General features: G+C 36.7%; 3 protein-coding genes across 3 annotated transcripts; all 3 read left to right on the top strand.

The window, feature by feature from the left end:
- Positions 1 to 5,383: 5,383 nt before the first annotated feature.
- LOC129436647 (uncharacterized) lies at positions 5,384 to 9,826 on the top strand. The gene has a single exon (XM_055194884.2). The coding sequence runs from the start codon at positions 6,141 to 6,143 to the stop codon at positions 6,735 to 6,737; it is 597 nt and encodes a 198-aa protein (XP_055050859.2). The 5' UTR covers positions 5,384 to 6,140; the 3' UTR covers positions 6,738 to 9,826.
- A 15,199-nt stretch (positions 9,827 to 25,025) lies between these two features.
- Positions 25,026 to 40,864, top strand: LOC129436646 (cyclin-F). Its single transcript, XM_055194883.2, has 17 exons — positions 25,026 to 25,275; positions 27,222 to 27,376; positions 27,523 to 27,629; positions 27,926 to 27,993; positions 28,106 to 28,302; positions 30,387 to 30,440; positions 30,624 to 30,728; positions 30,811 to 30,888; positions 32,160 to 32,308; positions 32,386 to 32,550; positions 32,630 to 32,753; positions 32,880 to 33,060; positions 33,174 to 33,261; positions 38,481 to 38,580; positions 38,671 to 38,804; positions 38,966 to 39,138; positions 39,221 to 40,864. The coding sequence occupies exons 1-17, from the start codon at positions 25,263 to 25,265 to the stop codon at positions 39,643 to 39,645; spliced, it is 2,316 nt and encodes a 771-aa protein (XP_055050858.2). The 5' UTR covers positions 25,026 to 25,262; the 3' UTR covers positions 39,646 to 40,864.
- A 2,004-nt stretch (positions 40,865 to 42,868) lies between these two features.
- Positions 42,869 to 110,829, top strand: LOC141362859 (phospholipid-transporting ATPase ABCA3-like). Its single transcript, XM_073865117.1, has 31 exons — positions 42,869 to 43,040; positions 44,852 to 44,928; positions 50,540 to 50,789; positions 56,625 to 56,752; positions 60,073 to 60,238; positions 66,591 to 66,850; positions 67,045 to 67,161; positions 69,809 to 69,929; positions 77,041 to 77,214; positions 77,311 to 77,492; positions 80,232 to 80,378; positions 84,158 to 84,287; positions 87,427 to 87,581; positions 88,113 to 88,268; positions 88,366 to 88,576; positions 88,678 to 88,828; positions 92,306 to 92,404; positions 92,680 to 92,878; positions 92,954 to 93,263; positions 93,347 to 93,617; positions 95,304 to 95,508; positions 95,591 to 95,810; positions 96,206 to 96,364; positions 98,578 to 98,738; positions 98,825 to 98,959; positions 99,439 to 99,633; positions 105,659 to 105,846; positions 105,969 to 106,139; positions 106,228 to 106,424; positions 106,503 to 106,576; positions 109,630 to 110,829. The coding sequence occupies exons 2-31, from the start codon at positions 44,875 to 44,877 to the stop codon at positions 109,759 to 109,761; spliced, it is 5,118 nt and encodes a 1,705-aa protein (XP_073721218.1). The 5' UTR covers positions 42,869 to 43,040; positions 44,852 to 44,874; the 3' UTR covers positions 109,762 to 110,829.
- Positions 110,830 to 115,043: the final 4,214 nt, after the last annotated feature.

The following is a 115,043-nucleotide window of genomic DNA, read 5'->3' as shown; positions in this document are numbered from 1 at the left end:
CGCTAGTCATTGGTTTCATCCCATTCTCACTGTCACACAAAGGAGGATCAATCTACCAGCTAGCACTTCTCATCAAAGTAGCAGTCTTAATAGACATATTTATTTGCAAACCCTAATTGAAAAGATCTTTTCATGTGTTTGCCATAAGATAGTAGCTGTGTTGAAATGAGGCAAGCAGACACGTGTCGACTCTTTCTTTGACTGAGGCTTTGGTCTGAATTATTGATTAGTTTTTGGTACATGAATTAAAAATTATATTTATTTTCCTAATGCACACTCATATTGTTCATAATTTATTCAAGCACGGTGTTCCATAAAAATCCATCAAATTTTTGCCTTTGCTCGCCTGTTAAAGGGATAAAGTAGTTTCATACAAAAAAATGAAAATTCTGTCATTTTCTCATTGTTGTAAACCTGTATATTGATGAACACAAAAATCAAATTGATAAATGATGGTAAGCACACATCTGATTGAAACCATTGACTTCCATAGTAGGAAAACAAACCTTATGGAAGTATTGTGATAAATGATGAAGGTATTTTGATAAATGATGGTAAGCACACAATTGACAGTACCCATTGAATTCCATTGTATTTGTTTTTCCTACTATGGAAGTCAATGGTTACAATCAGATGTGTGCTACCATCATTAATTAAAATATCTTCTTTTGTGTTCATCAGAAAAAAATGTATTCAGGTTCAGACCAATATGAGGATGAGAAAATTATGACAAAATTTTTATTTTTGGGTAAACTGTCCCTTTAAGCACCTTATCTGCTGATGTCACAATATTGTCTATTTTGATAATATCCCAAATCAATTCCCACTTTACATTTGTGACCCTTTCTATAAAATCCAGGTTAAAGTCTCAATCTAATAATGAGATTTGGAGCATTAAAATGTAATTTTACATAGATTTTAATCTTTGACATGATTTTACTGAGTCAATATTAAAGATATAATGGTTATTATTGTTCTTTAAGGTAGATAGATAGATATAGATAGATACAGTATATAGATAGATAGATATAGATAGATACAGTATATGGATGGATGGATATAGATAGATTATGTAGTTGGATATAGATAGATATATAGATATAGATGGATATAGGTAGATATATGGATATAGATGGATATATGGATAATATTATATATATATATATATATATATATATATATATATATATAGATAGATAGATAGATAGATAGATAGATAGATAGATAGATAGATAGATAGATAGATAGATAGATACATAGATAGATAGATACATAGATAGATAGATACATAGATAGATAGATACATAGATAGATAGATACATAGATAGATACATAGATAGATTAATGGATATAGATGGATTTATGGATATAGATGGATTTATGGATATAGATGGATATATGGATATATGGATATAGATGGATATATAGACATAGATGGATATAGATAGACATATGGATATAGATGGATATAGATAGACATATGGATATAGATAGACATATGGATATAGATGGATATAGATAGACATATGGATATAGATGGATATAGATAGATATATGGATATAGATGGACATATGGATATAGATGGATATAGATAGATATATGGATATAGATGGACATATAGATATAGATGGTTATAGATAGATATATGGATATAGATGGACATAGATAGATATATGGATATAGATGGATATGGATAGATAGATGGATATATATATGGATATAGATAGATATATGGATATAGATAGATATATAGATATAGATGGATATAGATAGACATATGGATATAGATGGTTATAGATAGATATATGGATATAGATGGACATAGATAGATATATGGATATAGATGGATATGGATAGATAGATGGATATATATATGGATATAGATAGATATATGGATATAGATAGATATATAGATATAGATGGATATAGATAGACATATGGATATAGATGGATATAGATAGACATATGGATATAGATGGATATAGATAGACATGGATATAGATGGATATAGATAGACATATGGATATAGATGGATATAGATAGATATATGGATATAGATGGACATAGATAGATATATGGATATAGATGGATATGGATAGATAGATGGATATATATATATATATATATATATATATATATATATATATATATATATATATATATATATATATATATGGATATAGATGGATATAGATAGATATATGGATATAGATAGATATATGGATGTAGATGGATATAGATAGATATAAGGATGTAGATGGATATATATAGATATATGGATATAGATAGATATATGGATGTAGATGGATATAGATAGATATATGGATGTAGATGGATATAGATAGATATATGGATATAGATGGATATAGATAGATATATGGATATAGATAGATATATGGATATAGATAGATATATGGATGTAGATGGATATAGATAGATATAAGGATGTAGATGGATATATATAGATATATGGATATAGATAGATATATGGATATAGATAGATATATGGATATAGATGGATATAGATAGATATATGGATATAGATAGATATATGGATATAGATAGATATATGGATATAGATAGATATATGGATGTAGATGGATATAGATAGATATAAGGATGTAGATGGATATATATAGATATATGGATATAGATAGATATATGGATGTAGATGGATATAGATAGATATATGGATGTAGATGGATATAGATAGATATATGGATATAGATGGATATAGATAGATATATGGATATAGATAGATATATGGATATAGATGGATATATATAGATATATGGATATAGATAGATATATGGATGTAGATGGATATAGATAGATATATGGATGTAGATGGATATAGATAGATATATGGATATAGATGGATATAGATAGATATATGGATATAGATGGATATATATAGATATATGGATATAGATAGATATATGGATGTAGATGGATATAGATAGATATATGGATGTAGATGGATATAGATAGATATATGGATATAGATGGATATATATAGATATATGGATATAGATAGATATATGGATGTAGATGGATATAGATAGATATATGGATGTAGATGGATATAGATAGATATATGGATATAGATGGATATAGATAGATATATGGATATAGATAGATATATGGATATAGATAGATATATGGATATAGATAGATATATGGATATAGATAGATATATGGATGTAGATGGATATAGATAGATATAAGGATGTAGATGGATATATATAGATATATGGATATAGATAGATATATGGATGTAGATGGATATAGATAGATATATGGATGTAGATGGATATAGATAGATATATGGATATAGATGGATATAGATAGATATATGGATATAGATAGATATATGGATGTAGATGGATATAGATAGATATATGGATGTAGATGGATATAGATAGATATATGGATGTAGATGGATATATATAGATATATGGATATAGATAGATACAGTATATGGATGTAGATGGATATAGACCGTTTCACGGTGACGCGATAAGCATCTGATCCGAACTTTACTTCCTGTTTCTGTTTGTTTAATGGTCTGATTAGTAGCTGAAACTGAACTCTTAAACAAATATCTCGTTAAAAATAACAAATGTTTTGGGTTCCTATGTAATCTATGTGTTGTTTATTTTGCTTGTTATATAAATAAACTACTTTAAATGGACTTTGTTGTTATTTATTCTTTGCAGAGTTTACCGGAAGATACTTGATGACCACGAAAGCCACATTTTTATGTTATTACTGCTGAAACCGTCTATAGATAGATATATGGATGGATATAGATAGATATATAGATATAGATGGATATAGATATATATATAGATGTAGATGGAAATAGATGTATATAGATAGATATACAGTATAGATATAGATAGATATATAGATACAGATGGATATAGATAGATATAGATGGATATAGATAGATATATAGATGTAGATGGAAATAGATAGATATATAGATATAGATGGATATAGATAGATATAGATAGATATATAGATACAGATGGATATAGATAGATATATAGATATAGATGGATATAGATAGATATATAGATGTAGATGGATATAGATAGATAGATATTTAGATATAGATGTATATAGATAGATATATAGATATAGATGGATATAGGTAGATATATAGATACAGATTATATAGAAGATATATAGATAGATATATAGATGTAGATGGATACAGATAGATAGATATAGATGGATATAGATAGATATATAGATGTAGATGGATATAGGTAGATAGATATATAGATATTAGGGCCGGGACTCGATTAAAAAAAATGAATCTAATTAATTAGAGGCTTTGTAATTAATTAATCGAAATTAATCACATTTTAATCACATATAAATATTTGACCTGAGAACATTGAGAAGTTATTTTTTCACATGGATTTTTAGTATACCATGAATAAAGACTGAATACATAAGCTTAACCAACAAAATATTGTTTATTTTTGTTCAACCAAGTCGTTGTACTCGGAGTCGGGCTAATGTCCACGCTAGCTGCTATATGTTTTGCATTGAGATGATACTTGAGGCTCGATGTGCTGCGGTGATATATGAATTCCTTGTTGCATAGCTTACACACAACCATGCTCTTATCGACGCTTAGATATAGATATATAGATATAGATAGATATATAGATATAGATGATATAGATGGATATATAGATATAGATGGATTATAGATAGATATATAGATATAGATGGATATAGATAGATATATAGATGAATATATATAGATATAGATGGATATTGTTCTTTACATTATGTAGAACACTGTAAATCACAAAACACGACTTTAGCTGGATTTTTACTCGGAGGGTCACATTTTTTCCCCTCAATTTCCAGTTTCACTTGGAAATGTGTCACCGACAGAGAGATATGAGTGCATGCAGAATATTTTTAAACTTCAGCACCACTTGTAATTACTTGGAATATGGTATGGCATTGGGCTGTAAATGTCATTTCATATTGATTTAGGCACGGTTTGGATGACATCAATAATATCTCCCATCATGTTTCTCAGAATTAAGACAAAACCGTGCAGGCCACAAGAGACAGACAGATAGAGTACATGACGTAAACACTGTGTTGTTTATTGACGTTCGTAACAAAGACGTGATGATCATTGATTAATCCATTAACGGTTACTTAAGCTGTAAGAAGCATGAGGCTGTGCAATATTGTGAACTTGGTTAAGGCTGTTTTTGGTCATTGTGAATTGTCTATATTAAGAGATGCTTATTTGTGCAATGTGGTGTTGTGTCTGCGTTATTTGTTTGTGATTTACTGTTTCCTACATAAAATCATCCTAACATTCTGTGAAAAATAACCTTGATATCTTTAATATAGACTGAGTCGTAGATTAAACATTGATGCTCCTAGATTATGTTTTTTTTATTTGGCAGAATTCTGGATATCATTATGAAATGCAAAATATGTTTTTCATAACCTTCTTTTCATTGTTTCAAAAAGGTGCTGTCACTTTGCAGTGTTAGCACATATCTACACATCATTGTCTGTCCATATCTGCTCCCTGTAGATGTGTGAAATGATTTCACACAAGGGATCTCATTGAGCCATAAATTGCATCGGTGTTCCCTTGTGCGCGTACAGGAGCTATTATTTGCTTTTTCACATTGATTTCCCCCCGTTGCGCAGACCATGAAAGGAAAAAGACGACGGGATTAAAAATGGACATCCGCTCAAAGGCTGCATTCAGCGTTTGGTGTTTTTGTGTGTGTGTGTGCCGCAGCGTGGGAGGACGATGCATGCGGGGGTGCACAGCAGTCACATGCGTGTGTGTATGCGTCTGTGTTGTTTCTGGATTCATCTGAAAATTCATTGTGGCTCAGGGAATTTGCATTTAATTTGCAGTCCCATTCAAAGATAGCACAATTCTCTCAGGGATCCTTCATCTAGCAGAATGAAAAGCAAGAGAGCCAAAGAATGAAGTAAAAGTGCATGAACGGTTAGCTCCACCCCCTCTCTCCCCATCCTCCTTCCTGTTTGCTGTCCACCAGCCCAGTCTCATACTACGACATTTGACGTCAGATCACTCCTGTAGCCAATCACAAGCCTTGGGCAGCCCCCTATGCTGCTTGACTCCGCCTCTCCTTCTGGTCTCATATATAGCAGGGTTCATTCTGTTTGCTTGAGTGTTCAACGTGCTGCTGTGCCTCAGGAGGCAGAGCACAGTTGCACTGTGAGTGAATCACCACCACATCTACCCAGATTCATTCAGCGTTTCTTTCAGAGCTCAATAACCATCCTCCCTGCCTGGCTGTCGTCCCACTGCCCCGCTTTCAAGATGGGCTGCACCACCGGGCACTTCACATGCCAACCGCAGACAACGGCAGCTCCTATCCCGGAGAGCCAATCGCAGGACCCGAAAGTCCCCGAGGTGCTGTCCTCCTTGGAGAGGCTCTCGCAAGCCACCGGAGGGATGGAGAAGTCCTGGTACCGCTGCATCTTTCCCTTTGGAATAATTTCCCTGGTGATCGGAGTGGCCGGGACCGGGGTGACGTACACGTACAACGATCTCCCGCAGACGAAAGTGGTGTCCGTGGTCCTGCTGATCGTGGGGTTCGTTCTGGTGGTGATGGCTACGGCTTGCTGGACGGCCCATAAAAAGAAGCGCAGGAAAAAGAAAGAAGGGGGTTCCCTCAGCTCCGAACAGTGTCCCCTGTGAAGCGAACGAAAGGTGGCGAAAAGAGACGCTTGGGATTGAAAGCATTGTCTGCGCCCGCTGGGCTGAACGCAGGCAAGGGCCCCTCCAGGATTTCGGGCGGAAAACACGGGAGGTGAGCTTTCACCAGAGTCACGCACGCAGTTTACCGTTGCTCGGCAGGTGTCTGGTGTCAAAACAAGCCCGGAGAGGAGGACACATATCAACACGCACGCACGCACACAGGACACTTAACACTTCCAGGGCCATAACTGCGAGCGGACGCCGGAGCCAGTGCTGCCGTCAACACGCGCATTCTTGCCGCCGCACCATGTGATGCCAAGTGAAGAAGCGGGCCAGAGGTGGCAACCGGACACCGCGGCGAAAGAGGAGTTCACCTCCGTCACCGTCGCACGTCATTCGCCCGTCCTGTGACACCGTAGCAATGTGTGAGCTTTTTTACGCAACGGGAGAGTGGAACTTGAACCTGCGTCTGCTTGCTCGGACCGGCAGCTGCGGATCAAGATAGGAGGAGGGCACGGACACGGAGAGGTCGAGAATGCGTCCGTCTGTGTGTGTGTATGTGTGCAGGAACATGAACTAGAGAGACGGGACACCTGCTCACCCTCTTTTGCTGTCAGACCTTCGTCAATCGTAGTCTCTAATGATTTAGTACAGGGTGCAGCATCTGATATTAAGGACACGCATGGGAATTTTACACGGTGTACGGTCTGTTGACGGACTTTTACTTTGGGTTGTGTGGGTGTGTGTCTGTCTGTTTGTGAGAGAAAGCTGGCAAATCCAGAGCCTTCAAGAACCTCAATAGTTGGAAAAAACAACCACAGAGGAATTTTATAATAGCGTGATTCAGAGAAAGACGAGCGGGCCAAAGGATCTTTTGTCTAAACAGAAAACTCATTTCCTCAGACAGATAAACAAGATTACGAGGGTACATGAGATGCCAAAACCATTTGTAAAGGGTTTTTCTCGTTCCAGTGCCTTTTATACCGGTTATAGGACTTATCATGGTACATAACCTTAGCTCTGTTACTCTTTTCTCTCTCTCTCTCTCTCTCTCTCCGTCTCATCCCGTGCCAGCTTCAAACCTCAAACTCAGCAGTTTAACCACGCTTCTGAGAAAACCTCCTCTTAAAACACACATGAATACGTCGTCGCTTTGACCCGGTCAGACCCCTCGCAGGCAGAAGCACGCATCCGCCCTTCGCACTGGGAATATCGCTCATTTACAGTGCCTTGCTTTGGGAAGTGTTTGTCATGGATACAGTGGGTGTGTAAGAAAAACCGAATTAAGAGATGCCACCCTTCAAATTTTCCCTGTTTCAGATGTGTAGCTCTGGTAACCCAGTTTCCAAGTAAATCTTTTTACAGTATGCACACCAATTTATTGCCTTGTGGCAAGGATAAATGGAATACAGGGGTTCATGTTAGAAAAAAGACTTTGAGGGAGATATCGAGGGATAGTGATTGAAATAGGATTGATAGATGCATAAACAACCCTAAGTGAGTTTAGTTGTTAGTATGTGCACTAAGCTCAGCTTACTGGATGCTTGTGAGCCCAATGGAAAGTTTTATTGCTGGCGATGATCTTTCAATGTTCATAAGCGTCTATTGGTTCCCAGCTACAGTATGTTTTGTATTAGTATCAAATTTGTTTCGAATGTTTCTTTTGAAACACAAATTGTGTAAATCTATAAATAGCAGAAGCTTATTCAATTTGGTCTGAGTTTAAATGCATTTTAAAACATTAAGAGCAGACTGAGATGCAGCTAATTCATGTCTATGAGAAACAATAATAGTATTATTTGCAATTTTTGTTTCCTCAGTTTATGGGCTGATCTAATAAAGGCTGGCGTAGATGTGTAATGTTTAAGAGCGCTGAATCATGCCTGCCATGCAACACAATGAGATCCCCGGTTTGGTGCACGTCCAGGTGAAACTGATTTATATCATTGGCATCCGATGACACCTGGCTATGGATCAACACAGTGCCTTTCTGTTGACTGATATACGTACCGAGAGCAGCCCGTGCCTCCTCTAGCATCGTAATTGCTTCACACTCGAATGTCGCTCGTGTCCCTTTACAAAAATAGAAGGCCTTTTTTCCACAACGTGCCCGAAAACACGATGGTTTAAAACGCTTAACTGCGCAACGCCTTCTTCGCAGTTCAGCTTACAGTCGCGCTGCCGTTAAATCAGGGATGAAGTTGGCGATTAGGTGGAAAAAGGATTCCAGAGGGACCAGATGGGATTTGTTAGCTATCATAAACCGAGCCTAACCGAGTATCCGATCGTATCTTGGAAAGCCAGTAAAGCAGGAGAGGTGTTTACATGGCACCATACGGATTTGACGTCTAGATGTGAGGCGCATCGGGAAAAGAGAATTAGGAACATGGTGCTGATCTAAAAAAATAAAAACAATTAAACAAACAAAAAGAAAAATGTAACAGTTTTAACCATTTATTTAGTGGCACATTACAAGTTTTTCTTTTAAATTCGCTTTGCAACTTTGGTTTATTTTTGTTCGTACGTACATGCAGATCTATGTAAGAGGGTCGTTCCTCTCCAGCAGGTTTCAGATGTTTATAAGGCTTTTTTACAAGAGCCAGACACTGGGGAGATTTATAGAGGCTGAACACATTTACAGTGTTGTGCAATGTCATTGAAAGCACAAAGGCTGATGGATACACGGGAATGCCTGGAATGCACAATTGCAAACATATTGGAACCATATATGTACTTAGCTTTGCTTATTGCTTTTGCATTCTTCTGCTGTATATAAACTCACATAGGTCTATGTAAAAACTTAAATATACGTGTATTTGTGTTTTGTAACTTTTGAAAAGTATCGTGAATGAGTTGCGAATGAATTTATGTTCTGTCGATTTTCATTTTTGTAAATGAAGAAGAGTACATCTACCTCTCGGGATGTGAGAGTGTATTTTAGCTGTCTATAAGCTGGAGGCAAACGTATGCCGAACTTAGTTGTCAAACTATGTGATGTATATACTAGTTATTTATATTTTTACATTTATATTCATATCAGATAAGACTTTGGAAAAGTTGTATTAAAGAACTGTCATGTGAAATATTTACATTGTGTCATTTTGCTTTGTTAACCATTTACCAGTTTTGTGAAGTTAAAGGGGTCATATGACCTCGCTAAAAAGAGTATTATTTTGTGTGTTTGGTGTAAAGCAATGCATTTACGTAGTTTACGGTTCAAAAACACATTATTTTCCACATATCGTACATTATTGTTTTTCCTCTATGCCCCGTATTTCTGAAATGCGTTGATTTTTACAAAGCTCAGCATTCTGATTGGCCAGCTATCCAGTGCGTTGTGATTGATCGAATACCTCAAGCGTGATGGAAATCTTACGGCCCTTAGCAAAACGCTACGTCCGAAATCGCATACTGTGACAGTAGATACTAAATTAGTTGAAGTACCTACTTATCAACCATTAATGGTGCGTTCACACCAGACGCGGATGAGGCGGCAAACGGAGGAGGTCGAACAATCTGGTAAGTTTACTCAATTTGAGCAATATAAGCCCCTTCCATGATGCGAATTTATGCGTGAATGTCTCAAATGTCCAGTTTCACGCACGACTTTCACATGCGAATGAAACGAGTAAACTCGAAATGTTCCAGCGTCCAACTATGCGGGAACAACGCTTTTTGGCGCCCCTTCCACGCCTGGTGTGAACGCACGGTAAAACAGTAGGTACTATACAGTATGGATATGGATAGTATAAATAAATTCGGATGTACTACATCCGCCATGTTGATGCATACGTCGTCATAAAAAAAGTTAGTCATTAACTAGAATGACTTTAAACAAGTGCAATTTAACCACAAGAGACAGCTGTTATATAATATATATATATATATATATATATATATATATATATATATATATATATATATATATGCACTGTAAAAAATACTTTGCTCTCTTAAAATGTTTTGTTGAATCAACTTGGATTTACAAGTCATTTCAACTTACTATTATTTATCTTGACTAGAGATGAGTTGTTATAACTTATAAAATTAAGTTGACTTTTCTCAACTATATTTAATAAGTTGTGACAACTCACCTCTATTGACATGACTTGTAAATCTGAGTTGATTTAACAAACAATTTTAAGGTTGCAAAGTTTTTTTTACTGATTTGCTTTTTTAATAAAACGCCTCTCCTTCTTCTTCTTTGTTGGATAACTTCTCTTTTGGGATTATGGGATAATAAAGTGTCGAATAAACACTTCAGGATCTTGTCGGAAGTAGTAGGTCATCCGGGTACTTTCCGCCTACAGTTTTTCGAATACTAATAAATCGGACACTACTCACCTACCTTGTATACTGCTTTTCAATTTCACCTACTATATAGTATGGAAGTATGCGGTTTTGGACACAGTGACAGCTTCTTCACGACATGGAGGCGGCAGCAACATCACTACAGCGAGAAAAAAAAGTACGCCTTTTTATATATTTGGGTGACGTTATGCAAATCTTTCCATACAGTGAGTGATGTAGCTTGTGGGGGCATGTTTGAATGAGGCGTTTTAGGAAGGCGTCAACTTTTAGGATTTTTGAAAATATCTCTTTGGGTTTGAAACATTAACTCATTCCCCGCCAGCCTTTTTTTGAAAAGTTGCCCGCCAGCATTTTTTGTGATTTTCACAAAAGTTTCACAAAATGCCTTCCAGGAAAATTTTCTTCTAAAAATATATCAACATACAAATATATCAAAAGAAAGAACAGACCCTCTGCTTTCAAACAAACAAAACACCATAAACTTATAAACTCTTAAATATGGGTATTTGTCATTAAAAATACAATTTTGTTAGCAAAAAGCTGAAATAATTGCATTTTTGTGAATTTTTTTAGAGATCAGGTTCAGAACATTAACAAAACATACACGGAGTTTAAAATTAGTAAATAATTTTTTGATTCTGTTTTTTTATAAATTGGGTAAGTGTGTTATTACAGTGTAACATTTTGTTAGTATTGAACATGTTTTGCAAATGTTTTCTTTTGATTACCAAGATAACTAGTCAATGGCGGGGAAAGAGTTAATCTTTGCAACTTTACAGATCTTCTATATGCACACACAGCTCTTAACACAAGGATTACATAAAATTGCTTCATATGACCCCTTTAAAGGGATGGTTTACCCAAAAATGATTTTTAGCATTTTCTCACCCACGTTGCTCAAGTTGTTTTAAACCTGTATTCATTTTTTTTGTTTTGCTGAACACAAAGAAGGATATTTTGAGCAATGTTCGTAACCAAACAATTTTGGGGCACCATTGACTTCCATTGTCTCTAGATTTTGGAAAAAATTTTCTACTATAAAAGTCAATGGTGCTTCTGCTTTTTGCATGACTGATAGGATGCACGATATATCGGCCGACATATCATTATCGGACGATAACTTCTTATTTTTAATATTATCGGTTATCGGTCTGATAGCAAAATTAGGCCGATAAATGAAAGCCGATAAATGATGGATTATTTTGGTTTGGTGAACCACTTCACTTGCTCATTGCTGGCCATGTGGAGTTTTGATTGGTGCTTTCTGTGACATAGCACGAAGATGACACGTGTTGCGGGCTTAAGAAGAGTATGCTAGTCTAGCGCAAAGACAAGATGTCCGCGGCCTGGGAGTTTTTCATTGTGAAAATAATATATATATATATATATATATATATATATCGGTTATCGGCCCCCAAATATAAAGAGTTATCGGTTATCGGTATCGGCCAAAAGTTCCATATCGGTGCATCCCTAATTGATTCTCCTTTGTGTTCAGCAGAAAAATACATTTGTGCAGGTTTGTAACTTGATGGTGAGTAAATAATGACAAAATGGGATGAACTGTCCCTATAAAGATGCCACAATGTACCACATTGCCTTATTAAAGTTAATATATTCAGTGTAGTTAGCTACTTTAGTCTTAGATTTTACTGTACATCTGTAAATTCATTTAAATTATGGGTAACTTTAGTTAGACAGGAAATATTTTTAAAGTTGTTTCCCCTAGTCGTAATATGCCTAGAAATAAATAGGTGCCTGATCCCCCGAAGTAGGGTTCATATGGAAAAATGTTATACAGCTTCACCCCATAGCTTTTGATTTTCATAGATCTATATGGAAGTCTGGCCCCGGTGGGCAGATCTATTTATATCTACAGAGAGAGAGAGAGAGAGAGAAACAGAGAGAGAGAGAGAGACTGTATGTGAGTCATAGGGATCTTCCCTTTGAAGGCCGTCTGCTTTCTGTACAGAGGCGCGCAAAAAGATAATGATATGTTTGAAAAAAATACCATAATGAAGTGTAGGGTTTAATCATTGCTTTGTTTAGCCGTTGGTGAAATCCCTGTGGAGCCAATAGTGAATTTTACCTCAGGCACGTTGATCCTGAAGCGTTAATGGGTTCACATTATACAAGCTGACATCTTTTTTCAAACCAAATGGACTCCTGTCGAGTTTAACGCCTCGCGATGGCCAAAAATGCTGCCAGATTTCCGCAGTCATCCGGAGATCGACAGAAAACATAAACCCGAGACCTTGACATCACTGCCACGGCCAATGGAAAAACTCAATTTGTAAATCCGAAGGCACGTAAGGATTAATCCCTGAAGTCAGCTCGAGGGTTTCAGACAGAGATCCCATCTGCTGAGCACATATAATATAATGAATATATCGCGTGTCTCGCGAGATGGATAATCATTCGATTTTACCAACCAGTGACATACGGCGTTATTTCATCCGTTCTCAGTCTAATGCTAATTGAGATTTACCTGTGTCATGCGAAATTCAAGCCTCTGTCAAAACCTGAATCCATTGGCCGTTTCTCAATCCAAAGACTGCAGCCTGCGGAGGTCGCATACGTCATCACGCCTCTGGTTTATTTAAGTTAACTAAGTATTACATTCGCAAGTCATAAGCATATTACAACAACTTACGATTAACTGAGAATAATAGTCAACTTTATAATTGTTAATATTTTGAAATAAGACAGTCTTGATGACGTATGCAGCCTAGATATGCGACCTCCGGAAGCTGCAGCCTTCGGATTGAGAAACGGCCATTGATTTAGGTTTTTTTGGGGGGTATTCTTTTCTTTGCCTGTCTAAAATATTGCTTGGTGACGAGATTAAAATAAATATGTCAATTAATATTGTTTAAAATACATATATTAATCATCTAATATAATCAAATTTACAAATTAAACCTTGTCTTTTTAAGTGTTCATTTTAAATATTACTGCTAAGGTAGTGTCTCTCAGACCTTCACTGTAAAAAATAAATGCAGCATGAAGTAAAAAAAAACTTGGTTTTGCAAGCCAATTCAAGTTTTGACTTTTTTATGTTACTTTAACTTAACAAAATATGTTGATTTGATATCATTTGGAGTGTTGTTCACACTATCAGTCCGATTATTCTACATATCCGATCATAATTTAGCATGTGTGAACGTAAAAAACAAAAATTTTACGAAATCATATTCAAATCTGATTTCTAATCGGATTTTATGCTTATTACTTATTTCACGTTCTCATGGCACATAAAATGTAAGCACGTCAGATGTTGTTGAATCAGAAGCAAGGTTGTTGTGTTGTTGATGTGCGAGTGGATACGGCAGAAAGTAATAAAACTGTGTGCCAGCCTCCAATGTTTCTTCCGCTGCTTCATTAGACGCAGTAGTCCAGAACCGCGGCTACACCATGTGTAAAGCCCTATTTGGACGGTAATTAATTCTCATGGGGACTTTAGGTATTTTCATCATTTTGTAGGGGGTAGTCAGCGATTTTATTGCTGTCTGAATCCAGAATGTCAGTGTTTTTCTCCCACCACTCATGTAAAAATACTCGGCCGAAATACCTACTGTTTTTTGATGAACACGTAGTACTTTAATTGCCGTCCAAATCCACATCTTTGAGTTTATAAAAGGGATGACATGACATCAAAGTATGTCCAAAAAATTTGCCATACAGTACCCCAAAAGCACAATACATCTTGGAAATGTCTGCATTTACATCTGCAAGATGTATTATTTTGATTGTTTGCTCATCTGCAATACATCTCTGGGTCAAAATCACTATAAAGTGCCTTTGAGACTGCAAAATTTCCCCACAAAAAAAATCTGAGATTTAACCATTTAACTTCATATGTTTTGTATTAAGGAGACAAAAATGCATTGGTCAAGCTCCAGCACGTTTTATAAATTAACTGCAAGCAAACACCATACAAAAAATATGTCAAATTTAGCTAAAAATATGGGCACTTTTAGCTAAATTTAGGGTGGACATTTTAAGCTTGACACTAGTTAACTCAGTGGTGAAACTGACTGTGTTTAAAATACATATTTTGACTTTTGAGAAAAGATTTATGTTAATTAATATCTCACAATGACAGGGTGGACATTTTAAGCTTGACACTAGGCAGCTACAAACACAATATGATGAAAATAAGGGAAAATAAGTGCAAATACGTACTGTGTCTGCATTAACTTCCACTGCAGAAAAACCAAATGGGAGATGGGATGTCACTGACTACATCAGTTGGTTCCTTTAAGGGACGTTTACCCCCAAACGACAGGGTGGACAGCAATTTTAGGGACACGTGCGAAATGCTTAATATTATTATGAAAATGAATATACATTTTAGACTAGGTATCAGCAGTAACAACATAAACACGCGGCTTTCGTGGTCATCGCGTAACTTCCGGTAAACTCTGTGAAGAATAAATAACAACAAAGTCCATTAAAGTAGTTTATTTATATAACAAGCAAAATAAACAACATGTAGATTACATAGGAACCCAAAACATTTTTAATTTTTTAACAAGGTATTTGTTTAAGAGTTCAGTTTTAGCAACTATCATTAAACAAACAGAAACTGGAAGTAACGTTCGCTCCAGACGCTTAACGCGACACCGCACGTGCGCTCGATGAAACGGTCTATAAAAATGACATGTTTTATCAAATAACTTTGAACTTTATGTTATTTATTCGCTTTTTACACTCACTAAATTTAGCTGAGCAGGATCTGGGACATCCCAAAATCGCATGCATACAATCAAAGAAAATGGTATAAAATGAGAAAACATATTTCAAGAGACTTATCATTGAACTTGTATGCATGTAAATGTTTGGCCATTTATAATAAAACCTCAGAATTTCATTAGTTTGGATTTTATTCATGATGACGGAGTGATTCTGATGAAGGCACTTTATAGTGATATTGACCCCCCTGAGACATTTTCTAAAAGATGTCATATAGATATATTGAAGGTGACTTTGATTTAGAATGAATGTAAAACAGCTCTTTCTAAGACTTTAATCAGACGTTTTTACACACCAAGGGTCTCATTTATAAAACTGTGCATAGTATCCTTACCAAAAGTCTTAAGTAGGTATGCACAAAAGCCAAATATGGCATACGCTAAAAATATTAAGACTTATAAAACAAAGCAATGTTCCCTTTATAAATGACAGATCAACTGGAAGTGCATACATGAATCATCTTTCCAGCCCCGTTTTGTGCGTAAGCATGTTTTATAAATGAGACCCGAGATGTTTTCCAGATCTTTAGCAGACATCTTACAGACATACTTGTGCTATCTGGGTAGCTTTCACTGCGACAGTTACTTTAAAAAGGCCCTTTTGTGTACCATTTTGGTACAAATATGTAAAGGGTACCACCCCAGTGACAGCTTTTTTTAATTATAGACAGGAATTTATTCTTGGAAATTCATTTAAAGTTAGATGTGCAACATTCGTACTTGATATCTTTAACTTCTGAACATTAAGATGTGAATATGGCGTACAAGAGGAAAATTAAGTGGCAGCCTGTCACGGGTGTTTTTTTCTTCACTGCAGAAATTAAACATCTGTGCAATCTGTTATTTGTTCTGCAGGTGTAGTGTTCAGATGAGACGAGATGGTTTTTCACACCTGTTTGTCATTAAATGTTTTCTGAAAAATAATCTTACATAATGTAAAAAACATTCTGTAAAAATAATATCTTGATATCTTGAAAATTGGGCAAACTTTGATGCTCCAAATCTCATCATTACACTGTGAGACTTTGGACTGAATTCCACCACCGGATTTTTTAAACCCAACATACATTTTATGCGTAGGTCGTGCATGCATCTACAGGAGACTGTAGTATGTAGCCCAGGAAATGCATTTTGGCGCAATGCGCATGCGTCGAACATCTGTTAACACGTACGAATCAAATAAACTATACTTTGCTGAGCTGTGCATTTGACCATGCACATACGTTCGTGTACACATAAAAAGGACTTTAAGGCCGAAGTAAAGTCAATTTTTACATGTACGTGAGGGTTTGCGTACAGTGCGCGACACAATTTTTATCATCAGTATGTAGCCCATTTTGGCACAATGTGCATGCGTTGAACATCTGTGAACACGTACGAATCAAATAAACTATACTTTGCTGAGCTGTGCATTCGACCGTGCACATACGTTCGTGTACACATAAAAAAGGGCTTTAAGGCCGGAGTATAGTCCATTTTTACTTGTACGTGAGAGTTTGCATACAGTGCACGACACAATTATTATCATCAGTTTGTTGCCCATTTTGACACAATGCGCATACATTGAACGTCTGTGTACACGTACGAATCAAATAAACTATACTTTGGCTGTGCATTCGACCATGCATGTACGTTCATGTACATGTTAAAAAGAGCTTTGAGGTCGAAGTATAGTCAATTTTGACATGTACGTGAGAGTTCACGTACAGTGCGCAACGCAATTTTTATCATCAGTATGTAGCCCATTTTGACGCAATGCGCATACATTGAACGTCTGTGTACACGTACGAATCAAATAAACTATACTTTGCAAGGCTCTGCGTTCAACTGTGTGCTTACGTTCACGTACATTTAAAAAACAGCCACCTTTTTTATGTGTATGCAAGGGTTCGCGTACAGTGCGCGTGATGCAATTTTCATCATCAAAAGAGTGCGCATGTACATACGCACACTGCCGGATTTTTCAAACCCTTGTTTACTTAAAAAAATTGATGGAAAAATGATGCACTATGTTTTTTTTATAAATCCAGCCTTTATTTTGTAGGTTCGCGTACAGTGCGCATGACAAAATTTTCTTCATCAAAATAATGCGCGTGTAGGTCATTGTACGCGTAGGCCGCGCATGCGCGTACAGGAGAATGTAGTATGTAGCCCAGCAGATGCACTGCATTTTGTCGCAATGTGCATGCGTTGAACGTCTGTGTACACGTACAAATCAAATTAACTTGTCTTTGCAATGCTGTGCGTTTGATCGTGCGCATACACGTAAAAAAGACTATACGCTAGGTTTTAACTTTAATGTACTATTACCTTTATTATATGACATACATCATTATTATTATTGTGACCAACTATTAAAATCTTCATGATGGCTCATAAGGATTTTCAGTCAGGTGTTATAAACAGCTTTTATTAAGGAATGAAAGTCCTGTTGTTGTATTGTGTGAGCAATACATTAAAAACCCAGGTTTTTACCATATGTCGTCCATCTCTTTCACACATGCGCTTTATCACTTATAGCAAACCAAATGTAAATGATCCGAATCCAGGCAGCCACATGAGACAGAGTAAAGCTCAGTTAGCGTGTGAATGTTTGAGCAGGAAACAGGTTGATTTAGGGAAAAGGGGAGAAGGCCACAGGAGGTGACGCTGGGCGTGTGATGGTCAGTGAAGATTACAGGAATTCTGGCACTGAAGCTTTTCCTCCTGTTCCACAAAGTCTTGGCTTTAGAGGCGTCCGCCTGTGACCTCTCTCACTAAACTCGACTGAACCCTCAGATCAATTGCACACGCTCCCTTTCCTGTGCTCTCACATGCGCACGGATTCAGCACAACTTTAACACGCCTGCTTCCTCTTTCCAACGAAGAGAAAAGAGGATTGGTTTATAAATGGGTCACTTTTTGTTGAACTTGAAGTTGTTAGCTGAGAAGTGATAAAAGCTTCTTTCAATTTCCATTTTGTTTTGAACCTGGAATAAATCTGAAGGTTATAAATGTGATGTTGAAGGAGAAAAACTACATAGTACGCTATTAAAGATAATGGTGCTACTAAAGTTTTGTACCTTTTTGGGTAAACAACACATTAAATGTTGTATACCTTTTGTGGTACAATATTATAACCCCAAGGACCTATTGTGTACATTAAAGGAACACACTGACTTTTTGGGACTTTAGCTTATTCACCATATCCCCAAGATTTAGATATAAGTCCATACATACCCTTTTCATCAACGTGCGTCCTTTATCTCTGTCTAATGTACACACCGCTAGCCTAGCTTAGCACAAAGACTGAATGTGATTAGCGCTCCTCACCACGGGGCTTCTCAGGTGCCGCGAGCAAATCACTCTGCAGTAGCAGTGCTTCGTCTTCTGAGAATATAGTTACCAGTATGTATACGGTTAAAAGATGTCTGTGTCTCATATGTGACTATACAAATCACAACACATAAATAGAAAAAAGTTGATTTTTTTCACTTATTGGGAGCAGAATGCTAGCTGGAGCCATTTACTTCCAGTCTTTGTGCTAAGCTAGGCTAGCCGTGTGTGAGTCAGACAGAGTCACGGGATCCACGGAGATGAAAAGGGTATGTATGGACTTATCTAACTCTGGGGGATATGGTGAATAAGCTAAATTCCCAAAAAGTCGGCGTGTTCCTTTAAAGGGACAGTAAGAGGGTTTTAAGTGTTTTTTATTGATCAATGTCTTTATTCATAAATATGTCCTCGTTGGTGTCAAATGACCTTTTTTGCCAGTGATCTGACTTTTCTTTGTAAGCTTATAATTTCTTCTCGTTACTTACATTGAACGGGTAAGTCCAAGGAGGCTTCCCTGTCGTTCCGCCGTATTGATAAACTATAATAGCAGAGAGGGAAAAAAAGCACTAGCATAACAACGCGTTTTCATTCAGAAGATGTGAACTAGCTGAAACGGACAAGGAGATCAGTGATTACATAACGGCTACCGTAGCTGGAACACGCATTTGGAAAAGCGAGGCGCTAGAGAGCACTATTCGTTTGAATGCAAAATACAATTCACCCCTAGATGGGGGAAAATACTACTTATTGTCCCTTTAAGGAACAATTTTGTCCCTTAATTTTATATCAATTTTGTAAATTTTAGGGATACAAAACGTTAATGGTAAACAATGGTTCAATAGTAAAGAAAGAGACACAAAAAGGTACAACATTGTATAATGTTGGCACAAAATAAAACCTTATGCTGCATACACACCAAGCGTGAAGCGTTGCGTTCCTCATTCTAGATAACTAGTGGGACTTAAAGGCGGAGTCCACAATGTTTGAAAGCCAATGTTGATATTTGAAATCACCTAAACAAACACGCCCCTACCCTAAAGAATCTGGACCTAGTGTTGATAGACCCGCCCCACACATACGCAACCCGGCAAGGATGTCGGTTAGTAGACACGCTCCTTACTGATAATTGGCTATCAGTGTGTTTTGGTAGTCGGCCCGTCTCCTTTTCCAAAGCGTTTTTCAAACATCGTGGACTCCGCCTATAACTATTTTTTTGCTTAAATTGAGTATTTTCAACTTACACGAAGATGTGTTTAAGACGAACAATTTGTGTTTTTGCAGCAATTGTGCCATCAAATTCGCGTCGTTGGCATGACCCTGCGTGACTTTGCGTCTCTTCGCTCTTCGCTGACAGACCAAATTTTAGCCTAGACGTCTGTGCTGTGTTTGCAGAGCTATTAAACTTTTAAACACAAAATTGCTTTCTGGGAAGCTGAAGGTGTTAAGTTCAAATGATATTTCCTTTAAATGATAATGATCAAATATTTTTTAAAGAAAGGCTTGTGATCGTGGTGCTGTTCGACAGCTATGGCTCTTTGGCTTTATCACCTAAACATTTTACTTATGCGTCCCTGAACGAACAGTGACAGCCGAGGCAACCAAACTGCATTTTAATATAATATTTCAAGATAAATGAAATTACGTGGTCCTAGAAATCCATGTATAGCTTTTATGCTTCTCATTTTGCTCCATCACGCAGCCTTTCTCATGGGGCGGGGTGATTTAGCCCCGTGAGGAAAATTCGAGGAGAGTAAGTGGAGGTGCTAAATCGCCTGTTGCATCAGATAGCCGGGTGAACTCTACCAGATGTTCCACAGCGTTTATGCACCAATTAAACACCGCCAGTTTCCTGAAAAAACGCCTGCTTGGGGTTTTTCAATTATCCTCAGATTCGGTTCACATAGTCAGGAATGTCAAAACAAATCAGGACGATCTATCTAGTGTTTCATTAAAAAACAGAAATGTCGTGTCATAATACACTTGCTAAGCGATGCCATAGACGAACCATTTTTGGCTGTATGGTTCCATAAAGAACCTTTAACATCTGAAGAACCTTTCTGTCTCACCAAAGGCTCTTTGTAGTGGAAAAGAGAAATGGCTCTTCTGAGAACCTTTGATTGAATCATTCCCTGAGGAACCAAAAATAGTTCTAGGTGAGAAACCTTAATTTTTAAGAGTGCATGTATTTTGGCCAAAATGTCTGTAATTTGGTAAAATAATTAAATATGTTTTTTCTATAAATAAAAATACCTTGTACACCATAAAGTGCTTCAACGGTTCCTCACAGTGATGCCATAAGAGAACCATGTGGTGACTTGAGCCCCTTCAGCTCTTTTTGGCCATAAACATCTTGCAGAGACAAGTAAACGTGAAAAATTGCTTTTTAAAACACATTTACTTGAACGATTGTTCCAATGAGCTTCACAGAAGCGGTCGGGAGCCAGTAAACCCTGAAAAACAACTCAAATCTGTTTTCCAGACGGCTAAAAGCCTCCTCCATTTGGCCAGTGGATTATAACACCTCGCGTCCCTATCACCACCTGCTACAAATGCATTCAAAATATAATATTGTGTCAGGTTGTCATGGAAACCCATGCAGGGTATACTCGGTCCTCATTTGGTCCCTTTCATTCTTCGACAGGCACACGCTCTCCAATTTTGAGATGGTCAATTACTGTAGATTGGATATTTTATGCCTTTTAATCAATGGGATTTTTGCTCAGCTCTGAATAAGAGTCATTTACGCAGCCGGCTGAGCTGAAAATGAAAGTCAATTTTTAAGCATTTGATGAACGTTGAGTTTTTCTGTATAGTCCAGCTTGTAGAGATTGCCGCCGGCAACACCACAATCATGTGTGAGTACCTTAAATGCATCTGCTAAATTTAGTACTGTGCAAGTCTTAGGCCACCACCACCACCAGACTTGTTGTTTTAGAAGTTTTAATGTCCATCCATATTTATTTTTCAATCTATTTTATTAAGATACAAACAGAAAATACAAGAAATATGTACAAAAAAATAAAAAATATAATTTTCAGGACTACATATCTTAGGCATTATCTGTGTTTAGTGTGACCTCTCTTGGCACTAAACACATCTTGAGCGTTTTTGAGCAGAATGAAAGACTAATAAAGACTAATTTCTTTAAAATTAGAAATTAGGATTTAATTTTATTTAGCTTTAAGAGATCCTGCAGTTTCATGCTATTGCTCAAGTGGAAGGGGAGTTTACCCTAAAAACTTGACACATCAGTTTACATTTTTATACAGTTTTTACTACATACACATACTGTAAAAAATCTGTAGAAATTACAGTATTACTGGGTATTACTGGCAACTAGCTCCCAGTAACTTACTGTAGATTTTACATTTCTGTTATTTACTGGCAACAGTTTGTTCAAAGTTAAATGAACATGAAACATTTTCAGTCTTTATCTTCTACTACAGTAAGTTACTGGCAACCAGCTGCATATTTACAGCATTTTTTTACAGTGCATTTCCTGTATGTATGCTACTAAAGAGACTGAGAAATAATTATATGATCTCTATAACATTGCTAAAACAACAAATCTAATTCTGGCATGGTGGCCTAAGATTTTTGCAAAGTAGGTTACTATGAAAATGAATACCTAGTGTTGTGTAATCATATCAGATTCCATAAAACTTTACATCTGTATCTATATATAAAGATAAATCTTCATATGCCTATATTTGATAATAAACAAGGTCTCAAACCCGTACCTAAGCACATACGGCTGCATATCTGATAACTCACAGAGTACCTGAGAATTCAATAGATTTATAAACGTTCTTGATTTACCAAATTAAATGCTATTAAAATATATACATACAAACAATGACAAAAGACTCCTGGTTAGAAACATTGATATTTGCTTTACAAGATAATAGCATTAGAACTAATTGATCGTTCTTGTTATTATTATACAATTACATGTTGCTGTACTTCTCGAAGATTAAAGTAAAGCACCTTTAGCTTTTCATCTTTACTAATATCATTAGGATATGATTATTGCTATAACAAGGTGAAAAGATTTGTATGATTTGATTAAATATACACTCAAGCCCTTATTTGTGTTTGTATTGCAGTGGGCACAACATGTTGCATAAAAGAGATGATATGCTATTATAAATAATAGAATATAAAAGCATCACGTTGGTATCACCATAATTTATATGAAAGCATTTTGAAGCTTTTAAATTATGCAATATACACAAGCCGTATAGTTGTTATTAAGTATATGTATTTAAACATTTTCCATTTTATTATTTATACATATAAATATACATTTTCCTATCGTCTTGAGTGAATGCCTTTAATAATCACTGTCAGGTGTGGCAGGCCTGTTGAGAGACATTCAGCAGCACTTTGTCAGGTTTGACTACAAGACTCTTATCATTGATGAAAGTCTTTAATATGCTCTGTAGATGACATTGAATATTATATCCAGAGCAGATGATGGCTGGTTAAATATGGAGGAGTAAATGTGTGACATGTATGTATACATTACTGCCCACATACTAGACAACTGATGACAAATATGTTAATATGTTGAGAAATATACTGTACTGTATAATTAAATGTTGTCCCAGGCAACTGATTTCCTACATAGCTTTGCTTTTTTATGTCTCTCATATCACACCATGTTTTCTGATTACATAAATACAGTCATTTTAAAACAAAATGTCATGTCTCTGTATTAATTTTAGTGATGGGTAAAGATTAATCTAAATTAATCGCATACAAAATAAAAGTGTGTGCTGTGCGTGATTATTATGTATATATAAATACACACACATTCATGTATTTATTTTAAGAAACATTTACATTTATATATTCTATATTATATATAAATTAATGAAAAATATATATAAATAAAAAAATTAAATGTTTATATGTATGTGTGTGTTTTTAAATATGCATATAATTACACACAACACACACACATATATTACGCAAAAAAAACTTTTATTTTGTATGAGATTAATTTAGATTAATCTTTGCCCAGCTCTAATTAATTTATTGGAAAATAAGCCATGTAATATGTGAGAAAATGTACAGCCAGATGATTATGAGGACCACTGTGAATACTAATGGAGATTTTGTGTGAACCCTTAAACTTTTATTTTACTGTCAGATAATACCAGTTTATGTGAACTACTTTACTTTAGACTGGATATGATTTGAAAAAAAAATGATTTGAAAAAAATTGCACAGTATATTATTAATATATCTTAGTATTATTATAATATACCATTACTATATCTTTGTAGTTTTTAATAAAATAATATTAACAGAATTTATTCAACATTTTTAATATTTTTACGAAGCATGTTATCAACAAATGTCCCACATAGATATTTTTATTTACAGCATTTAATTAATGATTGCAATAAAAGTGTTATAATTTATTAAGATGAATCTACTAAAGATGTGATTATCTTAAATTAGTAAAGATTAGTAAAATCGTATATGCTTTAGGTGAATGTTATGCTTAGTTTACACATTCTATAGGCCTACGTTTTGTTTGGATGGGTGCCTTTAACTTTTACATATTTTAAAAATGTTTTACAATGCGTTACATCTAAACATGTTTTATAATTCGCGTTTCATTGAAAACTCTTACTACATATATGCGTGACGTAGTATTAATAATATACTTCATTGCCCAGAAATCCCAGCGCGACATCTCTTTAACCAATCCTATCGTGCTAGAATGTAAGCGCGTAATTCGAAATAGCATCCGACCAGCCAATGAATCGATGGCTTTTATCTGTTTAGAAATACAAACCAATAGCGCATCGAGTTCTACGTAAAGACCAATCAGAACGAAGCAGCGAGTCACATGGGCGTATCCTTCTCTTGGCCAATGAACGGTCGTAGTTGATGTTTAAACTGTCCGCGCAGGCGGAGTTAAGCACATTGGGGAGGGGCGTAGAGGAAGTTGCATGGTTGAATCAGAGCAGAGTTGTGTTTTAAACAGTTCAACACTATTAGTTAACAGGAACTTAGTACGTTAACTAAGTTCAAAATTTGTTGAATTAGATATCGTGTCTTAATAATAACTCTGCGTTTAGCAACTGTAAATATCATTGCTTTAAACAGACCTTTCTGATCTTCCACTGAAATGAAAGAGGGCGGTAAGTAGCTACTTTAATCTCTTCATGGTTCGTTTAAAATGTAAGTTCTCTATAAAATCTGTATTTTATTAATGTTAATTTAGTATTTCTATTTTAACCAGTGCTTCTTAAACGTTTCAAGTTTCTTAAATATTCTTGCTTATCGTTACTCAGACATAAATCTGTTACAGACTCGTTACGCGGTTTATCATTTAAAATACACGTTAAACCCACAAATACAAGCACCCTGTTAATAATAAGTACATTAATAAGTTTAGTTAATCTGTTTTAGAAGTAAAAACTTAAGTTATATCGTCATCAGAGCCAGAGGTCGGTTATGATCTCTCACCTCACTCCTTCATTCAGGAGGGAAAACTCGGTGATGATGATCTGGGTGTCAAAACAGCCATTTCAGATTCAAAATGTTATTAAAGTCTATACTAGTTATTTAACTCTATTTTAATATATGACTCGATTTAAGGTTTGTACTTTTAAACTTATACAAATATATGATCTATTGCTGAGGTAAAGTATCCAACTACCATAGTTTTTGAATATGTTACAGTGGTCATACCATGTTTTAGTTTTTACCTAGTAACTTACTGTAGTATTTTTTTACTATCTTGAAGTAACAGTTACCACATAAGTAACGTGATATAGGAACATGGATGTCTTTATTAATCAATATACCGTGGTATTACCATCGAAAGTTATGCCATATTACTAAGTTAGTTGCGACACACAAACACCCTGATATGAGTACACAGTCAAATTTAAATTTCAATATACCGTGGTATTACATATAATCATTATATTATAAGAAAGTGCTGCCATATTACAATCAGCGTACAGCATAAATACCGTAATATAAAAATGTGTCCGCTTTCATTCACCAATATACCGCGGTATTACCATAAAATCACTGTAGTATAGGAAAGCAGTGTCGCCGCCACCTGTGCAACACAAATATCGTGATATAGGAACACGGCAATCTCCAGTTATCAATATACAGCGGTATTTTGAGCAAATTACTATAGTAAAGATAAGTGGTGCCATATTACCATTTGCGTATCACATAAATAACGTTATATAAGAATATGGTCTCATTTATTCATCAAAATACCGTGATATTACCATAAAATCACTATAGTATAGGAAAGCGGTGACATATTACCAGTTGTGTACCACATAAATAATGTGATATAAGAACATGGTCATATTTATTTACCAATATACTGTGGTATTACCATCTATATCACTATAGTATAGGAAAGTGGTGCCATATCACCAGCTGCGCAACACAAAATACCGTGATATAAGAACACGGTTATATCAAGATATCAATTTATTGTGGTATTTCGAGCGAATTCATATAGTATAGATAAGTGGTGCCATATTACCAGTTGTGCATCACATAAATAACATGATATAAGAATATGGCCATCTTTATTTGGCAATATACCGTGGTATTACCATCTAATTACTACAGTATAGGAAAATGTTGCCATTTTACTAGTTGCGCAACACACACAAATACCGTTATTTAAGAGCACGCCCACAACCGATTATCAATATACCGTGGTGAAAAGTGGTGCCATATTACTAGTTGTGTACCACATAAATGCCGTTATATAAAAGTGCAACCTTCTTCAGTTAACCCAATATACCATGCAAAAATACGAAGAATATGGTCTTATTTATTTATTTATCAATATACCATGGTATACCATAATATACCATCTCAACAATATAAATTTCTCACATCTTAACTTTTTGTTTTATTATAAACTATTTATTTTATTACATTTATTATTATTTATAATCATGTCATTGCATAATAAAATATTTTTAATTCGCAACTTTATTTTCACACCACATCTATTTGTAACCAATATATAGGGATCAGTGATTTCTAAATAGTAAGTTAATCGTTAATTTACTTCCATTTTTCTTTCTTTCTTCCCCAGTGCTCCACTGCCGATGTGCCAAATGTTTTCCTTTCCCTGTAAGGAAGCGGATTCGAAAGCGTCCGTCTGCCGTGACTCTTCTGTCTCTTCCTGAAGAGCTTCTGCTGTCGGTTCTTCAGTGTCTCTCTGCTGAAGATCTGCTCGCTGTCAGAGCTGTTAGTAACATATAATCTCCTTTACAATTTCTATAAAACAGCCTTATAATGCTTCATATTTAACACATTCGTATAAGACACATTATATTAGCTGTTTCAGGATCGGTGACGTGACTTCTAATGTTTATCATGATGTTTTTCTGCAGGTACATTCTCATCTTCGTGATATTATCGATAATAACTCAAGTGTCTGGGCGCGAGTGAGCTTCAAGGAGAGCTGGCCGGCCCCTGATACTCTTTGGCTCTTTGAGAGGTATGATGGGTAATAAATCAGGAACAGTAAAGCTTCTGCAAGTCCATCTTGACATTCAAAGAAAATATGGCGATTTGGGATGAATCCTGGAAAAACATGTTTTACTTACATTAGCGCTGCATTTTCTGGCCATGGATAACACATGGTTAATGTTAGATAAATAAGAGTATGTAAGAATGAATCAGACCATTCAAATTGGTTTGAATCATGAATTCATAAATCAGTCTGAATCACAATGTTAAATTTATGGAAATTAAGGCGATTGTTAATTTTTTGGGTGACTTTTCTTTCTCTAGAGCTGCTAATAAAGGAAACTTTGAGGCTGCTGTGAAACTAGGAATTGCATATTTGTACAATGAAGGACGTAAGTATCTACGCTCATCTCCATTGTTTCTATGACGTGTTTGATTAACGATCGTTTTGATTGATTGATCACCGTGTTGATCAGGTTATAAAGTGTAATGTTGTCCGTGTAGCATCACTCTGTGAGGCGGGGCGGGCTGATCTGTGCGGCAAGATGGCGTCACGTTACTTCAGCCTGGCCGAAAGTCTCAGGTCTCCAATGTCCGATCCCTTTACCTGGGTTTTCATCCGGCCACCGTGGTCCGTGTCGGGGGGCTGCTGTAAGGCCGTGGTGTTTGATCGGCTAAAAGAAGAATGTGACACCAACCCGGTAAGTTCACAAACACTAACCATCTGCCATCGGTTTACACATTTTTATGGCAAGCGCTCTGTTGAGGTCTGGGGATAATTAAACGAACAACAACAAGGGGGACAGAAATTTTTAGGGAAGACTGTGATTTGCCACATATATCTGCACATTATGCTGAAATAGAAGAAATTGAAGGCATATAAATAAAATAACACAAAAACTACTAGCACAGTGTACTTTATATCATATCATCACAAATGTTTGAATTTAGAGGATTTGCTATTTTAAAGCATTAGTCCATTTTCTTAAAAAAATCTAGATAATTTACTCACCACCATGTCATCCAAAATGTTGATGACTTTCTTTGTTCAGTCGAGAAGAAATTATGTTTTTTGAGAAAAATATTCCAAGATTTTTTCTCATTTTAATGGACCTCAACACTTAACAGTTTTAGTACAGTTTAAAATTGCAGTTTCAAAGGACTTTAAACGATCCCAAATGAGGCATAAGGGTCTTATCTAGCGAAACGATTGTCATTTTTGGCAAGAAAAATAAAAAATATGCACTTTTAAACCACAACTTCTCTTCTATCTCCGGTCATGTGACGCGCCAGCGCGACCTCATGTAATTGCGTAATGATCTGGAAAGGTCACGTGTTACATATATGAAACGCACATTTGTGGACCATTTTAAACAATAAACTGACACAAAGACATAAATTAGTTTCATTAGACATACAACAATGTCAGAAGGGTCCTCTTTCTCCACACTTGTAAACACTGAGGTGTAGTTTCGCATACGTCATCCGTGACCTCTTGATGTGATGATGTATTACGTGAGGTCGCGCTTGGGCATCACAGGACCGGAGGAAGATGAGAAGTTGTGGTTTAAAAGTGCATATTTTTTATTAATCGTTTAGCTAGATAAGACCCTTATGCCTCGTTTGGGATCATTTAGAGTCCTTTGAAACTGCATTAAAACTAGTAAGTGTTGGGGTCCATTAAAGTCCATTAAAATGAGAAAAATCCAGGAATATTTTCCTCAAAAAAACATAATTTCTTCTTGACTGAACAAAGAAAGACATCAACATTTTGGATGTCATGGTGGTGAGTAAATTATCTGGATTTTATTATTATTATTTTTTTTTAAGAAAATTGACTAATCCTTTAACCAGCGCTCTTGTTCATAGCGTCACTTGTCAATTGCTGGGTTTCCATCACACACATAAGAAACGAGTGATGGAAATGGCAAATTTCGAATAAAAATCCCTTAATTCGCAAAAACTTTTTTTTTCAATTTAGGTTTTTGACTTGTGCGAAAAAGAGTAAATGCGAATAATCCATGATGGAAACACATTTGCAGAATAAATTCTGACGTAGCGAACATTAAACTCACGTGACTGATCGTCTAGCTGTCAGCTGACATTGTTTTTACCATATATGGGGCTCGACGTCATCGTAATGCCCTTGCTGATAGTGCCTGCATCAAAAATCCTGCATTCCTTCTTCTGTGCAAAGCAATTATAACCTGCTCTGCTAGTAAATTTATAACTTGCCAAATCGTAACTAAATGCAGTCCTGTCTCCATTTTCTAAGCGTGCCTTGTTTTATTTGGAAATGCACCTAATTCGCGTTTGTTTTTGCGTTTCAATGGAAACCCGGCTAGTGACATCATGTCCAGGTTAACCTCGTTTTCTACTTTTGCTGGTATAGAATAAACCGACACTGCACAGACCGATCAGCCGATGACATTGCGAGAGTGATTTAAAAGAAGTACTGTTGCCTCGCCAAACGATCTGCGCAGCTACGTATGTGTAACTTTTTTTCACGAGTCCTGTCAGATCGATTCGTATTGAACTCCCATCGTTCTACGCTTTTTCACAGCGCCATCAAGCTATGCCGTTGTTGTTGTTGTTGAGAGACCTCTAGTGGTTAAAATGCATATTGTACCTTTAAAATCTTAGGTTGCACTGGTTTTGCTGAGATGCTATTTAAAATAAAACGCTAATGGCTATTCAAAAAAAATGGATGACCTCTTGGATTTTTGATCTAACTTTGTTTCAATTTTAATTAATTGTATGATAAATTCTGACTTCTCTTTTAAAGGGCCGGAAGGGGATGTTGCTTCACTGTCTGGCTCGAGTCCTTCAGCTGTTTGATGTGAGTGTTTTGTTTGTGAAACTCAAGTCTGTTTTTCTAAAGTAAGAAATGTAACTTAAGGTCATCCAGGAAACACTCATGTTCATTAAAGCTCCTCATACTCAATTGGTTTTGAGAGGCCAGACATCAAGCATAAGCTGATAGACCAGCAGGTGTTGAACAGGTGTACTGTGTTTTCTTCAGGATGAAGAGAAGCGCGCAGAGGCTGTGGCCATGCTGGAGGAGTCGGGGCGCTGTGGTAACGTTCACAGTTCGTATCTGCTGTGGGACCTGAACCGTAACGCATCGGTAAGAGATTTTCAGTGTGAACGATAACAACGCTCCTATTTTCTGATGTTCGGTGTTGCTATGGTTGATTTTCTCTCTTCAGACGGCCGACCCAGGCAGATATCTTCAATGTGTGAGGACACTCCGAGACTACGCTGCTAAAGGATGCTGGGATGCTCAGGTGACTGGGGAAAATGTTTTTGTATAGATTTAATTTTTTAAACATTTTTGCTTTTGGGTATACATCTCAGATTTTTGTACACTTTCATTCTATGTTTTCTATCATGACATCAGAGGTGGGGTGGGTGTGTTCTACTAAAATCATCCGTCTCCATTTTATCTCATTATATGATCAACACTGTATGGGTGATTCTCACGAAAACTTGGTTTTAAAAATGTCAATGGCATGAAAATGTAAAAATTGCTTAAATTTACTTTTTTTCCCACCAGACATTGAAAAACAAAGTCTGGAGTAAATGGGAACATTAATTTAAAAACTTTTACTTATCATTTAACACTTTTTGTAACATAATTTTAAAAAATTGTCCTAAAAAATCTCATTACCGCAACAGTCAGAAAACATCAACACTGACATATTTTCAAAATGACATGACAAACCTGAAAGAACATAATTTGGAGATTCTGCACATGCATTTAAAATCAAAGTATTATGCTTCTATTAATTAAATTAACATTTAATAAGCATCTGTTGCGGCAATGATAATCAAAATGTCGTGTAAGCATTCTGACAAGACAATATTTCAAATTAACTGTAAAAAAATGATCTTACCTGGTAGCCATCTTGAAGTAACTGGTCCATGTGCTTGGTCACTCAAAATCAAACTTTAGTAAAATTCTGTATGTGCGCTTAAACTGTTCTCAAAAAGTGTTGCGGAGGATGAGAACATCAGGCATGGACACATCATTTTTCTAATTTTTCTTCATTATTATTATACATGAATATTCAGTAAATATTTTTTCTGTCATCTAAAGCAGTCTAGCAAAACATCCATTTATTTTTTTTCTTAATATTTTTGTGTTAATTTGATTAAATTACAACATAACGCATGTTCAAACACAGCCGGACACATTGCGGTAATGAGAATTTCAGCAGAAAATGAGATAAAATTTCCAATTATAAATTCTTATGTTGAAATCACACATTGTGCAAGGTAGAACACAGTATTGTGTTAATTCTGATGCTTTTTAATGTTACTATATTACACATTTTAAAGCTAAAATCATTAGTGCCGGGGTGTTTCAATGGTTCGTGAGAATCACCCGTATACAGCCTCATAATAAAAATGTGTGTGCTGTGTCATTATTTCTGTCATCTCATCTGGATGCTGTCTTTGCCAGTGCATGATGTTATTTGTAATAATCACGAGAGCCGGCACGCTGAAATGAAGAGCGATGTGTTTTCTGACATCAGTATGTGTTCTGATGTTTCAGCTGACGTTCGCTAAAACCTGCGGTACGGCAAACCCTTTGGGTTTGGAGCCGCGGGCCTGTGCCGAACTTGTGGCCCAGTTCTTCAACTCCGGACTGACGGCACCATCACGATCACAACATCTAGAGGAGAAAGACCTCAACACTAAGAGGTACGACCTCTTCTGTCTCAAATGTCCGACATGGTTTCTATCATTCTCGGTTATATCTGACCGTCATCTTTTTTTAGGTATATTCTGGTGGACTGGTTAGTCGAGGTGGCCACTATGAAAGACTTCTCCAGCCAGGTTCTTCATCTTACCGTCGGCTGTGTTGACCGCTACCTGTCTCTGCGCTCGGTACCGAAGGCCCAACTGCAGCTCTTGGGCATCGCCTGCATGGTCATCAGCACTCGGTAAGCTACGACACGCAGACCGTCTGAAAGAGCGTCCGCTGATATGCGTCTTGTGGCTAAGTGTCTTGTGTCATCTTAGATACATCAGTAAAGAAATCCTGACCATCCGTGAGGCCGTGTGGCTTACAGATAACACTTATCAGTATGAAGACTTAGTGCGGATGATGGGAGAGGTCATCTCTGTGCTGGACGGGAAGATACAGGTCGGATGTTTGTAACGTTAAGACAAATCTACTATTACAATGCAGATGCTTTCCTCACAGGCTCTGTATGATTTAATGACTATGATACAGTACACGTGTATAACACTTTTTTTGTGCTATTTTTAGACCCCTACAGTGCTGGATTACGGGCAAGTGTTGCTCTCGCTGTTACCTGTAGAGCGGCGCTCTTCTCATCTCTACAGCTACATCTGTGATCTGTCTATGTTGTGCTCTCGTCTCGCTCTTCCCGGTCCAGCCCGACTCGCCTGCGCCATCATGCTGCTCACCAGAGCACTGCACAACTATGGTATGAACACATAACTTCTTTAAAGACGAACTGCATAAGTCGTCCTAACTTGATTAGTATTAGCAGTGTGGCGTTAAGCTGATTTTATGGTGTGTTTGTTTTGACCTCAACAGTCCCGGTGTGGCCAGCTCAGCTGGAAGAGAACACCGGTTTCTCCAAACAGGATCTTGTCTCCTGTGCTTTATCCCTCTACGTCAAGTGGTACGTGTTATTGTTGGTTATTTGAGCACTTGTTAGGTGTGATGAGTTTAAAGGCGGGGTGCATGATCTTTGAAAGCCAATGTTGACATTTGAAATCGCCTAAATAAACACGCCCCTACCCCAATAGAATCTAGACCTTCTTTTGATAGACCTGCCCCACACATACGCAACCCAGGCAATGATGTCGGTTGGTAGACGCGCACATTACTGCTGATTGGCTACAAGTGTGTTTTGGTACTCGGCCTGACTTACTTTTTCAAAGTGTTTAAAAATCTTGCACCATGCTTTTAAGCGTGTATGGTAGAGATTTACCGAGCTGGTTGTCGCAAGTTACTTCAAAATATGCGATGCATCATATGAAAATATAGAAGCATAGGTGGGCACCCATGGAAAAATGGCAGATTGCTCAATTAATTTTAATTAAAAACTTTTTTGAAATTCGGCAGCCTCTCTTGATTTGTGGATCTCGAGAAAATTAATTGATAAGCTGAATAAGGGCCAATTCATGTTTCACATCTAAAATCGTGTGTGTGCTGAGCACCCACCCGTTGAAATGAAAATAGAACTACAATGCAGAAAAAATAATTTTCAAGAAAAAAAAATTCTTAGTATTTTTGTCTTGTTTTCAGTAAAAATATCTAAAAAATCTTCAATTAAGATGCTTTTTTTTGATGAGCAAAAAAAATCACTTAAATTTGATATTTTTGGTCTTAAAATTAGACTTATTTTAAGTCTAATTTTTAGACCAAAAATATCAAATTTAAGTGATTTTGTGCATAAAAAAAGCAAAAAAAAATCTGCCATTGGGGTGAGCAAAAATCTTGAAAATTTTTCTTAAAAGACCTTTTTTATAATAAATCGTTTTCATTACCTTAGAATGAGATGTTTCTATCTACATGCACGAGGGTCCCCTTACGTGGAAGTCGCCATTTTGTGCCACCATGTTTCTACAGAAGCCCTTAACGGACAACATTTTTTGTCTCCGACGATGACATGTTTTTCCGGTGGCGGCTACTGTAGCTTCTCTATGCGTTTCAAAACGGAGGGGTGAGCAGTGGGCTGAGCCGTTGGTTGCAATTCGCAAACTCTCCACTAGATTTTACACACTGCACCTTTAAGAAAAATTTTCAAGATTTTTCTGCTTACACCATTGGCAGATTTTTTTGCTTGTTTTATGCACAAAATCACTTAAATTTGATATTTGAATTTATTTTGGTCTAGACTTATTTTCTTGGGTCGTTTTGCTCATCAAGAGAAAGCATCTTAAAGGTGCAGTGTGTAATTTTTAGAAGGATCTCTTGACAGAAATGAAAAAATAATATACAAAACTATATTATCAGTGGTGTATAAAGACCTTTTATAATCAGAGGTGGGTAGAGTACCCAAAATCTGTACTCAAGTAAAAGTACAAGTACTTATACAAAAATGTACTCAAGTAAAAGTAAAAGTATCAATCTAATTATTTACTTGAGTAAGAGTAAAAAAGTATTAGATGAAAAAACTACTCAAGTAGTTAGTTACTCGTTACTTCTGATCTGATAGAGAAGTAGCGCAAAAGCACTGAATTTCAGACTTCTTGGAGGGTTTTCACAAATCTCTCCTTAAGAGTCTCATTGTTCTGCTTATATACAAGTAAGCAGCCTATCTCAGTCCTGCAATGGGTACATTAACATCACATAACGTGTCATTTGAGAAAAAATCTCAAACACACACACACACAGATGTTTTTCTGACGGTTAACTCTATATTTATTTTCATGTTCACAACACAAACTTGTCAGCGTCTGCCTTTAAACATGCAAACAGTAAACAAATAAGAACGTGTGTGTCTGTTTGTTATCATGTTTTTTATATGAATAGGTTATTTTCATTGCCATTAAAGTGCAATTACTGAACATAAACAGGAGCTTAATAAAAATGATCATTTTAGAATTTCATATGGAACTTACAGTATCTGTTTTTGCAAATCATCTCTACATTTATTATAATTTATAATACATGTTTCTTTCAAATCAATCTTTATTCTTTTATTTTTATTCATTCATTCTTTAGGAAGGATTTAAATAAAATACAATCCCGTTTTTATTTGAATGTATTTTCTACACATTAGTGAGGTGTCCGGATTTGTGTATAAATGCAGTCATTACATTATGCTGTTAAGTTTGTTTAGTTGTGGGGAAATGATATGGAAATGTGCAGATGTGAAGGTGCTGTTTGTATGGTTTAACTTACATTAGGATTTTTAATCGCTTGCACAAGAGTGCATATGGCAAAAAAAACTCAGACAGTGTGTGAAATGACCATTAATAGTGTTCAAATAGACAATACTGTGACACTTACTTCAGGCTGGATCTTGAATTCCTGTTCGCTGAGATGTCAGCTCGTTTATTGAACAAAGCATGCATCACATTATGAAACTATTCTTTTTGACCTCTTGGAGTGAAAACATAGACCAAACTTGAAGCCACGCATGATCTGCCTCCGATATCTCGCACAACGCACACGCGCCCTCCTCTGCTTCTCCTATCATCTACGACCGCGCGGTCGCTAAAGGGTGACGCAGCTGTTTCGCGAAACTTTCGAACACGCCCTATAAACTTTTAAAATATATATATATATATATATATATATATATATATATATATTCATTAATTATAACCATTTGACAGTAGCGCAGTAACGCCGCCGAATGTAGCGAAGTAAAAGTACAGTTTTTTCACTAGAAATGTACTTGAGTAAGTGTAAAAAGTACCCATCCTTAAATTTACTCTAAAAGTACTAGTTACCAAAAAAATTTACTCAAGTAAATGTAACGAAGTAAATGTAATTCGTTACTACCCACCTCTGTCCTTCTGTCACCTACTGACCTGTGTTGATTTCATATTGGTGATTGAATTAATTTGTGAATGACGCATTATAAACCCTTAGGAGAAATGATAGAGGTATTTCTATAGGTGAGGGTTTTCTTAATAAGATAATTGAGTTACTTATGCAAATTGTGACTCCTTCATCACTCTTGAGTTTGATTAACTGAGCTCTTAGTGCTTCAGCATTATTACAACAACAACTTCAAGCACTTTTAAAGTATATGTGAGGAATGAGGTACGAGAGGATGTGCTTCATCGTGAATAAGTCACGACTGAAAGGCGTTGGTTGTGTTTTCCAGGATTATTACAGATCAAGATGACCATTATTATGAACTGATGTATTATGTAGGTGTAAAAATAAAATTAATGTAAAAATTAAGAATAACGAGGGCTATGACCAAAACGTTCTTTAACCTCCTAAGAGCTGGATGTCCACTTATGTGGACAATTACACTGCTTCATGTTAAAAAAAATATTTGGTTATTATATTTATTGGCTCTTCCTAACCCAAAAATAGCTGGTAGAAATCTGAAAATAAAGACAAACTAAAGCTCAGGTTTTAGGAGGATAAACAATTTCACATTGCAAAAAATTATTTTCAAGAAAAAAGTCTTTGTAGTTTTTCTTGTTTTCAGTAAAAAATATCTAAAAATTCTTAAATTAAGATACTTTTTTTTTGATGAGCAACCCTAAAAAATAAGTAGTTTTTAGACCAAAAATATCACATTTAAAGGTGCAGTGTGTAAATTTAGCAGCATCTAGTGGCGAGGTTGGGAATTGCAACCAAAGGCTCAGTCCACTGCTCACCTCTTGCTTTTGAAACACACAGAGAAGCTACGGTAGCAGCCACCCGACAAACATGTCATTGCCAGAGACAACTTAGTAAAAAAGTTTGTCCGTTAAGAGCTTCTGTAAAAACGTGGTACAAAATGGCGACTTCCATGTAAGGGGACCCTCTGTGTAAGTAGATAAAAACGTCTCATTCTAAGGTAATAAACACATAACGGTTTATTATGTAAGGTCTTTATACACCCCTGATAATATAGTTTTGTATATTATTTAGCATTTCTATCAAGAGATCCTTCAAAAAATTACACACTGCACCTTTAAGTGATCTTGTGCATAAAACAAGCAAAAAAATCTGCCAATGGGGTAAGCTAATTTTTATTGAATTTATTGTTTAAGAAAATTTTCAAGATGTTTTTGCTTGTTTTATGCACAAGATCACTTAAATGTGATATTTTTGGTCTAAAAACTAGACTTATTTTCTTGGGTCATTTTGCTCATCAAGAAAAAGCATCTTCATTTAAGAATTAGATTTTTTTTCTTGAAAATAATTTTTTTCAGTGTAAAATCGTTTAACCACCCAAGACCTGAGCTTTGGTTTGTCTCTTTTTTCAGATTTCTACCAGCTATTTTTGGGTTAGGAAGAACCAATAAGTATAATAACCAAATATTTTCTTAGTATTTTTGTCTTGCTTTCAGTAATATGTATTTTCTTGATAAGCAAAATGACCTAGGAAAGTAAGTCTTGTTTGTAGACAAAAAAAATATAAACTTTAAGTAAATTAATGCTTAAAACATGCAAAAAAAAAATCTGGCAATGGAATAAGAAAAATTTTCTTGAATAAGTTTTACTTTTTTCATAAACATTTAATTCAAGAAATTTTTTCTTATTCCATTGGCAGATTTCTTTTGCTTACAAATTCGCTTAAATTTTAATTTATTTATTTTTCCAAGGTCAGTTTGCTCATCAAAAAAATGCATCTTAATTTAAGAACTTTTACTTAAAACAAGACAAAAATACTAAGTAACAAAGTCATTTTTTTGCCGTAAACCTCTTTAATTCTGAACACTGTTAATTTTAATAATAAAAAATAATATAAATCGTAACGTAAGTGCCGGACTCGTGACTCCCAACAAACAAATGGGCCATTTTTTCAGAGCAAATAGCACATTTCAAAATTAAATGACTTAATTGGCAAATCAGTTTTAAAAATCACAGATGACCATAAAAAAACATAATATCGGCACCGATAGTCGGTCGACCCCATGAAAAACTGAATCTACTAGTACCCTTCAGTCGTGACTATAACAATACTTGATGAAGACTAGACTTCGGGCTATCTTATTGCTTTTATAAAACATTTACTATGCAATACAAATATTAAAACAAAAAAAAATGTGACGACACAACTTTCATAAGATAAAATCGTAAGTAAAATCTCTGTGTATATGCCTGTATTTAGTTTCCCATTTTTTTCCCCTCTTTCCTTTTCTGTGCATGTCACATGTGAGACAATGATTTAAGGTCTTGTCTATTATCTCATCAACATGTTTTCTTGCTTTATAGTTTTGGCCAAGAGATACCCAAAGACTACAGGCACATGTCTTTAACTGGTGTTCAACAGAGATTTGAAGATGACGCTTACCAGCAGATTAGTAAAGACGTGGTGAGTATCATCATCATCAGCTCGGGTCTCTGCGCTCGTCTTCGTTTAGGTGAGATGTAGCGACTAAACAGTGCTTGTGTTTGGTATCAGGTGATTGGATTTAAGGAGCTCTGCCAGGTGTTGGAGGTCCCAGAGGTGGAGCCGCAGATGGAGGTGTCCAGCGCTAGCAGTCACCTCACAGACTTTCACACGTTTCTCTCTTCTCCTGCCAGCAACAGCAAGAGGTGAGAAAAAATAATGACGAGGATTTAAAAGATGTGTTTTGGTGTGGAAGAACTGATGGATGTACTTATTTTTTTTTTTACATCTGAACCTTTTAAAGTAAAGTTTATATGCGGTGAATGGAGGAGTAACTGTTTACATGCTTATTTTTGGGATCCAATAGGAGAAGAGAAGACGACATGCAGGCACACAGAGGCAGCTTCATGGCGACGCCCACCGCTGAGCTGTCCAGTCAGGAGGAGACGCTGTTGGGAGACATCCTGGACTGGAGCTTGGACACTTCCTGTTCCGGTTATGAAGGAGATCGGGAAAGTGAAGGAGAGAAGGATGGAGATTGTGAGTTTGTTGTATGGATGCATTATTGTTAAAGCTCATTTAAGGTCATTCGATTATTGATCCTCTCTTTGTTTCCTCACAGTATCATTCATGGAGGTGCAGATGGAGATTCCCGTTGAATCCGGTGACAGACGGCCTCACTGTTGTGTGCTCTCTAGTGATGAGGATGACAGCCTTTGTGAAGATAAGAATAATGAAGAAACAACATGCCGCACCAGACCCTGGCTACGCCACCTGTCCTCATCCTCCTGTTCATCGTGTCCCAATTGTACGGATCTCCAGAGCTCTGGCTACTCCTCCATTCAGAGCGTTCCCAGTCCATCCGTCTCCGTGCCACCGGCTCCCCAAAATTCGACCTCAGCCGGCTTCTGTCTGCTGCTGCCGCCCTCCCAACGAACCCGCCGACAGGTGAAGAGGAAAAACACGGCCGCACACAGCGGCGGGGAAATCGAAGGGGACCTGGAACCGGGAGAGGATGCTGCCGATGTGGCTTTCCTCAGCTGGTAAAAGAAGATATCAAGCGGGCTTTGACTGACAGCTGATAAGGATGTTGTCCCTTAACGCATCACTTCGCGGCCTCACTCCAGGAGCACTTTTGTCCACCGGTGCTGATAATCTTTATCTCAGAGGGACACCGGGGAGAGTTCGACCACCGGCTGTCAAAACGTCCTTTCTGAGCTTTTTTCCATAAATCATTACATTTGGAGACCCCTGACGGTGGGCACGCTTTTTCTTTTCGAATGTTGCTGTTGACAAGCAAAATGATTAATTCCTTCCGTGTTGAAAATCACTGGAACTGACACTCATTTGTGTATATATTTCACAAGTTTAAATACGTTTAAAGTATTTAAAATCCAGATTGTTTACAACGCAGCCCAGCTTCCAGAGAAAGCAGGGCTATTTCATATGTTGCTATGTAGTTTTTCCAATTCTGAAAATATCTAAATATTTTTTTACAATGGTTCATGCAGCTAAGGAGAAAATGAGATCAAGATGTTACACTTTAAACACGCACTGTCCGATCGGAAAAGGTTTACGCTGTCATTTCAGGGCACTGATGGGTTTTGATTATTTATCTCGAACTGGACTGAAGTTATTCCAGTTTTTTTTGTTGTTGTTGTTGTGAATTCTCTTTTGTTTTGTTTTGCTGTCTTGTGTATGCCAAAGTTGCTTTTGCTAGCATAGCTAGCATCCGCCATTGTTGCCAACGGTCACGTGTCTGTTATCTCCCTCGTGACCGCCGTACATCACTCTATTTTGTGATACCACTGATATTTTGACCTGTGAAACCGATACTTTGTTTATGACAGATCCAATGCAACAGCTGATGAATGTGATCGTTTGACGTGCTTTTCGTGATGACCTTGAGAGACGCTGAGCACTTTTTAATGCTGGTGAAAAGCATAACCGATGCTTTGTCTTAATGTTTTATAGTGACCTTTAATATGCTTGAACAATCAATCATACGCGTGTGAAACAGTGTTAGTCCTGGTATTATTACAATACTGGTGTTTGAGGTTATACGACACTAAAAGCATTAAGTTATTTTTCAGGTCTTGTTGGTACTGTATATCGAACATCACTAAGGATTGCGACTGTAAATATTTTTCTGTTTATAAATGTAAATATATAAATGTATGAAACTGTGAAAGGACATGTGAACTTGAAAACAAAACGTATGTGTGTTATATACCGGAAACGACAACAATAAAACAATGCAATGAGATGTTAGCCTGTAAATCATTTGTTGATTCTCCAGCATTTTGCCTCTGTTTTCAATTGTCTTTCATTTATTAGTAAATGTTAAAGTACTTTCTTCACTTAAAGGCTTTTCTTTAAAGTTAACTGACCAATATTATTGCTTAAGATTATTATTATTATTATTATTGCAGCATTAATATACAAACAATTAACTTTTTGAATGGAATAAAAATAATACATTTCGGCTATATAATGCAACATTTACTTGATTTTCCAAAAAAAATAGTAGTCATGGATTTTGCTTTAATACTCTATTTAATTTCCACAAAATATTGCTGGTGTGCCTTATTTTATGGGCATTTTAAGGCAAAAATATAATTAATTTACATGCATATATATATAACCTTTATTGTAACCCATACTGTATACAGAACGCCTAAATTTACTTTAATATTTTGGATGTAAATGTTTATCAAATCACAACAAACTATCGTTGGAAAGGTGTAAGCCTTTAGAATACAGATTTCATTAGTGTTTTATAAAAAATAAATTATGTAGGGAGAGTAATTGATTCATTTATGATAAGAGTGTGCCTCAAAACATTGATAATCCTGCTAAATGTCACTGTCCCGCCTGTGGGACGCCTATATTTTCTTTAGTGTTTTGCATGTGAATTCTTATTTAATCATGACAAACTATATTTTGGTAAGCTCTAAAAGTGATTTTTCATTTGTTATCATTTTGGGAAAGATCGACATAGTGTGAGTCATTTTCTAAAAGATCACAGCCCACAGGCAGGCCCACATGTTTTTAGATATGTATAGCACTAATATCCTATTTTAAACCTAAACATCTTGACAAACTATCTTTGGAAAGCTCTAAGAGTATAGATTTAGTGTTTTTGGAAAATTATGATGTAGTGAAAGTCAGTTTCTATAATGTCATGGGCCCAATTTGTTTATAGGCTATTTATAACATTAAAACCCTATCCTTCAACCTAAAAACCTTGACAAACTATATATCACTAGAAAGCTATCAGAATGTAGTTTTCATATTTCAGGGTCAATCGATGATAGAAATTATGTAGTTTTTAGTTGCATGACCCCGCCTCCCATAGGGAAGCATATTCATTTTATATATTCATAGCACTATATTCTATTATAAATATTCAAAAATGTTGACAAACTATATATCTTTGAAAATCTCTAAGAATACAGTTTTTATATTATAAACCTTTTAGCAGTAATAATAATGCAGTGACAGTAATTTATAAGGTTGTGACAGCAGTACCCAGAAAACCAATGACACCTAGTGGCCTTTGTTGGTAAAACAACTAAAAAGGTGAGACAGACTTTTTTGAGATTTTAACTTGAAACCACTTGAGATTTGTGGCTTCATGTTTATAGCATTTCTGTCGGGAAACATTTACATTTTTTATAATTTTGTTTATAAAATTAATATGTTATTGCATTATCTATATTTATTCAAATTAAACAATGCCACAGCTAAATTAAATATGAAAATGCCCATCAACTTTTTACCCCCACCCTCGAAAAGGAGGAGTGATAGTTAAGAGGACAAAAAACACAGTTTATTAATGGAGTCTACATCACTTACTTGCACACATAATGAAAAAGATATTTGCGTGGTAAGTAAATTAATTTCTTTAACTTACCTGATCTTAACAACATGGTGCTTTAATTAAATTTATAAAACTAAAACATTTTCTTTAATTTGGCAAAGTTTCATTCTGTTAATGAACAAATATTTGAATCCATCTGCCTGCAGTGTTTTTTTAACGGGAACGAACGATGACGTAGCGCTGCTTTACAGCCCCAAAAAGGCGTGTCTTCACGCCGATCACTGAATGACATTAAAGTATCGCGAGAGCAATTCGACAGCATAGCGTTTCAATCGCTCTCGCGGGACTTCGATGTTATATGCCGATCAGTCTGTGCGGCAGAAAATCCAACAAACGCATCTGTCACGTGATCGAAGCAGTCCTTCAGCTGCCAGAGATCACGTGACGGCATTTGTTGTGTCAGCGCCGCACGGCCTCTGCGCCGCAATGTCACCACGCTCATCTTTATAGCGGTTATAGTGCCGAAGACGAATATTTATCGAATGCAATAGTTTATTCAATGCCAACGGATTGAATGCGACGTTATTGCCGTATGACGGAGAGACTGACGTAGCGCGAGGTAAGCTGTCTTCGTTTTGTTTCCACAGCTGATGCTGGTGCGAGCGTGCGTGCGCGCGCGTATGTTTATAATGCAAATGTGTTATGCATTGTGTGTTTGCTGTCGGGTTGGCCTTGTAAACGATGGTATTGCGAGCCCTGTGCGTTCATCAACGGATTCGTAGCAGAGAATCCATGCAAATTATTTATTATTATCCCATGGAGGTAAAACCGACACAATAAATGAAAATAACAACAATCAGTACATGCGTGTAATTTTCACATAGCGTGAGAAAGGTGAGGCAGGCAGACAAACAGCAGTTGCGTCATCGTGATGTCTGTGGCTGCTGTGTTATTAAACAAGCTGTTTTTTAAATGAGGAATTGGGAACGTACAGCTTGAAATGTTACAAACTACCTGTAATATAAGAATAAATGTTTTCTTTACAATAAAGTATATTTATTGAGCATTAATATATCTAGATTTAACTTCAGAACTGCTCTTGCATACCAATATTCCTGGTTTTATTATTTTTATTGTACAGTTATATGATGATGCATATGATTAATCATGAATGGTATTATTTGTATATTTTTCATTTACTAAAATGTATTCTAAACTGGTGACACAAAAGGATATGACATATTTAAAGGGGGCATTTTACAATACTTTTTAAAGTTTTGGTGTCCCCAGAGTACATATGTGAAGTTTTAACTCAAAATACCATATAGATAATTTATTTAAAAAAAGTTAAAATTGCCTCTTTGAAGGTGTCAGCAAAAATGTGCTGTTATTGAGTCTGTCATTTAAAATGCAAATGAGTTGATCTCTGCACTAAATGGCAGTGCAGTAGTTGGATAGGGCAGATTAAGGGGCGGTATTATCCTGTTCTGACATCACAAGGGGAGCCAAATTTCAATTATCTATTTTTTCACATGCTTGCAGAGAATGATTTATCAAAACTATGTTACTGAGTTGATCTTTTTCACATTTTCTAGGTTGATAGAAGCACTGGGGACCCAATTATAGCCCTTAAACATTGATAAAGTCAGATTTTCATGAAATGTCCCCTTTAAGAAGAGCTGTAGTTAAAAACAAAAAGCTCTAAAGGATCTTATCTCGTTAAATTATTATTTAATTGTCATTCCAGCCACAATCAAACGGATAGTTCACCCAAAAAAGCACAATTTTTCATTATTTACCAACTTTCGTGTTGTTACAAACCTGTATAAATGTCTTTGTTCTGATGAACATGAAGGAAGATATTTTGAGGAATGTTGTAATCAAACCGTTCGTGAGCCCCATTCACTTTCATTGTATTCCTTTCACCTACAATGGAAGTGAATGGTGCTCATGATTGGTTTTGTTAAAAACATTCCTCAAAATACTTTCCTTTGTATTCATAAGAACAAAGAAATACAGGCTTGTAACAACACGAGAGTGAGTAAATGATAACAGAATTTGCATTTTTAGGTGAACTATCTCTTTAATATCTTCTCTGTGAGCTGTATGTTGTGGTCAGTATATTTACAGTACATTTAGGCATTGTTGTACACACATAGAGCTGTGTGCTTGTCTAGTTTGTTTCCCTGTATGTTTGTTTAATCTCATTATGTTGTGTACATGCATATAAAGCTGCTTGTATTTCTTGTGTACTGTAAATCACATCTGATTTATTCTGGTTGTTTGTCGTGTTTGTGTATAGTCTCATTGTGAAACGTTCCCAGCTTGTTTATGAACTTTGAATTGCTTCACAATTCCAGAAATAGCTCTGCTATTATTTTTGTCCATTATTTTGAAGAAGTTTTGCATTGATCTGATGTTTACTTGTAGGTTGTGAAGATCTGTTGTTTGCGATGGCTGTGTTGCAACAGTTCGGATTGCTGCTCTGGAAAAACTACATTCATCAAGTGAGTCATTTTCTTACTTTTTGTTAAACCTGAGTAAATGACGACATTTTGGGCAATGCGATATTAAGGAATTTCACACTACGTTAATCCCTTGGTTAAAGTCAACGGGTAGCCCATTTTGTAATGTATTTTATAGGCCTGTAGGATTATGACAAAAATTATACTTATTAACAAATTTTACATTGATGTTTTGAAATGTTTTATAACTTTCTGTAAAGCAGCTGCATGGTAAATTCTAATTACCAAAACAATTTTATAGTATTTTATGCTACGTGTCGTGTACACAACAATGATGGAGTAAAAGAAAAATTGTTTGCGTCTCTACAAAGAAGCACTACACACCTGCGCACATTTACATTCTAGTACAAAGCAATAAATACAAACAATCAAGATGACAAAAGCATAGAGCTGTTTTGTTTAGACAGACAATGAGGTTGGTTTATTACTATGAGTAACCATGGACTATTAAGCGGCAAAATGATTAAACTTGGTTGGACAAGAGTTAATAAACTTAGTATCTTGAGCGGCACAAATGCAGTCTTGTAGGCCCCATTGTTGTTTTGGTTATACTCGCACATGCCTAGTTGCCTAAATATGGTTTCAGCAGTAACAACATAAACAAACGGCTTTCATGGAGCAAACAAGACTTCCAGGAGAAGCCGCAAATAATTAGTGCTGCCTCAAGATTAGTCGCGACTAATCGTTTGCAGAATAAAAGTTTTTGTTTACAAAATAAATGTGTGTGTACTCTGTATAATAATTATGTTTATATAAATACACACACATAAATGTATAATTTTAAGAAAAAAATATATTTTTATAATAAATATTTATATTTATATATAATATAGATTATATATAAATATTAACATATATATACACATGCAAATGTTTCTTAATTATATACATGCATGTGTGTATGTGTATTTATTAGGGCTGTCAATAGATTAAAATATTTAATCGCAGTTAATCGCATGATTTCATGAGTTACTCGCGATTAATCGCAAATTAATCGCACATTTTTATCTGTTCTAAATTTACCTAAATGTAACACTTTTTAAGATTTTAATGCTCTAATCAGCATGGATTTGGATAATATATATGCTATATGCAAATGTATGTCTACAACAGCCTGTTTACATTTTCAACAGAACCATCAGCCATAGTTTTATAAATGTTTTTGCCTTTAGAAGACCTTGTTCTTTTTCTATTTCTGTTTGCTGCTGCATCATTTGTGACCTGTGCTGGCAAATTGAGTTGGGATGAGCAAATTTTCAAAAATGTGTCATTTATATTTTAACATTCTCTATTAAAAAACTTCAAAACAATTGGACCAATTGTTGGAATCTGACAAAGCATGACAGAACTATACCTGTTAATGCAGAGCAAAAACAATATCAATATACATATATGTTTTTCTTTTCTTGTTTAATTTTGACATTGAGACAGACCACTTTAAGATACTGTAGGATAATGCAAGGGTTTAATATAAATGACACAACAGATACTTTTCCTTAACAGTTAACCAAACATTCACTTCAGATAAAACAGATTATAGGTCATACCTGCGTGAATTCTTGTCAAAACAGATATTTTTAAACCTGTAATTTCGTGTTAGATGTCTATATATATCGAGCCCAGTCTCCTGAAGATGTGTATAGATAGCACGAAGTGTCACGCACTCGCGCGTTTGTGTGCATGCGCTTCAGACGTCTGTGTCAGACATCGCTTTTGAGCCTTGTCGCTCTTAATAACTCTTTTAACATCAATCAGATCCCGAACTTTATCTCTCTTAATAATTATTTTAACATCAAGAAAGTCCTGCGGTCTATTTTCTATAATTTCTGAATGCTTTTTAAAACGAAACTAAAAAGTGAAAGAAGACGCCTCTTTGCTTTATATGGATTTGGGACGGTACACCTTACAGAAAACGTGCAGATAAAGAAAACTGCACGTGCAGAAAACGTGCATTTTAGATGTTTAATGACCATTTAGAGCATTGGATTCGCTAGACGAGAGCTTAATGTTCTTATTTTTATGAAAAGCTCCGACTCATCTAGACAGCGCCAGTCACTTGCTGCGTCTCAATTCATCCAGCTGTGGGTCAAACATAAATTGCGTGTTGCCTTAATCGCGCGTTAATAAAATTAGTGCCGTTAAAATGAATTTGCGTTAACGCGTTATTAACGCGTTTATTTTGACAGCCCTAGTATTTATACATAATTATTATACACAATACATCCACATATATAATGTAAACAAAAACTTTTATTCTGCAAACGATTAGTCGCGACTAATCGTGAGGCAGCACTACAAATAATCAATAACAACAGAGTCCTTTTAGAGTAGTTATTTCTGATATCTTGAAAAAAAAAATTATTTGACACAATGTGTGTGTGTTCGATGAAACCGTCTATAGAATAAATTAGCAAATGCACGTGACGTCAACGTTTTCACAGATTCGCGTTTCCGTAGTTTATATGGAGATAGAAAGCCGTTGTTATCCAAAACTTTAAAACTTTGAGGAACGCAAAACTCCACTGTCGTGTAAATGAACAGCCAAACTGCAAAATGTTACCGTTTCGTTCGAAAAACGAAAATGTCGTGTATCAAATGATATGTCATGACTGTATCAAATGAGGAGAATGTATTAAATAAGGAAAAAGTTTATTTGAAACATAAAAAATTATTAAGAATATTATTTATCACACAATGACATTTCCTTTACAAGCAGTAAATCGGTTACTGTACTTTATTACCACATCATTATATAGCAAATAAATAGGGCTGGGGAAAAAATAGATTTTTCGATTAATCGTTTTTTTACGTGGTCGATTAAATATCGATTTTCAAAGGCCACAAATAATTTGACTTTTTTCAGCATACATTTTTCATCTTGCATCAAAATTTTATTGTATTTAACATAATTGGATGCATTTGAAAATTAGAAATGGGTTCTGTTTTAATTAGGGATGCGCGATATATCGGCCGACATATCGTTATCGGCCAATAACTGCTTATTTTTAATATTATCGGTTATCGGTCTGATAGCAAAATTAGGCAGATAAATGAAAGCCGATGAATGATGGATTATTTTGGTTTGTTGAACCACTTCACTTGCTCATTGCTGGCCATGTGGAGTTTTGATTGATGCTTAAGAAGAGTATGCTAGTCTAGCGCAAAGACGATGTCCGCGGTCTGGGAGTTTTTCATTTGTGAAATTAATATGAATATTTATCGGCCTATATATATATATCGGTTATCGGCCCCCAAATATAAAGAGTTATCGGTTATCGGTATCGGCCAAAATTTCCATATCGGTGCATCCCTAGTTTTAATGTACCCAAGTGTACCTAAAATAAAAAAAGTGCAATATTCAGGTTGGTGGATCTTCATTTCTTTTTATTAATTACCCACTTGTAAACATATGTTCACTGTTTTTTTTTAAAAATAAGTTATTTTTATTAAATCTATATTCATTGAGATGAATTGAGAATCGAGTATAAAAATCGGTCCAAGAATCGGAATCGAACCGAGAAACGAAATTGAATCGATTCGATAGCTTATGAATCGAAATCGAATCGATCAGGAACATCTGAATCGATACCCAGCCCTACAAATAAAAACATTAAAGGAATAGTCAATTTTCTTAATTTCTTACTCACCACCATGTCATCCAAAATGTTGATGTCTTTCTTGATTCAGTCGAGAAGAAATTATGTTTTTTGAGGAAAACACTGCAGGATTTTTCTCATTTTAATGGACTTTAACAGACACCAACAATTAACACTTAACTCAACACTTAACAGTTTTTTTCAACGGAGTTTTAAAGGACTATAAACAATCCCAAACGAGACATAAGGGTCTTATCTAGCGAAACGATTGTCATTTTTGACAATAAAAATAACAAATATACACTTTTAAATCACAATTTCTCGTCTAGATCCGGCCCTGAAAGCGTCAGCGTGACCTCATGCAATACGTCAAGAGGTCACAGAGGATGAACTCCGCCCCAGTGTTTACAAGTGTGTTGTAAGAGGACCGTTCCGACGTTGTTGTATGTGGAATGATACTAATTAATGTCTTTGTGTCAGTTTATTGTTTAAAATGGTCCGCAAATGTGCGTTTTATGTATGTAACACGTGACCTCCCTAAGTCACTACGCATTTACGTTAGGTCGCGCTAGACCGACCTAGAAGAAAAGTTGTTTTAAAAGTGCATTTTTTTTCCTGTCGAAAATGACAATCGTTCCGCTCGTTTGGGATCGTTTATAGTCCTTTGAAACTCCGTTGAAAAAAACTGTTACGTGTTGAGTTAAGTGTTAATTGTTGGTGTCTATTAAAGTCCATTAAAATGAGAAAAATCCTGCAATGTTTTCCTCAAAAAACATAATTTCTTCTCGACTGAACAAAGAAAGACATCAACATTTTGGATGACATGGTGGTGAGTAAATTATCTGGATTTTTCTTTTAAGAAAATGGACTATTCCTTTAACTTATACTTTACATTAGGTTTAAATGGCTATTCACACTATGGACGATAGCTATAATTATAAAAATAAAATTTAATAGTTCTAGCCACTGTAAATACAACAAAAACAGCATATTTAAATAATCAATGAAATGTAAACAATTGCATAGTTTTTATTCAAAGGATGTCTATAATATTAGTTAATGTTTAATTAAAATTAAATGATTTGCGGCACATGAGTGAATAGCGTAAAGTAATTGTTATCGTCCTGTGATGTGGATGCTAAATATTGTTATAGTTAGCGTTATGGTTATAGTTAATAATGTGAATGACCCTTAACACCTCACAAGCCAGAATTACATAATTTTCACGTTGTATTAAAAGTGCAAAACGATAAAAAAATATAAAAATAATTAGATCATGCTCGTAATATTTTAATATATTTGTTTTATTGTGGTTATCATGATTCGTTGATAAAAAATTAGTTGTGTCTGTACCATTGCCCATGTTTGTATGATTTCATTCACAGGTGAATGTCACATTTGTCTGTTCCAAGCATTATATTTAATGTGTAAAATAAATAAATCTCTGTGTAAACAGACAGGCGCCCACGCAACACCTGAATCTTGATCTAGATCAGTGAAGAACTTTAGACCCTTGAACTCGATCCATTTATCTGGGTAAGAGAGGCGTCAGTGCCTGTGGTAATGAGGCAATGAAGAGCCCCGTGTTTACCGCCTCTACAACCCGAGTTCGGGTTTCTTAGCAACAGCTTGAGCAGAATCCTTAGCAAACAGCCGGGAGGGAATCGAAACGTGGTTTCACATGGTCCTTTGATCGAGCTTGATTGATTTGTTTTGAAAGTTAAGCTAGCTTTATCTCTTCTACATGACCTTATACGAGTCAAAATGGCAAATATATCATTTAATAAACGTGAAAAATAGATCATCCAAACAATAAATGTGATGGTCAAATGAATGCACCTGTGAAAAACAGACCGCTTGTGTGTTATATTGATGAAAGAAACCTTTGAATCGAATCAGTGAGGTCAAAAAAATAAAGGGAACATTATAACTCATAACTTAAGGGATTTTATAGTGCCTGTTTATTTTTAACCTATTTAAAAAATCTCTATCTGCAGAAGCGCCAGATCGTGGTCACGCTGGTTGAGATCGCTCTGCCTTTGCTCTTTTCGGTCATCTTGATCGTCTTGCGGCAAAAGGTTACTTACACCATCTACCCTAATGCAACGCACTACCACAGCTTCCACGTGAACGACCTGCCGGGCGAGGTCTGCTTCAAGGACCTGGCGTACGTTCCCGGCAACGCCAGCGTGGTGAGGCAGATCGCCGAGGACGTTCAGCAAAGCCTAAAGTGGTGCATCAATTCTGGTAAGAGCTTCAGTGTGTTTTAGTGGTCTATATTCATAAATGTGCATGCACCACGACACATTAATCCGATCATGTTTCCACTACTTTGCATCGTTTCCTGTCCTGTTCGGCAAATGCTTTTATCCAAAGTGACTTACAGTGCATTTCGGGTATGCTGTACATTTATTTCAGTCTGCGTGTTATCTGTGGGAAGCCTGACTGGAGGATAACAGCTATTATTGCTATTATTATGAAGTGTACAAATGACTAAATGCATTACGTGTTATAAACTCATCCACGAGCATCTTTTTAGCATTGCACTGGAGTTAATGAAGAGACTCGTGACCCCATCAAAAGCATCCAAATATCCTCTATCCGTGCCTGTGATTTTCTCGGGGTTGTGTTATTGTGAGCCCTGTGGGGACATATGCAGGTGTTGAGTCAGAAGAGAGATGTTTCTCTGTTCTCATTATATGACTCACGCCCGACCTCTCTCTCTCTCTCTGCATCTTCCCTCATTTATCATCAAATGGCTCAGCTCTGACTGTAAATGAACAGCTTTGATGCTGTTACTGGTGGGTTAATTTTAAGGATTAAATCACTAAATGTTGGTTTAGAAGAGTCAGCAGTGATGGTTTGTATCTGATCTCCATCGTGATTTGTAGGATTTTAAGCATAGACTTGTGGGAAGTTTCACATAAAGACGGAAATCATCTGTAAATCCTTGTCTGTAAAACACTAACTTAAAAAATGTAATGTAAGGTGATGTGTAATAAAAACATTTTGATTTATGCATTTTACAGATGCTTGTAATAAAAGCTGCTTACAGTGTATTCAGCTATACATTTTATCCCTTAAAGGAATAGTCTACTCATTTTCAATATTAGAATATGTTATTACCTTAACTAAGAATTGTTGATACATCCCTCTATCATCTGTGTGTGTGCACGTAAGCGCTGGAGCGCACTGCGACGCTTCGATAGCATTTAGCTTAGCCCCATTCATTCAATGGTACCATTTAGAGATAAAGTTAGAAGTGACCAAACACATCAACGTTTTTCCTATTTAAGACGAGTAGTTATACGAGCAAGTTTGGTGGTACAAAATAACTCGGCGCAGTAACACCCTCCCCCTCCCATTATGAGAGTGAGAAGGGGAGCGGACTTTTCAGGCGAGTCGAAGTACTCCCAAAAGTGCTATTACGCCATAAAATATAGTTCCTCTTTTAAATCCGCTTAGAAAAGCGCTACGTTTTATTTTGTACCACCAAACTTGCTCGTATAACTACTCGTCTTAAATAGGAAAAACGTTGATGTGTTTAGTCACTTCTAACTTTATCTCTAAATGGTACCATTGAATGAACGGGGCTAAGCTAAATGCTATCGAAGCGTCACAGCGCGCTCCAGCGCTTACGTGCACGCACACAGATGATAGAGGGATGTATCAACAATTCTTAGTTAAGGTAAAAACATATTTTAATATTGAAAATGAGTAGACTATTCCTTTAAAGATTTGCGCAGAACTATAGCATTATTTTCTAAATGTTGACAAAAACTATTGCGTTGCATTAAAGGCGGAGTCCATGATGTTTGAAAGCAAATGTTGATATTTGAAATCACCTAAACAAACACGCCCCTACCCCAATAGAATCTGGACCTTCTGTTGATAGACCCGCCCCACACATACGCAACCCGGCATTTGATTTGATTTGATTGGCTATAAGTGTGTTTTGGTAGTCGGCCCGTCTTCTTTTCCAATGCGTTTTTCAAACATCGTGGACTCCGCCTTTAACTGTTATGCAACTAAAGCGTAATTTTGTTTTATCACGATTAGGGATGCACAATAATTTGCATGCAATATCATGCGCATCTCGTCAGTGAAGCCGGTTCCTTGATTAGTAGTAAATCGGCATCACCTGCTATTCAGATTGGGCGGCATTTACTACACAAAGCTGTAGTTCACTGACAGGCTGGGCCATATCGCATACATATCGCAGGCGATACGTCCGCGATAATTAATGTGAAATTGCCCTGATTGTTAGTGAACTACTGCTTTGTGTAGTAAATGCCGCCCAATCTGAATAGCAGGTGATGGCGATTTACTACTAATCACGTAAACTGACGAGATGCGCACGATATTGCATGCAAATTATCGATTCAGATGTTCCCGATCGATTCGATTTCGATTCTCGATTTAATTTTCGATTCCGGTTCTCGTGTCGGTTTTTATACTCGATTCTCAATTCATCTCAATGAATATAGATTTAATACAAATACTATATTAATAAAAAAGAACAGTGAACAGCAGTTTACAAGTGGGTAATTAATAAAAAAAAGTAAAAGCCACAAAGGTATCGTTGTCGTCTTGCTTGTGAAATCTAAAATGCTTCCATTCCTCTGACTTTTTATGTGAAGGTGGCATCAACGTCGATGAAGCACCTGAAAATGCCATTTTAAGCACTGAATGAACGAATGACAGACTCCTTGGTAACATCGGTGCAAGGCAAAAAAAGAGGGTGACATCTCGTGAAGAAGACTAGTAATTTGATTAACGTTAATCTTACGTTCAATGTTTGCAGAAAAAATATGAAAAAAAATAGATTCTGCTCATTGAGAATCGATTCTGAATCGACCACGTACAAAATTAATCGGATTAATCGAAAAATAGATTTTTTCCCCAGCCCTAGATGAGATGCGCAATGACAATCACATGAAAATTATTGCGCATCCCTCATCGTGATAAGTCATTCAAAAAATCATGGCGAAGGGTGGGTTCGACTTTTTGCGCGCAGATGCATATGACATCAAAATACAGCAAGAGCAACACATCAACTCCTGAATCGCTCTTGCTGTAATTTGATGTCATGCTTTTGTTGGTTCTTTTAACGGCATATGAGGTTGACCACACCTCTTCTGTCTTGTCCTCCAACCAAACATATCGTGCCATATTTAAAGAATGGTCATGTGACTTTTACGCATTTCAAATGTTTTCCCTTGCAGTTGTTTTTTCGAATTACCTGTAAAAAAAACACCTCACCTGAGTGTAAAACTTTTTGCGATGTATGGGAGTTTATGCTGTGGTTCAGTTGGGTGCATTTTCTATTTCAGTTTGTGCAATTTAAAGGGTAATAGAAACGCAGCTTGTGTGTGTGTTTTACGGATGCACCGAATGTTCGGCAACCAAACTATTTGGCCGAAAATAGCATAAAAGCATTTTCTCAGACACTTTGAAATGCTTCCACACTGCCGACATGTTTTCTGCATTGAATAAGCGTGCGCGCCTCTCACTCTGCGCTGGTTGCTATTTAATATAACGTCATCAAAAACTGTATTGTTTGAATCAATTTATTTGGTCTTCGCTTATTTGGTCAAACACCAATAAAGCTTTTTTTTCTATTTTCAGATGAATATTTCGGTTGTTGAACATTCAGTGCATCTCTAGTTTGTCCACTAGGATTTAAAGGAACAATATGTAGGATTGTGGCCAAAACTGGTACTGCAATCACACAACTGGTGGCCTATACACAAAATGACAACATAAACATCATTTGAGGGCTGCAACTCCACTTTTCAAATGACAATATCCTGGCTGGACCACTGTTGTCACTGATATAAGTATTTGAGATGAAAATGATTTCTTAATTTCTAGTGAAATATCAGGGCCATTTTGTGATTAATTGATATACATTTCTTAAATACTGTTCATTTAAAGCTAAGCTACCGGAACAATATTACATGCACACAAAGAATGATTTAAATTCCCTCATAAGCTATTTCAGAGCAATTTTATCAGTTTTATGTATATTTAATGAAATAGACAGACTCCTTTTTGCAAGGGTTATCTGGTTGTTAGCCATATTAAATGCTAGTGTGTTATAGTTAACAACATCTTTATAGGGAATGACAGGGTTTAAAGAGGAACAGGCCCGAGTGATTGCATACTAAAATCACAAGATTGGGACATTTTGGTAGCCACAACAAGCTGAATCAACACAAAAAGTGGCACATGTCTGCAGAAGATGCTGTGTATTCCCATACGGCAAATAAATACATTTCTCTGGGCCAAAATATGTTTTAAATATGTGCTAAATACATTTTGTAGAAAGTAAAGCTTAATTTGGAATTAGAAAATATATTTCGTTTTACCCTTCATATATTAACATATATTACAAAATTATTTTTAGGGGCAACAAATACATTTCTGATTTTAGAACCCATATGAAATTTTTTTTTGGCCAAAATATAAAAGTTTGTATAAAATGTATAAGTAAAAAAATGTATACGGGTTCCCACGGGTCCTTGAATTCCTTGAAAGTTTGTGAATCTAGGAAGTTGGGAAGTTTATGAAAATACATACATAGATACAAGTCATTGAAAGTGCTTGAATCTATTTTATGCAAGAAGTTTTCTGGGAAAAAAATCCATATTATTCCCTGTGTAGTGTAGGATAATATCATAAAAATTCTAGACTTTTCAAGCACACGTGCTAAACTGTTCACTTTAAATGCTTATATCTTCTGTCTGCGAATGTTGATTTATACCAAAATGCTTTTTTGCATAGTTGTGTTTGACACATGAAAACGTCTCGGGTTACGTATGTAACTGTTGTTCTCTGAGAAGGGAACGAGACGCTGCGTCTTCCTTGCCATACTTTCTGCGTCCCTGTAATGCCGTCTTTGGCAATATTTCAGACAGTGATATACTTCCTGGCTCTCGCGTCACCCTGTCTTTGTCATTAAGCCTCACTATTGGTTGAATTTGATATACACATTCAGACACACATACCCCTGGAGGCGTCCCCAAAGTGTCACCGCAGTGACGCAGCGCGAGTTCCCTCGAAAGGGAACTGTAACAGTGTATCTTAAAAGGTAACACGGTGTAACCTTGCGCTCTCTTGAAATGTGTCCTTGAATTTGAGGGTGTTGGACCTGGAAAGTGTGTTAAAGCCTAACCCTGTGTATACTTTTGCAGTTAAAAATATATTTAGTGTTAATCTTTTCAAGCCTGTTATGTTTACAGGTTTGTAACGTACAAAGTTTTTCTTTCAATGCAATGTTAATATAAATGCTTTAAAATATATTTCATACATTTTGAAATATATTTAACATTATATTTGAATATATATATATATTTGGAAATATTATGGAGAAATATCCTTTACCAACAGGATCAATAATTCTCTTAGTAATTTTTTGCTCGTGTTTGCATTCCCGTGTTTAAACATGCTTCTAGGTTCCTAATCATCTGGAGATGGTATAGGTTTTGTTGATCTTTAATACACAGAGAGATCAGATCTTACAGGGTACTAACATGTGTTGTTTTTCCTAAACCTGATTTACTGGCCAGTCCTGTTTTTATTTAAAATCAGTTAAAGATATAAACAGACTGTGCCACACAATAGACAGGGAGTCATGTAAGGACATCATGCAACAGGTTGAAGGAACACTTCACCAAACATTTCTGTCATTTACTGTGTTATTATGGACCACAAAAGTAAAAATGTCTGAAGTCTCTTGACAGAACGATGACCTAAATTATAAGAGAATTGTAATTTTTGGATGAACATAAGATGGTTACAGTCCTTTTGGGACACCTTTTTCTTTGTGTGTTGCTGAATTTCTAGTTTTCACTAGCTTATTGTTAGCTTTTCATAATATTAACAGACTGGACACCAGGCTGACATGGTGCAATAGATTGTAATAAATGACAAATGCTTAACATGTGTCCATGCACCATATGTTATTTATATCATGAATATATTTTAGGTGATTTCTGACTTAAATTTATTTTAAAAGTGCTATTCAAATAATAAATGAATATTCATGAAGCTCTAAATATTCCTCTGTTTGTCTTTCAGTCCGGGGCTTTGAAACAGAGGAACAGTTTGAGACGTTTGTGAAGACCGATCCACAGTCGAGCGACGTCTTGGCAGCTGTTGTGTTTGAGCACACATTCACCTCCGATGATGAGCCACTTCCCCTGCAGGTGAGATCTCGCACCCTGTACCCTAAGCACCCATGTGTTAAATATTAACATTCTTGTCTGCGACCTAAAATTGTACCTGTTTACAACCTGTCTGGTTAAAACCAGACCATTCTCAGAAGTAACTGAGTTATGGTCTGGCAAAGCTTCATAGACAAATCATTTCCAAAGAGGCGTCACCAACGGACCTCCCTCAAATGCCTCTGGGCGCAATTGGATAGACCTAAAACCAATCAGAGCGTTGAAGGGGATGACGTATGCACCACTACCACCGCTCTCGCTAAGAGCCATTTGTTTAGCCACCGAAGTTGCAAGCTGGTATATCAGACTTTTGCCGAATCCAGTCGGTAAAACAGCAATTACATCTTTTTTAGATATGAAGGCTTCGAGTGTTGTTCTTTGCTCGGGTTATAACCAAAAGGAAAAGTTGAAATCGCTTAAAACAGACGAGATAGCTGATTCAAACGAGTGATGTTTCATAGTGGCATCCATCTGTGTAATGTACAAAATCTGCTTTACCGTTGTTGCTGCGCTGTCGTCATCGTGTAAAGCCCGCCACAACGTTTCTGATTGGTGACGCGATTTCTCAGCATTAGAAATGGTCTCGAATGGCCTCTTTGCCAGACTACTTGCAGATTTGCTAAATTTGCCGGAAGTTGTCAGCGTTTTCCCAGGCATACCCCAAAATAATCTACCGTAAATTAAGCTTATTTTATTTTTATTTGATGATATTGTTTTGATGGCATTTAAGCACAGATTTACTCAGATGTTATTGTTATACTAAAAATAGGTTAACTATTAGTTTAGAGCAGTGACAATTGTGCAATTTAATTATGTCATATGTATAGATATAATTTTCTTTGCACATAACAAGCCAGATTTACTAACAGCTTGCGCCTGCACAAAACCATCTTTTGGTGTTAAAAACGATCCTGTCAAGATTTACAAAAGACGCGCAGTGAAAATGAAGCGCTGAAAAAGCTTGGAAACTGACCGTATTTCATATTTTATATATGCACGTGTATTTGAAGAGTTCGCAATAAATCCATTTCGACTAATTTCGGTAAAAACGTGTTTTCTTTACCAAGAAAGTGACAAGATGAAAACCACTATTTTCTGTTACAAATTTTCACATAGCATCTATTAAAACATAAATGTTCAAATCCATAATTTGATTTTCAAAGATTTATTATAAAAACACATTATTTTTTTTCACAAAATGCAATATATCCACAAATTGCTATAAATCTGTTGAATCAATGTATAAATGTGCATTCATCTTTGCCATGTTATATTCATTTAGTTGACTAGTGATATACACTGATTAAATAATAAACATTAATGCCATTAATCAAAACACTTACTTTGTCATATTAAGAACGCTGTCATTGCTGCTGTCATACTTGAGACGTGTCGCTGAAATTTTTCCACAGCTATCAGCTGTAAAATGTTTTGGTCCTGCTTGATTTTCGTTGGCTTCGTGTAAAATAATGGAAAGTTTTTCATAAGGTCATTGTGTTAGCATGACAGAAGCTTGATGCTGTCCTGTGAGAACAAGCAACAGCCGGCATTTTTTTTTCAGTGCCTCTCCTAATTATTCGTTATTGATGGTTTACGTTTCTCTTCTGTCACAGAAAACACAGGTTTAGAAATGCCATCAAAAGTATTATTTTGATTTTGTTTGTTTGTTGATCATGAAGTACAAGATGAGGAAAACTAGGATTCTGTGTGTACTCAACGGGCCGCCATTGTTGTTTACAATGCATGGAATGGTGCGCTGTGATTGGTTGAGCGGATTTATTGCATTCTGCAGAAAAAAAGGAGTGGCGTTTATTGTGTTTTGGGAAAAATGGAGAAAAGATAACAGAATAACATGGCGGATATCAGATTTTCTGTAAAATTAAGAATTTACTTTTAAATACTGACCTGATACAATATTGATTTTGGCGGTAACTCATTTAAAAAAAGCAGTTTAACGCGTTTTGGAACCAAACTCTTAATTTGTATTTCAGATGCAAAATTTATGGTGGAGAGTATAAATAAATTACGCAATGTCAGGGCTCCAGACTAACTTTTTTCACTAGGAGCCCCAACTGAAAATTTTAGGGGCGCAACCAGAAAATTTAGGGGCACATACCGTAAATCAACATGCTAACCAAATATTCACATTTCTATTAAGTAATATAGTGTATGACTAATAAATACTTTGATTATAAATGCAGAAAGGACAATGTGCTGTTTTTTTTTCAGATCACAAAAAAGGTAAAATTTACTGGTCGCACATGTGCGACTGGATGTAAAATTCAGTGGCACACTCTCAAATTGGTTGCAGTCTGGAGCCCTGAATGTGATATACTACTGTTTGTGTCAGTTTACTGCTATTTGCGACATTATTTAACGGCCAAGCAAAGTGTGTCTTGCATTGATTATTATGGAAACTAGATGTTGCGTCTGTGTTCTTGTCAGTAAGTCAACCGCAGATATGTCCACTTCCATCTGCACTTTTTTGTAACTGTGCTTTAACATTTAATTGCCTTGTTTTGTAATATGATTTTACCTTTGATTTTAAGGTTGAACTCTGGTTTCTGTCCAAGTTCATAATGATAACTTTTATTTAAAACAAGTGTTCCTGAAGGAAATGTTCTGTGTTTGAAGAAGTGAAAAACATTTCTTTGTCCTGCTTTTCACAGAACTGGAAAGTACAGTCTAATAGGTAAGATGTAGTTGAACATTAGTGGTCATACTAAAAATACCTTCTAAAAATATGGCCTCCAGCTCCTGCTTGTGTTTATGAACGACTAATTGTTGTAGCTCAGCCAGTTTCAGCATTTCTGTGATGTGTTTTCTACTTCTTGTGTCTAATGGAGAGATAAGATCTGTTTTTGACTTAAGATAATAGCTCTGGGATCTCGGACACGAACAGCGAGTTTCTTCCTGAGTGTTTAATGAATTTGCCTCGTCTCCATTGAGGCCCTGCTTTAAAATGGATTATGACTAATTTATACCAACTTCACAGCTCTTTAACAACATTTTGCACTTTTTAGTTTTGAGGTTTTGTTAACCAACATCCGTGAAAGCTTAATCCATGTATATGAACGTGCTGAAACATAGAAACTGTGTTTTTCACCTGGTTGACACGATGGAAAATGAGACTGTCCATTTAATAATTACATTCTTATTGGTTAATCATTCACTTAAAATATTTTCAACTTTTCACTTCTGTGCCTATTATCAAGAGCTTAAACCTCAGGATGACTCTTTCAACAATAATGTATTATAAGTTGCTTGAGATCATTTGCTAAATAACTCTTCTCTTTTGGCAGGTTGCCTATCATCTCCGTTTCTCGTACAGCCCCCGAAATGCTCCGGCTCGCGAGAAATCCGAGCTTAACCCAAACAATGATCTGGACTGGCACACCCTCAGCCTCTTCCCGCTTTTCCAGCTTCCCGGGCCCAGAGAACAACACGATCCACGTGGCGGCACTCCAGGTCAGTTAGCGCTGGTGAATTTTGGGATGAATTTCAGGTCGAAAACTGCAGTAATACCTGCTGACATATTCACTGTTGAAAGAGAAAGTCACGGGAAATATCAATGGGCATGTCCAATGATATGAATCCTGTCTGATCTTGATGTATAATGAACTGCATGGCAAAATTCAGCCTTAACTCATTCCCCGCCAGCCTTTTTTGTGATTTTTTACAAAATGCCTTCCAGGAAAATTTTCTTCTAAAAATATATAAACATACAAATATATCAAATGAAAGAACAGACCTTCTGTTTTGAAACAAACAATAAACGAACAAACAAAAATGGGAAAAGCGTTTCATCCTATCTATATTTGAAGAGTTTCGTTGCAAAACGAGATAAATCCATTTTTTTACATTTTTGTCAAAACATGTTTATTATTATGTTATCATGTTATTATTTTGTTTTACAGTGCTTTTTAGCTGTATTTTTTAAGTTATGAAGGTTTAAATCAAAACAAACCAACTGCAGTTGCATTGAAATTAATTGGAATGCACAACCAAAAAATAAGATTTCTGAACAATTAAAAAAACGGTGGTTATCTCGTTTTGCAACGAAACTCTTCATTTTTTTCCTCTGCTTATAGACTCTTAAATGTTTTTTTTAGCAAAAAGCCAAAATAATTGCATTTTTGTGAAGGAATTTTGTTATGTTGCATTCACACCAACCACGGTAGAGGCAGCAAAAACGCGTTATTCGCACGTGTTATTCGGACACTTGAAGATTTGAGTTTACTCGCTACATTCGCGCGTGAAAGCCGCACTTGAAATTCTAGTCATTCTACCGCATCTGGTGTGAACCCTGCATTAGAGATTAGATTCAATACAATTATCAAAACATTCACAGAGTTTAAAATTAGTAAAGAATTTTTTTTGCTTTTAGTTTTTTTTATAAATTGGGTAATGAATCACGGTATTACAGATAAACATAAAAACTCATCTGGAATAGGGTTGCCACGGTGACGTAATTTTCCCACCGGTTAATCAGCGCGTCACAAACTCGGTGATCCCGGTATCACCGAGTGGGAGGGGCTTATAAATGCGCATGCAGACGTGCACATTTTACTTTCACTTTTGAATTACGCAACTGTTTAAATGCATCGCTTGCGTAAGCTGCGTTAAATCGCCTATGAATTTGCATGCAATGTGAGTGCAACAGCTGGTTTACTTAAGTGCTTGAGTCAATGTGCTAGGTAATTCTCACAGAACCCGCCAATCCCAAGCAGAGCAACCGGCTACTTCTCCATAAAAGCGCTGCTTGAATGATGTGTTTATTATTTTTCTTGATGAAAAACACAACAACAAAACGATCTCGCTTATATTAAAGATCATATATGTATATTATAACAAAAACGAGCAAAGCACGCGGCTTCTGTCATCATCTGGTCAGTCAGCTCGCCTTGCAAACTCTGACAGAAATAAATGAAATCTGACACCTGCGGCTGCTCTGTGACGCTGAATTCAGACAACAGACACATTCAGTTGTAAGTGTTTGCTCTTTCTAACGAAACTAAATGATTTAATTACACGAAAATATCACAACGACGGCAAAAGACGGTGTCGTGGTGGGCAAGTGATATAACCAGTGAGAGGCTGAAGCACCGGTTATCACCGTTTCACCGACTATCGCGGCAAGCCTAATCTGGAACACGTTTTTTCATGCAAATGTTTTCTCTTAATTGACGAGATAACTCGTCAAAGTCGGGGAAAGAGTTCAGGTACATTTACATGGCATGTCTGAAGCATGACCAACAGCCAATCACAGTTGTCGCAACATATGCTCCTCTGTTCTCCGGTCTTGCATAAACGTAATTGGCTGCACTATGTTATTTGCATAAGGCGATCTGATTGGCTGTTGCACATGTTGGGAAATGTTCAACTTCTGCTGTGAGCAACTGCAGTTATGCGACGCAGGCAGATCCACAATTCAGTTCGTCAATGCACGACGTCAAAGTAAACGAGAAGCGTTAACGCTTACGCTAGGGTGGTCCTTATAATGGGTACATTTTTTTTTAATGTTCAACTCTCACCCCCTAAATGTGTTAGGATATCAATAAAAATTGTTTCTACAATATCTAGGGCAGGGGTCGGCAAGTAACTTTGGCCGCGGGCCAATATTTTTTTTAGCCAGTAGATGGCGGGCCAACTGTTGTTGGCACACTTACGTCTTATTTTGAATTAGCCTAGTATAGGCTATCTGATCTTTTGTCAAGAAACATTGTCTTTATTTCCTATTTAAAAGACGAAAGACGGCATTAAAAATTGCTAAAAACATGGTAATGGGTCTGTGTATCATTCGTTCAATCGGGTTTTTTTTTCAAATTAAAAACAAAAATGAAAAAATTTACCACCACGGGTTTTCTGATTGTGTGCTCAGATAAAAAAATGTATTACTGGATTAGACCATTTTTTTATTTAACTCCTTTATAGGCATAATATATCAATGAAATCATTTTAAACAGATCAAGTACTATAGTGGTAATATTACAGGCATTTATGCTCTCATGAAATACTCTTACAGTCCGACTTTTGAACTATTCCCTTTTTTATTCATATTTATCCGGGACACACACATACACACCTAAGGTTTAAGGAGGTCTCTGCTGGACTGTTTTTTGTCCAGCTCCGACAAGGTTCTATTCATACATTCATACATTTTGTGTTCACCCGCTTTATTTCCCGACCTGACGGGTCCGCAAAACTTAACGTCACGTTTCCAGAATCTCACATTCAAATGTCTCTAATGAAAAGAGACAGATAATTTTAAATGTTATACAAAAATTGTGTTCGTGCCAATAAAAATATTATTTTAACATTGTATTCATTGTATTTATAATGAAATATAAATAATAAATTAAATAGGACAAAGCCTCTCACTCAGATTTCTAACCAACATAAACCGAAACCATAGTTGGTTGCGGAGTTGCTGTTCAAATTGCTGAACATCCTCCTTTGCCAAATTTATAACGTTTTAAACGGAGGTAAAGATCAAAGAACTATGCGTTAGGAAAATTAATAATGGCTTTATTTTAATAGACATGTAAAACCATATTTTGGCGGATTACTTTCATTTTTTTAACGAATTTACCTGCCCATTTAGTCTTAATAATTAACGGTAAACGAACTTGACTTGCTGTTCTCAAAGGCAGGTCGAACCTTAGGTCGGGCTCGAGCCCCAAGTTCAAGTAGAAGTGTATTAGTTAAAATATTACTGCAGTAAAAGAGTTTATTTTTATCATATTTTGTAGTCGTTTCTAAAAGCCAGCAATTACTTTTCAGTAATTTGCAATGTCACGGAGTTTAACGTCTTCACGCGTGATGCATTGACATGATTTACGAGGTAAATTTGCAAATGATTCATGAAGTTATACCTCTGCAATTATTTGATCGATTGTGTTTTAGAAGTAGGCTATGCTCAAACTCTAATGACAGTTATGATCGCGGATGCGCTGGTAGAGAAAGAGAACGAGAAAAAGCGTCCCGTTAAGATAGCTATTATACGCATTTTTTTCAGGACATTCTTGCGAGCCGGTGGCAACTTGTTCACGACCGGGTGGTTGGGGACCTCTGGGCTAGAGGAAGAGTTTTGTGCAGCATTTAGTGCAAATATTTTTTTTATCAGGTAATACATATTATTTGTCAGTGTTATACGTGAATAAATAATAATGAAAAAAGTTCAAAAGTCGGACTGTAAGCGAATGAGACTTTTACAGGAAAGCATGGTTGCTATTCAAACCCTTATTAAAACCCTTATTAAAATGTAATCCGTTAGTACCTGATCTGTTTAAATTTATTTCATTGGTATATGTCTGCTAAGGTGTTCAATTAAAATTTGTCCGAACCCGTTTTCATTCTTTTTTTTATTTTTGATCTGAGCGCACATTCAGAAAACGAGTCGTTTGGACTTTAGTTCAGGAAATAAATAATAGAAAACAAGTCGTTTTTCTTTATTTTCTTTTTGGTGTTGATTTGAAAAAACGAATGAAGGAATGATACACGGGGCCATTTTTGTAAACTGTTATTGTAAAATAAAAAAGTCTGATTAAAAATAAATAAAAAAACGGACTTCAAATTAATCCGGCGGGCCAGAAAATATTGCTGGCAGGCCACTTTTGGCCCGCGGGCCGCCTGTTGCCGACCCCTGATCTAGGAGTTACTCAAAGTCTTTGGATATTTCCGAAGTCACATATTTTTGCAAGAACTGTACCATTTAAAAACGCACAACTTCAAAGGTCTTGAGCAACCTCTAAATATTAATTTGATTTTTTATTTTTACTTATTAAAACATATTGGTGGGGTGAGAGCATGAACTTTTAAAAGTTGACAAATAAGGACCACCCTAGCTTATGGACCATCTTAGCTACTTTTTTGTAATTATTTGAAAGCAAATTTATAGGGCGATATGAGATGCATTTTAGGCTTAGTCTTTAACTTTTTTTGTGTACCACTGTGATAATATCCTAACCTGTGACATAGTTGGCGGTAATAATTATTTCCATAAATGATGAAGGCTTACTCATCATCATAGGTTTGTTTATTTTCTCAGCACAAGCTGATATCATCTTTGCATGCTAGGTTACTGTAATAAAACAAATGCAATAAATTGGGCTATCGCTCTTATCTGTCTCCTCCCAAACTTGACGTGTCCTTTTACACCACTATGTACTGATTATAAAATATTATGTTATGCGCTCATGGTGCTCGCTGTGGCTGTGTGTTTGATCATCACTTGTTTTCACATTAAGCTCATGTTTGCTCTTTGATCTCATACTGAAGTCGTTTTGTCCTTGATGACTGTCAGCCTCTATTTCTGGCTCGATTTGTCAGTTTATATCGTAATTTTTGACGAAACGCCTTGTCTTTTGATATAAATGTAATCACGCTGACTGACTTTATACAGAAAGCACAAAGGGCAACACATTAAGTGTTTTGATCTGTATGGTTTGAAAGGCCGTTGAGACAGTGAGGACTTGTCATGTTTTGTGCTACAGGATGTTAGTCTTTATAGCTAGTCATTATATTGAATTAGGAGGCGATGACGCAGTGAATGCATAGCACACTTAGAAGCGGCCCTATTAAATCGTTGCCGACTACGAAATAAACCTCGACAGTCTTCATAAGCACATGTGCACAACACATACAAATGCCTTGCTGTCCAAAAATGATACTAAATGTCATGAATTTGACATTGGCATGTTGTTCAACGAATGACCTGATGGTTTAATGAGCAAAAAATTTGATTAAATGGAAATTAGATGGGATGGGAACTTTTAAGGCTACTGAATGAAATATGAAGTTTGTGCTTAGATGCATGTGAAGCATACATGGGTGATTCTCACGAAAACTTAAAATGTTAAAAATGTCAAGCATGAAAATGTAAAAATTGCTTAGATTTACTTTTTTTCCCACCAGACATTGAAAAACAAAGTCTGGAGTAAATGGGAACATTAATTTAAAAACTTTTACTTATCATTTAACACTTTTTGTAACATAATTAAAAAAATTAGTCCTAAAAAATCTCATTACCGCAACAGTCAGAAAACATCAACACTGACATATTTTCAAAATGACATGACAAACCTGAAAGAACATAATTTGGAGATTCTGCACATGCATTTAAAATCAAAGTATTATGCTTCTATTAATTAAATTAACATTTAATAAGCATCTGTTGCGGTAATGATAATCAAAATGTCGTGTAAGCATTCTGACAAGACAATATTTCAAATTAACTGTAAAAAAATGATCTTACCTGGTAGCCATCTTGAAGTAACTGGTCCATGTGCTTGGTCACTCAAAATCAAACTTTATTAAAATTCTGTATGTGTGCTTAAACTGTTCTCAAAAAGTGTTGTGGAGGATGAGAACATCAGGCATGGACACATAATTTTCCTAATTTTTCTTCATTATTATTATACATGAATATTCAGTAAATATTTTTTCTGTCATCTAAAGTAGTCTAGCAAAACATCCATTTATTTTTTTTTCTTAATATTTTTGTGTTAATTTGATTAAATTACAACATAACGCATGTTCAAACACAGCCGGACACATTGCGGTAATGAGAATTTCAGCAGAAAATGAGATAAAATTTCCAATTATAAATTCTTATGTTGAAATCACACATTGTGCAAGGTAGAACACAGTATTGTGTTAATTCTGATGCTTTTTAATGTTACTATATTACACATTTTAAAGCTAAAATCATTTCAATGGTTTCGTGAGAATCACCCACATATGATGCCATCTTTTGAATTTGAAATATACAATCAATCTGAAGTACCATCATAGTTTTTTTCTCTTTGTCTCCGGACAGGATATTTCCGCGAGGGCTTTCTGCATGTCCAGCATGCGGTGGACAAGGCCATCATGAAGGCTTTCAACAGCACGGCAGCGTCGGCCCTCCTCGACCAAACCCACGTGCGGCTCTCCCGCTTTCCCTTCCCGCCGTTCATCTATGACGTCTTTATTCTGGCCATACAGAACCAGCTGCCCTTGCTGCTTGTGCTCAGCTTCACATACACGTCTCTGAACATCGTTCGTGCGGTGGTGCAGGAGAAAGAGAGGAAGCTAAAGGTCTCGATCTATGTGCATTTTTAATGATGTACTGTATCTGTATAAGATGTAAAGGTTCCCAACCAGATCGTGCATTAAAAGAAATCCTGATGGTTGATGTTTTATGGATTTTAAATGTCACGCATGCATTACAATGCTGCATGGACGTGCAGGTAATGCACAGTGTTAATTTTATTCGCGTGTGTGTGTTTCAGGAGTACATGCGCATGATGGGTCTCAGTAACTGGCTGCATTGGAGCGCCTGGTTCCTTATGTTCTTCCTCTTCCTGTCCATCTCCATCTTCTTCGTCACTTTGCTCTGCTGTATCAAGGTTGGTGTTACACATGTCACATTACTAATGTAGCGATTGTCATTAATAAGTAAGTTATGAGGTTGGGAATCATGAACCGGTTCTACTTTTAGAGAAATGTACTGGAACTGAATGATTTTCCTGTTCGATGATTAAACATTTAGATAGTGTTAATGATTCTTGAACGTCAGCATTCTTTACCAAACGAATTTCCTGCGTTGCTATGAAATCTACAGATCCATTGCAAGACATAATGTATTATAGTCATGTTGTGCTTGCAATCGGAATTAAATATGCAGAGAGAGAAATTGACTACCATAAATTATAATCTGATCCATAAAGAAATGATTCAGATGTTATAAATAAATCAGCAAAGCAGTGCAAAAATCTGCCTGAAGCTCATCAGTTATTGGTTTAAATGAGTCTCATTTATCTGTCATTGGTTTATTATGTTGTACTTTGATCACTGAATCATTGTTCATATACAAATGTGTAGTAAAAGGCACACACAAGTTTTATTGCAATACATTTAAAATGTTTATCAAAAATAGTATAGAGACAGAGCGCAGTGCGTCATAACCTGAAAACCACGCCCACCGGGGGGAAACAATCCATCCGTCTCCATTGACTTTGTATTGCGAGAGGCCGCCTCCTTGTCATTTCTGGCTTATAATAAAAAGCAGAATAATGCCTAAAAGCTGCTGAGTGACAGGATGTACAGCTAACAAGCCAAAAAACCCAGAAATAAGTTTTTATAAGCTGTCGAGCCCAAAAAACGAGCGTTTAAAGACACAAAAGTGGATACAGGCAACTCCCACCCACTGGTGGGAAACATAGTCGTCGATTTACTTTTGTGTCTTTAAACGCTCGTTTTTTTGGGGTCGACAGCTTATAAAAACTTATTTCTGGGTTTTTTGGCTTGTTAGCTGTACACCTTGTCACACAGCAGCTTTTGGGTATTATTCTGCTTTTTGTTATAAGCCAAAGATGACAAGGAGGAAGCCTCTCGCAATACAAAGTCAATGAAGAGGTTTGGATTGCTTTTGATTTGAAACCCAAAAAAGTCCATCCATGGATTCAGGGGGTTAATAAAGGCCTTCTGATGGCAATCGATGCGATTTTGTTAGAACGCAAGTGTCTTTTGCTAGTTTCAACCCGGCGCGATTATCATTTTCATGTTTAGCCCCACATTGTTTAAATAGCAAATGCATTTGCGCCCAATTTTGCGCCCATTGGCGTTCTGGTCTGAAAACGAGGTGTGTTCAGGCGCATTGTTGGCGCGTTGCTATTTTGAGGCAACTAAAATACACCATTGACCAACAAAAACCTGCTCTAAAGTCTAAAGTCAATGGCGCAATATTGTTTTTGTTATTTAATGAAAATTTTTTCTTATAAATTGTAAAAAAAAAAAGTATGATGTTGGATATCCATACATTTACAGCAATTTAGAACCTGCTATTTTTACTTCCACGACTAAAAGAAAACGTCTTTAAAGGTTTTAAAACAAAAAATAACAATTTCAATACAAATAAAAATGACACAAATTTTTAACATCAATCTTAAACTGGGGGTCTTTTTACTCCGCTTAGTTTTTTAGTTTACATAGTCCGTCATCTAAATAGGGATTAGATATAGTGCCAGCGCAACTGGCCTTTAAAGGGGATGAGACTCTTATTGGTATATTGCACGTTACACCCAAAACACACCCATTACTCATTAGGAGAATATTAACAACTTTTTACGACTGTGTGCTCGGCGCAAATACCATTTTTCCCCTCGTTAAATTAGCAAAAGTGAAATCGGACACGCCCGTTTAGACCGTGTGCCATGCGCTTTAGACCATTCGCTTAGGGCCGATTCACACCGGTTGCGTGGCGTATCTGTTGCATGTCAGTTGCGTGGTGGCTGCGTTGCATTTTCTGTGTCTGTACATACCAGAAGCGTGCCTGATGCAGTGCTGTTGCTATAGGTGACATATATTTTGCCTGGAAATGCTTCCAAGATGCTTGCGTGTGGCGTGAAAAATAGGCGTTGATCCTATTCCTAGCATGCACGCGTTTTCGGGGCTGCTCGAGCTGTCAAACCTGCTAAAATGGGAGCCTTAATAAAAACGGACACGCCACGCAGCTGTGATGCACACGCCACGCAGCCGGTGTGAATTGGCTCTTAGATTGTTAAAATAGGGCCCCAATAGTTACAACTTTTTAAACTAAAATAACTAGCTTTGAACCTACTGACCGACACGCGTTCACACGTTTCAGCATATGAGGTAGCGTACGAGACGTAGGGCCATAGTGAAGAACAAATCAGAAGCACCAATTACTATCTTCATAAAGTGTAACCATGAAGCCATGTTGATTACTTCTGTAAAGGATGGATGGACTTTTTGGGTTTCATATCAAAAGCACCATTTACTTCCATTATAAAGCATAGAATAGCCAGGATGTTTTCTAATATAACTCCGATTGTTTTTGTCTGAAAGAATATAATCATATACATCGAGGGTGAGTAAATCATAGGGTAATTTTGTAATGTTTGGTGTGTGAACCATCCCTTTAAGTTGTATGTTATAACAACAGTCTTCAACTTCCGTCATTATAGCCATTGTGTATGATGTTTTACCATAACAGTCTTGTTTAGTTTTGCATGGGTGTTTTAATGCTAACAGGTGAGTCCAAACGGAGCAGTGTTGACCTACAGTGACCCAACGCTGGTGTTCGTCTTTCTGCTTGTGTTTGCGGTGTCCACCATCAACTTCAGCTTCATGGTCAGCGTCTTCTTCTCCAGAGGTCAGTTCTCACATCAATGCTCGATCATCATTGCATTATGTGTCTTTACGTTCATTGCATTAAGCGTTACGGCTTGTATATGCTGTATACTCTGTAATGCCCAGGATTATGTTTAAGAAAAAGCACTGAAATTTCGGTCGCGAAAATTGCATTATCGGTTTTGGGCCGAAATAAAAAATCCAGCCGAAAATGTCAACCGCGCCCCTCCCATCTGTGCGCTAGCGCTTGGGTTTCACTCACGTTAACATACATTTGGCGAATAAAGCAACGAAACACAACGTAACATTTTTATGTGGAGAGACTGTTGTGCAGTTTGGGATTCACCCTCCTTTCTCTGTGTGCGCGCTCGTTTAAGTGCCCTCAATAGTGCACATACGAGAGAGACGCGTTTAAAAAAAAACAAGCAAACATAAAATGTATAATTGTGTTATGATTCATTTAATTTGATTTCTGTACCTAATGCTAATTTCAGACCTTATTAATGTACAACTTTGTTCTTTTTTATAAATGTTTGCAATTTCTTTATTGTTTATTAGATTTTTCCCACCTGCTATTTGCTGATCCGAATAATAATCTGATCTGTGCCTCAAAAATCCATCACACACCCCTAGTAAAGTTAGTACACAGTGATAGCCATAAATGCAATTGTACTAATAATTGGCATAATAATTTCTTTCGGTGTTTCGGTTTTTCGGCCTTGGTTTCCTTTTTTTGGTTTTTGGTTTCGGCCAAGATTTTTCATTTCGGTGCATCCCTAATAATAGCATCATAATAATTTTAAACATTAATTGGCATGAAGGCTCGCTATTGGCCATATTTCCGACTATCATCACAACCCTATTCTGAGATCAACAAAGGCTGATAATGAGGAGATGGAGAGAGAGATGAGGCAGGTGAGCGAGAGGCGGTCGAGGTAACCAAGGACGTCAATAAATGTTCACGTCGAGTCATCTCAAGCAGTGAAGACACGAAGCCAGATAATGCTTTCAATTATCTGTGAGGCCCACCACGACACAAGTGTGTAAGCCGGCTGAGATGTGTGAACGTTTGAATGAAATACTCATCGCTCTTATATAAAAAAAGATTTCTACAGTAATGAGAAATTGAGGTCTGTGTGAAAGACTTTCATTTGCGCTTTATCTGTTGTTCACACGTTCAGACCAAAATAAATCTAAATGCTTTACCTCAAAGACCAAAATATTGGAAGCAGCAGCTTCACACTTTAATAACACCCAAAACTTGATTGCTTTGTAAGCTAAAAGCCATAAATGGTTAGGCGCCATAACGGTATCTAAGTACAAAAAAGACGAGGATCTGGCAACGCTGAGAGAAGCAGCGTTACAAATGCTTACAATACACAATGCCAAGACAGACGTTTATTGCAAAACATATTGCTGTTTTTTATTTTGATCAAAGCTGTGAATGATAAGCATGCGATACGTCAAAGCGTTGCTATGGTTACCTCTGTGTAAATTATCGCATTTTCAGGAGCGAGTCTTGTTCTGTACACACACTGAACGATCATTTAGCGAATTCACTTCTGCATTTAAATGCGGTTGTCACTACCGAAAGTTTGCAGTGTGTACGAGGCCATAGACTTTGTCTGTTGTCTTTATTTAAAGTGTTTGTAACAACCACACAAAGCTTTTGAAAATCAACTCCATTATGAGTAACTTGTTCTCCTTTCTGTCGCCTAACAAAAGCCTCAAATTACCACAAATGCCTGTTGTTAAAACACCTCAGGTTTCCATTCTTGACACCTTGTGATTGTTTTGTAGGGCTTTTAGTGAGATTGCTGTAAGAAAAGGTTATCACTGTACTTTGTTGTGTTTGATTGGTGTTTATGTGCAGGAGTTAACAATAAGATCCATGTTCATGTTTTAGACCTGCTCGACGGCTTTAAGACCAGAACAATATCTGGTATCCAGTAAGAATATAAAATCATGCAAGCTTCAGTATACGGACCGCAAGCTGCATTCAGTTTCCTGTTTAGTAGTGCTATTGTGTTCTCATGGGACTCATTATGGTTATTGTGCTGATCTGAGAACAGGCCGTTTAGTCGTGTGTACTCGAGACATTGTGTTTCAGCTCCATGTTGACTCAGAAGAGGCTTTGAGTTAAAGGGCAAGTTCACACAGGAATCACAATTTTGTCATTATTTCTTCATGGCACAATATGCACATAAAACTTTTCAAATAGGCAAAATTTTAGATGTGCAATAGACTTGGATATACAACAAAAGCATGCAAATACTGATGCTCGTTTTTCAATAATGATTTTTTTTAATCATCTTGTCGCCTCTATCGCTCTCTTTCGCACATGCAGGCAGCTGCACCCTCGCATTTGTCTGAAGTCAGATTGCTAAGTAGTTATCCTGTTTATATTTTCTTTGTTTATAGTTTTATGCGTTTCATGCGAGCTGAGGCAAAACAATCCCTCGCATTTATATATATATATATATATATATATATATATATATATATATATATATATATATATATCAGAAATTAAAAAAATCCAGAAATCACAATATATGATATTTTTTTGTATGATACAGCTGCAAATAAGTATTTGAACACATGTCTAGCAGCTAGAATTCTGCCCCTCAAAGACCTGTTAGTCTGCCTTTAAAATGTCCACCTCCACTCCATTTATTATCCTAAAGTAGATGCACCTGTTTGAGGTCGTTAGCTGCGTAAAAACACCTGTCCACCCCATACAATCAGTAAGAATCCAACTACTAACATGGCCAAGACCAAAGAGCTGGTCAAAGACACTAGAGACAAAATTGTACAACTCCACAAGGCTGGAAAGGGCTAAGGGGAAATTGCCAAGCAGCTTGGTGAAAAAAGGTCCACTGTTTGAGCAATCATTAGAAAATGGAAGAAGCTAAACATGACTGTCAATCTCCCTCGGCTTGTGCTCCATGCAAGATCTCACCTCGTGGGGTCTCAATGATCCTAAGAAAGGTGAGAAATCAGCCCAGAACTACATAGGAGGAGCTGGTCAATGACTTGAAAAGATCTGGGACCACCGTTTCCAAGGTTACTGTTGGTAATACACTAAGACGTCATGTTTGAAATCATGCATGGTACGGAAGGTTCCCCTGCTTAAACCAGCACATGTCCAGACCCGTCTTAAGTTTGCCAATGACCATTTGGATGATCCAGAGGAGTCATGGGAGAAAGCCATGTGGTCAGATAAGAACAAAATAAAACTTTTTGGTCATAATTCCACTAAACGTGTTTGGAGGAAGAAGAACAATGAGTACCATTTCAAGAACACCATCCCTACTGTGAAGCATGGGGGTGGTAGCATCATGCTTTGGGGGTGTTTTTCTGCACATGCATGGGACAGGGCGACTGCACTGTATTAAGGATAGGATGAACGGGGCCATGTATTGCGATATTTTGGGGAGCAACACATAGCAGTAAAAAATGGCTTTTTGGAAAGTTTTTGGTACTTTGAAAGAATTTTAGACATTAAATTGCACAACCCAGAAGCAATAATCTATAACAAATGGAAAAAGGACGGCTCTTCGAAGAACATTTACTAATTATTTTACTTAAATTTGCATTTGTATGGAAAGTATTTAAAAAAAGGTTAAAAGACTTAAACAGAGACATTTAATGGGTATTTAAACCATGCAATATTGACATATGAGATACCGATATGGTTAAAACCTTTATTTTTCATGATAAGGTTTGCATGGAATTGCCCAAATAGCTATAAAGATAAGACTGTAAGATTGAAGCTTTGTCTGGCAATAATCTTTTATGAACTGCTGATGGAAGATTCAGCTTTTCAAAAGCCTTTTCTCCTATTTCAGCTGGCTAATGAAACGGAAATGAGCTCGTCAAACCCAAAATTGTCCATCCATTCCTGAATGCAAGAGACATCAGAGCTTTTATACTTCATTCATTTTAATGGCTGATTGTCATAGAGAATTTCCATATTTACATAAAGAAAAGGAAGTCTTCTACTTACGAATATTAATTTTTGCAACATTATTTTCATGACAATTAGTCTCGTGACCCCGGAAAAATGTCACTACTGCTTTAATATCTTATTGCCCAGACACTATACATTTTTTTTATTATTAATATGATGTTTTAATACTTCACAATTTAACATATAACATATCAATGTTATTATTTCCAATAATCAGAGTAAGTACTTGTTGTTTAAATGTAGTTTTATTTTCTAATTATCCGCTAATAACAGGTATAGTCTCGGATTTATGAAAACTTGTAATTCTGTATAAGCACCTATTGTATTATTGACTCTCTATGACAAATCACTTGATTGTTTCCTTGTCTTTGTGAGTCACTTTGGATAAAGCGTGTGCTAAATGTAAATGTAATAATTGTGGCTATTATTTCCAAAGCCCAATGCACAGCACAAATGATGAACTCGCATTTAATTTATTTAATTTAAATGGAAAACACGTTACTGTGGACGTATTTCGTTATTTGGCGTCGTAATGAAGACAGAAAAATATGCCTGTAATGGTTATATATGCTGCTGTCGCGTGCGTTGCGCTGTTTTTGGATAATGGCAAGACTGCGAGTCGTGTTTGACAGCGTTCTGGGAAAATTTCCTATTGTTTAGTTTACTATGAATTTCCACTTAAGATGTGTGACAAAAACACACGCGCACTTCATTTAATGGAGTATAGATGTGATTAAAGTGTTTACATGGCCGTGTATTGCGATTAAAATCGGCATACACATGTTTTAATACAATTATACTTGCTGCGATAATGAGCATAATCGCATTATTTTAATCAAAGTATTGTGTTTACATGAGATTAAGTGTAATCGCAATACTGTATCTTATTATAATCCCATTATGAGGGTGCATGTAAACATAATCATTGAAGATGTATTCAAATCATAAAATATTTTTAATCTTAATTTAATCTTAAAATAAACCTAATTCTCTAAATGTCATTTCTAAACAGCACGATAAATCTCATGTACAATGAACTTAGTTATTTTTGTCCTCCAAATCATTCAACACAGCAAGACCACGACTCCAAGATTGAATCTCTTCGCTTCAATGACTTTCTTTATTCTAAACCCTGTAGAGACTTTAACAATCACAGATATATAGATGCTGAAAATGGAGCTTAATCAACATGTCCCGCTCCGTCAGTCCGGCCCATTCAAAGACCAAATGACACATTGTTGAGTCTGAAGGGCCTCACGCGTCTTTTTCTTCATTTGAGATGTGAATGTAAAAATAACCCGGTGTGTCATTTTACTTCATTTTCTGCTCAGCGGTGCAGCTCCTTCTTTTCCTGTCCTTTCTCGTATTTTCTCTTTTGTGGCCGTCTGATGGTGATAAGACGAGAAGAGCCTCACACCACATTCAGGTTTATAATAGAGATCTTCACAGCAGATTTACGCTAATACTCAGGCTCATGTCACGGTTACGCTGCACCCGAAAAATTTCATCTATTACATTCAGCATGAAAAAAATATAATTTTAAAATTGTTGAGATTTTTGGCATTGTGGCATTTTTATTATTCATGCCCCATGACTTTTATTATATAAGTTGCCCTCATATGTTACCGTATTAGTTGACTAAATGTTTGATAGTTGAAGAAAGGTGCATATACAGTTTTATTAGATTATAATCCATTTATAAACACAATAAAATGTGCAATAATATGATGTATATTATATTGTACTCTTCATATTGTCTATTTAATTATTTTCCCATTTTTCAGTTTTTTTTCTTCTTCATGGAAAGCTGCTATAGACGCTTTCAGCAGTAACAACATAAACAAACAGCTGTCGTGGTCCGCACGTAACTTCCGGTAAACTCCGCTAAGAATAAATAACAACAAAGTTCTTTAAACGTAGATAACAAGCAAAAAAACAACACATAGATTACATAGGAAACCAAAACATTTGTTATTTTCGACGAGGCATTTGTTCAAGAGATCAGTTTAGCAACTAGTCAGACCATTAAAAAAAATGAAAGAGGAAGTAAAGTTCAGATCCAGACGTGTATTGTGTCAGCGCACGTGCGTCCGATGAAACCGTCTATAAAACAATGCAGCATTGTAAAATAATTTAATTTTTTTTATTTTATATAAATAAATTTGAAATTTTAATTTAAGTACTATTAAGATGACCGTAGCCAGTCAATATGGTCAATATGGCCGCTCTAGTGACAGAAGTCCCGCTTTCCAGTTAAAAGAACCAATCATCATTCGATAAAGAGTGATGATACGCAGTTGCTGAAACAAGGCGCAGTTTGAGTTTAAGAAACAAGTTATGGTACAGTTCATGTTAGGTTTAATTGTTGGTTAGAAATACTTAGTTTGTGTTTTATCCTGCGATTTTAGAGATATCTGTCTTGCATGACTGAGAATACTGCCCGGAGACGTTGGCAAACATGGCCGCCTATTGGCGCAACTTCCTTAAAGAGCACCTATGGTTCGATTCGCGATTTTATATTTCCTGTGGTGTGTGAGTGTGTATTAGTACATGTTAACGATATGCAAAAGGTAGAAACCCCAAAGTAAACGATGACGCGAGTTATTATTTCCAACGTAAATCTCTTTTCTTGGACTACAACAAACACACGGATTGTAGGCAACAGTTTACTTTCTGGGCCTGTTGACGTGGACAAGACCGACATTATCATAATTCCTCCCGCTGAAAGTTAACTCCTGTTAGCATTGCATTGTGAGTGAATCTTTTAAACATGGTAAGGAGCGTCACATTTCCTGCTGACGTCAGAGGTATTCAGACCAATCACAACGTACAGATTAGCTGGCCAATCAGGGACACAGAGCTTTTCAAATTCGCGCTTTTCAGGAAGAGAGTAAAATTTGGAGCTACAAAAATTTACAGTATGTGGAAAATAATGTGTTTTTTTAACAATAAACCACGCAAACACATTGTATTTTACCAAATACACAAAATAACGTCGTTTTTAGCAATTAAATAGATGCTCTTTAAAGGGCTGAATCTCAATAACTTGTTAATCTAAACGCTTATAATCAAATGTTGTTGATTATATACTGCAGGTCTCGATGCAGGATCAGTTTTTGAGTTTTGATTTGCTTTCACATCATTTTTCCTCTATTTGCAGCGAATGTGGCGGCAGCCGCGGGCGGATTCATCTACTTCCTGAGCTACCTGCCGTATCTCTTCCTGTGGCCTCGCTATGACCTACTGTCACACGCCCAGAAAGTCTCCGCCTGTCTCATCTCCAATGTGGCTATGGCCATGGGAGCCCAACTGATCGGCATGTTTGAGGGCAAAGGTCAGGGGTCAAACTTAACTTAATGTTTCCTTATACCATGATTTTCCATACTGGTTTTATACGGGAGTTGTCGTTCATATTCCGTGTTGTTCTCAGGGACGGGCATCCAGTGGCATAACCTATTTGATCCGGTGACGGTGGACGATGACTTCTCTCTGGCTCAGGTGCTCGGACTGCTACTGCTGGACGCTCTGCTGTACGGCCTGGTCGCCTGGTACGTCGAAGCGGTGTTCCCCGGAGAGTACGGAGTCCCTCTGCCATGGTATTTCTTCATCCTGGTATGTGTCGCATAGATTTATATTGACTGTTACTGTAAAACAAGTGAATACAAGATCTTGGGACATGTCACGTCATGTATATCAGACAGAGAACTTGCAAAGGCTTCTTGAGAAAGAGATAGATTTGTTTTTCTTGATGTTGACTTTTAATCTTTAAAGGGGACCTATTATGCCCATTTTTTTCAAGATGTAATGTAATGTTCAGGTGTGCCCAGAATATATCTGTGAAGTTTCAGCTCAAAATACCCCACAAATCATTTACATAGCATGTCCAAAATGCCACATTTTTGGGTGTATACCTTTAAATGCAAATTAGCTGGTTTTCCTTACTCCCTTACCAAAAACCAGTGAGTGCTTTAAGTTAAAATAGATCTCATTAATACAGTCCGAGACAATAGTATCTCACTATTGAGATATGGCGGACCGTGTACAACTCGCTGAGGGCAGAAACGATGGCAGTGCAGGCCTGTCAGTCGGTAGCTGTGGGTGGGCTTTATCAGTGTGATGTCACATTATCGAGAGAATCAGAACAGCATGTTTTATAAGACCACTTTGGTTAAATGGGGATAATAAAAAAGAAGTGGGCGGATTTATTTTCATTGTAGGGTTGTTGTGTTCACACACTGCCAACACGCATTTATGTCCAAACACCTTGTAAAAGTGGATTTTGCATAATAGGTCCCTTTAAAACTACTTGGATGCCTAAGCAGGAGCCAAATTTTTACAGTTTGTGTACATATTTTCATTTTTTTTTGTATCTTAACTATTTCCTTGCCATTGACGAGTTATCTCATCAGTTAAGACATTAAAACATTTGCATTAAAAAATAACGTGTTCCTGATGAATTCTTATGTTAATCTGCAATACCGCACTTACCAAATTTATACAAAAACAGAGTTTAAAATTAGTAAATAACTTTTTTGGCTTCAGTGTATGTTTTGATAATTGTTCTGAATCTGATCTCTAACAAAATTCCTTCACAAAAATGCAATTATTTCAGCTTTTTGCTAAAAAAACTCATATTTAAGAGTTTATAAGCAGTAGGGTTCCCACGGGTCCTTGAAATCCATGAAAGTTTATGAATCTGGGGAAAAAAATCAAGGCCCTGAAAATATACATGCATAGATACAGATCATTGAAAGTGCTTGAATCTATTTTATGCAAGAAGTTTTCTGGAAAAATCCATATTATTCCTTGTGTAGTGTAGGATAATATCATAAAAATTCTAGACTTTTTATGCACACGTACTAAACTGTTCGCTTTAAATGCTTATATCTTCTGTATGCAAATGTTGATTCATACCAAAATGCTTTTTTGCATAGTTGTGTTTGTCACATGAAAACGTCTCGGGTTACGTATGTAACTGTTGTTCCCTGAGAAGGGAACGAGACACTGCGTCTCCCTTGCCATACTTCCTGCGTCCCTGTAACGCCGTCTTTGGCAATATTTCAGATAGCGATATACTTCCTGGCTCCCGCGTCACCCTGTCTTTGTCAATAATCCTCATTGTTGGTTTAATTTGATATACACATTCAGACGCACTTACCCCTTGAGGCGTCCCCAAAGTGATACCGTAGTGACGCAGCACGAGTTCCTGCGAAAGGGAACTGTAACAATATATCTTTAAAGGTGACCTTGCTCTCACTTGAAATGTGTCTCCACATTTAGTCTTTGAATTTGAGGGTATTGCACCTGGAAAGTTCTTGAAAGGTCCTTGAATTTGAAGTTAACTAAAGTGTGGAAGCAGAGAAAAATGTGTTTATTGTTTGTTTGAAAGCAGAGGGTCTGTTATTTTATTTGATATATTTTTATATTTATATATTTTTAGAAGAAAATTTTCCTGAAAAGCATTTTGTGAAACTTTTGTGAAAATCACAAAAAATGCTGGCGGGCAACTTTCCAAAAAATGGCTGGCGGGGAATGAGTTAATAAAGAGACTGAAAACTGAGGATAAATGATCATTAAAACGTTGGTCAAACTTGACCAGACATGTACTTAAGTTTTAATGAGAAGGTTGTGGTTCCTGTCATCATCCAGTAATCACAATAGTTAAATCTGTTATCCTCGTGGTCATCATGTGAGTTTGTATGTGTGTGAATCTCGGGTCAAAAGAACATTAGCAGAATTGAAACCAACATACTGTATGTCGAGGCTTGATCGTCTCCCAGCTGGAGTTTCCTGACCAACAAACTCTTAAAAGACAGGAAGCATTTAATCTCAGGAGGAAACCTTGCTTATGTCATCAAGACATCACAGGAAGTCCATACGCAAGCTTATCACCTCACCTACGTGATTTACTGTGAAATGTGTAATGGGAGAGAAGTGAGCTATTGTATATGCAGGACACCCACTGCGATAATGTTTGTGTTCGCAGATGATGTTTAAAAATCCTGCTGGAGTAAAAGTTCAGCAATGGCCTTTCAGTTGATGGTGTCTGGCACCTTTACTCACAATATATTAAAACACAGACTGACTTGTTAAATTGGAGGTTAAGGTTAAATGAAATATTTCATACTGGAACTGATGTTGTGGTTAAATCTGTCTGCATGTGAAAGTTTTAGCATTATGAATTCATTTAGCGTTAAGAAAGGTCACACTGGATGCCACCGACCTGGAGTGCTTTTTTAATAAATAAATTGCTCAAATGTAGTCATTTTGTTTATCATGTCCTCATGTTTACATACAGAATTACTATAATGTTTTAGTCTAATATTTGCCCTCCATATCTACCGCCCACAGCCATCATACTGGTGCAGTAGTCCTCGCGTGGCCTTCCTGAAAGAGAAAGAGGACGAGGAAGATGCCGAGAAGGCCCAGATCAGCGAGTTCATCGAGGAAGAGCCAGCTGGTCTGGTCTCAGGAGTCAAGATCAAACATTTAGCAAAGGTACATGATGATTTATTATTAAAGGAAAACACCAGTTTTTAAAAATTTTACTATGCTCTTACCTCAACTTAGATGATTTAATACACCTATCTTTTATCAATGCGTGCACTTAATCTTTGTACAGCGCCTTGTGAATGTGTTAGCATTTAGCCTAGCGCCATTCATTCATATGGCTCCAAACTGAATTTAGAAGCCACCCAACACTTCCATGTTTTTCCTATTTAACCTTTTAAGCGTCACCCCACCCTATTGAGTTAAATCTACACTCTTGGAGCTTTCAAACAATATATACAGTTTGTCATGATGTAATGGTTTTGTTCTGTGTTTACTTGTGTTCTGTGTATTTTTGTATTTTGGACTTTTATTTTGATACCCTGCTCTGTTCTGACTTTTATTTTGATATTCATCATGCCATGTCACAGTTCACACTTCCTGTCTGTCTGTATATAAGTCACTTCCTGTTCACCTGTTCCTGGCTGAATATTATATATAGTAAGCCTGTCTGTTACCTGTCTGAGACCTGTTACCTGAATTCTGTTTTTGTTATCTGTTTATCTGTTTAATCTGTTACCTGGATCTGCCTGTTTTTTGACCTGTGCCTGTACTTGGATTTTGATTGTTATTCTGCCTGCCCTGAACCCTAGCCTGTATTTGGATTTATGCTTTGGATTTGCCCTATTGGATTTGTTTGCTGGCCCTTTTTGGGATTTTACATAAATAACACCTTTTGCACATGGATTCACCTCTTCATCGCTTTCATTAAAGCACCCGTTACAGAATATTCAGCCATAACCCGGATCCAGCGAAGGTTAGTAACTTCCCACCAGCAACATGAAACCTGTTTATGCCCTGCTAGAACTCCGTCAGAACCACCGTCCGATTGAAGATTATGTGAATGATTTTTTGGACTTGAGTTACCAGGTACATTTTGATGATATTACTCTTAAGAATTTTTTTTACAATGCTCTTGATGAATGGCCGCGCTTGTGTATGCCCCATGATATGTCTGCCTGGTCCCTGGAGAGTTATATTGACTTTGCCCTGCTATTGTGTGGCTCACCATTCACTGTGGGTGTTGCGGATACACCTCCAGAGAATGTACACAAACCACCAAGCCATGTCATGCCTGTTCTACCCACACCTGTACAAGTCATGCCTGATTCTAAAATGGCCGCCACCATGCTTGTTCCTAAAATGGCCGCCATCCTGCCTGTTCCCAAAATGGCCGCCATCCTGCCTGTCTCTGCACCTGCACCTGTCTCCAAGAAAACCACCACAATCCTGCCTGTCCCTAAAATGGCTGCCATCCCGCCTGTTCCCAAAATGGCCGCCATCCTACCTGTTTCCACACCTGTTTTCGAGAGAGCTACCATCATTCCTGCACCTGCATTTCAGAGAGCTATCATCACAACCACACCTGCACTAATGAGAGCTATTGTACACCCTACACCTGCCGTCAAGATGGCCACCCTGCCTGAACCGACGACCACAGAGGTATGTTTCATTGATTCAATACTGCCTGAATTTGCCATAGCCCTGTGGTGCGTTTGGTCTGCCTTCTGCTCTGTTGTTCCCGAGGTTCCTCAAGGCCCTGCATCTGATTCATCCGTCTCATCTGATCTGCCCGTCTCATCTGATCTGCCCGTCTCATCTGATCTGCCCGTCTCATCTGATCTGCCCGTCTCATCTGATCTGCCCGACTCATCTGATCTGCCCGACTCATCTGATTCGTCTGTCCTGCCCGACTCATCTGATTCGTCTGTCCTGCCCGACTCATCTGATTCGTCTGTCCTGCCCGACTCATCTGATTCGTCTGTCCTGCCCGACTCATCTGATTCGTCTGTCCTGCCCGACTCATCTGATTCGTCTGTCCTGCCCGACTCATCTGATTCGTCTGTCCTGCCCGACTCATCTGATTCGTCTGTCCTGCCCGACTCATCTGATTCGTCTGTCCTGCCCGACTCATCTGATTCGTCTGTCCTGCCCGACTCATCTGATTCGTCTGTCCTGCCCGACTCATCTGATTCGTCTGTCCTGCCCGACTCATCTGATTCGTCTGTCCTGCCCGACTCATCTGATTCGTCTGTCCTGCCCGACTCATCTGATTCGTCTGTCCTGCCCGATTCACCTGATTCGTCTGTCCTGCCCGATTCACCTGTCTTGTCTGATTCACCTGGCTCAACTGACTATTCTGATTCATCTGGTCCACCACCTGGGACATCGCCACCCTGGGCTTTGGGAGCTTTCCCAAGTTTTTTTTGGGGGGGGGTAGTACCCGGACACAGGGAGGAGGCAGAGGACACCAAGGCGGAGGCCGAAGTGTGCTCGGACCCTTCCTCTCCCTGTGTTCCAGGTCCAAGCCTGCCCCATGACCCAGGTCCAAGCCTGCCCCATGACCCAGGTCCAAGCCTGCCCCATGACCCAGGTCCAAGCCTGCCCCATGACCCAGGTCCAAGCCTGCCCCATGACCCAGGTCCTAGCCTGCCCCATGACCCAGGTCCTAGCCTGCCCCATGACCCAGGTCCTAGCCTGCCCCATGACCCAGGTCCGCATCTGCCCCATGACCCAGGCCCGCATCTGCCTCATGTTCCTGGACCATACTGGCCATATGACCCAGGACCTCTCCTGAACTGCCCTGCCTTCGCCAAGAGGTCCTGGCCCGCCCGCCCACCCTCTATTGGACTGTATGTTTTGTTTGTTGGGCTCCGGGAGTCGCCCTTTAGAGGGGGGGTTCTGTAATGGTTTTGTTCTGTGTTTACTTGTGTTCTGTGTATTTTTGTATTTTGGACTTTTATTTTGATACCCTGCTCTGTTCTGACTTTTATTTTGATATTCATCATGCCATGTCACAGTTCACACTTCCTGTCTGTCTGTATATAAGTCACTTCCTGTTCACCTGTTCCTGGCTGAATATTATATATAGTAAGCCTGTCTGTTACCTGTCTGAGACCTGTTACCTGAATTCTGTTTTTGTTATCTGTTTATCTGTTTAATCTGTTACCTGGATCTGCCTGTTTTTTGACCTGTGCCTGTACTTGGATTTTGATTGTTATTCTGCCTGCCCTGAACCCTAGCCTGTATTTGGATTTATGCTTTGGATTTGCCCTATTGGATTTGTTTGCTGGCCCTTTTTGGGATTTTACATAAATAACACCTTTTGCACATGGATTCACCTCTTCATCGCTTTCATTAAAGCACCCGTTACACATGATTAGATAAGAATTTATATGCAAACATTGAAGTAAATGTAGTCGTCCTGCTGGTGGGACAGTGACATTTAGCAGAAAATAATTTTTTTGAGGCACACTCTCTTCATAAATGAATCAATTACTCTCCCTACATAATTTATTTTATAAAACACTGTTGAAATGTCTATTCTGGAGGCTTAGACCTTTCCAACGATATATAGTTTGTAGTGATGGATTAAAATTTACATCAACAATATTAATGCAAACTTAGGTGTCCCGTATTCGGGACGGCGACGCTTAACAGTTTAAATACTGTTACATGAGCAGTTACACGAGTAAGTATGGTGGCACAACTTTTGTTTGGAGCCATAGGAATGAATGGGGCTAGGCTAAATGCTAACACATTCAGGAAGCCCTGTACAAAGATTAAAAGTGCATGCATTGAAAAAAAGATAGGTATGTATCAATTCATCTAAATTGAGGTAAGAACATAGTAAAATATTGAAAAACGGTTGTGTATTCCTTTAAGAATCACTAAAGATACATGAAAGACTCCACTAGCTCAATGTGCATGGATGATTTTTGTCACAGGTGTTTAAAGTGGGCAGTAAGACCAAAGAAGCAGTGAGAGACTTAACAATCAACATGTTTGAAGGCCAAATCACCGTCCTGTTGGGTCACAATGGAGCTGGCAAGACCACCACACTGTCAATGCTCACAGGTAAGAGTTATGATATATAAACATTATTATAGATATATAAATTGTGATTGATTGCACAAACGTTTGCACTTAGATTGTACTTAACTGCATTACAAACTAGCAAATGAAAAGTACAATCGATTGCTTGTACAAAGACTGATTTAGATGAAGGCCAGACACAGCCAAATACACATGTGAATACACATCAGTACAGTCAATGTAAATGTGATCTCTCACACCTAACACTGTAAACAACAATAGCAGAGATCAGTTAACCAGAGCCCTTTACAAACTAAGATTACGGGAAATACACAGAAAATTTGTCCGGGATCGTTTGATTTGTGGTTCATTCACACTGACAATGATTTTCCGATCCTGTATATGGGTGATTCTCACGAAAACTTGGTTTTAAAAATGTCAAGCATGAAAATGTAAAAATTGCTTAAATTTACTTTTTTTCCCACCAGACATTGAAAAACAAAGTCTGGAGTAAATGGGAACATTAATTTAAAAACTTTTACTTATCATTTAACACTTTTTGTAACAAAATTAAAAAAATTAGTCATTACCGCAGTCAAAATCTCATTACCGCAACAGTCAGAAAACATCAACACTGACATATTTTCAAAATGACATGACAAACCTGAAAGAACATAATTTGGAGATTCTGCACATGCATTTAAAATCAAAGTATTATGCTTCTATTAATTAAATTAACATTTAATAAGCATCTGTTGCGGTAATGATAATCAAAATGTTGTGAAGCATTCTGACAAGACAATATTTCAAATTAACTGTAAAAAAATGATCTTACCTGGTAGTAGGGATGGGCATGATTAATCGACGATCGATAATTGATCGTTAAGAATTTAGTCGATGACATTAATTTGTTATTGATTAATCGAATACTTTTTTTATCTAATGCAGGTTGCGTTGCCTAGCGTAGCGTGTGTCTTGAAGCAGTTAAATGAATTTCACTGTGTGGCAGCAATTCAACATTTTACCACCAGGGTGCAATATTTGAAACCATACTCCGTTATGTTACCTTCCGTTTTGATTTAAAAAAAATAATCATGATGAGATCATGATTTTTTGGAACAAATGAGGTCTCTGTTTAAGATTGCAGCTCGCAGCTGCAGGTTCATATTCAAGCGCATATTCAGTTTGTTCAGTTTGTCTAACTAAATGTAGTTTAACTGTTTGCCACAAGTTGATCTTGTAATAAAGGTCTCATGGAGGAAAACACGCTGTATTTTTGTATTCAACATTTTTGAATTATAAAAGTTAAATAATAATTTTTTATTATAAAAAAATATTAATGATTAATCGATAGTCGATCGTTAATTCTCCCGACAATCGACTAAAAAAATGTAATCGAATGCCCATCCCTACCTGGTAGCCATCTTGAAGTAACTGGTCCATGTGCTTGGTCACTCAAAATCAAACTTTATTAAAATTCTGTATGTGTGCTTAAACTGTTCTCAAAAAGTGTTGCGGAGGATGAGAACATCAGGCATGGACACATCATTTTTCTAATTTTTCTTCATTATTATTATACATGAATATTCAGTAAATATTTTTTCTGTCATCTAAAGTAGTCTAGCAAAACATTTATTTTTTTCTTAATATTTTTGTGTTAATTTGATTAAATTACAACATAACGCATGTTCAAACACAGCCGGACACATTGCGGTAATGAGAATTTCAGCAGAAAATGAGATAAACTTTACAATTATAAATTCTTATGTTGAAATCACACATTGTGCAAGGTAGAACACAGTATTGTGTTAATTCTGATGCTTTTTAATGTTACTATATTACACATTTTTAAGCTAAAATCATTAGTGCCGTGGTGTTTTAATGGTTTCGTGAGAATCACCCATATAGAGACGTGACATATTTTTTTCCACAGCATGAAAAGTTTGCTAATTATCTGCTTTTTCTCTCTATAGAAACCACATGCATGCTTTTTGGTTTATGATAAGATCATAAGGAGTGTGCTCACAAATAAAATAAGAGAATAGAAAGGATAAATAAATATGATTACAACAGAAATAAATAAAAATATAAAAAATGAAACAAGTTGAACATTATGCATTAGTGGTATTGCAGAAAAAGTCTTTCAAAATCTTTCATTTTTCTTGTTTTTAACAAATTTAAGAGATTTTTGAAATGTTTCAATTTCAATTAGGAAATGTGGAAAGTTAGGCTGCGATTTAGAGAATTTTTGTTTGTGAATGAAATTTTTTCCAAATAAAATAAAAAAATTAACAATGTAATTAATTGGAATATTAGTTGCGCCTTCATAGTAACAAATTATTTATTTTAACTGAAAGGACTTGGAAGTATCAAGGTGTTTACTTAAAGGGATAGTTCACCCAAAAATGAAAATAATGTCATTAATGATTCACCCTCATGTCATTCCAAACTCGTAAGACCTCCGTTCATCTTCAGAAAACAGTTTAAGATGTTTTATATTTAGTCCGAGAGCTTGTTGGCCCTCCATTTGAAAATCTATGTACGGTATACTGTCCATGTCCAAAAAGGTAATAAATACATCATCAAAGTAGTCCATGTGACATCAGTGAGTCAGTTAAAATGTGTTGAAGCATTGAAAATACATTTAGGTCCAAAAATAACAAAAATTATGACTTTATTTAGCATTGTCTTCTCTTCTGCGTCTGTTGTGAAACTAAAGTCACGTGACTGCAGTGACACGGATGACGTGTTATCCTCAGACATGTTTGCGAAGTTCTTTTTTTTCAAATTTACAGTGTGCGTGCGTCTCCCTCAGACTGTAAACGAAGCCGGGCGCACAAAAAAACAAAAACAAAAAAGAAAACAGCCGGGGCGCACCAGATAACACGTCAGCCACGTCACTGCAGTCACATGACTTTAGTCTCTGAACCATAACTTCTTACGATGACACGCACATTCTCACTACGGCACGGCATCGTTTCTGCATCTTGTTCACTTTCCGCATATGTTACGGGAATGTTACTATGTCCTCTTTTCCGGGAGCGATCCCAGAACATTTACGGAAGCGTTTGTGTTCACAAAGAAGCCTCTCTGTCAATTATGCAAAAAAATTTAGACCAAAGTGCTGTAAGAATGAGGTTTACAGTACTCACTATCATCGTGTTTTGTTTTTTCCTCTCAGGTCTCTTCCCTCCTAGCAGCGGTTGTGCATACATTAATGGTTATAATATATGTCAAGACATGGCTCTGATCCGCCGCAGTCTGGGTTTGTGTCCACAGCACGACGTCCTCTTCGACAATCTCACCGTCCGAGAACATCTGCTCTTTTACACACAGGTAAACACAGATCACTTGAGAGTCTGTATTAGGAATCACCACTTATGTTATCTACTGTAGATAATATATTAGGATTGGGCAATATATCGGAATGTTTTCCCAGCCGGATATGGAATGAGACAATACCGTATGATATAACCATCCATCTTTATAACAAAAATGCACACTGAGGTCAGACGTAATGAAGTAGATAGACGTAATCTATTGTATACTGCTGAATATATATTTGGGTCAATATTCTCTTTATTTTGAAGCCAAATTTATTTTGTATTTTATATTTATTTTGAACTCCTATGTTTCCTTGTGTAGACTTAAAGACTTTATATTATTCATGAGTTCATGTCAAGCCTTAAGTCTGTTAATGAAGTTTAATTTATTTGCAGTTTAAGTATAGCTTAAGTCTGTATCTTTTGGATAAAAGCGTCTGCCAAACGCATAAATATAAATGTCAATTTAATAGCCGATTATGTCCTTGAGATATTTATTTCACTGCAGCACTCCAATTTCTCTTGTATGTCTCTCGTCTTCTAGCTAAAGGGTTTCCCTCGCAAAATGATCCCAGACGAGGTTGAGCGCATCATTCACATTCTAAACCTGGAAGATAAGCGGGATGCCAAATCCAAGACTCTGTCCGGAGGAATGAAGAGGAAGCTTTCCATCGGCATCGCCCTCATCGGAGACTCTAAGGTCGGTCTGCACAAACTGTGTTTGAAGTCACGCGTGTAATTTCTCGACCCCAGTGATGACATCACGCATGCATTTGTTATTTGTTATTTCCCTGCAGGTGGTGATGCTGGACGAGCCCACCTCGGGTATGGACCCATCAGCCCGACGGTCCACCTGGGACCTGCTGCAGGGCGAGAAGCGAGGCCGTACCATCCTGCTCACCACACACTTCATGGACGAAGCCGATCTGCTGGGCGATCGGATCGCCATCATGGCTGGCGGAGAACTGCAGTGCTGCGGCTCTCCGCTCTTTCTCAAAAACAAATACGGTAAGGATGGGATATTTGTTTTTGACTGCTAACATGAATAAATGCTGCTCTCTTGTGGTCAGACAACCATTTTACAAGTCTTCCTCTTCAACTTCTTACAGGTGCTGGTTACCACATGGTGATCGTAAAGGATGCTTTATGTAACGTGTCAGAGATCACCCGTCTGGTCCACATGTATGTGCCAAACGCTACATTAGAGAGCAGCGCTGGAGCTGAGCTGTCCTACATACTGCCTAAAGAGAGCACCAACCGGTGAGAGACCGCTTCACATTACATGTTTATCCCGTATAAGTATAATTGCATCAACTTACAACAGAAATGGCAAAAAATAAAGATTAAGCAAAGTAATTAGTCAAAAATAAGAGAAATTAAGCTTAATGGGTAATATTCTAGTTTAGGTGTTTTCAAACTTTTTGGAAGTAGAACCTCCTTGACCTAAATTATTTACTTGAGATTTTAAGTAAAAATTTTAATAATTTAAAAGCACAATTGCATTTAAACTTGTATTTTTCATCCATTTTAAAGTTTATATTAGTAGTATTTTACATAGTTATTGTTATTATTATCAGTTGATCGTTATCTGGTAATTTCCTTTTATTGGTACATAACACATATATTGTAGGGTATTGTAATGGTCACATGACGTGCAGAATTAAACAAAATATTTATTTTTTTGGTTAGGAAGTGTTTTATTTAGATTTATTATTTTTTAATTATTTACATTTAATTTTTAGGGCCCGAGCACGGAGGAGCAGGCCAGAATGGCCTGCACCGTAGGTGCAAAGCCCTATTGTTTTTGCTCAGATTCTTCTGCTTTTTCTTCTCCGAAATGAATCGCATTTTTGAGGGCCTAAACATGCTCGAAAACTCATGAAACTTTGCACACGCGTCAGAATTGACGAAAATTTACATGTGGTATAGGCGTCAGAAGTGGGCGTGTAGAAATGGCTCGATAGCGCCACCTGCAAAATTTCAAAAGAACAACCCTCACGCTACGAAAAACGTACAGATACGAAATTTGGTAGGATCGTCTATCACCCCAAGACCTACAAAAAAGTCCCTTGGAACCAGGCTCTAAAACCCACAGGAAGTCAGCCATTTTGAATTTTCGCTGTGATTTCTGTGAAAATTTTGGCATTTCAAGGCTTCGTACCTTAACGAACTCCTCCTAGAGATTTAATCCGATCATCATCATATTAGGTCAGTATCATCTAAAGGCCTTTGCGATGTTAAATTGCGGAGCTTTTGACTTTTCGTTGGAGGGCGTGTCCGTGGCGGCCTGACAAAGTTCAGTGTTTTCGCCATGAAACAGGAAGCTGTTATAACTAAGGCATACAATGTTCAATCTTCCCCACACTTCACACGTTTGATAAGGGTCTTGACCTGAACACATTTCCATGCCAAAATTCAGCTTCAGTCATAGCGCCACCTAGAGGTAGCAGGAAATGCCATGTTTTACGCCGTGATTTACTGCTCTTAGAGATTTAATCAAATCATCATCATATCTGGTCAGACTGATCTTAAGCCCTTTGCGATGATAAATTGTGAAGATCTTGACTTTTTGTTGGAGGGCGTGTCCGTGGCGGCCTGGCAAAGTGTGATGTTTCGCTATGAAACATGAAGTTGTTGTAATTCCGGCATACATTGTCCGATCTGCCCCAGACTTCACACGTTTGATAAGGGTCCTGGCCTGAACACATAAACATGGCATAATTCCGTAATAGTCATAGCGCCACCTAGAGGCAGCAGGAAATACCATGTTTTAAGCTGTGACTTACTGCTCTTAGATATTTAAACATATCAACATCATATTTCACCAGTGTAATCTCAAGACCTTGTGTGATGATAAAAAGCAACGACCTTGACTTTTCATCAAAGGGCGTGTCCGTGGCGGCCTCGCAAAGTATCGCTAAATGAAGCGCATTTTGACAGGCTAAACAAGCTCAAAAAGTCATAAAACATTGCACACACGTCAGAAGTGGCGAAAATTTACATGTGGCCTAGGCACCAGAAGTGGGTGTGTAGAAATGGCTCAATAGCGCCACCTGCAAAATTTCAAGAGAACAGCCCCGCCGCTATGAAAAACCTACAGATACGAGATTTGGTAGGGTCATCTATCCCCCCAAGACCTACAAAAAAGTATCTTGGAGCGAAGCTCTAAACCCCACAGGAAGTCAGCCATTTTGATTTTTCGCTGTGATTTCTGTGCAAATTTTGTCATTTCCAGCCTTCGTACTTTAACGAACTCCTCCTAGAGATTTTATCAGATCGTCATCATATTTGGTCAATCTCATCTAAAGGCATTTGCGATGTTAAATTGCGGAGCTTTTGACTTTTCGTTGGAGGATGTGTCCGTGGCGGCCTGACAAAGTTCAGCGTTTTCGCCATGAAACAGGAAGTTGTTATAACTAAGGCATACAATGTCAAATCTGCCCCACGCTTCACATGTTTGATAAGAGTCTCGACCTGAACACATTTTAATGCCAATATTCAACATCAGTCATAGCGCCACCTAGAGGTAGCAGGAAATACCATGTTTTACGCTATGATTTGCTGCTCTTAGAGATTTAATCAAATCATCATCATATTTGGTCAGATTGATGTTAAGCCCTTTGTGGTGATAAATTGTGAAGATCTTGACTTTTCGTTTAAGGGCGTGTCCGTGGCGGCCTGGCAAAGTGTGGTGTTTCACCATGAAACAGGAAGCTGTTGTAATTCAGACATACATTGTTCGACCTGCCCCAGACTTCACACGTTTGTTAAGGGTCCCGTCCTAAACACGTCAATATAATAATAATCAGGTACAGTCATAGCGCCACCTGCTGCACACAGGCGGTGTGGCACATACATATTTCTTTGAATATCCACCTATATTTACCCACTTTAATTCATATCCCCCTGCTTCACTGCTTTACTAATGCCATAGGGTAGCGGTGCACATGCGTGCGAGGGCCCTTCCATCGCTGCTTGCAGCTTTAATTTTTTATTGTAATTATTGTTTTTCATCAAATCACGAACCCCCTGCAATTCACTTACAAACCACTAGGGGTTCCCTGTTGTAGTTAATTTGTCACACATTCAGAATTGAAAGGTCCAGTTGAGTGCATTGCATTGTGGGATTTTAACCAGTGTGTTGTACTTTAATACTGCGATAGATCACGAAGTAGGTCATCTTGGTATTCATTTGCATGTACAAATTTGCGTACCACCACATACTTTCAAAAATTATCCAAAAAAAGTGACTTTTAGCATGGTAATATTTTAAGGACGTTACAGCGAATATTGGTGGTGAGCGCTTTGTCAATACAAGTTCTTTGGCTTCATCCATCTTTCCTGTTTTTGTAGAGAGAAAGGTCACGTCGTGACATATCGGTTTTCTACTGGTCACATATCTCAGCCCTTTTCACACAGACATTAGGGAAAATACACGGAAAATGCCATGACACGCGCGTCCTCACTACAGCACGCGTGTCCCTTATGGCATTGTTTCTGTCTGTCATTTATCATTCCCTGATGCATCAGTCCAGTTTGCCGACATTTCTCGTCGTGAATGTTAATCTGCATGTAAATCCCTCATTTTAAAGAGCTAAACCAGAATTTCTGGTTGCGATGACATGCACTTCCTCACTACGGCAGGCCCCTTACAGCATTGTTTCTGCGTCTTGTTCACACAGAATGCTTTCCGGAAATGTTAAATAAGCTTTTGTTTGCTCTGAAATCTCTCTGCAGATTTGAGCTGCTGTTTGCCGAGTTGGAGATGAATCGAGAGGAGTTGGGCATCGCCAGCTATGGAGCGTCAGTCACGACCATGGAGGAGGTTTTTCTCAGGTATTCATAGAAAAGTTCCTAATGCTTTGAGATGGTACAAATCCCATACAAGGACTTTCACCCTTATGACTTCATAAAGGCCCATATTCAAAAAAAACTTTTCAAAACTTATACAACCTTATGAGTCCAACTATTCCTTTAAAACTTTGCCCATGTTAGCATGAGAATCTAATTGTTTAACAGTGTTAATAAGTCAGAATGTATAAAAATAGCATTAGACATCGCCTTTAAAAATGAATTATATAGTATATAAATCTAATTATTGTATATACCAGGGTCGGCAAGCTCGTGGACTCCAGTTTGGATATTCAGGCCATCCAGCTTCCGCCTCTGCAGTATCAGCATGAACGCAGGTCACATGACTGGACGACGGACGACTCCAGCAGTGTTAGCGGTATGACTGACGTGACGGATTTTACTGACAGCGGCACTTTGATTTCCGAAGACTGCTCCAACATCAAACTGAACACGGGGGTGAGCGGATGTTTTTACTGAACATCGCTTTGTGCGTCCAAAATGACTTTAAAATATGCTAAATTTTTTCCGCAGGCTCGACTTTACATGCAGCAGTTTTACGCCATGTTCCTGAAGAGGGCGCTCTACAGCTGGAGGAATTGGAAAGTGATGGTGGCTCAGTTTTTGGTGCCGCTCATTTTCATCGTGTTGGCACTTGTGGTGGCCCGCACTCTTCCCGGGGGCCACAATGCCCCGCAGCTGCGTCTGCCTTTGGCTATGTACGGCACTACCCGCGTACCTGTGGCTATGGATGCCGATGCCGGACCGCTGGCCGCATCTCTGGCTGAGGTTTACGCAGCGCAGCTGCCATCCCAGAATGCAATAGCTGACATTAATATAACAGGTAAAGTGCACTTAACATATGCCGGCGTACTCACAGTAGTTGCTAGGGCTGAGTATCATTGTTTTATTTGTTTGTATTATCAGATTTTTCAGATTATGTGCTGTACAATTCTATGAGAGAGGGCGGAGCTTTCAATGAACGTTGCGTGGTGGGTGCCGCTCTCAGCAAATCCAGGACTCGCACCGAGATGATCGGCTATTTCAACAATCAGGGCTATCACACCTCCGCCACGGCTCTCATGCTGATCGACAACGCTCTTTACAAACAGCTGGCTGGACCCAACGCCTCCATCCTAACCGGAAATTACCCAATGCCACGCAATATGTCTGAAAACGCCCAAAACCAGCTATCGGAGTGAGTGTCTCCTTTCCTGAATAATATCTAGATTTAGGTTTCAGTATTAACTGATTCCCTGCCAGCCATTTTTTGAAAAGTTGCCAGCTAGCATTTTTTGTGATTTTCACAAAAGTTTCATAAAATGCCTTCCAGGAAAATGTTCTTCTAAAAATATGTAAACACACAAATAGTTCAAATGAAAGAACAGACTCTCTGCTTTCAAACAAACGATAAACAAAACGGGAAGAAGCGATTCATCATATTTATATTTTTTTCTCTGCTTATAAACTCTTAAATATGGGTATTTTTCTTTAAAAATACAAATTTATATTATTTTATTATTTAAATAATTGCATTTTTGTGAAGGAATGTTCTTAGATATCAGATTCAGAATGATTATCAAAACATACACGGAGTTTAAAATTAGTAAATAACGTTTTGGCTTCATTTTTTTCATAAATTGAGTCAGTGTGCCATCTAGTGGATAATCACAGTAAAATTCTTAGAAAGACTTTTTTTATGCAAATGTTTTCTCTTAATTGACGAGATAACTTGAAATAACTCGTCATTGACAAGATAACTCGTCATATAATATCGCAAATGTGCATATTGCTCTAAGCATATTGCAATGGTTTGCAATTTGCTAATGTCTGATTGTATATATATTTTTATTATAAGTTAAATTGATTTCGCAAACTTTTTGTCGTCATCTTGAGCATACCCGGTGAGACACCCGCATACCTTTTTAGAGTTTTAAATGTTTTTTTTTATTTTATGTAAATACTGGAAAATATATTTTTTTGTTTAAGTATGCGAGATCGTTTTGCATCTTATTTGATGGACTATTGTCTGATTGTATATATATTTTTATTATAAGTTAAATTGATTTCGCAAACTTTTTGGGATTTATATTATATGCAATATAATAATGCTTTATGTAAAGTTATTGTAGCTGTTCAATATTATTTTGAAAATGCCAGTACCAACCTGATTTTCTGTTTTTAGAAAATTTAAACAAAAAACATATTTGCATAAATGTACGCACTTGCTTAAAGATTTAATCTTGTTATTTTACTGTACCCGACATGAAGTTTAAAAAAGGGAATTGTGTTAAAGGTGCCGTAGAAAGTAAAACTGTATTTACACAGGCATAGATGAATAGATCAAAACAGATCAATCTCAACATAACACTGACTGTGACGTTAAATTAAATACAATGCTGTTGTTACAATGCTAAAAACAAAGCTGTGACTGCTGAGTTAGCGCTATATGCTAGTTAATGCTATATGTTACATTTACCACTCAGAAACGTCCATTTCCAGTCTCTGAATAATTGAACATTTCACAAAAAGGCTTGTTTGCACACACACAGAGAGCTACTGAAATGAGCTGCTCTGAGAAACAGCCAATCAGAGCAGAGTTCAACATAATTATTCATGACCCTTCCAAATTAGGTAAAAATAGACATTTCATTTTAAAAGTAAATCCTAGGGTTGTAAATGGACATGTAAAACAGTCTCTGGATCATTTCTATGTAAATATCAGAAAACATTGTAACATACTGAATCAATGCATTCTTTGGCACCTTTAAACAGCTAGTAAGGGAAACATCAGTCCTTCAAGTCAGTTTAGGCTTTATGTAGATCTTTTTATTCAGCATGAACTCTTGTTAACTTTGTGTTTTCTCTATGTTTTTCTCCACAGGGGTTCGACAGGTTTCGCCATCGCCATAAACCTCATGTACGGTATGGCATCATTAGCCAGCACCTTTGCTCTGCTCCTGGTGTCCGAGCGTTCGGTGAAGTCCACGCACGTGCAGAAGGTCAGCGGTGTTTACCTCTCCAACTTCTGGTTTTCTGCCCTGCTGTGGGACCTCGTCAACTTCCTGTTGCCCTGTTTGCTCATGCTGGTCAGTCTTAACTTAATCTGCAGTTTCATCATAACCAAACCAGATAAAAATGAAGTCACGGACGTGTTTTGTGGTCCCTCAGGTTGTGTTTCGGGGGTTTTCAGTGGACGCGTTTGTGGCTGAAAATCACCTGGTGGATGTTCTGCTGTTGTTGCTCTTGTATGGGTGGGCTGTGATTCCTCTCATGTATCTGCTCAGCTTCCTGTTCTCCACGGCCGCCACCGCGTACACACGCCTCACCATCTTCAACATGATCAGCGGCACGGCCACGTTCCTCGCCGTCGTCATCTTGAGCATACCTGGTGAGACACCCGCTTACCATCTTAGAGTTTCCAAATGTTTTTATTTTTTTTATTTTATGTAAGTGACTGCCAATAAAGTTCTGCTTTTTGTTTAACATGAATAATTTATGTAGTGTTTTGTGTGTTATGTCATATTTTAATAAGCACAGTTAAGTATTTGGGATCGCTGTAATGCAGTTTGTAATAATACAGTTTTTTCTTCTCATACATGTATATCTTTTTAAAGGATGGTTATTCATTAATTTGCAAAAATATTTTTATATTTAGTTGTGGACTATGACCTCAGGTTACTCAAGCATGTGTCACTTGCTTTCGTACATTATTTAGCAAATGCTGCTTCTTAGTCTAACCATCTGTTGCTTTCAGTCATTGAATCTTATGATCATCTTCCCCAGAGCTAAAATTGCAAGATCTCTCTCATCTTCTGGATAAAGTCTTCCTGCTCTTCCCGAACTACTGTCTGGGAATGTCCTTCAGCCAGTTCTACCAGAACTATGAGGTCATCACCTTCTGCACTTCCAGCAAGTTAGCAGAGTACATCTGCAAGTATTACAGTAAGTATCTGTCTGACATCACCTCAAAGAAAAAAACCCTGATCTAAAATATGAGGAGTTAAGGACTGTTTACATGCAAGACCACACTTCCCTACTGAAAAGACCAGCTAAAAACAGCCTAAGATGGTTGGTTGGTTTTAGCTGGTGTCCTAGACAGGTTTTAGCTAGTTTAGCAGGTTGGTTTTAGAGGGGTTTTGGCTAATTTCTAAGCTAGTCAAGCTGATCTTAGCTGGTTAGGCTGGAAGACCAGCTATGCCAGACTGTGAGGGCCAGCTTAAACCAGCGACTTCCATCTTAAACCAGCTAAGACCAGCCAAACAAGCTTTGCCAAGCTGGTCTCGCAGCCTGACCAGCTAAGAAAAGTGTTCAAAACCCCTTTAAAACAGCCTGCTAGACCAGCTTATCCAGCTAAATCCAGTGCCAAGTTGCATAAGCATAGCCACTAAGTTAAGACCTAATCTCACAAACCTGGCAAATAGTTAGGACTAAACAGTCTTCAAATAAGAGTCAATCGGCTTCAAATTAGAGTCAGTCTACCTTTTTATAACTGAAAGTTATGAGCAGTCTTGAAGAACAAGATGACTAACTTTGTATGACTAGTCTAAGCAGTTTATGCATCTAGACACAATCTGGAAGTCCAACTTAACCAGCTTTGCCAGGCTTAAACCAGGTACTTCCATCTAAAACCAGCTAGACCAGCCAACCAGTTTAGCCAAGCTGACCAAGCTTCCAGGCTGGTCAAGCTGGTTAAGCTGGTCTTCCAGCTTGACCAGCTAAGACCAGCTAAAAAGTGTCCAAAACCCCTCTAAAACCAGCCTGCTAGACCAGTTGCATAAGCATAGCCACTAAGTTAAGACTGTGTTTTAAGAACTAAACTCACAAACTGGCAAATAGTTAGGACTAAACCGTCTTACTTTTCGGCTTCAAATAAGAGTCAGTCTACCTTTTTATAACAGACTTAAAGTTATGAGCAGTCTTGAAGAAATAACTTTGTTTAACTAGTCTTAGCAGTTTATGCAACTGGCCACATGCTGGAAGACCAGCTTAAGCTTTGCCAGGCTTAAACCAGCTAAGACAATCATCTTAACCAAGCTGGTTTAATCCAGAGGGTTAGCTGGTTTCCCAGCCTGACCAGCTAAAAGGTGTCCAAAACCCCTCTAAAACCAGCCTGCTAGACCAGCTTACCCAGCTAAATCCAGTGCCCAGTTGCATAAGCATAGCCACTAAGTTAAGACTGGGTTTTAAGAACTAATCTGACAAACTAGCAAATATTTACGACTAAACTGTTTTACTTTTCGGCTTCAAATTAGACCAATCTACCTTTTTATAACGGACTTTAAAAAGTTATGAGCAGTCTTGAAGAAATAACTTGATGACTAACTTTGTTTAACTAGTCTAAGCAGTTTATGCAACTGGCCACATGCTGGAAGACCAGCTTAAGCTTTGCCAGGCTTAAACCAGCTAAGACAATCATCTTAACCAAGCTGGTTTAAGCCAGAGGGTTAGCTGGTTTCCCAGCATGACCAGCTAGAAGGTGTCCAAAACCCCTCTAAAACCAGCCTGCTAGACCAGCTTACCCAGCTAAATCCAGTGCCCAGTTACATAAGCATAGCCACTAAGTTAAGACTGGGTTTTAAGAACTAATCTGACAAACTAGCAAATAGTTACGACTAAACTGTTTTACTTTTCGGCTTCAAATTAGACCAATCTACCTTTTTATAACTGACTTTAAAAAGTTATGAGCAGTCTTGAAGAAATAACTTGATGACTAACTTTGTTTAACTAGTCTAAGCAGTTTATGCCACTGGCCACATGCTGGAAGACCAGCTTAAGCTTTGCCAGGCTTAAACCAGCTTAGACAACCATCTTAGCCAAGCTGGCCAAGCTTCCAGCCTGGTCAAGCTGGTTTAAGAGTTCTCAGCCTGCTAGACCAGCTTACCCAGATAAAACCAGGCTGGGAGACCAACTAAAACCAGCCAGCCAGCTTATGCTTATTTTAGCTCAGTGAATCATGTGGATCATGTGATTAGAAGTGTGTTTTGGGTGTTTATTATCATGGCTGTGATTTGGCTATAGGCATGAGGTCTTCAATGATAACACGATTGTAAGTCTCAAATGTTTTTGAGATACAGCTAACAGTGTCAGCACAAGAGTTTTCATCAAAGTTATGCCGCCTTGTTGTTCTCAGTACTGTTTTTGCTGGTTATTTGCAGACATTACATATCAAGTCAACTACTTTTCCATGGAGGAGCCCGGTGTGGGTCGATTCCTGGTAGCTATGTCCCTGCAGGGTGTGGTGTTCATCATCCTCCTCTTCCTCATCGAGCTCCAGTGCGTTCACACGCTCCTCAACCTCTGCAGGAGACACAAGAAGGTGAGAGAGGAAGGGAAGATTGACGTCCGGTGTGCTTTGAAAGGTTTCTGCAGGAGCTCACAGTCATGAATGTGTGTGATTGTCAGGGCCTGCTGCTGGTAGAAGAAGGTCTTCAGCCTGAGGACAGAGACGTCGCGGAGGAGAGGAAGAGAATTTTAGAGTGTCAGCCGGTGGTCGAGTCCATGGTGGGCAGCCCACTTATCCTGCAGGAGCTTAGTAAGGTACAGGGTCATCTTACTGAGGTTTTTGTTTACATCATAAGTCTCCTTTTACAGTACATTGAATATGTTTGTGTCATATATTTCATGCACCAATATAACATTTTTACACCGTTTCTGATAGCCAATTAATCATATGATTAAATATTTTGCAATATTTTTAAGCCTGTATTTATACATTTTCTGTATAATGAATGTTTTTTTTTTTTTTAGTTTGAAACTAGTAGTTTACCGATATGTGTATTTTTTATGCTTGATACAGATATTGCTAAAATGCTGTGGCCAATTGTTCGATATTAGACTGATATAACAAGAATGTCACAGCAAATGGGAGATTTACTTTAATCACTTTCTCGTTACATTGGTCTAATATTGGCCATGATGCTTTATCAATATCGGCCAAAATAGAAATAAAAAACATGGGTAGGCCACTAGTTTTCATTTTTGCCAGAGTTGAAAATCTTTGATTTGTGTTACGTCAGGTTTACTCGGGTGGACCGTCGCTGTTGGCTGTGGACCGATTGTCCCTGGCAGTCGGAAAGGGCGAGTGTTTCGGTTTGCTGGGGTTTAATGGTGCAGGAAAGACCACAACCTTTAAAATGTTGACTGGAGATGAAAGCGTAACATCAGGAGATGCCTTTATCGATGGTTACAGCATCCTCCGAGATGTGAAAAAGGTCTGATGTTTATTCTTTTGATGATTGGGATGATTATTATTGTAATTATGTTGGCTTGACATTTTTATTTATTTATTTATTCATTTAGCTGACGCTTTTATCCAAACATTATGGACATAGCTTTATGTTAGTTCATGCTAGCCTTAATGCTAAATCATACTAAAATCATGATAGATTCATGCTAAATTATGCTAGCTTTATGGTAAATCATGTTAACTTTGTGTTAAATCATGCTAGCTTTATATTAAAACATGTTAGCCTTAATACTAAATCATACTAACATCATGATAGCTTCATGCTAAATCATGCTAGCTATATGCTAAATCAGGTTAGCTTTATGTTAAGTCATGTTAGCCTAAATGCTAAATCATACTAAAATCATCATGATAGCTTCATGGTAAATCATGCTAGCTTTATGTTAAATCATGTTAGCCTTAATGTAAAATCATACTAACATCATGATAGCTTCATGCTAAATCATGCTAGCTTTATGTTAGATCATGTTAACTTTAATGCTAAATCATACTATCATCATGATAGCTTCATGCTAAATCATGCTAGCTTTATGTTAAATCATGCTAACTTTGTGTTAAATCATGTTAGCCTTAATGTTAAATCATACTAACATCATGATAGCTTCATGCTAAATCATGCTAGCTTTATGTTAAATCATGCTAACTTGATGTTAAATCACGTAAGCCTTAATGTTAAATCATACTCACATCATGATAGGTTAAAGGGACACCATGAAACTTTTGGCCACTAGGGGGTGCTAGACACGTATTTTTCACTTCTAGCGCCCCTAGAGCCCACAAGCGCCGCAGCACTGTCGCAAAGGAAAGGAACTGGCCAACCTTAAAACTAAACTAAAAACTAAACATTTAAAATGCTAAACGATCAACATTTTGAGACAACAGGAGAAACGCAGTCATGTTACAACTTTCTGATGAGGAACTCGTCGTGGCAGAAGCCATTTCTCAATCTGAAGGTTGCAGCCTCCGGATGTCGTATTTCTAATACGTCATCAAGACTGTCTTATTTCACAATATTAACAATTACAAAGTTGACTATTATACTTAGTTAATCGTAAATTGTTGCAGTATGCTTATGACTTGCGAATGTAATGCTCAGTTTACCTTAATAACCCAGGCTTGATGACGTGTGCAGCCTGCATATTTGACCTCCGGAGGCTGCAGCCTTCCAATTCAGAAACGACCAGACGTATTTCCTTGCCTTTTTCCAAACAAATATTGTTGCATCCTCTCTCTCTCCCTCGCCACCAGGATTTTCCGCAATGGCGCTCGTTATTCCTCTTTTTTGTGTGAAAATCGCTCCAAATCCAAGTAAACCGATGCGTTTAGGTCTGCCGCTTTGTAATACGTCACGCGAGTGACAGCGGAACGCAGCAAATGAGGAAGAGAGAAGAGAGAAACGCTCGGATCTGATTGGTGAATGAATAGGGTTTGGTTTTACACTGTGAGCAAGTTTGAGTGCTATAGCATCCTGGATTGTAATGTAAATATCATAGACACAGTAAAAAGAAAGGTAAATACGTGAACACAGCATCTGAATACAGGGAACTATATGCAATATAATCGCCGTAATTTATAAAGAACATCGCATTTATGTATGAATCAACAGTTTATATAAAAAATTGCCTTAAAGGGGAATCGAACCCGGGTCGCCCGTGTCATAGGTCCGTGACACTAAAGACTGTGCCACAGAGTCACATAATAGAAACTGCTCTCTACACTCCTTAAGTAGCCTCCAGCAAAATTCACGTTAAAAACAAATTGTGTGGAGGAAGTGACGTATGCCGTAAAGCAGTCGAATTTTGTAGTTTTTTTTGTGCTCTGGTTACTACCACAAACCCTAAGTTTTAAAATACGAGTAAAAGTGATACAGACCCCGTCAGGCTATGGTAGACATGTCATTCAACCTATTTAAAGTCGATGTACTATCACAAGGGTCTTGAAAATGTATTATGAAGGTTGAAAAATTACATGGTGTCACTTTAATGTTAAATCATGCTAGCTTCATGTTAAGTCATGTTAGCCTTAATGCTAAATCATACTAACATCATGATAGCTTCATGCTAGCTTTATGTTAAATCATGTTAACTTCGTGTTAAATCATGTTAGCCTTAATGTAAAATCATACTAACATCATGCTAGCTTCATGTTAAATCATGTTAGCCTTAATGCTAAATCATACTAACATCATGATAGCTTCATGTTACATCATGCTATAGCTTTATGTTAAATCATACTAACATCATGATAGCTTCATGCTAAATCATGCTAGCTTTATGTTAAATCATGTTAACTTGGTGTTAAATCACGTAAGCCTTAATGTTAAATCATACTCACATCATGATAGGTTAATGTTAAATCATGTTAGCCTTAATGCTAAATCATACTAACATCATGATAGCTTCATGCTAGCTTTATGTTAAATCATGTTAACTTCGTGTTAAATCATGTTAGCCTTAATGTAAAATCATAATAACATCATGCTAGCTTCATGTTAAATCATGTTAGCCTTAATGCTAAATCATACTAACATCATGATAGCTTCATGTTACATCATGCTATAGCTTTATGTTAAATCATACTAACATCATGATAGCTTCATGCTAAATCATGCTAGCTTTATGTTAAATCATGTTAACTTGGTGTTAAATCACGTAAGCCTTAATGTTAAATCATACTCACATCATGATAGATTAATGTTAAATCATGCTAGCTTCATGTTAAATCATGTTAGCCCTAATGCTAAATCATACTAATATCATAATAGCTTCATGCTAACTCATGCTAGCTTCATGTTAAATCATGTTAGCCTTAATGCTAAATCATACTAACATCATGATAGCTTCATGCTAAATCATGCTAGCTTTATGTTAAATCATGCTAACTTCATGTTAAATCATGTTAGCCTTAATGTAAAATCATACTAACATCATGATAGCTTCATGCAAAATCATGTTAGCCTTAATGTTAAATCATACTAACATCATGATAGCTTCATGCTAACTCATGCTAGCTTCATGCTAACTGATGCTAGCTTTATGTTAAATCAAGCTAGCTTCATGTTAAATCATGTTAGCCTTAATGCTAAATTATACTAACATCATGCTAGCTTCATGCTAAATCATGCTAGCTTTATGTTAAATCATGTTAACTTCGTGTTAAATCATGTTAGCCTTAATGTAAAATCATACTAACATCATGATAGCTTTATGCTAAATCATGTTAGCCTTAATGCTAAATCATACTAACATCATGATAGCTTCATGTTAAATCATGCTATAGCTTTATGTTAAATCATACTAACATCATGATAGCTTCATGCTAAATCATGCTAGCTTTATGTTAAATCATGTTAACTTCGTGTTAAACCATGTTAGCCTTAATGTAAAATCATACTAACATCATGCTAGCTTCATGTTAAATCATGTTAGCCTTAATGTTAAATCATACTAACATATTAGCTTCATGTTAAATCATGCTATAGCTTTATGTTAAATCATGCTAACTTTGTGTTAAATCATGTTAGCCTTAATGCTAAATCATACTAACATCATGATAGCTTCATGTTAAATCATGTTAGCCTTAATGTTAAATCATACTAACATCATGATAGCTTCATGTTAAATCATGCTATAGCTTTATGTTAAATCATGTTAACTTTGTGTTAAATCATGCTATCTTTATATTAAAACATGCTAACAACCAGCTATATTACTAAAAATTCCATGTGAAACCTGTCAAACTTCAAATGTGACCAGTCACGGAAAGTAGGGACACAAGTCGGATCTGGGCCATTTTGAGTTATTCACAGATTCTGAAAGTGCACTTTCTAAGCTTTCCAACGATGTGTAACACATGGAAATCTGATAACATATGGAGAAGGTGTGGCCATTTGAATATAGGAACTCAGAAATACTCAAACCGAGAAAATCGAGACGAAAGAGACTCTTCTTTCCAACTGGGGGAGACAATAGGGCTCATTTACATCTCATTAAGCTAAGCCATACCCTCTGTAAAGCCGTTTTGAGATACTGATGTTCTAGCATCATGTAGTATTTTATGACAGAAGTCCAAATGACAACATGCAAAAATAAACATTGACTTTTTACCTTTGTGTTGATCACAACTCGAATCCAGTCTGTTTCAGATGATCCAATGACCATTTTGTCCACAAATGCGTATAATCCGTGAAATAAAGATGTATAGTCTATATTGTTGACATCAGATTTCGCATGAATGTCTAGTAATACAACATAATATACAATCTGAGGACTATTTACATCGTAACATGTAAGGGTATATGATTACACTCCGTTAAACACGTGAACCCGCCTTCAAAGTTAAGTTTTTATTTTATAGGTAGTATAACAGATCATCCAAACAGCGCCGTCGAAAACGTGACGTCCTTTAAAGATGTTACCAATCGCTCGCTCGTTCCTCCATCAGCCAATGACTTCATGGAAAATATTGATAGACAAAACATGTAGCCAATTATATAATGAATTCAACAATCTTTATGTAAATTCTGTGTGTTTGGACTCGTGCTGCGCTGCAGGAACTGACAAAGAGATGACGACAAAGTACCGCGAGAGCGACTCGAAATTAAACTACTCCGAAAGATTTCTTGAGGAGCTCTCGCGGTACTTTGACGTCATCCGACTGCGGCGCCGCATAAAGTCAGTGACGCGGCTGACGTACGATGCAGCTGACTGTTATTTGTTCCGCCCCAGCTTCTTTTATTTTTCTTTCGTTTTGTGCGCCCGAACTTTACAGTCTGGGGAGACGCACGCTATACGCTTGAAAAAACAACAACTTAGCAAACATATCTGAGGAACAGGGCAGCCACGTCACTACAGTCACGTGACTTCGCGCTCGAGCCGGAAGAGAAGACAATGCTGAATAAAGTCGTAATTCCGCTATTTTTGGACCAAACTGTATTTTCGATGCTGCAACACGTTCAAACTGACCCACTGATGTCACATGGACTACTTTGATGATCTTTTTATTACCTTTCTGGACATGGAAACCATACATAGATTTTCAATGAAGGGGACAGAAAGCTCTCGGACTAAATCTAACGTTAAAACATCTTAAACTGTGTTCCGAAGATGAACGGAGGTCTTCCGAGTTTAGAACGACATAAGGGTGAGTCATTAATTACATTATTTTCATTTTTGGGCGAACTATCCTTATTTAGTAGTCACGCTGTTCCCTTTGGGGGCGGAGGCGAAAACACAAGCTTATACAGTATGTAAATATACACAGACAATGACGCCCCCCGCTGCACGCTAGAATCTCTGGAAAAACAAGCCTATTTTAACCGCAAAATGTACGCTTTTAAATATACAAAAACTGCTATCTCAAACATGGAGAGGCTTCTTCGTGATCTCAACTAACAGATTCTCCAATAAAACGAAAATCACAAATTTTGAAAAAAAAAACTTTGTTTCTCATTTTCTCGGAACTTGTGCTGCCGACTTGTGTCCCTGGTTTCCGTGACGGGTCACAAATGGTTTTAAAAGTTCAGACCAGGCTTTGTCAAGCCAACATAAAGTTTGTCTTCAAACTGTTCTATCTAGTTATGATGTTTGTTTTATGAGTATTATTTTTTATTATGATGATTTTTATTAATATTTTATTATATTATAATATTAAGAAAATGTTCTGCTACAAATTTACCAAAAACTTGATGCAGTTAAGCTGCGATACATAACTTTTGCCTCTCTACTGCCATCTCTGTTTGAAAAATAAATTGCAGGTATTTGTGGAGTATTTTTTGTACGTGTTGTGCTTTACCCCATGATTCTGCGCAGATTAATCTGATGTCATCAGAGTAGATTTGTTGTTATACATCAATTTTTTATGTATTTTCTCAACATTAGATTTTTGTTTATTTTTGCTGAAAGAAGTTTAGATTGCAGCATTAAACATTTATTACAAAAGAAGGCTGGGCTCAGTGATAAATGTGTCCTTTCTTTGTTGCGTGTCCACAGGTTCAGCAGAGGATTGGCTATTGTCCTCAATTTGACGCTGTGTTGGATCACATGACGGGACGTGAGACCTTGAGCATGTACGCCCGATTAAGAGGCATTCCAGAGAAATATGTGTCAGCGTGCGTCGAAAACGTCCTGCGTTCACTGCTGATCGAACCCCACGCTGACAAACTCGTCCGCAGCTACAGGTATAAAAATAAGTCTGGAGAGAGGATGTAAAAACAGATGAATAAATGCTGTAATATGATGGATAGGTTGAAGAAGGTTTAGATATTTTGGATGAGATTTTGTTTGGTTTTCTTCTGCACAGCGGTGGTAATAAGAGGAAGTTGAGTGCAGGCATGGCTCTGATCGGAGGGCCGCCTGTGATTTTTCTGGATGAGCCGTCGACTGGCATGGACCCTGTGGCCCGCCGCCTGCTATGGGACGCAATTACACGCACCAGAGAGTCTGGCAAAGCCATCATCATAACATCACACAGGTCAGTCACGCATCACCTGCCACATTCAAATATCTGCATATGAAATGCAAATTAGTGGGTAGTTACGCTCTCTCTTCCTTCTTTGCAGTATGGAGGAGTGTGAGGCGTTGTGTACGCGGTTGGCTGTCATGGTAAACGGTCAGTTTAAGTGTCTGGGCAGCCCGCAGCACTTGAAGAGTAAATTTGGGAGTGGTTACACACTACTGGCAAAGGTTCACATGGAGGGAGATTTAGGGGAAATGGATCTTCAGCTCTTTAAAGACTTTATTGAAAGCACTTTTCCAGGTACTTTGAGAGCCTGTTTGTGTTTATCATAAAAAAACAGGTCAGGGTTCTTAACCACTTGTTTTATGACTTTTGCAGGAAGTTTATTGAAGGATGCACATCTGGGAATGGTACACTATCACTTAACTGATAAAACCCTCACCTGGGCACAGGTACGTCTCATGCACCACAATCATTCTGATGATCACATACTCGCATTGTATTTGTGTATTTGTGCAATGTGTTTATTGAGCATAAGTATCAATTATGGAAAGCTCAGGACAGAAAACATAGAAATTGTGGAATAATTTTGTTAAATGTGAGGTCAAAATTGCCTTAAAAGTACATTTATTTTGGCATTTATATGGTGAAATAAACATCAGAGATGCTTGTCACAAGCTACTAATACCGGAACCACACACTGGTGATATAGTAATGATGAAAAACATTTGAAAAACATCTATGCATGCAATACCCAAATGATCTACAACCTATCAGGGTTATTACTGTTAAGTAAAACTAACTAAAACTATTAAAAATGAAATTTAATTCAAATCATGGGCCTAAGTATAAGTAGTTAAAAACTTGAAGTAAAAAGAATTTAAAAATGTTGCCTAAGCAAAAACTGAAAGTAAGTTTAAGTTGAGGCACTAAAATTATTAACTAAAACAAAAATAAAACTACAACTGAAATAAAATAAATACTAAAATAAAAATACATTTTGAAACTTAAATTGCAGTATCATTGTGAGATTTTTAACAAAAAAAGAAGAAAAAAACTCATAGCAAAGTTACAAAAATTTAGACTAAAATTAACATAAAATCTAAAAATATAAGATAATTCAGAATATTAATAAAATTTAAATGTGTAAAAACTAAAATAAAAACTAAAACTGAAATATAAAATCTAAAAATATAAGATGATTCAGAATATTAATAAAATTTAAATTTGTGAAAACTAAAACTTAAATAAAAATACATTTTGAAACTTAAATAGCAATATCATTGTGATTTTTTTTTATTTTAAAAATAAATGACCAAATCCCATAGCAAAAAAAAAAAAAAAAAAAATTAGACTAAAATTAACACAAAATCTAAAAATCTAAAATAATTTAGAATATTAATAAAATTTAAATGTGTAAAAATTAAAACTTAAACAAAAATACATTTCGAAACTTAAATAGCAATATCATTGTGATTTTTTTTTTTTAAATAAATGACCAAATCCGATAGCAAAAAAACAAAAAATTAGACTAAAATTAACACAAAATCTAAAAATATAAAATAATTTAGAATATTAATAAAATTTAAATGTGTAAAATTAAAACTTAAATAAAAATACATTTTGAAACTTAAATAGCAATATCATTGTGAAAATCTTTATGACCAAATCCCATAGCATAAAAACTAAAAATTGGACTAAAATTAACACAAAATCTAAAAATCTAAAATAATTCAGAATATTAATAAAATTTAAATGTGTAAAAATTAAAATAAAAACTGAAACTTAAATAAAAATACATTTTGAAACTTAAATAGCAACATCATTGTGAAATTTTTAATAAAAACTAAAAAAAGACAAAAACTCATAGCAAAGTTATTAAAAATTTGACTAAAATTAACATAAAATCTAAAAATATAAGATATTTAGAATATTAATAAATTTAAATTGAGTAAAAACTAAAATAAAAACTACAACTGAAATAAAAATCTTAAATCTAAAAATATGAGATAATTCAGAATATAAATAAATTAATAAAAAATAAAAATAAATGACCAAATCCCATAAAATTAGACTAAAATAACATAAAATCTAAAAATATAAGATAATTCAGAACATTAATACAATTTACATTTAGTAAAAACTACAACTGAAATAAAAACAAATTTGGAAACTAAAATAGCAATATTAGTGTGAAAACTTGACAAAAACTCATAGCAAAGAAACAAAAAATAAAGGTAACATAAAATATAAAAATTCAAGATCATTTAAATTAAATTAAAACGTAAATAACTTTGCAACATACTCATCAAATTACCTTGTAAATTAAAAAGAGTGTTATATATGAAGAGTTTGGTTCCAAAACGCGATAAATGCCATTTTTGAAAAAAAAAGAGTTACTGCCAAAATCAGTATTATATCAGGTCAGTAGTTAAAAGTAAATTCTTAATTTTACGCAAAATCCAATACCCGCCGTGATATTCTGTCATCTTTTCTCCCTTTTTTCCCAAAATGAGACAAACGCCACTCCTCCTTTTTTACAGAACGCAATAAATCCATTTCTGATATTACAGCCCACCAGTCACGCAATGTAAACAAACATGGAGTCCTAGTTTTCCTCATCTACTTTGTATTTCGTGATCAACAAACAAAACAAAATAATACTTTAATTGCATTGCTAAACCCGTGATGGTTTTCTGTGACGGGAAAGAAACGTAAGCCATCAACATCTAATAATTTACGCGAGAGGCACTCGGGTGCTTGCTCTCCAGACAGCATCAAGCCTATCATGCTAAAACATTGACCCCAGGGGATCTTATGAAAACTTTACATTATTTTACTCAAAGTCAACGAAAATCGAGCGGGACCAAAACATTTTACAGATGATCGCTGTGAAAATGTAAAGAGACGACGTCAAGTATAACCGCAGCAATGTGTTCTTAATATAACAAAGTAAGTGTTTTGGTTAATGCCATTAATGTTTATTTTTTAATCATTGTATACCACTACTCAACTAAATAAATATAAAATGGTAAAAGATGAATGCACATTTATACATTGATTTAATAGATTTATAGCATTTTGAAATAAAAATCTGTCATGGATTTATTGGATTTTGTGGAAAAAATTATTCGTTTTTATAATAAATCTTTGAAAATCAAGTTATGGATTTGAATTTTTTATGTTTTTATAACCTAATGATGCTATGTGAAAGTTTGTAACAGAAAATAGTTGTTTTCATCTTGTCACTTTCTTGGTATAGAAAACACGTTTTTACCGAAATTTGTCAAAATGGATTTATTGCGTTTTGGAACCAAACTCTTCATATTTACTTCTGACTTGTTGCTAAAATGTGCAGCATACATCCTTAGCACACTGAGTGTAATACTGCATCCCACAATGCATTGCATTTGACCCTAGTTATTTTTTAAATAAAATGTTTCACACATTAAATTAGTTTTCTGACAACCTGCAAATATATTTCTAACACGTCTTTGTTCTGTAGGTGTTTGGGGTTTTAGAAACAGCCAAAGAGAAATACCGCATCGAGGACTACTGCGTGAGTCAAATCTCTCTGGAGCAGGTCTTCCTCAGCTTCGCTCAGTTCCAACACTGTTCACAGGACAGCAGGAAATGACATCACGAGACATAAACGGGGCGATGAGCTCCTTCAGTTTGCCTTCACGTGTTGAAGAGAAAGAGCCTGAGCTAACTGACTCTGGATGGAGTCACACCACAGGACATTGCTCAGGTCTTCTCGCATACACGCATAACATACAGATCTAACATCTCCCAAACACAACCACTGTGTCACACAGAAACAGGACCACTGTTGCTGTATTCTGTGTTTATTTAACGTCCAGGTGTGTGTGTTTGCGAGCGGTTTGAAGGGATGGGGAAGTTCTTCACAACATCATCTCAAATGGTGCATCTTGCGTCCTTTGGTTGAATTTTTAATCGGTGGTTGAAACCGACTGACAAATGTCTCATAAAATGTCTACTGAGCGCGCTTGTGTAGGACTGTGATGTTATTTATGAATGTCTTTTTCGTTCGTTTTTTTTCATCTGACTGTGGTCTTAATGGTACGTGTGCTTGCCTCTTTCAAATAAACTAAGCGAAAAAGGTGAAAGCTTATACGAATATGGGACTTAAAGAATGGGAAATAAATAAAAAAAATGCTGCATTTTTTTGCAATTAGTAAGTAAATAAATATAAAGTTTTATATTTATCAAATAGTTTTGTTCCACATTTATTTGCTATTTATTATCAGTTATTTGGCAGACATCAGTTTCTCTTATTGAATTGAATGTGCACTCGAAAAAATGCTGGGTTTGGTCAAAAAAGGGACGAACCCAAGCATTTGGGTTGTAATTTAACCTGTGTTGAGTTGTTTTAACCCATTTTTGGGTTAATAAAAGTCCTCATCGAGTCGCATCAAAATAATCAACATTCCTTTATATTTCAGTAAAAATATAGAAATGCTTTAAAAAAAAAAATCCCTTCAAATGTTTTAATGCATTTTCACCCAACATTTCCAATTATAATCTTGTTTTATGTATATAGTAACGTGTAAAACCACCAGGATTTGACTGTTGTAAAATGTTTATTTCATATCGGACCACTAGAGGGCTCAGAGTCATTTCGATATGCAAAATGCCTACTTATGTGATGAGAACCAAAAACCACAATGTTTAATCTTATTAAAGGGATACTTCACCAATTTAGCATTCAGCTTTGTATCTGTAGAAACCCGGCAGTATTACTGAATGACCATGTTTTCCTCCCTCATTTCCCCCTGAGAGGAGAGATATCTGCATTTTGGTTCTGCAAAAAAGTCCTCCGATGATGTAATATGACGATTTTTGCATCATCGGAGGACTTTTTTGCAGAACCAAAATGCAGATATCTCTCCTCTCAGGGGGAAATGAGGGAGGAAAACATGGTCATTCAGTAATACTGCCGGGTTTCTACAGATACAAAGCTGAATGCTAAATCGGTGAAGTATCCCTTTAATGAATGATCTTTAGTTACGTCCATCTCTTTAGTTATGGGAATTTGTGTTCATTGGATCAGTTATTCACTACTTGCACTACTAATGTGGACCAATTCATTCACATTCAGATCCATAATCGTTTTTTTTTTTTGGATTGTTGGTAAAGCATTCTGACTTGAACTGCTGCAATGAATTTAATGCAACAGTGGGCTTCATTCATGAAACTCGACTTGCAAGCTTTCTTGTAAGATTTTTTTCAATGCAACATTATGCACATTATTGTGTTTCATGAGTGAAGCCTTAATGAAACACTACAAAAAAAAAAATAATAATAATTATAAAGTTACAACACCGTCCGCTTCAAGTTAAGTGACTTAATGTGTTAGGAGAAGTAAAAAGTGCTGCTGAATTCATATAAAGTGCATTAAAGTTGATTCTTTATAACATCGGCGAGTCTTCATCAGATTGCATGTTTCACTTACTTCCATTCTTTACTTTGCATCGGTGCATCTTTCCGTCCAGATTCACCTTTATTGAATGTAATTTTTTAGCGGTGGGAAAAACTCGGGGTTTGTTCGTCAACGTAACCCTGACGTAGACAAAACTGACATAATACAGGGCTTTATTGGTGACTTGATCACAGATTTTGTATGTTTTGTTTTTCATGAATTGATCTGTTTGTCATACTCTTTGCACAGTGCTCTGGCTGTTGTGTCTGATCTGCTTGATATGAAACTGAAATATTGCATTTTGAAGAGAAAGAAGGTGAACCTGAAAATGTTAATGATGACAATGTTGATTTAAAATGGTTGTGTATACTATAACACAAAGGGAATTGTAATCCTGACTACTGTATCACTAAATTAACCATGTGTAAAATATAAGTATTGACATTTCTTTTTTTTAAAATTAAATCTGCCTTGTGCAAATTAACTAACTGTGTTATGCAGCAGTCTTTTGTGTTGTTGGTGGTGGTTCTTAAACTTTGTGGGTGTGCCACACCCCCCCCCACCCCTTTGTTGGGTGCCTTTTATTTATAAAACAATCTCAATTTGATGTTTAGTTACACAGAATTTATAATAAATTAATGTATTTTATAAAACTCTTGGAACTGGGGCTTTCTGGCACCTTGCAGTTTGATATCCACTTCAGTAAACCAACTGTTTGTTGTTTTTTTTATTCATATACCAATAAGTATTGGGACTGTAAAGACAAAACTTCTTTGTTTGCCGTGAAGTCACGAAATTGGTAAGATAAATATCAGTCTAATAAAGCAATAAGCCCCAAGAAGCAGGGGTTTACCAGTGCAATTTATAACAGCTAAGGGGCGTTGTTACCCCCTTAAGGCCAATTTATACTTTTGCGTTAGGTGCGCGTTATAGGTACCCCGTAACATACGCATAGACGCGAACCCTGTCGCCGTAGCCTTCGCAGTACCTGACGTGCACCTCCTCAAAAATGTAACTACACGTCAAAACGACACGGACCGCAAGATCTGTGATTGGTCGGCGTGAATGCATTGTGTTTCCTCCTACGCATTTCGGCGGTGTAACTGCAGAGCAACACAAACGCAGAAGTATAAATGCTCATGACGGCGTTGCCTATGTGCGTAGCGTCTGGCGTACCCTACGGCGTAACCCCGACGCAAAAGTATAAATTGGCTTTTAGTTGTTATAAAATGCACTGTAACACCACTGCTTCGCGGGGCTTATTGCGTTTATAAAACGGTTACTTCAAATGTATAGCAGAATTTCATAAATTAACAGTCATCTAATTGATACATTAACATTTATATCGTGCCACTGTTGAAGTGATGATCAAATATGATTGGAAGCATGCTTAACTCTTTCCCCGTCAGCGTTTTTTTTTTTTAAGTTGCCACCCAGTTTTAGTTTAATGCCTTACAGAAAATTATCTTCTTTAAATAAACATAAAATATCAAATGAAAGAACAGACCCTTCGCTTAAAAAATCCCCCGTTTCATCCTACCTTCATTTGTTCTCTTATCACCTCTCAAATTTTCAGCTAAAAGTGGAGATAATTCCATTTTTGTGAAGAACTTTTGTAAGAGATCAGATTCAGAGCCTGATCAAAACTACACTGTGTTTTAGTGTTGAGTGAATGCACAAGTGTTTAAGTTGGGTAAGATCGCCACCTAGTGGATATCGGAAATATGAATGTGAGGTAGAAATTCTTCAGGGAACGTTTTCTCTTTATTGACGACATGACTCAACAATATTAATTGACATTTATCTGGATATCACCATTAATTGTGCAATTGTAGACAAATTAAAATATGATTAAAGACTGTGCCAGACTGTGCATAGTCACGCAAAACAATAAGAGAAATGACATGAAAAAGAAAGTTGTGTGAAAAACTATTTATAGAAACTCCTGCAAGTGTCATGAAAAGACATTCATGCTCAAGGCACGAAAAAAAAGCTGAATGTCGTGCCATGGACAAGCATTTTAACAACATTGTAATTAATTTAATGTGTAATTTAATGTTGGGGTCATACATCTTGACCGAACGTCACAGTTGATGTTATTTGGAGATTGGTCTGTTTTCCAGCGACCTTTTGCATGCACAAGGTTTACATAAGAAGGAGGAAACAATCCAGATTCATTATATGTCATGTACACAACTCTTATTATTCATTTATGATAAATACAGTTTTACATTCAACGACACCTTTAATCTCAAATGCAATGCATGCAAGCCAAGGTATATTTACAGTAAGTTTCTAAATTTAAATGAATAAACGTCTCAGGTTCACATATAGGTGTCCTGGCAAGGTGTTCACATTTACTATAGACATGTTTTACTAACATAAGTTTATTGGTTTCTTAAATGTCACTGAACTGCATCATAAAAGATGTCAGCCCACACAGATATATTGCGCAGGACATAAAAGTTTACAAGTTGTTGGATTAAATTTACTCATCTGGCAAAGCGACATACAGTGCATTATATGCTGTAATTTATCAGTATTAGTGTGTTTTTTGGGTTCGAACCCATGACCTTTCGTTCTGCTAACAGAGCTATACAGGAGCATATGCAGGAGTAGTTGTAGATCTGCTGATGCATGACGCAATGCAGGTTTATTATTGACACATCTGGTTGACCTAAAACTGTATCAGGACTAAATGACATAGGTCAAACGGAGGTAAACCTTCACCTAACCGAGAATGAAGAAACAGTTTTATACTTTCTAGATCTGTTTATTGGCCTTTATTACACGGAGATATGAATGATTGACAGATCTGTCTGAAGCTGTGCAGGACGGCAGGTGAACAGAAGATTTCAGCAGGTCAGGTGCAACCCAACACGGTAGCAAAAAATCCTTAAAACATTAACCTCCTAAGAATCACATTTTTGTGTTGTTTGCACCATAGTATTTAATTCTGTGTAACTGGAACCTGTTGTACACAAACATGGACAATTACACTGCTACATGTTCAAAGAAAAAAAAAATAGTTATTATTGGTTCTTCCTAACCCCAAATAGCTGGTAGAAATCTGAAAAAAAGACAAACCAAAACTCAGGTGTTAGGAGGTTAAAATTAAAAAGTAAAAAAAATCATTAAAACATACACTGTTATGATGTTTTGATTGGTGTGGTATGTGTTGAGTATGTGTGTTGCTGTTGTTGTTGTTGTTATTATTATTGACATTAATGTTGCCATTTTTTTTATAAAATATTTATATCATCACCATTCTTTTATATAATATATGTTTTGTTTTTAGTATTATTGATATTATTACTATCAATAATAATCATAATTATTATTATTTATTTAAGTTATTATGGGCATTAAAAGAAAATAAGGAAAAATATTCCAGTAATCATAACAAGAATTATTATTGCTATTAATACCACTATTGTACATACTATTATTAAATAATATACATATTGTTATTATTA

The sequence above is a fragment of the Misgurnus anguillicaudatus genome, unplaced genomic scaffold, assembly GCF_027580225.2.
Source record: "Misgurnus anguillicaudatus unplaced genomic scaffold, ASM2758022v2 HiC_scaffold_29, whole genome shotgun sequence".
Taxonomy (NCBI): Eukaryota; Metazoa; Chordata; class Actinopteri; order Cypriniformes; family Cobitidae; genus Misgurnus; species Misgurnus anguillicaudatus.
Note: the sequence above shows the minus strand (reverse complement) of the source record. Positions and strands in the feature narration are given on the sequence as shown.

What these genes read in the sequence shown, in the direction of transcription:
- LOC129436646 (XM_055194883.2), top strand. An exon ending in ATCTGCTCGCTGTCAGAGCT is followed by an intron (nt 27,377 to 27,522) that starts GTTAGTAACATA and finishes GTTTTTCTGCAG; the next exon opens with GTACATTCTCATCTTCGTGA. An exon ending in AGCAGATTAGTAAAGACGTG is followed by an intron (nt 38,581 to 38,670) that starts GTGAGTATCATC and finishes GTTTGGTATCAG; the next exon opens with GTGATTGGATTTAAGGAGCT.
- LOC141362859 (XM_073865117.1), top strand. Translation starts at nt 44,875, where the DNA reads ATGGCTGTGTTGCAACAGTTCGGATTGCTGCTCTGGAAAAACTACATT. An exon ending in TCCACGTGGCGGCACTCCAG is followed by an intron (nt 60,239 to 66,590) that starts GTCAGTTAGCGC and finishes GTCTCCGGACAG; the next exon opens with GATATTTCCGCGAGGGCTTT. An exon ending in TGCCCTGTTTGCTCATGCTG is followed by an intron (nt 95,509 to 95,590) that starts GTCAGTCTTAAC and finishes GTGGTCCCTCAG; the next exon opens with GTTGTGTTTCGGGGGTTTTC.
- LOC129436647 (XM_055194884.2), top strand. Translation starts at nt 6,141, where the DNA reads ATGCTGCTTGACTCCGCCTCTCCTTCTGGTCTCATATATAGCAGGGTT.